The following is a 118,738-nucleotide window of genomic DNA, read 5'->3' on the forward strand; positions in this document are numbered from 1 at the left end:
CAGTGGTACAGAGAAGGCCTTGTGATGAAAGGAAGGCCTGAATAGAGTATTGATGCTTGTGTAGGTGGACAAGGCTGGAAAGAGCATTCCAGGCACAAGGAACATCATGTGCAAGGGCTTGAAATCTGGGATTAAGATATGTAGCCTGCTGAGAGCAGAAAACTGGGAAGTGTAACAATATATAGCTAATGTTTACTAAGGATTTAATACATGTCAGGCCTTGTTTTAGCACTTTATCTGCATTCTGGTTAATCCTTGCAACTGTCCTCTGAGATGATATTACAGATGAGGAACCTGAGGCAGAGTTTTAATTCACTATCTTGGGTTGGGTACCACAGCCAGAGTGGTAAAATGAAGCAGAAGTATATGGGAAATAAAACTGCTCTGATAGGGGTGCTGGGGATATAGTTCAGTTGCCTCTCATGCACAAGGCCCTGGATTCAATCCCCAGCACCACAAACAAAAACAAAAACTGCCCTGATGGATGGGTCCAACTATGTGGGCCTTAAGCTACTGTTTACTCTTGCTCTTTCCCTTCTTTGAGTCATAATATAAAGTCCTTCTAGCTTTCTAACACTTATTTCTCTCTCATTTTATTGGCCTTTCTTCCTCCACACAGGATGTCTGACCTCCCACTAGGAGCTATCTGACCATCCAGTTAAGGAAATACATGTATTGTTTTCTGATAGGAATCCATGGGAGGCTAGCACACCCACACAAAGTATAAGAAGACCCCAGTTCTTTCTGGATTAGAGAAAGAGAAGGGAGGTTTTGTAATGGACTGAATGTTTGTGCACTCCCCCCTTCCTATATTCAAATTTTGAAGACCTCTAAGGAATTAACTCAGGTTAACTGAATTCATAAAGGTGAGGCTTTAATCCTAGGATTAGTGCCCTTTATGAGAAGAGATACCAGAACAGTCAGTGTGTCTATCTGTCTCTCTCTCTCTCCACACACACACACACACACACACACATACACACACACACACACACAAAAGGCCATGTGTGAGGACATATGTGAGAAGCCAGCTGTCTGCAAGCCACAGTCAGAAAGCTGCTATCTAGAGCCCTCATAGAAACTGAATCATGGGCTGGGGATGTGGCTCAAGTGGTAGTGCGCTCGCCTGACATGCGTGCGGCCCGGGTTCGATCCTCAGCACCACATACCAACTGAATCATCTAGAACCTTGACTTTGGACTTCTAGCCCCCAAACTATGAGAAAATAAATACCTGCTAATACCAATTGACCTTGGACTTCTAGCCCCCAAACTATGAGAAAATAAATACCTGGTCTGATATTTTGTTATGATAGCCCAAGATTAAGACAAGCTTCCAGGGCTGGGGATGTGGCTCAACTGGTAGCGCACTCGCCTGGAGTGCGTGCGGCCCGGATTCGACCCTCAGCACCACATATCAACAAAGATGTTGTGTCCGCCGAGAACTAAAAAATAAATATATATATATAAAAAAAAGACAAGCTTCCGGAATTTTTTTTGGGGGGGCAGCTAGGAATTAAACCCAGGCGGGTGCTTCACCAATGGGTCACATCCTCAGCTGTTTTTTCTTGGGGGGGGGTGCTGGGGATTGAACTCAAGTAATGCAACCACTGAGCCACATCTCCAGCACTATTTTGTATTTTATTTAGAGATGGGGGTCTGAGTTGTTTAACACCTTGCTTTTGCTGAGGCTGGTTTTGAATTTGTGATCCTCCTGCTTCAGCCTCCTGAGCTGCTGGGATTATGCTGCATCCAGCCCCAGCCCTTTTCTCTCTCTCTCCCTCTTTTTTTTTTTTTCATAATTTTTTTTTTAGTTGTAGCTGGACACAATACCTTTATTTTATTATTTTATTTTTATGTGGTGCTGAGGATCAAACCCAGCACCTCACACATGCTAGGCAAGTGCTCTACCGCTGAGCCACAACCCCAGCCTCTTACCTTTTTTTTTTTTGTGGTGCTGGGATTGAACCCAGGGCCTTGTGCATAGAAGGCAAGCACTCTACCAACTGAGCTATATCCCCTCCCCCTTACATTTTATTTTGAGACACCGTCTCACTAAGCTGCTTAAGCTAAATTGCTGAAGCTGGTCTTAAACTCTTGATCTTCCTGCCTCAGCCTCCCAAGCTATTGGGATTATAAGTATGTGCCACCATGCCAGCTCTGGCTCTGAAATCTTTAAAGGAGGAAGAGTCTAGTGCTAAGATAGGGTCTTTACTTAATGAAAATAATCATCTCTCCTTGAAAAATTAGCATATCTGATATAAAACTTGACATGTTTATCCCTGACTATGCTTTTATGATCTGTGTTATATTAGAGAAGCTTTTTTCTGAGGCTGGGAGATTGAGGCAGCTGTCTGTGGAAAAGAAAGCTATAGGTAGTCAGGGTCTATTTCTCTGCAGGGGATTTTGTGGCCAATTAGCACACTCAAACCCTCCTTTCCCTGTTATTGTCTCTGTATGGGACTTGGTTGATGTATGTACATGAGAATCTCCAGGAGAGGGGGATCTTTGATTCAATAAGGATTTACTGCATGCCTACTATGTGCCATGTGTTATGCTGTATGTGGGAATAGATTAGTAAAAGCAGGTGTAGACACAATTCCTTCCCCTCATGTTTCTTACATTCATCTTACAAGACAAGCATAAATTGTTTGAATGTTGTTGAGTGTGGTGAAAGAGATTGATAGAGACATTTAAGCTGATACCTGAAGGAGGAGTCAAGTTGTTCAAGCAGAAAATATGGCATGTGCAAAGGCCTGTATAGTTGAAGAGTATGAATAAGATGAAACTGAGAAGCATCAAGAGGTTCAATCTAGCTAGAGGGAGATGGGATCTATTTAAGGATTTTAAATTTTATTCTGAAGATGAAACACAATTATAGAATTTGAAGCAGGGGAATAACACTCTGAAGGGAATAAATAAACACATTTTACTATTTTTATTTTTGGTACCAGGTATTAAACTAAGCCACATCCAAAGACCTTTTAATTTTGAGACAGGGGCTCACTAAGTTGCTTCAGGTCTTTCTAAGTTGCTTTGGCTGGCCTGGAACTTGTGATTCTTTTGCCTCAGCTCCCTGAGCCACTGGTATTACAGTTGTAAGCCACTATGCCCAGTGAACAGGAGTTTTTGGATAGTCTTTATCCCAAAACAGATTGGTTCTCATCTCACTTTCCACCTTAGGAAATGCTCCCACTCCCATATACAATGTGCTATGGGAGCAGATGAGACAATATAGGGAAACTGGAGCAGATTAGGGTAGGATAGAATAGGATGAGAAATGCAATATAATTGAAGCCAATATACCTCACCCTGGCTTTGCTTCTCTCAGAAACGTAAACCCAAATTGTCTCTCAGCTTTTCTTATTGGGACCACATAATCTGAGAACACAGTTGCCTGATTTCTTACCAGAACTTGCGACTCTGCCATTTTCTTTTGCTTTCCAGTGATTGATTGAGCAGAGTCTTGGTTTACCTTGGAACTGATGGCCACAAGCTGAAGCAGACTTACTACCCTGAGATGAGAGCCAGGTCTGGGCTGAATACTGAATATTGCAGCTGCCCCAGGAACAGCTGGTTAAGCCCTCAGCAGCTGCAGCAGTTGGGATTCCATCCAATATTTGAACTGGGATTAAAACCATTTCCTCCACACACAGCCCTTCCTTGTTCTAATCCATAGCTTGTCTACAGTCATCTCATAGAATCTTTGAGAACAGATATAACAGATATCTTTTCTTACTAAAGTGGAGTCACCCACCTTCTTCTGGATGCAGTAAGCCCAAAGCACACAGCCTCATTTCCCTCATTTTTTCTATCCTTCCATAAACTGGTCAGGATGGAGTATTCTTGAATTGTATGATATTCTGTAAAAACTATTAGAATTGTTTAAAGATGGAGGGACTTCTTTGGTGTGGTGAGGTGGTAGATTTCCTTTATCTTTCAAGAACTCTACAACAAGGCTTTCAAACTCTTGGGAGTGTTTTGGGGAGAATCAAGAATCATACTAGTGGCCAGGATTGGTAGCACCCACCAGTAATTCCAGGGGCTCAGAGGCTCCTGGATTGCAAGTTCAAAGCCAGCCTTAGCAATTTAGTGAGGCCCCAAGTAACTCAGTGAGATGCTGTCTCAATATAAAAAATAAAAAGGGCTTGGGATGTGACTCAGTGGTTAAGCACCCCTGGGTTCAATCCCTGGTCAAAAGAAAAAAAGAATCATACAAGTGGTTGTTACTTTCACACTCACTGCTTTTCACTGAACCTACAGTTAAAAACAATAGGACTGTATTTTCTGTTTGATTCTTACTCATCAGTTATGTAACCTTGAGGAAATGTTGTGTGAGATGCCAGAGCCATAATGAAGTGCTCTCCAGAGGATGAGAAAAGAGGAGGTGCTCAAGACTTAAGGCAAATTAGGGCTAACCCTCTAGCTCAGTGGCAGTTTTGCCTGGTACATGTGAGGCACCAGGTTGGATCCTCAGTACCATATAAAAGTAAATAAAATAAGGGCATGCTGTCCATTACAACTACAAAATGAATAAAAAAAATTGGTCATAGGGCTGGGGATGTGGCTCAAGTGGTAGCGCGCTTGCCTGGCATGCGTGTGGCCCGGGTTTGATCCTCAGCACCACATACAAAGATGTTATGTCTGCCGAAAACTAAAAAATAAATATTAAAATTCTCTCTCTTTAAAAAAAATAATAAAAATAAATCCTATCTCTTCCTTTCTACTTTAAAAAAAATTGGTCATAAAAAAAAAAGACTTAAGGCAAATTAATACATGAAGGGACAGGACAGCTCCTCCAGATCCAGAGACTTGACTCCAACAAACAGTTACCAAACCCTGCAAGTACTAATAGGCCTGTACCATGCTAAGGATTTGTGATATTTTTCTTTTATTTTTAATTTTTTTGTTGTTGTTCTTGGGGCTGGGATTGTGGCTCAGCAGTAGAGCGCTCGCCTAGCACAGATGGGACCCGGGTTTGATCCTCAGCACCACATAAAAATAAAGGCATTGTGTTAATTTTTTTGTGAGTGTTGTACATGCACTGAAAGCCTTTATTTTATCTGTTTATTTTTATGTGGTGCTGAGGATCAAACCCAGTGCCTCCCACATTCTAGGCAAGCGCTCTGCCACTGAGCTGCAGCCCCATCCCTCTTTTTTTTTTTTTTTTTTCCTTTTGGTACTAAGGATTAAACCCAGGGGCACTTTACTGCTGGGCTACATCCCCAGCCCTTTTTAATTTTGATTTTGGGGCAGGGTATCACTAAATTGCTGATACTGGCATAACATTTTTATCCTTTTGCCTCAGCCTCCTTAGTAACTAGGATTATAGGCATGTGCCACCATGCCTGGCTCCCATCTGAATTTTAGCACATAGTCCACACTCAGAAAATGCTCCAAATACAGAGTCCACTCTGTATTTCCAGATCAATCTGTTTTCACTCTTCCCTTAGAATTTTTCTTTTTCCCTAGCACCTTTTCAATTACCTTATCAAAACTTCTTTTTTTCTCTCTCTCTTTATCACATACACAAACACTCTCTCTCTTTCTCTCTCTCTGTCTTTTTCTGTCATTAAGGTTTCTTCCTCTATGCGTCTAACTTCCACTGTGATGTGAGAATGTAATTTTGCCTTCTAATCTTTCATTCAACAATTTCCCCTACTATGTCTTTCATGGCACACTCAAATGGGGGAATTGAGGAGACTATAATGAATGGGCTATTCATAAAGTTGTGGACAGGGTGAAGAGGTACCAACAAGAGTGATGAAGCATTCTGAGTGGCATCAGTGGGAGCCATTACTACCCCTAGGACTGAGAAAGGTGGGATATGAAAACCCAGAGAATATTGTAATTAGCCACAGCTGTTGGATGAAGGAGAGAATCTGTGGCCTCTGGAGGAGGAGCATAGCCACGTCAAGAGTGGCTCAGCCAAACAAGGTGATGCATGCCTCTAATCCCAACCACTTAGAAGGCTAAGGCAGGAGGATCAAAAGTGTGAGGCCAGGCCAGGTAACTTATGAGCACTTATCTCAAAACAAAAAAATAAAAAAATAAAAAAGCTGGGGATGTAGCTCAGTGGTAGGTCACCATGGGATAAATCCCTAGCAACACATAGACACAGACACATAGACACACACACACACACACACACACACACACACACTAAGCAAGCATACAGACCAAAATGTAAATCTAAGTCTTTAGATTAGAAAGGAAAGTGAGAGGGAGCATCTGAAAGTAACTTATTAGCTAATTTAGACATAAGAAACAGCATGTTTGCATTTTATCTAATTCAACATCAGTACCTCATTTTTATTTTATTTTTAATATATTTTAAAATTTGTTCTAATTAGTTATATATGACAGTAGAATGCATTTTGATACATCATATATAAATGGAGTACCACTTCTCATTCATCTGGTTGTACATGATGTAGAGTTACACAGGTCATGTAATCACATATGCACATTGGGTAATAATGTCCGATTCATTCTACTATCATTTCTACCCTCATGCCCCACTCCCCTCCCTTCATTCCTCTCTTTCTAGTCTAAAATATCTCTATTCTTCTTCTGCCATTGTGAATTAGCAGCTGCATATCAGAGAAAACATTCAGCCTTTGGTTTGCTTAGCATAATATTCTCCAGTTTCATCCATTTACTGGCAAATGCCATAATTTCATTCTTTTTTAAGGCTGAGTAATATTCCATTGTGTATATATACACCACAATTTCATTATCCTTCATCTGTTGAAGGGCACTTAGCTTGGTTCCATAGTCTAGGTATTGTGAATTGAGCTGCTATAAATATTGATGTGGCTGGATCACTATATAGTATGCTAATTTTAAGTTCTTTGGGTATAAACCTACAAGTGGGATGACTGGGTCAAATGGTGGCTCCATTCCAAGTTTTCTTAGGACTCTCCATACTGCTTTCCAGAGTGGCTGCACCAATTTGCAGTTCTACCAGAAATGTACGAGAGTACTTTTTTTCCCACATCCTTACCAACATTTATTGTTGCTTGTATTCTTGATGATTGCCATTCTGACTGGAATGAGATGGAATCTCAATGTATTTTTTTTAATATTTATTTTTTAGTTTTAACTGGACACAATGTCTTTATTTTATTTATTTGTTTTTATGTGGTGCTGAGGATCAAACCTAGGGCCTCGAATGTGCTAAACAAGAGCTCTACTGCTGAGCTACAACCCCAGCCCCTCAATGTAGTTTTGATTAGCATTTCTCTAATTGATATAGATGTTGAACATATTTTCATATATTTGTTGGTCTACTGTATTTCTTCTTCTTTGCCCATTCATTGTTTTTTTTTTTTTTTTTTTTTTTTGGTGTGTGTGTGTGTGTGTGTGTTTTTGTTTGTTTTTGGTACTGGGAATTGAACTTGGGCACCCAACCACTGAGCCACATCCTTAGCCCTATTTTGTATTTTATTTAGAGACAGGGTCTCACTGAGTTGCTTAGTGCCTCACTTTTACTGAGGCTGGCTTTGAACTCATGATCCTCCTGTCTCAGCTTCCCCAGCCACTGGGATTTGCAGGCGAGCATCTGGTGTTAAGTTTATTGATTTTTTTTATATATCCTGGAAATTAACAGCATATGATTTTTAAAAAGTTGATGCCCAAAATGAGATTATTATCCATTTCCCAGTTTAATAGATTCAGAATAAAAGGTGTTGCTTGACCAACTTCAGCAAGCTTTTAGGAGTCAAGAATCAAAGGTAAGTTATAATTTAATGTATTTGCTTATATATACTTATTTGAATATGTACTGTCCTACAAAGTAATAGATTGGGCTGCAGAGTATAGCTCATGACAGAGGGTGTGATTAGCATGTGTAAGGCTCTGGGCTTGAGCATTATTATTATTTTTTTTTAAAAAATATTTATTTATTTATTTATTTTAGTTTTCGGTGGACACAACATCTTTGTTTGTATGTGGTGTTGAGGATCGAACCTGGGCCGCACGCATGCCAGGTGAGCACGCTACCGCTTGAGCCACATCCCCAGCCCCTGAGCATTAATAATAATAATAATAGATTAATTTTTTTCTGCTTTTCCATTCTTACATTTCAAGAATAGTTTTATTCAAACTTTTTTTCTCTTAAGATGAATAAAAAAACTTTTTTCACAATTGAATATGAAAATATTTATTTTCAGTATATGATGACTTGAGTCTCTCTCTCTCTCTCTCTCTCTCTCTCTCTCTTTTTTTTGAGAGAGAGAGAGAGAGAGAATTTCCTAATATTTATTTTTCAGTTTTCGGCGGACACACATCTTTGTATGTGGTGCTGAGGATCAAACCTGGGCTGCACACATGCCAGGCGAGCGTGCTACCACTTGAGCCACATCCCCAGCCCATGACTTCAGTCTCTTTTGGACTGATTCTACCTTTTGCCTGAAGGTAAAATCATCTTGTGATCATGAGGTGACAAGCATAAAAAAATGTAAAGAGAACTGCAGAAATGCCAGACCTGACATCATGGAGCAACTGGACTATTGTTACTTACCTCCAGCTTTGTTATGTGGCAAAAATAAATGTATGTGTCTAAGCTACAGAAATTTTTTTTTCTATTACAGAAGCCAAATACATTTTAATGTTCAAGTGTCTACAATGACAGAATCAGCAAATTCATGTTAGTGTAGGTTGGGTACTCAATGTCAAGGTTTCTGCAACAGATGTCATACATAGCCTCATTGTCTACTATGAAGGCACAGAGTGCTCCAGGGTGGTATGGAGAATTCCAACTTGGGCCTTAATTTTATTTTATTTTTTTTGTACCCAGGAGTGAATGAATCCTTGGGTGCTTTAAGTTGCTTAGGGCCTCACTAAGTTGCTGAGGCTGGTTTTGAACTTATGATCCTTCTGCCTGAACCTCCTGACCCTCTAAGATTACAGATGTGCATCACTCTGCCTGGTCAGCTTGGAATTCTTGCCATAACCCAACAGAGAGACACTCTGTAGTAGGTTGAAAAATAGCCATAATATTTTGCAATTCTTATAAAAAAATAGATTCTATTTCCACTGTTTTGAATCTGGGCTGAACTTGTGACTTGCTCAGACTAATAACATGTCAGAAGTCACATTGTTGGGTGAGTTCAAGAACCTAGGGCTCACAAGGCCATATGGTTTCTGACTTTTCCTTCTTGCATGCTTCTATCTCCAAGTCAGGAAGCCTCAGACTGGCTCCTAAAGTGTTTTTTTTTTTTTTTTTTTAATTTATTTTTTTTTAGTTGTAGTTGGACATAATACCTTTATTTTTTATTTATAATGCGGTGCTGAGGATCGAACTCAGGGCCTTGCACATGAGAGGTGAGTGTTCTACCACTGAGCCACAATCGCAGCCCCTCCTAAAGTGTTTTGACATGGAAAGAGAGAAGTGGTGATGGGGAAGACTGACACAGGTGATAGCGAGCCCCAAGTGCCTTGACTTGTGAGTGAAATCCTTTTAGGCTGTCCATTTCCAGTAGCACATTCAGCTGACTATTGCTACATGTATGATTTAATGATTCCAGGAGAGGGAATAGAAGAATAACCAATTCAACCAACAGATTTCTGTTATTGTTTAAGCTACTAAGTTTTTTTTAAGCTACAAAGTTTTGATCCTATTTATTACATTGCAATGATAATCAGTAGGGAAGTTTCCCATAACTATAGAAAACCAAGAAACCCTAAAGCCCTGTGCAACAGAATTCACTGGAGAGAAAATGCAACATAATTATATAATTATAATTATAATTATAGAGATATTCTCATATTTATTTATTTATTTATTTGTGGTAGTGGGGATTGAACAGGGACACTTTACCACTGAGCTACAATTTCAATCCCAGTTCTTTTATTTAAAAAAATTTTTTTAGTTGTCAATGGACATTTATTTTATTTATTTATATGTGGTACTGAGACTCAAACCCAGAGCCTCACACATGCTAGGCAAGTGCTCTACCACTGAGCTACAATCCCAGCCCTTAATCCCAGCTCTTTTATTTTTTATTTTTATTTTTTAAATCAGAAGACCTGGCAACACATAAGACCAATTAATTTTTTTAATATATATTTTTTTAAAGAGTGAGAAAGAGAGAGAATTTTAATATTTATTTTTTAGTATTTGGCGGACACAACATCTTTGTATGTGGAGCCGAGGATTGAACCTGGGCAGCGCGAATGCCAGGCGAGAGAGCGCTACCACTTGAGCCACATCCCCATCCCGCAGCTCTTTTATTTTTTAAATTCTGTTTCACTAAGTTGCTTTGGGCCTCACTAAAATGACGAGGCTAGCCTCAAACTTGCAATCCTTCTTTCTGTCTTGATCTTCAGAGTCACCAGGATTACAGGTGTGTATCAATTTACCTGGCAGATGTTTTCACTTTTTACAGAGATACTTAAAACATTTTTCTGGGAATTTTTTAATCTTTATTTTGTCTCAGTTGTTTGAGACATAGCACTGTATGGTGTTATTACTAACAATGTCATTGTAAACCTATTTATCTACATTAGGATAGTTTGCTTCCTTTATTTTTGGTCCTGTATTGGTGATCTTGGTATAACTGTAATCTTTACCTAGTGACCATTTGTACATTATTTAAAAAAATAACTGATAAACTGGGCATGATGGCTCACACCTGTAATCCCAGCTACTCAGTTGGACTGAAAGTAATTTAGCATAGCCTTAAGCAATTTAGTGAGTTTAAAAGAACTGGGAATGTGGCTCAGTGATAATGCACTCCTTGGTTCAGTCCCTAGTATTAAAAAAAGTGATATTTAATGAGCAAATATTTATTTTTCTTACATGCTAAGCATACACTCTACCACTGAACTATACCCCCAGACTCATGAACAAATATTGAACAAATAAAAACCTTGGTCCTAAAGTTATATAGGTTTTGTAGATTGAATCAAGAAACATTTTTTTCTTTATTTATCTTGGTGCTGGGGACTGAAACCATGGCTTATGTGCATGACAGTCAAATACTTTACCATTGAGCTACATCCTAGCCTAAGCATTTCATTCTTCCTTTTTTTCTTTTCTTTTCTCTCCTTCCTTCCTTCCTTCCTTCCTTCCTTCCTTCCTTCCTTTCTTTTTTGATATGAGGAATTAAATCCTGTCACTTTACCACTGAGTTACATCTCCAGTCTTTTTATTTATTTATATTTTGATCATATAAATAAATAAATAAATAAATAAAAAAGACTGGAGATGTAACTCAGCTAAATTGCTGAGGGTCTCACTTTTGCCCAGGTTCACCTTCAACTTATGATGCTTCTGCCTCAGTCTCTCAAGTCACTGGAATTACAGGCATGCACTACCACACTTATTGGCCCTATTTATTTCGAATCATCTCATCTTTTGTCTTCCTTTACTATAGAGGTTAGAAAGGAAAATGGTAAAATTTCTGGACTCCCTTACAGCTACAGATGGTCATATGGTACAGTTTTATTCAAGGAGACAATCTGCTAAAGATATTCCCTCCACATGTAAACAGAAAAGGCCACAAGAGGAGAAAGCCCTTTATCTGATCTCTTTCACTTTGCTGTGTACCACCATACCTGATTCACAGCAAGAGTCTGAAGATGAGTTAATGAAGAGACTATTTACAGAGGTGTGGACAGAGTACAGGAAAGCAATAGTGAGTAGAATAGTAACCCAAGGTGTATAACATAGGCCCATCACAACTGTAGGCATGAGGAGTGAGGACAGGGGTTACAGCAAACCAGGAGAGAGCTGAGTGAGAGGTAGCTTCCTCAAGAGGTGCTTTGACCTTCAGAGGGGTCCCAGCCACCCTCCTCTTTCATTCTAATCTCCTTTGAGTGCTTCCCTTTGTTTAAGCTCCACAGAGAGTCAGAGGGAAAAGTCTCCTGGACACAAATCAAGGTAAAAAATATTGAAGAATTAATCTGGAGGTAAAAACACCACATAGGCATCTATCTTTTTCTTTTTTCTTTTCTTACATCTACAGAACTCAACACACAGTGAGAGTCCTGGCAAAAAGTAGGAGATGAATCCATTTTTATTTGCATTTAATTGAATTTAGTTATCTGTTCTGTCCTACAGTACTCACAACCCAATCTGAAATCACCATCAACCTTATTCATGCATAAAATCCAACATAAAATTGCTAGTCTGCAAATAACTTCTTTTTTACCCAATAGCAAAAGATATTTGGATCCTTTCCTGAGGCCAGATTAGGAGTGGTTTTTTGAAGCAACTTTTGTAGATCTAGATTTAAAAAACATATTAGAAATGCAAAATAAACTGGGTGTTGTGGCATGCGCTTTTTCCTTCTTTTTTCTTTTCTTTCTTTTTCTTTTCTTTTTTTTTTTTTTTTTAGAAGAAGGTCTTGTTAAAATTACCTAGGTTAGTCTTGAACTTGCTATCCTGCCTCAGCCTCCTAAGTAGCTGGAATTACAAGTGTGTACCACCACACCTTTAGGTGTGTGTGTTTACACTATTTTTTTTTTTTTTTTACGATGGGGTCTTGTTACTCATGAGTTAAAGCCATCCTCCACCTCAGCCTCTGAAGTAGCTGGACATGTGTGTTGTCATCCTGCCTGGCTCAACATTTATATATTGATGAATGAATAAATTAAAATAATTATCAATGTTAGTTTTGTAGTAAATATAAAGTGAGATAACAATAAAATGCACTTAGTACATAGTAGAACTCTATAAATTTAAGTGTTTTCCCTCTCCCTTCCCCATGTCCAATAATTCAACAAGTCGGCTTGACCTCAGTTTTCAAACATATCTTTTCTCTTTACTTAATTATTACTACCATTCTAGCCAAACCAACCTTATCTCCCATCTAGACTACAGTAATAGTTTCTTTCTTAGCTGATCTCTCCACCTTCTTTCTTGCTCCAGTTCCCATCAAACTCCAATCTCTCCAGAGTGAGGAAGATCTTTTAGAATTGCTTTTTTTTTTTTTTTTTTGGATGGTGGAGTTGTGCTGGGATGGAACCCAGGGTCTCAGGATGCAGTCTGGCTGGGCACAAAATAACCGAGCTTCCACAAAGCCTTGTAGGTTCAAACAGCAACTCTTTATTTCCGAACTCTCACCAGCACTCTACACACACTTTCCGGGAACATATTCCCACGCCAATTTTCACAGAACCCAGCGAAAACTCAACAGGAACTCCGAAGTAGCCGGAGCCCTAGGCAGCAGGATCCTCCCTAATCCCAGAGCCGCCCTATTCCCCCCAGGATCCGCCCTAATCCCGGAGCAGGGTCACCTTTCAACCATTCCCTCTAGCAAAATACCAGGTGTCATTCCCACTAAACTGTGGCTCTCAACAGTCTCATGCACAAAAGCATGTGCTCTACCATTGAATTACATCCTTAGCACTAGAAACAGTTCTGATGATGTCATTTCTAAACCAGATTAAACATCTTTAGGTATTTAATTAACCTGGACTTCTTTATGTTGTTTGGTCTCTACTTTCCTCTTAAACTTCATATGCTTTAGGCTAATTGGCTTTTCCCCCCACCATCCTGGAATTAACAAAATTTATTTCCATTTTAGCACTTTAGCATTAATGGATTCTTCTTTTGGAATATTCAGCTAGTTAACTCCTTGTTGCCATTCAGATATCAGTTTTAAGGGGGACTCCCTCTGAGAAGGAGTATCACTAATCAGAAGTGGTAATTTCTTATCATACCACCTTTAATAGCACTTAACACTGCACTGTTTTATTTATTTATTTACTTTTTGTCTATATGTTTGTTTCTCCCTCAATAATTCCCCCCCCCCTCGTGCTGGGGATTGAATCCAGGGCTTCCTACATGTCACACTGATCTATAACCCCAGACCCTCTCCTCAATAAATTTTTTTTTTAATTTTAATATTTATTTTTTAGTTTTCGGCAGACACAACATCTTTGTGTGTATGTGGTGCAGAGGATCGAACCCGGGCCGCACGCATGCCAGGCGAGCGCCCTACCACTTGAGCCACATCCCCAGCCCTCCTCAATAAATTTTAAGCTTTGTGAGAATAGAGACCTTGTCTGATATGTTCATCTCTCCATCTCCAAAGTTGGAGCGATGTCTGGAACTTGTAGTATATGCCTAATAAATATTCGCTGAATAAATGAGCGCACTACTTATGACGACGACGACGACAACAACAACTCAAACTAGTCGGTTACACATTCTTGCAAATTTTCCAAGAACAAGAATTGCAGTTCCAAGCCCCTGGGTTCCATCCCAGAACCGGAAAAAGAAAAATCCTGGAAGACTGGGAAACCTAAAAACAAAAGATCTGGGGTTGCAGGCTGAAGAAGCGAAGAAAAAAATTCATGAACTTTGGCTTTTCTTTCCTAGCCAAAGACCCCAGAGACCTTGCAAAAGGGAGGCCTAGAATCTTTTGACTAGACACTCAGACTCAATCACGCTGGGTATTTTCCATCTATGATACTTTGTAGCCACTCCTGTCGGGCTGCAAATGCGCAAATACCTTTAGGACCCCGTGTTCCATTCTGTTTCTTTATGAATGAACCGGCTCAAATCGACGCACGCGCAGCTCCCGGTTCTCCCGCTCCACGTGAGGCCCACCAGTCCCTCTAGCACGGCGGCCCCGCCCTCATCCATTCTAATAGACGAATGATGAGAGGCCTGGGGGGCGGAGCCCGAAGCCACCAGGTTCTGTAGTTCCCCGGGCGCCCGGCTCCCTCGCGTTAGTCTTGCTGTGTTGTGATCACGTGGCCGACTTCGGGCGCGGCGCTTGTTTTGGTTTTTCTTTAGCTTGCCTCTGGAAGCTTTGGGGTGAACAATTTTCCTGCACCGGTTGCCGTGCCTGCCTACATCCAGACCTCTTCTTCGGGCTCTCTTAGCCCGCAGTTCTGCATGCCCCTTGGGGCGGGTTCCTGCCATGCCGTTGGTCCGCTACAGGAAAGTGGTCATCCTCGGATACCGCTCTGTAGGTGAGTCTCCGCCCTGCAAAGAACAGGAACGCACCGCAGCTTTGTGGCCAGGAGAGGCGCGCTGTCGCGGGAACTTGACCCAGTGCCTAGTGTTTAGAGCGAGGGATGGAGGAAAAAAGGTTGGTGTGTTGAAGGCTGCAGGAAGCCGTAGCTTATAAGGGTTAATGTGGACTTGACTGCAGGAACATCTGAGAGGTCCTCAGCGTTATCCTGGGAGTAGAGATGGGGTCCGGACTCGAAGGTGTGGGCAAAGTCACAAGTGTCCTGGGGCAGTGAGGACGCTCCTAGGAATATCGAATCTTCCCGGGAGTGAGGTGGGGTAGGGAAAGGTGGCAGGAAAGGCTTCCTGCCGCGCTGCTGTATGCACCCGGGAGCCAAAGCGAAGAGACAAGGCGAAAAGATGGTGAAGGTAGCGTAAGAGAAAGTCTTTGTTGGGGCGCTCACAGACTAGGGTACTGATTTGGGGTACTATTTGGTCCTGAGCCACAGTCCTAAAGGACTGAGGATGTGAATGTGGAGGGATGTTTTACATACTACTTCTGCACTTTACAGGGAAGACATCTTTGGCACATCAATTTGTGAAAGGCGAGTTTTTGGAAGGCTATGATCCTACAGTGGAGAATAGTGAGTAGTTTGTCCTTTCGTGTGAAGGGGATATAACCTGGAGGGCTTGGGTGCCTCACCCAACTCCATAATTTGGGATTTTCCTGTTGTCAAGGGGCTCCTTTATTTAGTTGTTAAAACTAATCTCCTCTTGCAATCTTGTTCTGTGGGTGAATAGAGTATGGATTTGCAAGGTACTATGTCCAGAATAGTGTAGATATAGACAGTAAGAGTCCTAGCATGTCACTTTAGTTTCCTGGAGAGCTCCCTGGACCTGGTACATCTATGTCACCTCCAGAGTTAAGAATGTATGGGGTACACATTGCTGGCTGTACAAGGCACCTCACAGTCAAGTTTTCTTTTCTTTTCAGCTTACAGCAAGATAGTGACTCTTGGCAAAGATGAGTTTCACCTACACCTGGTGGACACAGCAGGGCAGGTACCAGTTGGGGCAGGGTATTCAAATGTGGTAGTTTAGCCCTAGGAAGTAAAGTTTGGCAGCTTTTGTGGTTCATGTGTAAAATAGTATTGGATGAAAAGCATTTTAGCTGCTAACACTGTTTGTAGGGCTCATTAGAGCTGTTCCATAAACTTATTGGATAGAAGTGACTGGAGTGGGGAGTGCCCCAAGAACAATGGACACTGTCCCATCGACCTTTGCCATCTGAGTGGTGTGGATCTAGGTACTAATGTTTCTATTTATTGTCAGGATGAGTACAGCATTTTGCCCTATTCATTCATCATTGGGGTCCATGGTTATGTCCTTGTGTATTCTGTCACCTCTCTACATAGGTAAGTAAACAAAGTTGTGGGGGACCTGGGAGGACATGAGGACTGTCTCAGAATTAGGATTATAGCTCCATTTCTTGTGCTTAAAGCTTCCAAGTCATTGAGAGTCTGTACCAAAAGCTACATGAAGGGCATGGGAAAACCCGGTAAGTGGGCTGAAGGGGGTTGGAGGAGCAGAGGGGTGAATTGTCTAAATTAGAAAGGAGGCTAGTACATAGATAATGCCTAGTCTGATGGGGATTTGTCAAGCCTTGATTTGAAGGTGGTTGGGGTCCATAGAGAATGAGAGGGGAGCCTATAGTCACTGCCATCTCCTCACAGGCTGCCAGTGGTGCTAGTGGGGAACAAGGCAGATCTCTCTCCAGACAGGTATGTAAGTCTCTGCTGCTCAGGGTTAAGGAAAGTGAGTTAGACTAGGAATCAGTTAAGCTCTAGTCCTATCCCTACTACTGACTCAAATAAACTATTTCACCTCTCTTCATTTCTAACTAGAGGGTTAAGAGAAGATAACCCTTCTATCACAAAAGCCACAGTTAGAGTATTTCAAGTCTCAGTCCTTTTTTTTTAAACTCCCTGTGGTTCTGGGGATTGAACCCAGGCCTTGTGCATGTGAGGCAGGCATTCTACTGAGCTATATCCCCAGCTGCAAGACTCAGCCCTTTGTTTACCTATATCTCTTTCCTCAACCTTTGTTGCAAACTTTGGAGAGATGGGAAGTATCAGAGAAGTCTAGATTCTAAAGATTTTGCAGAGAACTTGGGTACATTGTTATCGTCCATTTTTATGTCCCAAATTTACTTTCAGAGAGGTACAGGCAGTTGAAGGGAAGAAATTAGCAGAGTCCTGGGGTGCGACATTTATGGAGTCATCTGCTCGAGAGACTCAGGTACTGGGAAGGTGGTGGGGATAGCAGTTTCTTCCTTATACATTGCTTGGTGGTGGGGATGGAAGGGGAATGGGGCATTCACCTCAGAGCTGGCACCAAACTGACTTTTGCCCTGAATGCTTATCCCATATAGCTGACTCAAGGCATCTTCACAAAAGTCATCCAGGAGATTGCTCGTGTGGAGAATTCCTATGGGCAAGAGCGACGATGCCGTCTCATGTGAGCCCTTGGGTGTGGGGTAACTCCCTTGTTGCTGCCTCTAGCACTTGCTGGGTTCCACTGGGGGACAGACCCTCTGGACTTCATGGATAGCTGCCAGCTATTCCTAGCCCTCTGGGCACACAGTGTGGTACCTCATATTTGCACAATTTCCACAGGCTCCAGTGGCCTGGGTGTCAATGTTTACAAAGGGCAAGGATGTCTCATGGGCACTGGCCTCTCTAGACCCTTTTTTCCTCTAAATGAATTCTCTTAGAACCTGTGGGTTGGTATATGAGTCCTGGGCATTGTTTATCCAGGACTCATCCTCCTGTATAGGTTTTTGGTGTTGCCTGGGCAAGAAGAGCTGGGGACTCCTGAAGAAGAGTTGGCTCCCTGGTGTGACAATGTATATATGCAAATAAACTGAGAAATCTTTAGTTGTTGACTTTTCTGTATCTGAGAAGCTCAGGACCAGTATTCCTTTTCCAAAGAGTGATGGTCTTTGGTGGGAAATCATTCCTCCTACCTCATTCCTACTCCTTACTCCTCATTTATTAAGGGCCATTACCCTAAGACTTACCACCTGCCTTTCTCACCTTTCTGCTAGGTTCTTCTCTACAGTACTGAGTTTTTGTTGGTTACTCCACCCATCCAAGTTAGGCTCTTAACATTCCCTTATCTACAGAAACACCACCCTCTAGTGGCCACCTGCCATATGCTGATCTAGCTGTTGTCTCTGGGGCCTTAGTACTTGGCTGAGACTCCTGGTAGAATTTGGGGGGGAGAAAAAAGAGGAAGTTCCTCATTCCTTATAATGTGAAAATGAAGGTAAAGACTAAAAGTGTTGTGAAGATTTTGATTTCCCCAAGAAAGTTAAGAAAGTCAGAAATAATGCTTCTGGTGCATATCAGCCTCTTTGCCCCTAGTCCCTTTCATTATAATATGCATTCTTTGCTCTTTTTATGCTTTTTAATTTTTTTGCACTGTTCACATTTTGGGGGGCATGCTACGTGTTTTAGCTGCCAAAGGATATTGTTTTTGTCCTTTTTCAACAACTTACCACCTTAGAATGAGGATGGCTATCTATTTCAGCTAGAAAGGTTTGGGTCTCTTTGCCTCAGTTTATATACATACATACATAAACACTATATACATATTTTAGTTGTCAATGGACCTTTATTTATCTATATGCAGTGCTGAGAATTGAACCCCATGCCTCACACATGCCAGGCAAGTGCTCTACCACTGAGCCCCGACCCCAGCACCTCTGTCTCAATTTTTTAAAATTTATTTTATTTTTGGTACCAGGAATTGAAGCCAAGGGTGCTTAAGCACTGAGACACATCCCCAGCTCCCCTCACTCCCCCGCCCTTTTTTAGACAGGGTCTTGCTAAATTGCTGAGGCTGCCTTTGAACTTGTAATCTTCCTGCCTCAGCCTCCCAAGTAGCTGAGATTGGAGGCATGCACCACCCTATCCAGCTGCCTGTTTTTCCTGACTCTCTTTCTCATAACCCAAGAGTCTAACTGGCCCAGCTTCTCTTCCAACAAAACGGATTATTTGAATGGTATCATAAATGTATAAGGAGGATGAACTACCCCATCAGTGCACTTACTTGGTGGCGGTGAGAAATGGACAAAAATTTTTTTTTTTTTTTTTTTTTTTTTGTGGTACTGGGGACTCTTAGCTACATTCCTAGTCCTTTTTAAAAATATATATATTTTGTGGGCTGGGGATGTGGCTCAAGCGGTAGCGCGCTCGCCTGGCATGCGTGTGGCCCGGGTTCGATCCTCAGCACCACATACCAACAAAGATGTTGTGTCCGCCGAGAACTAAAAAAATAAATATCAAAAATTCTCTCTCTCTCTCTCTCTCCCTCTTTAAAAAATAAATAAATAAATAATATATATATATTTTTAGTTGTAGATGAACCCACACAGTATCTTTATTTTTTATTTTATTTTTTTTTTAAAGAGAGAGTGAGAGAGGAGAGAGAGAGAGAATTTTTAATATTTATTTTTTAGTTCTCGGCGGACACAACATCTTTGTTGGTATGTGGTGCTGAGAATCGAACCCGGGCCGCACGCATGCCAGGCAAGCGCGCTACCGCTTGAGCCACATCCCCAGCCCCAGTATCTTTATTTTTATGTGGTGCTGAGGATTGAGCCCAGTGCCTCACACATGCAAGGCAATCTCTTTACCACTGAGTTACAGTTCCAGCTCTCCCAGTCCTTTTTATTAAAAAAAAATTTATTATTTTTGGTTTTGAGGATTGAACCCAAAGGTGCTTTAGCACTGAGCCACATCTCAGTATGTTGCTTAGTGCCTCTAAATTGCTGAGTCTGGCCTTGAATTTATAATCCTCCTGTCTCAGACTCCCAAGTCTCTGGAATTGCAGGCATGTGCTACCAGGCCTGGCTATTTTTTGAGATGGGGTATCACCAAGTTGTCCAAGCTGGGCCCAAATCTGTGATCCGGGCTGGGTATGTGGCTCAAGCAGTAGCACACTCGCCTGGCATGCGTGGGGCACTGGGTTCGATCCTCAACACCACATAAAAATAAAATAAAGATATTGTGTCCACCTAAAAACACTAAAAAATAAATATTAAAAAAAAAAAATCTGTGATCCTTTGCTCCAGTCTCCTGAGTTGCTTGTATTACAAATGTGTACCACCATGCCCAGCTAGGTGGGATTTTTTTTTTTTTAATAATTTTTTTTTTTAATATTTATTTTTTAGTTCTCGGCAGACACAACATCTTTGTTGATATGTGGTGCTGAGGATCGAACCCAGGCCGCACGCGTGCCAGGTGAGCGCGCTACCGCTTGAGCCACATCCCCAGCCCAAGGTGGGATTTTTTTAAAAAAAATTTTTAAACATTTTTATTCATTGTTGATGAATTTTTAAATTTTATTTATTTATTGGTATTTGGTGCTGAGAATTGAACCCAGTGCCTCACACATGCTAGGCAAGTGCTCTACCACTCAGCCACAATCCCAGCCCGCTAGGTGGGATTTTTAGCCATGACCTTGTCAGTATTTGGCTCCAGTCTTATTGCTGAAAATGATGTTTTGTCATGCTGATTTTTCAAAGTCCTATTTTTGCTTCTCTGATACAGAATCTAACAAGAAATAAGGCCTCTAGAAAAAAATATATACCCCAAAGAGCAATCTCAGTGACTTAGGAGGTTTCTTAAGGCCATCATCATCCTCTCTTTACTTTTTACTTGGAAGCCCCAAGTCACATATGGCATACAATTAGGTCCTTCTGCACATCTGGTAAGGATTCTCATTACAGGAACCTACCACTGCCATTTTCATAAAGCCTGGGATAGACTTTATAGACATCTGAGATTTTTCTAGATGTTTATCAATAAGCAATCCCAGGGCCTGAAAACCTTGAGTTATTAGTGGTTAATAGCTTCTCCATTTAGCATTGTAACCTTGGGCAGTCACTTAAAGTCTCTGAGCCTCAGCATCTTACATAGTGTGGTTAAATCTGCTTCAGACGGTTGAGATGAGAATTAAATGAGGTAATATACATAATACTTTGCATAGGTCATCATACATACAAGCCCTTAAGAAATGGTGGCTATCAGCTGGGTGCAGTGGTGCATACCTGTAATTCCAGCAGCTTGAGAGGCTGAGGCAGGAGGATCCCAATTAAAGTCATCTTCAGCAATTTAGCAAGGCCCTAAGCAACTTAGTGAGACCCTGTCTCAAAAAAATAAAAAAATGCTGGGGATGTCACTCAGTGGTTAAGTGCCCTTGGGTTCAATCCCCAGTACAAGGAAAAAAAAGTTTAAAAAAAAAATGGTAGCTATCAGTCTATAAGTCAGTGTTATTATTGGAGTTTCTAGTGAGGGTTTGCCTTTCCCTATCTCTGGGTACAGACAATAGGGAGACATCTTCCATTTTCCGACTTCTATCTCTCAATTAACTTACTATATAGCTGGGATAGATGTGGGGTCATTGCTAAAGGTTTTTCATTTTCGTTTTTTTCTGAAATGCACTTGGACAGAGCAGAGAACATGATGTCAATGTGTGCATAGTGGAGGACATACCTCGTCCTGATCCCTCCTATAACCATGACCAAGTCTTCATGACTGTCCAATATGGAAGCCCCAAGTCACATATGGCTTTATAAATTTAATTTAGTTAAAATAAAAAGTTCCTCAATAATACTACCTTCACTTCAAAGTGCTCACCTTTTCCATTGGGCCCGTGTCCTAAACTCTTCCCACAACACTAGTCCTGTACCGTTCTGCTTGCCTTTCTTCATTTTTCCTTTAAAAACAAAAAAATACTCGGGAGGCTGAGGCAGGAGGATAGCAAGTTCTAGACCAGCCAGAGCAACTTATGAAGACCCAGTCTCAAAATAAAAAATTCAAAAGGCTGGGGATGTAAACCATTTGTAGTGACCCCCTCCCCCACAATATTCAGTACAGCTAAAAAAACACACACAATGTTTTTAATCAACAAAACATGGCCTTTGGTTTGAAGCATGGCTCAGCTTCTCACTAGATGTGACTTCCTGGGCAATTTTATCTCTTTTAGTCTCAATCTTCATCGGTAATATGGAGATCGTTCCATGCAATTCATAATACAAGTGAGGAATAACTAGGAAGATATAAAGTATCTACACATTGTTAGTTTGTCTCCTACCTGCCCCAAGTGTACAGCTCATACAGAAAGTCACTCCTATTGCTTCCTCTCATCCAGACTTGGGGTGGAGGTGCCCGCCAAGAGTGTGTTCTGGAATCTTTTTCAGAGTAACAGTACTCCCGCCAGGTAGTAGCAAAGCTACCTTAGTTTACTTAAAAAGAAAAAAAAAGGGGACAGAGGGCCTGAAGATTCACTAGAGTTGGGGGTAGGAGCACTCTGAAAAGGAAGAGAAGGAAGCTCTGCATTGATGTTTTGATGGGGAAGCGGTGTGTGTGTGTGTGGCAATTGTGAGGGCACCGACCGTCCTTACTCAAGAAGGGGTCTGGGAGCCAGAAAGGAAAGACTAGGAACTCGTCCAGAGTTCTTTGGGCCCCCGAACGTGGCAAGAACACACCCTATACAGCGCCAGGCGCCGTGCCTCACTTTCTCCATTTGCGGACTCCAGTTCCCAGGATGCAGAGCAGCGTCCAATCTCCTGGCTCTTTTTCCATCCCCCTCCCGGGAAAGATTGCCCCTGGCCAAGACAAGGGGGCAGCTGCAGTTTCAGAAACCAACGACTGCAAGGGAATGGAATTAGAAAGTGACCAGAATTCCAGTTTCACCGTCCAGAAGGTAAGGAAGACAGCTCCAGAACTGGGGCGACGAGCAGGGGGGCTTCATTCCCACGTGTCTGCACAGCGGCCGGTCTGGCGCAGTCGGGGTTAACCTGTGGCGGAGGGATCCCGTAACGTGTGCGTAGAACTGCAGAGTCACAGCCTTTCCTCCGAGAGGGCCGTATCCCTACGCCGCCCCGCTCCAACACAAAATAGGGCCGCATCTTATCCTTTCTCCCCTTCTTGAGTGGGGCTCCCCGGGCAAAAGGTCCCGGAGGATCCCACACCAGAGGCTTCACGAATCTCCGCGACTGCTGCCCAGATCTCGGGCCAGGAAATAGCCCCTTCGCAGGAACCACCCTACCGGCCGAACAGGAGGCGGAGGGGGGGGGGGAGGCGGAGCGGCGCCGCGCTGCACTACTTTCCTCTCCGGTTGCAAATGGCTGCCTCGTTCCCCACTTTCCGCTCAGTTTCCTGACCCCTTGGCGCCGGGAGCCGGGGTTGGGCCATGCACCTCTAGGCCCCCCGCGATCACAGCCAACTGGGGGTCAAGGGGGTGCAGCCGACCTGAGCCGGCCAGGCCGGGGGCGGGGCAGCTCCGGAGGCCAGAGGGGAAGGGAGGCGAGCGCAGGGCCTGGAGCGGCCGGAGGGGAGCGGGCAGAGGGCTCGCACCGCCCGCCCCTTCCTCTTCCTCGCCCACCTACCCTCCTCCCTTCCCCGGGGGGAGCAGAAGGTGGGGGACTCGAAGCCGCCGGAGGCGAGCGCTCGGGGTCGGGGAGCCCGGCGCTGGGTGTGTGTCAGGTTCAACCCCGCGGCCCCGCCGGCTCCGCGTCGCGGTAGCTCGCGCGGCCCCGGGGCGCCGGCCGGGCGGGGAGAGGGGCTCGGCGCTGCTGTGAGGGTCTCACGTTCCATCCGGGCCCGGCGCGGGGCGGCGCGGCATTCCTTCCGGGCTGCTGGGGAGGCGCCTCGACGTTCCATCTGGAGAGCCTCGACGTTCCGCCCGAGCCCGGCGCGGGCGGCCGGGGCGCTGGCCGGGCCCTAGGACTGAGAAGCCGCCCGGCGACGCGGATGCGGAGCCTTCTTGCCCAAGATCAAAGCCACCGGTGCTCTCTTTGTGTCCGCTCGGGATTCGCCGCCCTGGGGCTGTCCATGGAAACCTAAACTGCTGGAACCCGAGGCAGAGAACCCCTCTTTGGCTTCTTGCTTTTTTTTGGGGGGGTGGGGAGGGTGGCCACTCCGACCTGGATTTACCGTTCTTGGCCCCCCTAAGCCCCCCCGTGCGGGGGGCGACTGTGATCGCTCTGGCGGTTGGAGGTCGGGGAGCGGCCCGGGCTCTGGCCATGTTCTCGGATGAGGATTTCTGGATCGCCCTGTGAAGAGGTGAGTGAAGTCCGCCCGGCCAGGGCCCAGAAAGGGTTGGACTGGGGGCACAGCCAGATGGACTATCTTGGCCTGTGCTGGCCTTAGGTTGGAGAAGGGGGTGCCAGAGCTGGGGAGGGTTCTTTTGGCAGGGTCTGTCAGGGGAACCTGAGCCAGTCGTTAGGGCAGAATCGAGGCCTGGTGGCTTGGGGTGTGCCTCTTTAAAGACTGGGGGTTCAGGGAAACAGGGAGTTTGGGAACCTGTCCAGATAGTCTCTCTGCCCGTTTATTTTTGTGTTGGGGGGAGTTCCACCAAATTAAGACCCAGGCCATGGTGCCAGCACCAATCCCAGTCTGCTGCTTCTCCCCGCAGGGTTCCCGTGGGTCTTGGGACAGAACAACTTGGGATGGGGGGAGGGTGCCACTGCCAGGTCGGACTTACTGCCAGATTGGACTTTAAGGTTGTTCCTACTCAGCCAGGCACCAGTGCAGTCTCTGAGAAACTCAAGGAGCCCTAGGTCCTTCACCAGGTCTTTTTTACCTGGAGTAAAGGGGAGGGTGTGTGGATACTGACTAGTGTGATGAAGGGGTGACTGGTGAAGGAGGAGGAGGGGCTGGGGGTAGCTCTGGGCCTACTGTTCAACTTTAAACTACCCCTGCCTGGCAAAGTGACCCTAGCTAGGCCTACTGCTGTCTTAGCCTGCTTTGCCTCCCCTACTCCTGGGATGGACATAATCTCCAGGGGATTATAGAGGAGGCCGTGGAGATTTGTTTCCTGCGAATGTGGGCTGCAAAAAAATGGCTTTTGTCTCCTGCTTTCTCTGGGCCTTGTGTGGAGAGCTGGCTGCCCATGAGTCCCTAGCCAGTCCTGCAGACTCCTCCCAGACTTCTCCAACACTTTTCTGACTAAGGAATGCTAACTGGTCCTCTGATCCTATCCCAGTCCTGCAGAATAGGATGACTTGATTTGAACTTTTCTGCTGGAAGTCAGTGTGTCTAGCCCTAGCAAGTGGTGCTGGGAGAAGGGGTGTATATGCATGTGCAGGAGGTTGCAGCATGAGCCTTGTGCCTCTGACTCTGAACTCCCCAGCTAGGACAGCCTCTCTCACACCTGTCATGCTGCCCAGCAGGGATTTGGCTAGTGCATTTTGCTCCTTCACTCAACCCCCTCCAACATGCATATGTATATACTGGATCTCTTTTGAGTTTGATCTTGGAATGCAGAAAGTAGGGGTTTTGCCCTTGAACAATTTCTGAGGCAAGAGGTGGCACAGGGCTGGTGAAGTGAGGTAAGCTGTCAGCTGTGGTCTCTGCTAGTGCTTTCTGTGGAGGGTTCCTCCTGTCATCTGTATCCAAACAGCTTTCTCAGATGGGAAGTTAGCAGTGGCTTCTCTTAGGTGTGGCAAATTCTAGGATGACCCAGGGACAGTGTGGAGGGTCTTCAGAGCCAGTATTGCCATTTGAGTCTTTCCTGGAGGGCTGACCCAAAATGGGGGTGGACAGAGGTGTGGTTTGATTCTCAGGCTGGGAACCAGGAAGTCCTGAGTCCTGTTGAAGAGTTGTTCACGTAGGGGCCTGTTTCAGCCTTTCACCTCTCCAAGCCTCTATTTCCCCTGTGGCTGGGAAAATGGAGTGAAAGCTGTTAGTCTGGGATGAGTGCAAGGAGGATAGTGGGTTGAGATAAATCCCTGCTTTTCTTGCTGTTTGTTTTGGGCCTTTTAGGCATAGCATTAAGGGGTATCAGCATAGTTTTACTTCGTAGGTCAGAGGAAGCCTGCTAGGCATTATTCCACTTAGATTTAGGAAAAACCCCTTAGTGTATTAGTATGTCTGTGTTTACTGGCTGTGATTGATGGGATGTGGGAACTGTGCCTTTATTTCTTTAGATGTGTTCAGAGGCTTGAAGGTTGTGGAACTTAGCATTGAGGTGTAGATGCTGTATGGCAGGGGTGGGGAAGTAGGGATTGAGAGCTTAGGCTTCTTGGAGGTGCCTTTAGATTCTTTTTGGTACAATTTAAAGAACACTCTGCTCCTTGCTTCTTAATCTCTCATCTTCCATAGCTCCATGAATGGGACTCTTGACTATGGAGGACATTAGTATTCTGTTCCTCAAGACTGGACGAAGGTGGTTTCTGTACCTTCTTGAACATTGCCAGCTGTACCAGCCTGAGAGGGCTGTGCTCGGGGGAGGGTAGAGGAATTTGTCCCTGTGGCCTTGTGTGAGGCGGTTCTCCTCCTACCCACTGTATTATCACTGTTGTTTTTTATTTCTTCCTGTGTGTGACTCCTTTGACTTCAATTTTGAGAGCAGAGCTGGATCTTTGGGGAGGATCTTTGGAGCATGTAGTAGTAAGATACAGTAAGATGCAAACATAGAAAATTTTGAGGCCTTCTTGGACTTCTGGGGATGTCTAGGCCTTGAATGACTGAATAAGAAGAGGGACCTGGCTGGTACCCTGACCTCCAACTCCCACTTCCCACAGGTGGCTTCTAATAGCCCCTTGAAGTTCCTGAGCAACTTTTCTGTGAGACAGCCAGATGACCCACCCTGCTTTTTTTTTTTCAGGTGTGGTTGTGTAGCAGATTTGTGAAAGAAAGATGGTTTGAGAATGGAGATGACAGGCATCAGGTGATGCTTTATGTTACCTACCTAAGAGATTCTGAGTGTTGGGGGAAATGGCTCAGGAGAAGCATTTCCAGCATCTGGAAAAGGAAGTGTGATCTTAGGAAAGGAGGGACTGATATCTTGGTAATTAGGGAATTGATTTCCCAATCTTGAGCACCTTTGAGAGTTCCCCTGTCATTGAATCCTAAGTTGTTGACTGGGGGATTTGCCGTACAGTTTGAGAGGACAGGCTTGTTCTTATTAAGTTTGATGTAGTCACTGTTGTTAAAAAAGAGGAGTGAAAAAGGTGGGAGATGAATTTCTCAGACTCTTATTACTTGCAATTCTTTTTTTAGGACTCTCATACTCCATCTCTTGATCTCTAATTAAGAGAACGGTCTACCCTTCTCACTCACTAACAGCTTATGGTACCTGTCCCTTTCTCCTTTCTTCTATAGGGTCCCTTTCCTATTCCTCATCTTTGTAATTCTTTTTATTCTTTACTCCTGTTTGTTTTTGTACTATGCTTAGTTCCCTCCGAGGTAAAGGAAAATATGCTCAAAGGTGTGTTTCAACTTTTTTTTTTTTTTTTTTGGTGTAACTTTAGTGTGTTTTGTATGACTCTGGTACAGGCTGGTATATCTTAGAAGGGGGATTGAGGACCGTTACTTACACACGCACACACATACACACACCCAGTTTGTGTGGAAACCCTCTTTGACGGAAGAGGAAGGAAACTGCTCTGCTCTGCTATGTCCTGCCCCATTTAGAACTCCTCCAAGTGGCAATGTGCTTCCTGAGACTACAACTCCCAGCATGCTTAGCCTCAGACCTGCCTACACATGCTCAGTAACTCTTCAGGCCCACTTCTGTTAACTACTGGGAACATCTCAGGAGGAAGGGCAGTTGGCGTTGTTAAGGGCAACGACCTGAGGCCTTCAGGCTGGGTGAGACCCAGGGTTTAGTTAGGGCAAGGGCAGAGCATTTGAGTGGATATTGGGGTTTCTTCTGTTGGGATTGAGTTGTCCTGATTGAGACTAGTTTAAGTGGGAGAGATCCATCCACAGCTAGACTTTAGTTCTTGTAGTGGGTCCTATTTCTTGCAAGACCTTGGGACTCTGGCTCTGGGAGAGGGATTTTGGCTGGACTTCAGGGTCAAAAGTACCCCTAAGTTGGCACTGACAGGCCTTAGGATGGTGGTTGACATGAGGAAAAAGGACAGGGGATAGGACTCATAAGAAATCAGATGAGGCAAAGGGTAGTACTAGATGTAAATTGGATGTGCTTCTTGTTAAATACTATTGCCCTGGGTTATAGAGGTGGCTAGAAATGGGAAAATGGAATAGATCCCCTGAGAGTCCAGAGTGGGAGAAGAGGGTATGTGTTTATCTGGGGAGAAAGTGGGATATGGTTAGAAAGAATGATTTTCCTTGTCATTAATTTGGGAGTTTGTAGGTAAGACTTGGTTCTGATATCTGTAGGGTCTGGATACCATTAGCTGACTTCCTCCTAGGATTTTTGGGCAAGGGCTTTAGGGGAGATTTACTGGATACACAGATATCTCTTGACACTAACAGGTCTCCCCGAGAGGGCCCTGCCCCGTCGGAGAGAGGGATGGACAGCCAGAAGTCGCCTGGTGAGGATAAAGATTCAGAACCAGCAAGTGAGTAGGGCAAGTTTTGGGTTTGCTGAAAGCTTTTAGCTCTTTGTGGCAACCTTGTATTTCTGGCCCTGGCACAAGGATGTGAATTAAATCTGAGTAATAGACAGCTAATTGAAGAACTTTGTTCTTCGAGACAAAAATCAAAATACCATCTCTCTGGTCCAGTATGGGTTTTAGATAATCTCATGGTCTGGTGAGTGGACTTAGTATTAAATATGTGTGCCGCTCTTTCTGTTCATTCAGCTGATGGACCTGCAGCCTCTGAGGAGCCTGGTGCCACTGAGCCAGACCTTCCCAATCCACATGTGGGGGAGGTGTCTGTCCCTAGTTCTGGGAGTCCCAGACTTCAGGAGCCACCCCAGGGCTGCAGGTAACTCATTTGGGAGAAACAAGGATGTAAGGGCTCATAAGAATTTGATTTGAGAGTTTGGGGCTTTAAGGAAGATTAAAAAAAAAAAAAGAGTATTTGGGATGCATGGGCATGCCGGTTCATGGAGTGCCAGGAGCCTAGCATGGTGCTGATGCTTGTGTCTCCACAGCGGGGGTCCAGTGCGGCGCTGTGCTCTCTGTAACTGCGGGGAGCCAAGTCTTCATGGGCAGCGGGAACTGCAACGCTTTGAGTTGCCATTTGACTGGCCCCGGTCTCCCGTGGTGTTACCTGGGGGGAACCCAGGACCCAGTGAGGCAGTGCTTCCCAGTGAGGATCTATCACAGATTGGTTTCCCTGAGGGCCTTACACCTGCCCACCTAGGAGAACCTGGAGGTAAGTGAGGGAGAGTAGGGCAGAAAACCAAGTAAAGGGTGGGTAGTCATGAGCCAGGAGTCATCTTGTTAACTCTTTCCTTTTTGTTTATCTCTTCCCACCTGTAAAGGGTCCTTCTGGGCACACCATTGGTGTGCTGCATGGTCAGCAGGCGTTTGGGGGCAAGAGGGCCCAGAACTATGTGGTGTGGACAAGGCCATCTTCTCAGGGATCTCACAGGTAGAGCTAAGGATAGGGGATTGCAGAGGGGAAAGCAGGGCTGGGCTTGGAGAGAGTGGGAATGGCTGGTGGGATTCTGAGAGTTAGGGTAGAACGAGAAGGATGGTAGACATACTGGGGCAGAGTTAGTACTTAAAACTGCTCCTCTATAGAAAACTGGCTGGTCTGAGGATTTGTGTTCTTCCTGGCAGCGTTGCTCCCACTGCACCAGGCTCGGTGCCTCCATCCCTTGCCGTTCTCCTGGATGTCCACGGCTTTACCATTTCCCCTGTGCAACTGCCAGCGGTTCTTTCTTATCCATGAAAACACTGCAACTGCTTTGCCCGGAACACAGTGAGGGGGCTGCACATCTGGGTGAGCAATCTTATCCTTTGGACAGAGAGCAAATGAGGGGCCAAGTATGCCTCACATTTTGGTATTCTATAGAGCACTTCTCAAATCTGTAATTAAACACTATCAGTCTGCCCCACTAAAATATGTGTGAACTTTGTGAGCATAGGGTATTTGCTTGTCTCATTTACCATAGTGTCCACAGTGCCTAGAATAGTGCCTGGCATATTTCGAGCCAGTACTCAGTAAACTATGTTATACATTTATTCTGTGCCCATGGAATACCTGTTATGTACCTGGTAAGGAATCTGCAGCTGACCTGTGTTGTCTCTCTTCCCTCTGCAGAGGAGGCTCACTGTGCAGTATGTGAGGGACCAGGGGAATTATGTGACCTGTTCTTCTGTACCAGCTGTGGGCATCACTATCATGGGGCCTGCTTGGATACTGCTTTGACTCCCCGCAAGCGTGCTGGCTGGCAGTGCCCTGAATGCAAAGTGTGCCAAGCCTGCAGGTAAGACTAGGAAGACAAGAGGGAAGCAGAACACAGGCTAAGGTAGAAAATGAGGGCAGGTAGGACCTCATAATGTGCCCTGCACCCCTGCAGGAAACCTGGGAATGACTCTAAGATGTTGGTCTGTGAGACTTGTGACAAAGGATATCATACCTTCTGCTTAAAACCACCCATGGAGGAACTGCCTGCTCACTCTTGGAAGTGTAAGGTGAGTGTCTCTGATTCTGCCTCTACAGCATCCCCAGAGTATTCCTATGGTGACCAGTTCTGTCAGTTTGACCAATGCCTGTTTTGCCTATTCCCTTCTAGGCATGTCGGGTATGCCGGGCCTGTGGAACAGGTTCAGCAGAGCTGAATCCCAACTCTGAGTGGTTTGAGAACTACTCACTCTGTCACCGCTGTCACAAAGCCCAGGGAGGTCAACCTATCAGTTCTGTTGCTGAGCAGCATTCTCCTGTCTGTAGTAGGTAAGTGGTGTGAACTGGTTGAGATTGGGATTGGGGGGGTGGTCAGAAGAATTGAGATTGGCAGAGGCCATGTTAAAGCATGGACTTTTAGAGGAGAGCCCTAAAGGGGGCAGCGCAATCCACAGTATTCACGCATCACCCCAGTGTGCTCTCTAGGAATTGTTAGCTGGTGAGAGCCACAGTGCCTGCTCCCCTGTACCCTCTGCAGATTTTCACCCCCAGAGCCTGGCGATATCCCCACTGATGAGCCCGATGCTCTGTGCGTTGCATGCCAAGGGCAGCCAAAGGGTGGGCACGTGACCTCTATGCAACCCAAGGAATCGGGGCCCCTGCAATGTGAAGCCAAACCACTAGGTGAGTAGGGTTTGAGGGTCCCTGAAATTAATCCCCCTTTATTCTGTGGTAAGAAACAGATTTTCCTTTGCTTTAAACATTTTACTTTCTGTGCAGTAAATCTGAGCTAGATGGGAGTTTTGTGTGTTGTGTCTGCAGGGAGAGCAGGGGCCCAACTTGAGTCCCGGTTGGAGACCACCCTAAATGAGGAGATGCCACTGCTGCCCCCACCTGAGGAGTCACCCTTGTCCCCACCACCTGAGGAATCACCCACGTCTCCACCTCCTGAAGCCTCACGCCTGTCTCCGCCGCCTGAGGAGTCACCTGCTTCCCCACCGCCTGAGATGTCACGCCTGTCCTCTCCGCCTGAGGAATCACCCCTTTCCCCACCGCCTGAAGAGTCTCCTCTGTCTCCCCCACCTGAATCATCACCTTTTTCTCCACTGGAAGAGTCTCCCTTCTCTCCACCAGAAGCATCACCCCCATCTCCCTCACTTGAGACGCCCTTGTCCCCACCACCTGAAGCATCACCCCTGTCTCCACCATTTGAGGAGTCTCCCTTGTCACCCCCACCTGAAGAATTGCCCAGTTCCCCACCACCTGAGGCATCTCGCCTGTCTCCACCACCTGAGGAGTCACCTATGTCCCCTCCACCTGAAGAGTCACCCATGTCTCCACCACCTGAGGCATCTCGTCTGTTCCCACCATTTGAAGAGTCTCCCTTGTCCCCTCCACCTGAAGAGTCTCCTTTGTCTCCACCTCCTGAGGCTTCACGCCTGTCCCCACCCCCTGAGGACTCACCCATGTCTCCACCACCTGAAGACTCACCTATGTCCCCCCCACCTGAGGTATCATGCCTGTCTCCACTGCCTGAGGTATCACACTTATCCCCCCTACCTGAGGTGTCACGCCTGTCCCCACCACCTGAGGAATCTCCCTTGTCTCCGCCACCTGAGGAGTCACCCACGTCACCTCCACCTGAGGCTTCACGCCTATCTCCACCACCTGAGGACTCGCCCACATCTCCACCACCTGAAGATTTATCTGCTTCTCCACCACCGGAGGACTCACTCATGTCCCTGCCACTGGAGGAGTCACCCCTGTCGCCACTGCCTGAGGAGCTGAGACTCTGCCCCCAGCCTGAGGAGCCACACCTGTCCCCACAGCCTGAGGAGCCCCAACTTTGTTCCCAGTCTGAGAAGCTGCACCTGTCCCTGCAGCCTGAGGAGCCGAGACTCTGTCCCCAGCCTAAGGAGCTGCACATGTCCCCACGGTCTGAGGAGCCGCACCTGTCCCCACGGTCTGAGGAGCCGCACCTGTCCCCACGGTCTGAGGAGCCGCACCTGTCCCCACGGCCTGAGGAGCCGCACCTGTCCCCACGGCCTGAGGAGCCATGTTTGTCCCCTGTGCTTGAGGAGCCATGTCTATCCTCTCAGCCTGAGAAACTACACCTATCTCCTGTGACTGAGGAACCATGCTTATCCCCTCAGCCTGAGGAATTGCTTACCCTCCAGCCTGAGGAGCCCCACCAGTCGCCTATACCTGAGGAGCCAGGCCTGACCCCCCAGCTTGAGGAACCATGCCGATCCCTTCAGCCTGAAGAGTCTCCTGAGGACCCACACCTGTGCCCTGCATCTGAGGAGTTGCCCTTGTTTCCCCCACCTGGGGAGCCTCCCTTATCCCCCTTGCTTGGAGAGCCGGCCCTGTCTGAGCCTGGGGAACCACCTCTATCCCCTCTACCTGAGGAGATGCCCATTTCCCCATCAGGGGAGCCATCCTTGTCACCTCAGCTGATGCCATCAGGTAAGGGGAGGTTAGTGCCTATTTACTCTGGGACAGTCTTAAGTCTTTATGGCACATCTAATCTAGAACTTCTCTTTTTTCTTCCTCCCAGATCCTCTTCCTCCTCCACTGTCACCCATTATTCCAGCTGCAGCCCCACCAGCCCTGTCTCCTTTGGGGGAGTTAGAGTACCCCTTTGGTGCCAAAGGGGACAGTGATTCTGAGTCACCATTGGCTGCCCCCATCCTAGAGACACCCATCAGCCCTCCACCGGAAGCTAACTGCACTGACCCTGAGCCTGTGCCCCCAATGATCCTTCCCCCATCTCCAGGCTCTCCAATGGGACCTGCTTCTCCCATCCTGATGGAACCGCTTGCTCCACAGTGTTCTCCACTTCTTCAGCATCCCCTCCCTCTTCCAGACTCCCCTCCTTCCCGGTGCTCCCCCCCTGCTCTGCCACTGTCCATTCCCTCCCCATTGAGTCCCATGGGAAAGGCAATGGATATCTCAGATGAGGCTGAGTTGCATGAGATGGAGACTGAGAAAGGCCCAGAACCTGAGTGCCCAGCCTTGGAACCCAGTGCCACCAGTCCTCTCCCTTCCCCCATGGGGGACCTTTCCTGCCCTGCCCCTAGCCCTGCCCCAGCTCTAGATGACTTCTCCGGCTTGGGGGAAGACACAGCGCCTTTGGATGGGACTGATGCTCCTGGTTCACAGCCAGAGGCTGGACAGACCCCTGCCAGTTTGGCTAGTGAACCTAAAGGTTCCCCTGTGCTCCTGGACCCCGAGGAGCTGGCCCCTGTGACCCCTATGGAGGTCTATGGCCCAGAATGCAAGCAGGCAGGGCAAGGATCACCCTGTGAAGAACAAGAGGAGCCCCGTGTACCAGTGGCCCCTATACCACCCACTCTCATCAAATCTGACATTGTTAATGAGATCTCTAATCTGAGCCAGGGCGATGCCAGTGCCAGTTTTCCTGGCTCAGAGCCCCTGCTGGGTTCTCCTGACCCTGAGGGGGGTGGCTCCTTGTCCATGGAGCTGGGGGTATCTACGGATGTTAGTCCAGTTCGAGATGAGGGCTCCCTGCGACTCTGTACCGACTCACTGCCAGAGACTGATGACTCACTATTGTGTGATGCTGGGACAGCTATCAGCGGAGGCAAAGCTGAGGGGGACAAGGGGCGGCGGCGCAGCTCCCCAGCCCGTTCCAGAATCAAACAGGTGAGGGGGCTATGCAGCCACTGTTTGTGGTCAAGGTCACAATACTGTGAGAGGTACAGTCATTTGCCACTGATAACCTTCACAATTGGTTTACTGAATCCCAGGCTTGTAGAGATGCTTTAGTCCAACTTCATATTTTACTAAAGAGAATACTGATACATAGAGTGGGCAGATGATTTACCTAGGCTCTTGGTCACTTAGTAGGAGAACTGGAATCAGAAACTTGGGTCTCTCAAGTCTCTATTTTACCTCCTTGGATCATGTTGGTCACTCTTTTTTTTTTTTTTATTTCAATTGTAGATGGACACAGTACCTTTATTTTATTTATATATATATTTTTTGTGGTACTGAGGATTGAATCTGGTGCCTCATACATGCTAGGCAAGCACTCCCTCACTGAACCACAACCCCAATCCCCTGGTCACTCTTTCTTGAAAGAGGGTAATTGGTGTGGGCCAGAGAAACTACTTGTTGATATTTGGGAGCTTGACTTTTCCCTGCTCTAAGTGGGGCTCCTGGGTTTAATTACTAGTCATACTCTGTCATTTGTCTCTTCTCTTTGAGCATGTGGATCCAACACACGAGTCCTTGACTTTTTCTTGTAATCATCCTCTTCTCTCACTCAGGGTCGCAGCAGTAGTTTCCCAGGAAGACGCCGGCCTCGAGGAGGAGCGCATGGAGGACGAGGGAGAGGACGGGCCCGGCTAAAATCAACCACTTCTTCCATCGAGACTCTGGTAGTAAGGAGAGGCCTCCCATTCCTCAAGCATGCTTCACCTGGCCCCTTCAAAATTAAACACCCTTTATATCATGCCAGTCCCCTGTATGCTAGCCTATCAGCCTGTTAGCCTAAGGTTTGTCTGGCTAGTCTGTACTCCTATCTGTGTACTTGGTCCCTAGTCTGCTCTGAAATCTTTGCCATTGAGCTGAGGCCCAGATTGGGAGTTGGGATATTGTTCTTCTTCTTAGATCTGGCATCTGGCTTTCATCTAGCCAAGGGTTCACACCTCCTTCCCCAGTGCCAAAGAGGGAAACACCTTATTTGGGGTAGACTTATTTTCCTCACTTTCACAACTCTCTGCCTATAAGGTGGCTGATATTGATAGCTCTCCCAGCAAGGAGGAGGAGGAAGAAGATGATGACACCATGCAAAATACTGTGGTTCTTTTTTCCAACACAGACAAATTTGTTCTAATGCAGGTATTATACTTGTGGTAGTCCTGTCCCCAGCAGTGTATGTGTGTGTGTGTGTGTGTGTTTTGGTGAGATGGGGGAAATCATGTACCTGTTGCTGGGGATACCCAGCTAATAAGAAAGTAAGTGGACAATAAATTAATTCCATGTAGCAGTAAGAAAGGCAAAAATGATCTTTGCCCTGTCGAAGCTTATTGTTTAGGGGGAGCTTACGTATGTTCTCATCTGAATAATCTTGAAGCATACAGACTTCTATCACATATGTGACTCTCCCCTGACCAATCTTTATTCCATTTTACCTTCCTATAATTTTTTCATACCATTACATATGCTGAACTTTATAAATTCAAGTTACTTATTAGGTGAGTGAGACATTCTAGGGAGGCATAGTTCCTAAGGGTTGAAAAGGAGGAGCTGGGGTCCTGAGGTGGCCCTGTAAGTGTCACAGTACTGTGGAGTGGGCTTCTGATTTCCTGGCTTCTTGGTCTAAGGTTAAGTGTTCTAGTAGTTAGCTGGGACAGGCAAAATAAGGAGATCTGCTTGAACATTGAGACTTCTTTGTTTCTACAGGACATGTGTGTGGTATGTGGCAGCTTTGGTCGGGGGGCAGAGGGCCACCTCCTGGCCTGTTCACAGTGCTCTCAGTGCTATCACCCTTACTGTGTCAATAGCAAGGTGAGTTCAGGACCCAAGAGGTGTGGACTGGGGAACAGGGTCAGTTCTTTCTTACTTAATCTCCTGCCCTGGCGACAGTACCTCTTATAGTGACCATTGCTCTGGAAGTTATTCATCAGTCACCCGGGGCTATTAAGCTTATTTTGGTGAAAAGTCTTTTGGAAATTATGGAAGACTTTATAGTTACTTTGTGGTAGACCAAAACGTGGTGACATAATTCAATCCATTACATTAAACAATGACAACTTTACTAGTATAAATCATGGTGTAGTCTGGAGTTATAATATAAAATCAAACTATAAGATGTCTCCACAAAGAGAAAGCAGTGTTTTGATCTAAGTGTGTACGGTCATTTTTAGTTTGTCAACAATATTAATTTATGATTTAATTCATGGTTAGCACTTGTTTTAGTAACAGGTTCTAAATATTCAAGAAAATTGAGGCAAGTGTGGTTTTCTGACTAGTGAAGGATTGCTTTTCCACACTTGTTGTGAGGTAGTAGCTGGTGAGGCTGTTCTGTGATTGACAGAGATCCCAGGAAGCCTGTTTAGAGTCACCGTTTTCAGGGGTGAGGGTGCTCTGTATAAGCCTACCTGTGCTCAAGTGGGGTTCCTCCAGCCCCATCAATATAAATCCCCCTCCTCCTTCACACCCCAAGAAATCCCCCTCTTTTACATTACACTAGATTACTAAGGTGATGCTGCTAAAGGGCTGGCGTTGTGTGGAGTGTATCGTGTGTGAGGTGTGTGGCCAGGCCTCTGACCCTTCACGTCTGCTGCTCTGTGATGACTGTGACATTAGTTACCACACATACTGCCTGGACCCCCCACTGCTCACCGTGCCCAAGGGTGGCTGGAAGTGCAAGTGGTAAGGAGACCTGGGTCTTCTGAGGGGGCTTGAGAGGATGGGGCATTTGGCCCTTAGATGTTGTTAGAATGGGTGTGATGTTGCATATGTGACAGAGATTGAATTTAGGAGGCATGCTGCTTATTTGGTTCTCTGAGGGGGGTGCCTTTCCTTGACTTGGGTAGGTTAGGTGTTGAGGGTCTATCTTTCTACCCCATCAGGTGTGTGTCTTGTATGCAATGTGGGGCCGCTTCCCCTGGCTTCCACTGTGAATGGCAGAATAGTTATACACACTGTGGGCCCTGTGCCAGCCTGGTAACCTGCCCTATCTGTCATGCACCATATGTTGAAGAGGACCTGTTAATTCAATGCCGCCATTGTGAACGGTGAGAGCATCCCTTTACCCTTGTGTCAGTCCCACTTCTCTGTTGTCAGCCTGGCATTGCCTGTGCTCTCATCACCCCTGTCTTGTCTCTGTTCTCCCAGGTGGATGCATGCTCGCTGCCAGAGCCTACTCACTGAGGATGATGTGGAGCAGGCAGCTGATGAGGGCTTTGACTGTGTCTCCTGCCAGCCCTATGTGGTAAAGCCTGTGGGTGAGTACCAGTTGCTGGGGGGGCAAGGAGGAGACAAAATATGGGTATTTGGTTTTAGGACAGTGCCTAAGCTGCCTGCTTGGTTCTTCCCTCCACAGTGCCTGTTGCCCCTCCAGAGTTGGTGCCTATGAAGGTGAAAGAGCCAGGTGAGTCCCAGAAATTTTGCATGCCAGAGGAAACCTTCAATACCATATACTTTAGCTCCAACCCCCTAACTTCATTTTCTCATTTTATTTTTATTTTTTAAAAATGTTTATTTAGTCGTAGATGTTTTTGTGGTGCTGAGGATTGAACCCAGTGCCTCACACATACAAGGCAAGCACTTTACCACTGAGCTTCAGCCTCAGCCCCATCATTTTCTCATTTTAAGAGGAGAAAGTAGATCCAGGGAGGTTGAGTGTCCTGCCCATAGTCTCCTAGTAAGTTAGTGGCAAAGTTATGACTAGAAGCAAAGTACCTCCAGTTTATTGAACATTGTTCTTTTTACCAGGAAACATGACCTATCTTTACTCCCAGAATTTTATCTCTAGAGAGCACAACTCTTTCTTCCTCCTTGAATGGGTTGGGGACCATGTCTTCCATCATGATGTGGATACTACTTCTGGCATCTGGGGTACTATGTGCTGGCAGTCAGCAAGTAGGGACCCTTTTGGTCCTGGACAGCTAGAGAATCTAATTCGTGAAATTGGGGTTAATCCTGAGTAAAGTCAGGCTTCTGCAATGGCAGTCCCCTCTCTAGATTCCTCTGGGTCACTGACAGAGAACTCAGGCTTCAATCAGGGCCCCTTTTTGGACTTTTTTCCCTAGCCCTCAGATCCCAGGGTGGACTTTTTGTCTGCTTTTTGTCTCAGCAGGAGACATAGGTTGAAACTTGGAGTTCTAGTTTCCCTTGGGCTTCTGTCCACAGCTCACACACTTTTCCTCCTTGTACAGAGCCCCAGTACTTTCGCTTCGAAGGTGTGTGGCTGACAGAAACAGGCATGGCTGTGCTGCGTAACCTGACCATGTCGCCACTGCATAAGCGGCGCCAGAGGCGAGGCCGTCTGGGCCTCCCAGGCGAAGCAGGGCTGGAGGGTTCTGAGCCCTCTGATGCCCTTGGCCCTGATGACAAGAAGGATGGGGACCTGGATACCGACGAGCTGCTCAAGGGTGAAGGTTGGGCCAGAAATCTCAGGGAACACACGGGAGTTGGGCTATTGAGTGGGGTCCATGTTGCTACTCCAAGTCACCTTCCAGCACTGTTGGTCTTATCTAGGTGACTCTGTGGCAAGGTACTAGGTTCTCTGGGGCAGGATAACAAGAGTAAACGGGCCTATGCCTCTGATCTACCTCTGTCGCCTCTGTCATCATATGCAGGTGGTGTGGAACACATGGAGTGTGAAATTAAACTAGAGGGCCCTGCAAGCCCTGATGTGGAACCTGGCAAAGAAGAGACTGAAGAAAGCAAAAAACGCAAGCGCAAACCCTATCGGCCTGGTAAGGCCCTGGGATGGGGAGGTGGGATGGGAAGGACAGTTTAACAGGTCCCTCAGCGGCTACTTATTCTCAGCTCCACCTCCTCATAGGCATTGGTGGTTTCATGGTGCGACAACGGAAATCCCACACACGCGTGAAAAAGGGGCCTGCTGCACAGACGGAGGTGTTGAGTGGGGATGGGCAGCCCGACGAGGGTGAGACGGGTGAGGGCACCAGTGGGGCCTGGGAGAAGGTGGGGATCATAGCACCTACAGAACAATGCCAGGGAGGCCCAGGGTGGGGATTTGCTGCAAGGGCCAAGTGGGTGATAGGCCCAGTTGATTTTAGGGGAGAGAGTAGGTAAAAAGTATTTTTTAGTCCAGTTGGGTACATGATACCCAGTGTTCCCAGAGATCCAGAGCCTTCCCATTCTGTCCACAGTGATGCCTACTGATCTGCCTGCAGAGGGCTCCATGGAACAGAACCTCACTGATGGGGATGAGAAGAAGAAGCAACAGCGGCGAGGGCGCAAGAAAAGCAAACTAGAGGATATGTTCCCTGTTTACCTGCAGGTGGGTCTCAGGCTCTGAGGGGCAAGGGAGGTATCTGTACATGTAAGGCATCCAGACCCTGTTTCTTCTGACTCCTATCATAGGAAGCCTTCTTTGGGAAGGAGCTGCTGGACCTGAGCCGCAAGGCCCTTTTTGCAGTTGGGGTGAGCCGGCCAACCTTTGGGCTAGGAACCCCAAAAGCCCGTGGAGATGGAGGCTCAGATAGGAAGGAGCTTACCACTTCACAGAAAGGTTAGTTCTTTATGAGTGAAATGATCTGAGGGGATCCAGCTTTCCTTTTGCTTAGGAGCTGGTGGGTGTTTGCCAGGGAAGAGGCTAGCCTCCAGCAGTTAAGGGTATGCCAGAGGCCCTGGCTGGTGAAGCTGGAGAATAACGCATCTCTGATCGGAGTGGGGCCTATTGCTTATAGGAGATGATGGTCCAGATATTGCAGATGAAGAATCCCGTGGCCCCGAGGGCATGGCTGATATACCAGGTAAGGGCCGCTGGGTGGACTGTGTCCTTTATTGGCTTTGCTTCTATCAGTTAGCTCTGCCCTTGAGCACTGTCAGGGTTGGAGGCTGGAAATTGTTCCATACCTTTCTGCAGTTCAGGATGGCCAGTGTGGTACCTTCATATCTCCATGGCCTTGGCTGATGGGTTTCTCCTGATAATTGCAGGACCTGAGGATGGAGGTGTAAAGGCATCCCCTGTGCCCAGTGACCCTGAGAAGCCAGGCACCCCAGGTGAAGGGATGCTTAGCTCTGACTTAGACAGGATTCCTACAGAAGGTGAGGCTTATAAGGGTTGTATTTTTTCATGTCCCACTCATGGGATGATCTTCTCTGGTGGGAAGTCCTGGGCACCCTCTCTGGCCATGACCATTTGTTGACCTGTGGTGACCCTTCCCTTCTTCCTCAGCAGCATCCTTTATCATTCCCCCACAGAACTGCCCAAGATGGAGTCCAAGGATCTGCAGCAGCTCTTCAAGGATGTCCTGGGTTCTGAACGAGAGCAGCATCTGGGCTGTGGAACCCCTGGCCTAGAAGGCAGCCGTACACCACTGCAGAGGCCCTTTATCCAAGGTGATATGGAGTGGGGAGTGGCCAAGGGATAAATAAGCTTGCTCCCAGAGTAGTCCAGTCACTCCCTTTCCTCTGATCCTATCCCTCTTGTAGGTGGACTCCCTCTGGTCAATCTCCCCTCCAGCAGCCCAATGGACTCCTATCCGGGCCTCTGTCAGTCCCCATTCTTGGATTCTAGGTTGGTATCTATGCTTAATCTCTGTGGGCAGTTCCTGTTATCCTTTCCCTCCAACTAGGTCCAAACCTTGGCTTGGACTTCTGGGTCACTATAGCAATACTTCCCCTGCTCTTCTCATTCCCTTGTTAATGTCCTTCCTTTATTGGGGCAGGGCGGTGGCCTTGTGGGGGACTTGGCATCCCTGCCCACTGTGACTCTCTGCCCCTGCGCCCCAGGGAGCGCGGGGGCTTCTTTAGCCCAGAACCCGGTGAGCCAGACAGCCCTTGGACAGGCTCGGGGGGCACCACACCCTCCACCCCCACCACTCCCACCACAGAGGGTGAGGGCGACGGGCTCTCCTATAATCAACGGAATCTGCAACGCTGGGAGAAGGACGAGGAGTTGGGCCAGCTCTCTACCATCTCACCTGTGCTCTATGCCAACATTAACTTTCCAAATCTCAAGCAAGATTACCCAGGTACCTGTGGGTCGAGGGCAAGGGAAACAACTTGGCAGCCTGGCAGGTGGAGAGGTCAGCTGCTAAGTCTCGGACTCAATCCCTCTGCCCTCCAGATTGGTCTAACCGTTGCAAACAAATCATGAAGCTCTGGAGAAAGGTTCCAGCTGCTGACAAAGCCCCTTATCTGGTGAGATAGAAAGGAGCATGGGCCAGCCTTGGAATTGAGGTGGAGGGGAGGTATCTATGGAATATTTACCTTAGATCTTTCCATTCCCTATCCCTAAAGAAGCTGGGCCAAGAGGGACCAGCTTATGGGTAGGGAGTGTGAGTTACATCATGAGGGATGAGGATTAAGTTTGAGACTCAGTGCTAGGCCTATGTTGTGTCTTACATTCCTCAGCAAAAGGCCAAAGATAACAGAGCGGCTCACCGCATCAACAAGGTGCAGAAGGTGAGTTGGGGCTGGGCCGGGCCAAGTCATTGAAGTCCCATAGTGGATGGCCCATCTAGGGTCATGGGGCCTGCTTACAGCAGCCTGACTGCTCTGTGCCTGGTCTCTCCCTGTAGCAGGCTGAGAGCCAGATCAACAAGCAGACCAAGGTGGGCGACATAGCCCGTAAGACTGATCGACCGGCCCTTCATCTTCGCATTCCCCCTCAGCCAGGAGCACTGGGCAGTCCGCCCCCTGCCGCGGCCCCCACCATTTTCATTGGCAGTCCCACTACCCCCGCCGGCTTGTCTACCTCTGCGGACGGGTTCCTGAAGCCACCAGTGGGCACGGTGCCCGGCCCCGACTCGCCCGGTGAGCTCTTCCTCAAGCTCCCGCCCCAGGTGCCTGCCCAAGTGCCTTCGCAGGACCCCTTTGGACTGGCCCCTGCCTACACCCTGGAGCCCCGCTTCCCTGTGGCACCACCCACTTATCCCCCCTATCCGAGTACGACTGGGGCCCCTGCGCAGCCCCCGATGTTGGGCGCCTCATCTCGTCCAGGGACTGGTCAGCCAGGAGAATTCCGCACTACCCCACCTGGCACCCCTCGACATCAGCCCTCCACGCCTGACCCCTTCCTCAAACCCCGCTGCCCCTCACTGGACAACCTGGCTGTCCCTGAGAGCCCAGGAGTAGTGGGAGGCAAGGCTTCTGAGCCCTTGCTCTCACCCCCATCTTTTGGGGAGTCCCGGAAGGCCCTAGAGGTGAAGAAAGAAGAACTTGGGGCATCCTCTCCTAGCTATGGACCACAAAACCTGGGCTTTGTTGACTCACCCTCCTCAGGCCCTCACCTGGGTGGCCTGGAGTTGAAGGCACCTGATGTCTTCAAAGCCCCCCTGACCCCTCGGGCATCTCAGGTAGAGCCCCAGAGCCCAGGTCTGGGCTTACGGCCTCAGGAGCCACCCTCTTCCCAGTCTTTGGCCCCTTCTCCTCCCAGCCACCCAGACATCTTTCGCCCTGGTCCCTACCCTGATCCATATGCCCAGCCCCCATTGACTCCTCGGCCCCAGCCACCACCTCCTGAGAGCTGCTGTGCCCTGCCCCCTCGCTCACTGCCCTCTGACCCTTTCTCCCGAGTGCCCGCCAGTCCTCAGTCCCAGTCCAGCTCCCAGTCCCCATTAACTCCTCGTCCCCTGTCTGCTGAGGCTTTCTGCCCATCCCCTGTTACCCCTCGCTTCCAGTCCCCTGACCCTTATTCTCGCCCACCCTCGCGCCCTCAGTCCCGTGACCCATTTGCCCCTTTGCATAAGCCACCCCGACCCCAGCCCCCTGAAGTTGCCTTTAAGGCTGGGCCTCTAGCCCACACTCCTCTGGGGGCGGGGGGCTTCCCAGCAGCCCTGCCCTCGGGGCCAGCAGGTGAGCTCCATGCCAAGGTTCCAAGTGGACAGCCCCCCAATTTCGCCCGCTCCCCTGGAACAGGTGCATTTGTGGGCACCCCCTCTCCCATGCGTTTTACTTTCCCTCAGGCAGTAGGGGAGCCTTCTCTAAAGCCCCCTGTCCCTCAGCCTGGTCTCCCTCCACCCCATGGGATCAACAGCCATTTTGGGCCCGGCCCCACCTTGGGCAAGCCACAAAGCACAAACTACACAGTAGCCACGGGGAACTTCCATCCATCAGGCAGTCCTCTGGGGTCCAGCAGTGGGTCCACAGGGGAGGGTTATGGGCTGTCCCCACTACGCCCTGCATCAGTTCTGCCACCACCTGCACCCGATGGATCCCTCTCCTACCTGTCCCATGGAGCCTCACAGCGGGCAAGCATCACCTCTCCAGTTGAAAAGCAAGACCCAGGGTCTACAATGAGTAGCTCTTTGGCAGCACCTGATCTCCCAGGTACCCAGGACCCAGGCATGTCCAACCTCAGCCAGACAGAACTGGAGAAACAACGGCAGGTGAGTGAATATCCCACAGCTGAGCTCTGCCCCCCAGCTCCTGCCTATCTCTATATCCTCTGTGCCAGGCCAATGATTGGAATAGAATGGGTTCACTCCTTTTCTCCATTTTCTGTACAGCGCCAGCGGCTACGGGAGTTACTGATTAGGCAGCAGATCCAGCGCAATACCCTGCGGCAGGAGAAGGAAACGGCTGCAGCGGCTGCAGGTGCAGCAGGGCTCCCAGGCAGCTGGGGTGCTGAGCCCAGCAGCCCTGCCTTTGAGCAGCTGAGTCGAGGCCAGACCCCTTTTACTGGAACCCAGGTAAATAACATGCATGGGGTGGCAGGGCCAGGGAAATGGAAGTGGCTCCAGTTTCATCTACTTCTCTCTTCTAGGACAAGAGCAGCCTTGTGGGGTTACCTCCGAGCAAGCTAGGTGGCCCCATCCTTGGGCCTGGGGCCTTCCCTACCGATGAACGACTATCTCGGCCACCTCCACCAGCCACACCTTCTTCTTTGGACATGAACAGCCGGTGAGGCTCTAGGGGTTCCCTGGGAATAAACTAAGGGGACAGATTTTATCGCCATTGTATACTCTGATTTTTCTTTTTTACTAGTCCTTCTCCAGTATCCTTTACTTTTTCGTCATTCCATCCCCTTCACTACTTTAATTCTGTCCTTCCTCATGTTGCTAGTAAGTCCTGTTCTCTCTCTCTATCCTGATTGTCTCTCACTGACTGTTACATCTTCTTCTAGGCAACTGGTGGGAGGCTCCCAGGCCTTCTATCAGCGAGGGCCCTATCCTGCGTCCCTGCCCTTACAGCAACAACAGCAGCAACAACTGTGGCAGCAGCAGCAGCAGCAGCAGGCAACAACAGCAACCTCCATGCGACTTGCCATGTCTACTCGCTTTCCATCAACTCCTGGACCTGAACTTGGCCGCCAAGCACTAGGTTCTCCCTTGGCGGGAATTCCCACCCGCCTACCAGGTCCTGCTGAACCAGTGCCTGGTCCAGCTGGTCCTGCTCAGTTCATTGAGTTGCGACACAATGTACAGAAAGGACTAGGACCTGGAGGGGCTCCATTTCCTGGTCAGGGCCCCCCTCAGAGGCCCCGTTTTTTCCCTGTAAATGAAGATCCCCATCGATTAGCTCCTGAAGGACTTCGAGGCCTGGCAATATCGGGTCTTCCCCCACAGAAACCCTCTGTTCCACCAGCCCCTGAATTGAACAATAGCCTTCATCCAACGGTCCACACCAAGAGTCCGGCTTTGCCAGCTGGTTTGGAGCTAGTCAGCCGTCCCCCCTCAAGCACTGAGCTTGGCCGTCCCCCTCCTCTGGCCCTAGAAACTGGGAAATTACCCTGTGAGGATTCTGAGCTAGACGACGATTTTGATGCCCACAAGGCCTTAGAGGATGATGAAGAGCTTGCTCACTTGGGTCTGGGTGTGGATGTAGCTAAGGGTGATGATGAGCTGGGTACCCTGGAAAACCTGGAGACCAATGATCCCCACCTGGATGACCTGCTCAATGGAGATGAGTTTGACCTACTGGCATATACTGACCCTGAGCTGGACACAGGGGACAAGAAGGACATCTTTAATGAGCACCTAAGACTGGTGGAGTCAGCAAATGAGAAGGCTGAGCGGGAGGCCCTGCTGCGGGGGGTTGAGCCAGGACCCTTGGGCCCTGAGGAGCGCCCTCCCCCTGCTGCTGATGCATCTGAACCCCGCATAGCATCTGTACTTCCTGAGGTGAAGCCTAAGGTGGAGGAAGGTGGGCGCCACCCTTCCCCTTGCCAGTTCACCATTACTGCCCCCAAGGGAGAATCAGCACCTGCTACAACTTCCCTTGGCCTAGGACTAAAGCCAGGACAGAGTGTGATGGGTACCCGGGACACCCGAATGGGCACAGGACCATTTTCCAGCGGTGGGCACACAGTTGAGAAGGGCTCCTTTGGGACCACAGGAGGACCATCAGCCCACTTGCTGACTCCTAGCCCCTTGAGTGGCCCAGGAGGATCCTCCCTACTGGAAAAGTTTGAGCTAGAGAGTGGGGCCCTGACCTTGCCTGGTGGACATGCAACATCAGGGGATGAGCTGGACAAAATGGAGAGCTCGCTGGTTGCCAGTGAGTTGCCCCTGCTCATTGAGGACCTGTTGGAACATGAAAAGAAGGAGCTGCAGAAGAAACAGCAGCTTTCAGCACAGCTGCAACCTGCCCAGCAACAGCAGCAACAACAACATCCCCTACTGTCCACACCAGGCCCTGCCCAGGCCTTGCCTTTGCCACATGAGGGCTCTTCTAGTTTGGCTGGGCCCCAACAGCAGCTTGCCCTAGGTCTTGCAGGTGCCCGACAGCCAGGCTTGAGCCAACCACTGATGCCCACCCAGACACCAGCTCATGCCCTCCAGCAGCGCCTGGCCCCATCTATGGCCATGGTGTCCAACCAAGGGCATATGCTAAGTGGGCAGCATGGGGGGCAAGCAGGCTTGGTGCCCCAGCAGAGCCCTCAGCCAGTGCTAGCACAGAAACCCATGGGTACCATGCCACCTTCCATGTGCATGAAGCCCCAGCAGTTGGTGATGCAGCAGCAGCTGGCTAACAACTTCTTCCCAGATACAGGTAACTTTAGTTGCTGGCATGGTTGAGTTAATTGGGGGTGATCATTGTTATCACCAAATGGGCACTGAGGTTAGCAACCTAAGATAAGCCATAGTTAAGGGAGATTAGACACAAAGTGATTTGGCTAAATACTGTACTAGTGCAGGCAGAAGCAGTAGCCTTTAAGGGAGGGAATGGTTCTTGACCTATAGAAAGCATTCAGATATCAGAATGAATGAATGGAATGAATGCATGAATGAAGTCTAATTAGCAAAGGCTTTATGGTGGCTATGGTGAGGCTAAAAGTTTAGGACTTGGAGAGAAGTGATACAAGAAAAAACAATCCAGATAAACAGAAAGATACAGTGAAGCTGTAGTGGCAGGAAAACCCATCCAGGATGTTGGAGAACAGTGAGATAAGTGAGCAGGCACTACCATAATTTTGAAGAGGTAAGAAGAAAAGCCATATTGAGAAAGACATCAACTTATAACAACATTTATTGAGTAATTATTATTTTCCAAGCAGTGTGTTGAGTGCTTTACACTCATTGTCTAATTTCCTCATCACAACAGACTCACTAAATAGGTACTATTATTGTCTGATTACAGAAGAGGAAACAGGCATAGAAGTTAAGTAACTTGTCTATGATTACACAGCAAGTAGCAGAGTTGGATATGAATACCAGTACTCTTCTTGACTGCCTCAGAATTCCAGGACAATGAGTTTGGTTAGTTCTTTAGAAAGTGTGTGTGTGTGGGGGGGGAGGGGTCAGTTGTTTTCTAAGCAACGGAAATATATAAAGAAAAGGGTTTTTTTTTTTTTTTTTGTAAGTATTTATTTTTTAGCTATAGGTGAACGCAATATCTTTATTTTACATTTACGTGGTGCTGAGGATCGAACCCAGTGCCTCACACATGCTAGGTGAGTGCTCCACCTCTGAGCCACATCCCCAGCCCAAGAAAAGGGTTTTAGGAAGATTTGAGGTTGTTTTTTCTTTTGGGGGTGATACTAGGCAAGTAATCTATTACTGAGTTTCCAGCCCTTTTTATTTCATTTTGAGCCAGGATGTTGCTAAGTTGCCCAGGCTGGTCTCGATTTTCCTGTCTCAACCTCCTGAGTAGCTGGGATTACAGGTGTATGCCACTGTGCCCTGCTGGAAAATTTGCATCTTGGGTGGTTTTTAATTATTTATTTATTATTAATTTTTTTTAGAGAGAGAATTTTTTTTTTTTTAATATTTATTTTTTAGTTTTCGGCGGACTCAACATTTTTGTTTTGTATGTGGTGCTGAGGATCGAACCCAGGCCGCACGCATGCCAGGCGAGCGCGCCACCGCTTGAGCCACATCCCCAGCCCGGGTGGTTATTTATTTTACCCTTTTTAGCCCAGCATCCTAGATTGACAGGAAAGTTGGTTTTAGATGATGCCTTTTTGTGTCCCAAATTACTCTTAACATCTAGGGCTTTGCCACAGTGCCCACATCTTGGGTTCTGAGTTGTGCTTGCCCTAAGAATACTATATTTGAAGAGAACTTTCAAGGTCATAAAGTATACCCGCTTGTCACATCTCCATGATATACCTAGAATAGGGATCATGATCTCTATCAAACAGGTAAACTGAGGTTTAGATAGGTGAAGTGACATTAATCTATTGACTAAACAAATATTTACCAAGTTCTTTTTCCTGACACTGTACAAGTAAAGGCTGGACCACATGTTCTCTGAATAACAGAGCTGTGTCACCAAGCCACCTGTCTTCTGTCTCAGTTGTCTTTCTGCCTGACTGTGCCATGTTCTTCATGGCTTGGTGTAAGTCAGGGTGTTAGTCATATAATGTATAAAGCATTAACTCCAAAGTCTAGCTCATTTGGCTATCCCCTCTCTAGACCTGGACAAATTTGCTGCAGAAGACATCATTGATCCCATTGCAAAGGCCAAGATGGTAGCTTTAAAAGGCATCAAGAAAGTGATGGCTCAGGGCAGCATTGGGGTGGCACCTGGTATGAACAGGTAAGACTTGGGGCTGGCCCTTTTCTTTCCCAGTTAACACCCCTTCCCTTCTTGGCCCCACTTTCCTGTTTGTCCTACTTCTTTGCCTTTCAACAACACTTAATCCTCTGTGCTTTGATGGACTCCAGGCAGCAAGTGTCACTGCTAGCCCAGAGGCTCTCTGGGGGACCTGGCAGTGATTTGCAGAACCATGTGGCACCTGGGAGTGGCCAGGTAAGTTGTCAGGAGCTGGGGGTTGGGGTTGGAACATGGGTATTATGCATTGAGTCACCTTTCTTAGGGCCTTGTGTGGAACAGTGACCTTTTATTGGTCTTTCTCATAACAGGAGCGGAATGCCAGTGACCCCTCCCAGCCTCGTCCCAACCCACCCACTTTTGCCCAGGGAGTAATCAGTGAGTATGGGGTAGAAGAGAAGGTACAAGGAAGTGGTTTAAGGACCAGTGGAAAGAGAGGGATTATGGTCCTGACATGCCACTTCCTCTCCTAGATGAGGCTGATCAGCGGCAGTATGAGGAGTGGCTCTTCCATACCCAGCAGCTCCTACAGATGCAACTGAAGTTGCTAGAGGAGCAGATTGGTGTGCACCGTAAGTCCCGGAAGGCTCTGTGTGCCAAACAGCGCACTGCCAAAAAGGCTGGCCGCGAGTTCCCGGAAGCTGATGCTGAAAAGCTCAAACTGGTTACAGAACAGCAGAGCAAGATCCAGAAACAGCTGGATCAGGTGGGGAAAGCAAATTTCAACTTATCATTCAGAAGTCAGGAATAAGGGATAGCATGGGTGGGCAGGTTCCAGGCTGACCTCTTCTATCCTTCATGTTAGGTTCGTAAACAGCAGAAGGAGCATACGAATCTCATGGCAGAATATCGAAACAAGCAGCAACAGCAGCAGCAGCAGCAGCAGCAGCAGCAACAACAACAACAGCAGCAACAGCAGCAACAGCACTCAGCTGTGCTAGCTCTCAGCCCTTCTCAGAGTCCTCGGCTACTCACCAAGCTCCCTGGTCAGCTGCTCCCTGGCCATGGGTTGCAGCCACCACAGGGGCCTCCGGGTGGGCAAGCTGGAGGTCTTCGCCTGCCTCCTGGGGGTATGGCACTACCTGGACAGCCTACTGGCCCATTTCTCAACACAGCCCTGGCCCAACAGCAACAACAGCAACATTCTGGTGGGGCTGGATCCTTGGCTGGTGCCTCAGGGGGCTTCTTTCCTGGCAACCTTGCTCTTCGAAGCCTAGGACCTGACTCAAGGCTTTTACAGGAAAGGCAGCTGCAGCTGCAGCAGCAACGCATGCAGCTGGCTCAGAAACTACAGCAGCAGCAACAGCAGCAGCAACATCTCCTAGGACAGGTGTCAGTTCAGCAGCAACAGCAACAGGGTCCTGGGGTACAAGCAAACCAGACTCTGGGTCCCAAGCCCCAGGGTCTTCTGCCTCCTGGAAGCCACCAGGGCCTCCTGGTGCAGCAGTTGTCCCCACAACCACCCCAGGGGTCCCAGGGTATGTTGGGTCCTTCCCAGGTGGCAGTGTTGCAGCAGCAGCACCCTGCAGCTTTGGGTCCTCAGGGCCCTCACAGACAGGTGCTTATGACCCAGTCCCGGGTGCTGAGTTCCCCCCAGCTGGCACAGCAGGGTCATGGCCTTATGGGACACCGGCTGGTCACAGCCCAACAGCAGCAGCAGCAGCAACAACAGCAGCAGCAACAACAACACCAACAGCAGGGATCCATGGCAGGGCTTTCCCATCTTCAGCAGGGCCTGATATCACATAGTGGTCAGCCCAAACTGAGCACTCAGCCTCTGGGCTCCTTACAGCAGCAGCAGCTTCAACAGCAGCAGCAACAGCATCAACAGCAACAACAGCAGCTTCAACAGCAGCAGCAGCAACTTCAGCAACAGCAGCTTCAACAGCAACAGCAGCAACAACTTCAGCAACAGCAGCAACAACTTCAGCAACAGCAGCAACAACAACTTCAGCAACAGCAGCAGTTACAACAGCAACAACAGCAGCAGCAACAGCAGCAGATGGGCCTTTTGAACCAGGGTCGAACTTTATTATCTCCTCAGCAACAGCAGCAGCAGCAGGTGACACTTGGCCCTGGCATGCCAGCCAAGCCTCCTCAACATTTTTCTAGCTCTGGAGCCCTAGGCCCAACCCTCCTCCTGACGGGCAAGGAACAAAACATTGTAGAGACTGCTCTTCCTTCAGAAGTCACCGAAGGGCCCTCAACACATCAAGGAGGGCCATTAGGAATAGGGACTGCACCTGAGTCATTGGCTACTGAGCCAGGAGAGGTAAAGCCCTCCCTCTCTGGGGACTCACAACTCTTGCTGGTCCAACCCCAGGCCCAGCCTCAGCCCAACTCTCTGCAGCTGCAGCCACCTCTGAGGCTCCCGGGACAACCTCAGCAGCAAGTTAACTTGCTACACACAGCAGGTGCAGGAAGCCATGGGCAACTAGGCAGTGGACCATCCTCTGAGGCTTCATCTATGCCCCACTTGTTGGCCCAGCCCTCTGTTTCCTTAGGGGAACAGCCTATGCCCATGACCCAGAACCTTCTGGGGCCCCAACAGCCCCTTGGGCTAGAGAGACCCATGCAAAATAATACAGGGCCACAGCCTTCCAAAGCAGGATCTGGTGCCCAGTCTGGGCAGGGTCTGCCTGGGGTTGGAGTCATGCCTACAGTGGGTCAACTTCGAGCACAGCTCCAAGGAGTTCTGGCCAAAAACCCACAGCTGCGGCACTTGAGTCCTCAGCAGCAGCAGCAACTACAGGCCCTCCTCATGCAGCGGCAGCTGCAGCAGAGTCAGGCAGTTCGCCAGACTCCACCCTACCAGGAGCCTGGAACCCAATCCTCTCCCCTGCAGGGCCTCTTGGGCTGCCATCCTCAACCTGGGGGTTTCCCTGGATCCCAGACAGGCCCCCTCCAGGAGCTAGGGGCAGGGCCTAGACCTCAGGGCCCACCCCGGCTCCCTACCCCACAAGGAGCCTTATCCACAGGACCAGTCCTTGGCCCTGTCCATCCCACACCTCCACCATCCAGTCCCCAAGAGCCAAAGAGATCTTCACAATTACCTTCCCCCAGTGCCCAGCTCACCCCTACCCATCCAGGGACCCCAAAGCCCCAGGGGCCAATCTCAGAGCTGCCTCCTGAGAGGGTCTCACCTGCTGCTGCCCAGCTTGTGGATACCTTCTTTGGCAAGGGGCTGGGACCTTGGGATCCCCCAGACAACCTAGCAGAAGCCCAGAAGCTAGAGCAGAGCAGCCTGGTACCTGGGCATCTGGAGCAGGTGAATGGACAAGTGGTACCTGAGCCACCCCAACTCAGCATCAAGCAGGAACCTCGGGAAGAGCCATGTGCCCTGGGACCCCAGGCAGTGAAGAGGGAGGCCAATGGGGAGCCAATAGGGACACCAGGTACCAGCAACCACCTCCTGCTGGCAGGCTCCCGCTCAGAGGCAGGGCATCTGCTCTTGCAGAAGCTTCTACGAGCAAAGAATGTGCAACTCGGCGCTGGGCGGGGGCCTGAGGGGCTGCGAGCTGAGATCAACGGGCACATTGACAGCAAACTGGCAGGGCTGGAACAGAAACTACAGGGTACCCCCAGCAACAAGGAGGTAAGTACTCCTGCTAGAGTTGAGCAGATAGAGTGGGGCCTGGAATGGAGGTGGGAGATGCAAGAATGAGCAGGTCTGGGTCAGACGGAACAGATAAGGGCAGCAGCCTTTACAGAGTTTATCTGGATTAGGATGCAGCAGCAAGGAAGCCTTTGACACCAAAGCCCAAGCGGGTACAGAAGGCAAGCGACAGGTTGGTGAGCTCCCGAAAGAAGCTGCGGAAGGAGGATGGTGTCAGGGCCAACGAGGCCCTGCTGAAACAGCTAAAACAGGTGACCTCCCCAGGAACCAGTCCCCTGGTCCCATCCCAGGATGGGGGAACCCTGTCCCCCAGCTTTGTAATGGCAGGTACAAATGCTGCAGGTTTCCAACTTTGTCATCTTGCCCTTGTAGGAGCTGTCCTTGCTGCCCCTTACGGAACCTACCATCACTGCCAATTTTAGTCTCTTTGCTCCCTTTGGCAGTGGCTGCCCAGTCAGTGGGCAGAGCCAGCTGAGAGGGGCCTTTGGAAGTGGGGCACTGTCCAGCAGCCCTGACTACTATTCCCAGCTGCTTACCAAGGTCAGAAAAGTGGCATTGCCTTTTGGGAATAATGAAGTTCTTGGGGAGGTGGGGGTGGGGATACTGGGAATGGAATACTTGAGGAAATTGCTGATGTAGTGTGGGGCCAGGAGATTATAGCAGTCTCCCTATGCCATCTTGCACACAACACCACCCCACCCCCCAGAATAACCTGAGTAACCCGCCGACACCACCCTCGTCGCTGCCCCCCACCCCACCCCCATCGGTGCAGCAGAAGATGGTAAATGGTGTCACTCCTTCTGAAGAGCTGGGGGAGCACCCCAAGGACACAGCCTCTTCCCGGGACACTGAAGGAGCACTGAGGGGTAAGTGAAGAAGCTGACTTTTCTTCCCCAGTGGGATTCTATGGCTGGGGTTTAAGCAGTTATTATTGTGCTCTGTCACACAATTTAAGAAAACAAGTAGATTACATACTGCTCTATGTGCTTAACATGATAGGTGGCCTGGTAGGAAGGGCCTTTTCAGGACTGATTTGTTAGGGACAAGGATGGGCTTCTGGAATCTGAAGCAAAGGCAACAGGGGAGGTTGGTGGCAGGGAAAGTCTGATTGAATTTTTGTATACAAGAAACAGTGTAACTTTCCTGGGTATGGAGCTTTAGCCCAACCTGGATTTGGACTCTGGTGCCTGCATGTATTTAGTAGAATTACTTCAGCCAAATTTCCTTGTGGGAGCCTCAATTTCCTTCCTATAAATGGAGTATTAGAACATTCGTCTAACAAGTCGTTAAGATTAAATAAAGCCAGGTGAGGTGAATTGCAGCTACTCAGGAGGCTTAAGCAAGAGGATCACAAGTTTGATACCAACTTTGGCAGCTTAGAGAGACCTGTCTCAAAATAAGAGTTTTAAAAGGACTAGAGAGGTTCAGGGTACAGTAGTGCATGCCTATAATCCTAGTGACCGGGGAGGCTGAAGCAGGAGGATCACAAGTTCAAGCCAGCCTTAGGAATTTATCAAGGCCCTAAGCAACTTAGTGAGACTATGTCAAATAAAAAGGGCTGGGATGTGGCTGAGTGGCAAAGTGCCTCTGGGTTTAATCCCTAGTAACAACAACAACAAAAAAGGATTGGGGGTATAGCTCAGTGGTAGAATACTTGCTGCCTAACATATGCAAATCCCTGGGTTCGATCCTTGGTATTGGTGGAAAAAGGAAGAAAAAGATGAAATAGAGAGTATACCTGGGCCTGGATTTATGGCTCAGTGGTAGGCTGCTTGCCTCACATATAAATAAGTAAAAATAAAGGTTCTTTGACAACTAAAAAAATACTTTTAAGAAAGGGTACCTAAAGCCCAGGGTCTGCCATATAGGAAAGGCTCAATAAATATAGCTTTTCTGCCTCAAACTGGTAGGTGAGTTTGATGGTTAATCATAACTAAGCTAAGATTTCATGCTAGTTGAATATGAAGTATCAGGGAGAAAATGTCTACTCTGGACACCCTCACCCCTGACTTTTCTTCTCCCTACCCACAGATGCTTCAGAGGTGAAGAGTGTAGACCTGCTGGCCGCCTTGCCCACACCCCCCCACAATCAGACCGAGGATGTTAGGTGAGGGTGGAATTGAGAGTGGAATGGGGTACAGCTTGCTTCAGTTTTCTTTGGCCAATGGCAGATTTTTAGATTTGGGTGGGAGAATCCCCAGGGCTGTACCAATAGGTATCTACATCTGGCCTACAGGATGGAGAGTGATGAGGACAGTGATTCTCCTGACAGCATTGTGCCAGCATCGTCCCCTGAGAGCATCCTGGGGGAGGAGGCCCCTCGTTTCCCTCAGCTAGGCTCAGGCCGGTGGGAGCAGGATGACCGAGCCCTCTCTCCTGTCATCCCAATCATTCCTCGGGCTAGCATCCCAGGTATGTGCTGGAAATGTGTCAGGCCTGGCTTGGCAGGCTTGGCAGAAGCTGGCATGAGTGGGTGGTTGAAGGAGATAACTAACTCTTATACATGTCCCTTTCTCATTCAGTCTTCCCAGATACCAAACCTTATGGGACCCTCAACTTAGAGGTCCCTGGAAAGCTGCCTGCCACAACTTGGGAGAAGAGCAAAGGAAGTGAGGTGTCAGTCATGCTGACAGTTTCAGCTGCTGCAGCCAAGGTGTGTCCTGCGGGTTCTCTGAGGCCAAGAGGACCTTGCTGAGAAGGCAGTCTATTTGTTTGTCTAGATAAATATATCTAATCATTCAAAAAAATCTCTTCTAGGCCTAGGGTTATGGCTCAGTGGTAGAGCTAAGAGCATGTGTGAGGCACTGGGTTTGATTCTCAGCACCACATATAAATAAATGAATAAAATAAAGGTCCATTAACATCTAAATTTTTTTTTTTTTTTTAATATCTACTATGTGTGAAAGCCTGGGCTAGAGGTTGTGAGAAGAGGGTGAATGAAGCATAGTCTCTGTCCACCAGAGCTCCTCATCTAGTAGTAAAAACTGGCAAGCCAACAGAGGGTGTTTTGTGCAACAAATGCTACAAGTGCCAAAAGACATAATTTCCTTACTCACATTTGGTGGAACTTTGCTGTATTTGAATGTTAGCAGGGTTTTTATAGAAAAAAAAATTGGAAAACAGAGTTAAAACAACATTACTCAGTTTCTTTACTACAAGAACTCTCATATGCTTTAATTTGCACACATAGGGTGAATGAATCTCCAACTTGTGAGTATAATGGGCATCACTTCCTAAATTCAGTTAATATTCCCTTCTTGCAGAGTCCCTGTGAGTACCTATAACAGTTTGAGAAATACCTCCTGCTGTAACTGAGGTGTTTGAAAAGAGCTAGAGTGGAACAGGCAGCACTGACTTTGTCCCCACCCACCTGGGACTCGTGCTTCAAGACACTCTCCTAACATGTCTCTCCCATCCTTTCTTCTTCTGTTGCAGAATCTTAATGGTGTGATGGTGGCAGTGGCAGAGCTGCTAAGCATGAAGATCCCCAACTCCTATGAGGTGCTGTTTCCAGAGAGCCCTGCCAGGGCAAGCATTGAGCCTAAAAAGGGAGAAGCCGAGGGCCCTGGTGAGTGGGACAGAAGAGTTCCTTGGGACCAGAGGAAAAAGGTTCTGGTAGAGACTCTGACTCCTTCTTTCCTACAGGTGGGAAAGAAAAGGGTCTGGGCGTCAAGAGTTCAGATACTGGCCCTGATTGGCTAAAGCAGTTTGACGCAGTGTTGCCTGGCTACACCCTTAAGAGCCAGCTAGACATCTTGAGCCTCCTGAAACAGGTGGGTAGAGGGAGGGAAAAAGGGATGGTCATCGGAAAAAGGTGCTACCCAAGGCAAAGAAGACAGAGGGCTTTAGAGAAGAGGGAGAGGGCTAGTTGAGGAGCTGGCACTAATTATCCAGGGCATTCTCCTGTAGGAGAGCCCCGCGCCAGAGCCGGCCACCCAGCACAGCTACACCTACAACGTCTCCAATCTGGATGTGCGACAGCTCTCTGCTCCGCCTCCTGAAGAACCCTCCCCACCTCCATCCCCCTTGGCACCCTCCCCTGCCAGCCCTCCTGCTGAACCCCTGGTTGAACTTGCAACTGAACCCTCAGCTGACCCACCAATGCCCTCACCCTTGCCTTTGGCCTCATCCCCTGAATCAGCCCGGCCTAAGCCCCGAGCCCGGCCCCCTGAAGAAGGTGAAGATTCCCGCTCCCCTCGCCTCAAGAAGTGGAAAGGGGTGCGCTGGAAGAGGCTGCGGCTGCTTCTGACCATCCAGAAGGGCAGTGGGCGGCAGGAGGATGAGCGGGAAGTGGCAGAGTTTATGGAACAACTTGGGACAGCCTTGCGGCCTGACAAGGTGCCCCGCGACATGCGGCGCTGCTGCTTCTGTCATGAGGAGGGAGATGGGGCCACTGATGGTCCTGCCCGCCTGCTAAACCTGGACCTGGACCTGTGGGTACACCTCAACTGTGCTCTGTGGTCCACGGAAGTATATGAGACCCAGGGTGGGGCACTTATGAATGTGGAGGTTGCCCTGCACCGAGGACTGCTAACCAAGTGCTCCCTGTGCCAGCGAACTGGTGCCACCAGCAGCTGTAATCGCATGCGTTGCCCCAATGTCTACCACTTTGCCTGTGCCATCCGCGCCAAGTGCATGTTCTTTAAGGACAAGACCATGCTGTGTCCTATGCATAAGATCAAGGGGCCCTGTGAGCAGGAGCTCAGCTCATTTGCTGTCTTCCGGCGGGTCTACATTGAACGGGATGAGGTGAAGCAGATTGCTAGCATCATCCAGCGGGGAGAGCGGCTTCACATGTTCCGTGTAGGGGGTCTTGTGTTCCATGCCATTGGACAGCTGCTCCCTCACCAGATGGCTGACTTCCACAGTGCCACTGCCCTCTATCCTGTGGGTTATGAGGCCACACGCATCTACTGGAGCCTCCGCACTAATAATCGCCGCTGCTGCTACCGATGCTCCATTGGAGAGAACAATGGGCGGCCTGAGTTTATAATCAAAGTCATGGAGCAGGGCCTGGAAGACCTGGTCTTCACTGATGCCTCTCCACAGGGTAAGCACTAAGCTTTTATAGTGGTAATATTGAATTGGGTGAGTTTCTCATAGGGGTCACTTTACAATGTCAATAAGAGGATCTTCAACTTCCATATGAGTGTTCCTCCCCCACCTCAGGCGCATAGGGGTTTCTTGAAAGTATTTCATCCTCTTTCAATCACTTTAAATTCCTTTGTAATTGAAAATATTTTTCTAATCTCATATATTCTAGCTCCTTTTCCTATTCTCAATGGAACTAAAGGATTCAGTTCTGAGACTCATGATTTGGTTCACCCAACCTGATTCTAAGTTTCTTGTTTTTTTCTCTATATAAAATTATTTTGATTTTAGTTTTTGTGTTAATGATGAAATAATAAGAGCCGGTACTACCCTTTATTGGGTATATACTGTTTGCCACAAACTAAGTGATTTATATAAGTTGTTTTGCTCCTGCATCCTTATGAGGTAAGTAGGTTTGTGGGCTAGTGATGAAGTTCTGGTGGTAGATCATTTGCCTGGCATGTTTGAGGCTCTGTGTTCCGATCCCCAGACCATAGAAAAAAAAGGAAGGAAGGAAGGGATTGTGGGGAGGAGAAGGAAGAGAAAGAAGGATGGAAAGAAAGAATCTTGCAAAGAAACTTACATATTTGTTTAAGGTCTCATGGCCAGTGCACTAGAACCTGAACTGTTTGTTTTTATAGGCTCCTGAGGCTCCCGTCTTTTTGGGGGGAGTCAAATCCAGGGCCTCATGCATTCAAGGCAAGCACTGTACCACTGAACTATATCTCCAGTCCCTTTTGGTTTCTTAAGAGAAAGTGTTACTAGGAAACCAGGAGAGGATCCTAAAGACTCAAACACCTTCCTAACAGGAAGGTGTGAAGGCCACAGAAAATAATTGGCTCAGGAGTCGGGTTAAGGACTGAAGGTCAGTGAGCAGAGCTTTCCTCTGAGGGCTGCTCTTCTTTCTCTACCTTCTAGCTGTGTGGAATCGCATCATTGAGCCAGTGGCTGCCATGAGAAAAGAAGCTGACATGCTGCGACTCTTCCCTGAGTACCTAAAAGGCGAGGAGCTCTTTGGGCTGACGGTGCATGCCGTGCTTCGCATAGCTGAATCAGTAAGCAAGGGGCTGGGAGCTGGGGGACTGTGGCACTGAGAACATTGACCCTGCTGCAAAGAATCTCAGGTTAAGGCAAAGACTACCTATGCCCACAGCTGCCTGGGGTGGAGAGCTGTCAAAACTACTTATTCCGCTATGGGCGCCACCCACTGATGGAGCTGCCACTCATGATCAACCCCACTGGCTGTGCCCGATCGGAGCCTAAAATCCTCACACACTACAAACGGTGAGCTTGTGGGGCTGGGGCCATGGGCTATGGGTGTGGGTGTTGGTAGAGAGTCTCTGGCCACATTATGAGAGTTTGGGATGAAGATCAGGGTTCCCTTGGAGAAACTGGGATTCACTCTTAGATATCCTGATTAAAGGATGCATAGCTATTACTAGGGTATCCCTTTCCTCCCCACCAATCTGTTCAGATATTCTGGGTTGAATTGTCATCTTGGGTACCTTGGGAATGGCTGCTGGGGAGGTTCTGGGTAGTCAGTGGTGAAATGTTATGAAATATATAAGGGACTTGGTCACTTCTTCCTTTTCCTCTTTTGCATCCAGGGGGGCCTGTGATTCTCCAAAATCTCAGGCACCCCATGAATGCTAGGGTCACCTTCCCTTCCCAAGGTTGAGTTGGTGTCAAAAATAATTAGAAATATAATAGAAAAATAATAAAACCTTACATTTGTATAGCACTTTATACTTTTTTTTTCAAAGCGTTTTCACATCCATTATCTCATTTGATCCTCACAACAACCTTATGAGGTAGGTAGGGCAGGTGGTATGACCCCCATTTTACAGCTGAGAAAACTAGGCCCAGAAAGACTACATGACTGGATAAAGGTCATACAAGTGGGACCAGACGTCTTGACTTGTGTCACTATTCTTTCTGTGTATCACAATAGCCTGACCTTGGTCCTTGGGTAGAGGGAGGCAGAATCCATGATAGCAGGGATTTCTTAAAGGCCTTTGGTGACTCCTAGGCTGTCGTAGAGCGTCAGAGTCTACCCCTAGTCAGCCCTGGTCCTTGATGCTCTACAACAGTGGTTTTCAAACTATGAGTGTATGTGTTGCCGAATGCTATGGAACACATAATCTGATGGGCAGAAGAACTTGGCCCTTGCTGTGCATAATTTCACCTTCCCCAAATTGCATTCAACCAGAAGAGTTATATCCTCACCAACTTTTTAGATTGGAGTTAGTCAACATTTTGTTAAAGAAAAAATTCTGCTAATGAAACAAAAACCAAAAACAACCCAAATGTTTGAAAACCACTGCTCTGGGATGGGCAAGAATTTGGCTGGTGTCCTAGGGTGGTGAAAAGGCATCCTGCCAGGTAGCAGTCATTCCCCTGCACTGAGCCATCTGTACAGAGCCAGATGCTATGACAGAGAATGGGACAGTTTGAAGAAAAGCAAGAATATCACCTTTAGGCTGCAAATTTACAGCCAATTTTAATTAAAATCCCACCCACATCCAGCCCATGTGGTAGACATGGCTCCATCATGTGCAGGAGGTAGAACTCAATAGTTTACATTCTAGACCTGGACTGCTTGGGGACTCCTAGAGGAGCCTGGCCTATGCATATGGTTTAGCAAGAGGGTGGTAGCAAGAGAAGAGATGGGAGAGCAGGCTCAGTGTAGGGGAATTGGTGCCCCTCTCCTTCCATCCCCATCCCTTGTCTTGGGCGGTTTGTGCCATCTAGGGTGTCAACTCTTAGCTAGTTGCTGCCTCTCTCCACCTCTCCAGGTGCCTCCACCCCCAGGCAGCACTTGCCAGCACCACACATCCTAACAGTGTGTTGCACATCCCAGGGAGGAGGTGGGTGGTGTGTACTTGGTCTGTAGCTGTCTTGTCATGGACTGTATCACCTCCCAGGCCCCATACCCTGAACAGCACCAGCATGTCTAAGGCATATCAGAGCACCTTCACAGGCGAAACCAACACACCATACAGCAAGCAGTTTGTGCACTCGAAGTCATCTCAATACCGGCGCCTGCGCACCGAGTGGAAGAACAATGTGTATCTGGCTCGCTCCCGTATCCAGGGCCTGGGGCTTTATGCAGCCAAGGATCTAGAAAAGCACACTATGGTCATCGAGTACATTGGCACCATCATTCGCAATGAGGTGGCCAACCGGCGGGAGAAAATATATGAAGAGCAGGTATGGGCTGAGTTGAGGGGTCTTTATGGTAGATGGTCCACACTCAGTCAAGGAAGAGGGGGCAGGTTTAAGTATGAGAGGTTTAGGTATAGGAGGGGTGGTAGAAAGCTTATGGGGGAAAGGAGAAAGGCAGGAGAAATGAGGAGGAACATGGTAGATAAACCCACAGCCTGAGTCTACTATATGATAATTTTGTCCCTTCTGCAACCTTTGTCTTTCTTAGAATCGAGGCATCTACATGTTCCGAATAAACAATGAACATGTCATTGATGCTACATTGACTGGAGGCCCTGCCAGGTGAGAGATGAAGGAGGGATTTAGGGGTCTTTGGAGGTGACCCTCTGAGCATAGGTCAACAATGAACCAAAATTATCTCTACTCAGTTGCCTGGCATCACTGACTCTGTCCCACTGCCCAGGTACATTAACCATTCCTGTGCCCCTAACTGTGTGGCAGAAGTCGTGACATTTGACAAGGAGGACAAAATCATTATCATCTCTAGCCGGCGAATCCCCAAAGGAGAGGAGGTGAGAGGAAGCATCCTAAGTGAGTGACAAAGCAGCTCCTCCCTCTCTTCCCCTTCTCTGCTATTACTTAGGAGCTGGGTTTCAAGGCCGTGACCCACAGATCAGATCTCAGCCAGCATCCCCTTCCTCTGGGGAGTAAATTTTGATTTTGCCTTTTTCTCTTTCCAGCTGACCTATGACTATCAGTTTGATTTTGAGGATGATCAGCACAAGATCCCCTGTCACTGTGGAGCCTGGAATTGTCGAAAATGGATGAACTAAGAAGCTTTGAGGCTACCAGGCAGGGGAGTCTCCCCACCCCCAACCTCTTCCCTGAAAGGGATGAGGGGGAAGAGAGGTAGCAGCCAGAGCCAGGACCCAGGGCAGGGGCTGCCGACTGACCGGAGCCCCTGGAGCAAGAGGCTGGGGCAGAGGGCCCCTTAGGCCACGCCCACCCTGGGCACCAGGGACAACCCTCTTCCCCGCCACTGACCCTCAGGCTGGCATCTCTGCCCCCAGCTCCAGGAGGGGCCAGACAGAAGCAGCCATTGGGCATCTCAGGTTTGAGGGGGATATGGGCCGGGAACTACCCAGAAGCATCTGGGAGGCAGCAGGGAGCGGGGAGGAGGATGTGTGGCCGGGCCTCACAGCCCTGCTGCTCCCACTGACCTCTCCGGCCCAACTCAAGGCTGCAAAGAGACTTGACTAAGCTTGACAATCCCAAAGGCCGGGTCCCACACCTGGCCCTGCCTGCCGGGTCCTGCCCCCACCCTCACCCCCAACTCCTTCCCTCTCTTATCTGTCTCTGTCTCCCTCTTTCCTCTGTGTTTCTGTCTCTCTATGGGTTGTGTTTCCTTGTTTTCCACTCTGACAAATGCAACATGAACGGGAAAGAGGCGCCCAGCTTCCCAGGAGGGTAAGCTAGGCAAGCCGGGCAAGGAGACCCCGCACCCACACCTACCTCATTTAAGTGTTGGATTTTTTGCTGTTTTGAAATGTGAGACCCTCTCCAAGCCCCTACTGCCCCAACCCTCTCCCCCACCTCACTGCCCTCTTCTGAGTGGGTGGAAAGGGGGTAGGAGGAGGAAGAAAAACAACAACAAAAAATCCATCTTTGTTTTTAATTATGGGCATGGGATGGTGGTTGAGGCAAATGGTGATGAAGATTGGGGATGACTGGCCCCTAGTTGCTCTAGGACTTCCTTCTCCATCTGGACATGGGGCAGGAGGGGTGTGCTAAACCTAGGACCAGGATATCTCTCTCCTGTTTTCCTAACCTCATCATGAGCCCATTTGCCCTCCAGCCCCTGGATGGGTGGGTGGGGGGCAGGGTGAGGGCTATCCCTGAGTGGCATGCCCATACCCAGTGAGGCAGGGTGTGGCCCGGAGCTCCCACTTTCCCTCAGTCACCAAACTGCTGCTGGTCTGGTGGGAAGGGGTGGTGATGTGGGGGTGGGGAGCTTAGTGTCAGCACGGGGAGGGTGGGGGGTATTTATCTATTTATACATGGGATTGTACATAGTCTTATGGGGCATGGGGGAGCCGGCTGGAGGTGAGAACCCTCCCCTCTCCCCCCACCCCCGGGGAGAGCAAATGTAAAACTACTAATTTTTGTGCTTTATATATTCTATATAAATATATCTATTTTCTTTTTACAAAACCAGTTTATAAATGGTAGGGGGGTGTGGGGCGGACACATGGAGCTCCCCTTGTGGGGGGGCCCACTCCATTACCCAACCTACCGCCCTTTTCCTCACCTCCCCTTCCCACCCCCTGGCTGTGACTGCTGTAAGGTGAGGGTATAGAGAGAGGCTGGGCCGCCCCCCCTCTCCGTTGTATAGTTGGACTATTATAACGCACAAAAGTGAGCTGGCCCCAGGGGGAGCCAGAGGGTGATGGGTTCCCTGCCCCCTTTCCTTCCCCTTTCTGCCCAAGCTTGTGCTGCAGTTGAACCTCTTCCTGGGGGTAGGGGTAGGTAGGGGGTAGGTGAAGCCCCAGACCCCTCTCTGGTAGGGAGCCATGGAATTGAAGATAAAACTTATATGCAGTTCTCTCCTAGGGGCTGTGGGCAAAGGGCATTTTGTAATTAATATTTTCAAGAATCAGATGTCTGGAGTGTAGGGGTGGGCTTGGTGGTGGCAGATGGGCAGGCCTGCTGGAAGGGGAGCACGGTCGCTGTTGTGATTTTAGGTTTGTTTTTGTTTTGTTTTGAATTTGGGGGGTTGTGGATTGATGGGGGTAGGGAGATTTCTTTCTTTTCTTTTTTCTTTTTTTTTTTTTTAAGCTGCTTCCTCAACTGTTTCAAGCTGCAAATGTTTAAGAGAATAACACCCCCGACTCCCACAGGAATCACTGTAATTAGATCAGGCAGTGGGGAGACTGGGCTGCTGCCCCTAGAGCCACAGCCCTTGGTCGCTCTTTTTCTGAGAGCAAAAAGGTCTAGGCCACAGGGACGGGGAGATTGGCTGCAGTCAAACTCTGGTCGGGGCTTGGGCCTTAAGATTGGGCAAAGGGGATGGGGCAGACTTTGTAAGCATATGCTAGGTATCCGATAGTCCTGTAGAATTTAGTGAAGAATCCTTATACAGTTTTTAATTTTTATATAAACTATAACTCAGACCCAAGCTGCAAGGTTGGAATTTTGGTTGTTGGTTTTTTTAAGTACCCTGCCTGTATAATTGCATCAGAATTCCCTCCCCACCCCACTCCCCCTGTTTGTATTTTGGGTTGGTTTACACTTGCACATACTCAATTTTCAGTTTTTCCCCTGTACCGCCTTCTACCCTCACCTCCAGGACCCTCCCCCTTTTTAAAAAAATAAATCGCTGACAAGTGTGAATCCCGTGAAGACTTTATTTTGTGTTGTGTGTATCCTGTACAGCAAGGTTGGTCCTTCGTAACAACGGATGAAATGGTTCCCCTTTTTTAAAGCGCCCTCTCTCCCTCCACCCCCAGCGCCCCTGTCCTTGGCATGTTTTGTATCAGCGATCATTCTGAACTGTACATAATTTATGTTGCGAGAGGCAAAGGGCAAGTTTTGGATTTTGCTTCTTCCAAGTTTGTTTTTAAACGACAAATAAAAAAAGAACATTTTAAATATAAGCGGCTCCGTTCCGTGACCCTCGCCGTCAGCCGGATACGTGAGGTCCCGAGGACCCGGGGGAGGGTGGTTATCCAGGCAAGGCCACCCGCGCAAGGGTGGACTCCTCCAGTCTGGGCTTACGTTATGCCGTGACGTAGGCGGAAGTGGCGTCGCAGCACCGGACATGGGGCGGGACGTGCCCTGAGCGAGCTTCCTAAAGTGAAAGGATAAGGCCGGTGCCCCTTGCGATGGAGACGGTGAGGAGTGCAGGAGGGCGGCCGGGGGGCGCTGTGGAGCCTGAGACCCCCCAGTTTAGGAGACGGGCAGGGCCTGGCGCTGGTGTCTGGCAAACAAGAAGTAGCCGGTGGCTGTCCTGTTGCGTGACCCAGCCCCTCTGCTCCTTCGTTGGGCGTATTTCCTAAGACGGGGCCCCGCCCTTGCCTGCCTTCCGTCAGTCCGCGGTACCCTTGGCCGGAGCGGGCGGGGACTTTCCTGGCTTCCTTCCTTGGAACCCACGTACCCTATGGCTCTCAGGCCTCTTTTCTCATAGCAACTCAATCCTTTTCAGAAGTGTACATGAGAGAGCAGGGTTATGATCTAGCTTTACTGATGGGTGACCCGTTCTTGCAGATAGTTCTTGGAACCCGATTGACTGATTCCTACAATCTCTAGCAGGAGGGAGATCTGAAAGACTTTTGTACTGCATCCAGCGAGGTTCCATTCCCTTATTGATTGAGAATTGAGGTTTTCTTGAAGGAAGAAATCTTTCAGTGTTATAGTCCGCCTTGTCCCTTGGACAAGCTTAGGTCATGTCCTGCTTTGCGACTCAAGCAGGAGTGTTGACATAGTTCATTCTTGATGAGCAGGCGAAAGACCAATTGTGACAGGTCCCTGTCCCTCTCCCATGGATGTTGCAGGTTACTTGCTCCATGTTTGAACCCACCTTACTCTGGGGATTCTTTCTCCAGCACTCTAGGAACACCCCCGCATTTACTTCCTGCTCCCCAGTTACTCTGTCAGATTAACTCTTCTCAGCTTGGTTTTTAATCATCTGCTACTGTTGTTGTGGAAGAATTTCAGGTTCACTTTTCTTTGGATCATTTAGTTATTTGCCCTGAGTAATTCTTTGCCACACCGTTTCTCTGCTTGCAGAGAGGTGGTGTTCCTTAGATTCTAAAGAAGAAAACAAAGTGGTAAAGTGAAATGTAGGTAAGGGAGTCAGTTTCTAGAGTAAGAGAATTTTGAGCAACAATAGTTTGATTTCACTCAATTCAAAATGATGTATCATTTTTAATTTACTGGTAATGTATTATGGTTTACAAAGCATTTTCTATATATTTTCTAATTTAGCCCTCATGCTTTATGTACCAGATTGGGTTCTAGGTGTAGAGATTGTTTTAAAAAAGAAGAAAAAGAAAATTCTTGCTTTGAAAGTCCTTGACCTAACTGAAGTGAGGGTAAGGGCAAACCTGAAACAGCTATTAAGGTAGATTGTGCCATCATCAAGACATAAACTAAGAACTGTACAAGTGTAGAGGAGGAAAAAATTACACTGGACTTAGCAATGGGCATTAAAATTGAGCAAGGACATAAAAATTGGGTACACAAAGAATAAATAGGAGTGAGATAGTTGGTTTGATGTTGCTGGAGCTTTGAATTTTTTGACACAGTATGAGAAAAGACTAGAAGAGTAGGCTAAAATCAGGTTGAAGGTATTGCTTATTGTTCTAGGTTTGAATTTTGCTTTATAATTAAGGGACCTGTGGAAGATGTCTGAACCAGGGATAAGTGTGCTTTGCAGGGAATGTTCTTAACAGCTTTCTTTCAATGAATGGACCCACTACAGAAAGTAATGAGTTTCTGATTTCTGGAGATGAAAATTCCTCTCAAACGAGAGATGCGTTTGTGAGAGAACTTGGTGAAAGCACAGAAGATGAATCAAAGAGGAGATAGATTGAGGGCGAGGAAACAAATTTAGAGACTGTTACAGAAGGGAGAGGTAAAAGCTTAAGACTATAAAAGTGTAAGAGAGATGGATATAAGGCTTCTTTTTTTTTCCCCCCCTAAAACAGTCTCACTAAATGCTGGGGCTGGTCTTGAACTTGTGAACCTCCGGCCTCGGCCTCCTAAGTAGCTGGGATTACAAGCTTATGCCACTGCATCTGGCATGATATTAGGCATTTCTAACATAGTAGTTTAGCACCTTGAGTTCTGCATGTTACAGAAAGTAGGAAAATCAACTACAGTTCTAGGTACTTGGGAAGATACCAATCACAGTAAGACTAAGAGGATTGAACAGATAAATATTCTGTTTTGTATTGAAGCATTTTTAGTAGTCTTTGTGATGTATTGTTGTCAAGTCAATTGGAAATGTGGATAAGAAGTTTAAAGAATTTGTTGTCTGTGTGTCAGATCTAAACTGTGTCTGTAATATATTGTACTACTTGTGGAATACAGGGGTGTCTTCTCAGTTCCTCACATTATTAAAAATAGAAAGGAGTAAATTCCCCTCTTGTGTGGAGAAACAGGCAGAAAGATAAGGTCATATGTTCAATTACCTTACTCTTTTATATTGTTATCTATATTTCAATTAAGATATATGTCTCTTCTCTATATATATAACTTAGTCTTAGGTCTAATTATTTACTAGAGAATTTTTAAAAATTGTGAATGATATACAGTACACCCTGCTAAGTGATGGGGGATACAAAGTGTAAGCTAGTTGTAGGCTTCCAGGAATTTATAATCTGTTTAAATAGATAATGAAAAAAATAACTGTAACAGTGCGGTGTGTAGGTATCATATGATGGGTGTGGTAATTTATATGAGTAGCTGTTTCTGTACCTTTGTATAGTCCTTTGTGAGGCTGTGTATATCATGTGTGTATCTTTGCTACAGAACAGCTCTCTCCACTTTTAAATGATGAGGCTGTTGTTCCAGTAGCCCTGCCAAAAATGCCCAGACCAAGCCCAAAGAGAAGTGAGGGAGTTTATTCTCTCTCCTCCCCCAACCCTCAGCACATTTCAGGGGGGAAGTTAGGGTTGCTCTGCCAACTTGACCCTGTTTGCCAGCCAGCTTCCAAGGTTCAAGCCAAAGTCTTTAACTTCATGTTACTACAGAAGTTATGGATGTAAAGTATGGCCTTAAGTTTGTTTGGGGATATTACCAAAAACAGATGGAGCCAAAATTATTGATGCCAGTTGATTTTCAGAATCCCTCCTGAGTTCCTACATAACATCCCCACTTGGGGGAGCACAGAGATGGTTCTGAAGGTTTGTTTGTCTAATCTGAGACTGTCTTGGGAAATGAAACTTGGAAATCCAGCATCCCCTTTGACTCACAGGGTCCTGAGAGGACTCAAGTCTCCAGTTTTATACATTAACATTCCTCATCTACTCCTCAGTTATTCAGGCTTTGGCTGTCTTACTGACAACTATGAGGATCTCCCCAGACATGGCCCTCTGTCAGTGGTAAGGGGTATGTCTGTGATTCCAGTGCCCACAACTATGCTTAATATCATTATCTCTCTGGCATCCATGTTTTTGTTTTGTCTTTGTTTGTTTTTATTTGTTTGAGATACTAGGATTGAACCCAGGGCCTCCTACATGCTAGGCAAGCACTGTACCACTTAGCTGTACCCCCAGCCCTTTTTATTTTATCTTGAGACATAGTCTCACTAAGTTACCTAGTTTGGCCTCAAACTTGTGATCATCCTGACTCAGCCTCCTGAGTAGCTGGGATTCCAGGCATGCGTCATTGTGCCCAGCAGCATCTATTTTATTTTATATTTATTTATTTAATATTTTTTTTAGTTGTTGATGGACCTTTATTTTTATTTATTTGTATGTAGTGCTGTGCTGAGAATTGAACCCAGTGCTTCATGCATGCTAGGCAAGCGCTCTACCACTGAGCCACAACCCCAGTCCCCAGCAGCATCTATTTTTTAAAATATTTTTTTTAGTTGTTGATGGACTTTTATTGTATTCATTTATTTACATGTGGTCTGAAAATCGAACTCAGTGCCTCCCGTATGCTAGACAGGCGCTCTACCACTGAGCCACAACCCCAGCCCAGCATCTGTATTTTAATAAAGTCGATCCTGTGAGAATCCTATGAGGCCTATCCTAAGTCCATATTTTGTAGTCTTAATTTTTAAGACCTAGGGCTAGGATTGTAGCTCAGTGGTAGAGTGCTCGTCTCACATGTGGGGGGCACTGGGTTTGATCCTCAGCACCATATAAAAATAAAATAAAGATGTTGTGTCCACCAAAAACTAAAAAATAAATATTTAAAAAATTCTCTCTCTTTAAAAAAATTAAAAAATAAAATAAAATAAAGGTATTGTGTTCATCTACAACTAAGGAAATATTTTTAAAAAAAAAACTTTTTTAAGACCTAATGTCTCATAGGCAAGGTAGCAAATAAGAACATGAACTTTCAAACCAGACAGATAATTTGTTCAAGTCTCTACCCCTTACCAACCAGATGACCTTTGATGGGTTGATTAATGTCTCTTGACTCTCAGTTTCCTAATCTGTGAAAATAGGATAATAATAGTATTCACCTTAGGGTTGTTACGAAAATTAAGTAAAATAATATTTATGAAGAGTCCTAGAATGTTTTAAAGGAAATCATCAGTTTATAAGCCTTTTTCCTAATGTTGCTAGGTTAAAATGGATGGAGCCTAGGTTAAGTTGCATCTGTGTTTCTCTTATCTTTCCAGGTTACTTCAGATAGCTCCCCTGCTCTGGAAAATGAGCATCCTCAAGGTAAGTATACTGTGCGATAAAGTGAACAAAGGAGACTGAACATAAAAACCATAGCTTGACCCTAACTTATCTTCACAATGGTTTTGCATCTTCTAGTGTTTCTCCTGGAAAAATCAAAACTGATCCAGATAATGTGCCAAGCCACTCAAATCAGGAATAGTCATTTGGTAGGATCACCCAGGAATAAATCTTGGATAGGGTGGGGAGGATTAATACCTTCAATTATTAAGCCACTTGGGAATAACTTCTGAGATAATTGAGCATTTTCACATAGTATCTGTCTGAGTACATTCTCAGTAGGCAACTCAGCTGGCTAGCTATGCTTTTGAAATCTCTGGTATTTTTTGAGTAATCCAAAAACAGTGCCGTGAGGATTTTATCACCCAGCAAGTTCACAAAGCCTTTAAGTGTACACAAGAAATTATGGAAAAACTTCAAAAGTCCTTAGAATTTATCTGGAAGTAGAAGTACTATGCCTTTAAAATCCAGAGTAAAGGAGAAGACAATTCCTGTGAATTTCCAAATACCTTTTTAAAATGGAATGTTCCAACTCTAGGCCATCTAGAAAGAGGCACAAATGACAGACATCTCTAGTAAACAATTTTTCCCAGGAACACTCTTAGGTCTCCACAGGATGTGTTTATGCATTGGGAGTACACACTTTTCCAGAGGATTAAATAGGAGCTGAGTACAGATTCCAAGAAGCAATATAGTCGGGCTGGGGATGTGGCTCAAGCGGTAGCACGCTCGCCTGGCATGCGTGCGGCCCAGGTTCGATCCTTAGCACCACATACAAACAAAGATGTTGTGTCTGCCAAAAACTAAAAAATAAATATTAAAAAAAAAAGATGCAATATAGTGTCATATTGTGATCCTAAGGGTTTTTGAATTCTTGACAAGAATTTAAAATTTTTTTAGGCTAGGGAAGTAGTTCAGTGGTAGAGTGCTTACCTAGCATGTGCAAAGACCTGGGTTTGATTCTCAGTACCACCACCAAAAAAAAAAAATTAAAACATTTTTTGTTTTCATTTTATTTTTGGATTATCTGAATAACTCTTCATAATTGAGCATTTTCACCTGGTATCTGTCTGAGTATATTCTCAGTAGCAACAAGGTAGGAGTTAGAAACTGGATTATCTACATGAACCTAGCAGTAAAACAGAAATATGATTGGAACAATCTATAAATCTTTTTTATTTTTAATTGATTTATTCTAATTTATTCTAATCTCATGTTTGAAAAACAATGGGTAGCTTCCAGTTAAATCTTATTTTATTTAAAGACATGGTCATGGTCTCACTTAGTTGCTTAGTGCCTTGCTTTTGCTGAGGCTGGCTTTAAACTCAAGATCCTCCTGCCTTAGCCTCCTGAGCCACTGGAATTGCAGGCATGCGCCACTATGACTATCTACCTATTTTGGCCAGATTTTTTTGTGTGTGTGGTGCTGAGAATTGAACCCAGAGCCTTGTGCAAGCACTCTACCCACTGAGCTATATCTCTGTCCCCCAGATCTTTTTGATATTGGAAAGAAACTCGGAATTAGCATTTTTATGTAAATCTCCAGGTTTTTAAAGTTGAGCAAATACAAATTACTTTTTTAAAACACTAGGAAAGCCAAATTCAATATGTATAGGGGCCTGTGGCTTAAAATGGTAGTGTTTAATTGTTGATGCAGTGTATTTTCAACTAGTATCTAAAGGTATTTCTTAGGTGTTTGTGAATTCTCATGTTTGAAAAACAATGGATAGCTTCCAGTTAAAGATGATAGATTGGATATATATATCCTTCACCAAACCCCCTAAAACCATTATAAAGGAATTTTTTTAAAAAGGTACAAACTATCAGAACAGGAGAGAAGATAATAGCAATGAATTTTTGGAAGCTGGAAAGCAGATGGAAGAATGTTGAGTAACTTGGCTGATCTGAGAAAACTGAAAATGAGCAAATAGATCCCAAGAGTCTACCTATTGAATATGGTTGGACAACTCCCCCTCCCCACTTTGGCCAAAACTGGGCATCAAGAGAGAGACTGAGGCACAGTTGAGGGCAGAGGTACTATACTGAAAACTGGGGCCTAAAGTGAACTGCCCCAGGTACTGACCCTTCAGCCCTCTTTCCCCTGGAGATTCAGCTTCTAGAATACTGAAAGACTTCACCCTCCAAGCTTGAAATTGAATAGTTCTTCTCTCCATATTCCCCTTGAGGGGAATGCCCCAAAAATATAAGTATTAAATGTTCTCTATTTAAATGGCTTACAGAAGACTTACTCACACACTTAGAGCACCCAATCAGTTTTTAATCCTCCCCTCTTAATAATATAATCTGGACCTCCCCCAAATGTGTGTGTGTGTGAGAGAGAGTGATTTTGGCAGGGATGGGGGAACAATAGAATTTGAATACTCTTTTAAACCAAGAGTTACTAGCCAAGCCAGGCCCAGTGGTACATGCCTACAATCCCAGTGTTTCAGTCAGCTTTTTTGCTGCTGTAACCAAAAGACCTGATAAGAACAATTAGAGAAGGAAGAGTTTATTTTGGGACTCATAGTTTCAGAGGTCTCAGTCGGTAGATGGCTGGCTGACTCTGTTCCTCAAGACTAGAGATGAGGCAGAACATCACAGCGGAAGTGTGTAGTATAGGAAAGCAGCTGGGGACACGGCATCAGGGAGCAGAGCGACTAAGCTGAGCTCACAAAATAGATTACTAAAGACACGTGCCCCCCCCATTCCCCCATCCCCCGATGATCCACCTTCTCCAGCCATACCCCACCTGCCTACACTCACTGTTGGAATTAAGGTACTGATTGGGTTAAAGGGTCTCCCAGTCATTTTGCCTCTAAACCTTCCCGTATTGTCTTACATATGAGCCTTTGGGGGCCACCTAATATCTAAACCATAATATCCAGCAACTCAGGAGGATGTAGCAGAAGAATTACAAGTTGGAGATCAACCTAGGCAACTTAAGGAGACCCTATCTCAAGAAAAGGCTGAGTGTATAGCTCAGTGGTAGAGTGCCCCTGAATAAATGAATGGGTGAATGAATTAATAAAATTAAACCAGGAACTACCAAACATCTAAAGGAAGTGAAAAAAGTGATACAAATGATTACTTGCCACCTCACATATGGAAACAAAAAGAAAAAAAAAAAGCAACTGCAGAAAAAGTCAATACACAGAGTAGAAAACTTTAATAATAATATTAGGCTCAATGAACATATTTCTATCAGGAAACAAGTATAAGATATGTTTTTCTTTTTTTAAAAAAGGAATTTTTCAGAAAACAAAATGGAGCCCTTGGAAATCAATCAAAACTTAAAAACAAATACAGGGGTTGGGGATATAGCCAGTTGGTAGAGTGCCTGCTTCGAATGTAGAAGGCCCTGGGTTCAATCTCCAGCACCACAGAAACAAACAAACAAACAAAAACTTTTGGGGGGGCTGGGGATATAGCTCAATTGGTAAAGTGCTTGCCTCACATACACAAAGCCCTGGCGAGGCAGGGGAATCACAAGTTCAAATCCAGCTTTGGCAATTTGTGAGGCCTTGTCTCAAAATAAAAAATAAAGCTGGGCATAGTGGTGCATGCTTGTAATCCCAACGGCTTGGGAGGCTGAAGTAGGAGGATCATGAGTTCAAAGCCAGCATCAGAAATGGCAAGGCACTAAGCAACTCTGTGAGACCCTCTCTTTAAATAAAATACAAAATAGGGCTGGGGATGTGGCTCAGTGGTCTGGTGCCCTGAGTTCAATTCCCAGTACCAAAAAAGAATTAAAAATAGAAAGGGCTTGGGATGTGGCTCAGTGGTTAAGTACCCCTGGATTCACTTGCTGGTAACAAAACAAAACAAAAACAGAAATAAATAGGAGATCTGAAAAATCCAGGAGAAGAATTCTCCCAGAATATAGTTAAACATCAAGGAAGCTGGGCTAGGGATGTAGCTCAGTGGTAGAGCACTTGCTTAACCTGGGCAAAGCCCTAGGTTCAATCCCCAGCACTGCAAAATAAATCAAGGAAGCAGAAAATAGGAGAGAAGATATTTTAAAAACAAGAAGTCGGGGGCTGGGACGTGGTTCACTGTCAGAGTGCTTGCCTAGCATATGTGAGGCACTGGGTTCAATTCTTAACACCACATAGCAAATAAAATAAAGGCATTCTGTCCATCTACAACTACAAAAAGATAAAAAAAAAAAAAACAATAAGTCACAAAAGCAAACAAAAACCCAGACAGACCTGAGAGGATCAGTGTAGATGGCCCAATATCTAAATAATAGGACTGAAAAGGGAAAATGACAACACAGAAAGAAAGAAAACAAAAAAATCAAGAATATTTCTGGGAACTGAAAAATTAGTTTTCAAACTAAATAACTCATTGAACATTTAGCATAGTGGATGAACCCTGCTGAAACACAGTCATCATGAGACTTCAAAACACTGAAAACAGAAGATCCTGTGAGTTTCCAGAGAAGAAAAAGCAAGTAATATACAAAGAATCAGAATTACCTGGGACTCTCAACAATACTAGCAGCTAACAGGAAATGGAGCAATGCCTTCAATATTCTTCAGGAAAATAAACTCCATATCCACCCAAATTATAAACCAAGGAAGGATGAGGGTAGAATAAAGATATCAACAGACTGCAAGGTCTCAAAACATTTACCTCCCATGCACCCTTTCTCAGGAAGCTACTGGAAGATGTGCTCCACCAAAACAAGGGAGTAATCAAAAAAGATGAAAACATGAAATACAGGAAACAGGAGTACCAATAGAGGAGAGATGTAAAAGGGCCCCCTGGATGGTGACGAAAGGAAGATCCCAGGATGGCAGCAGTATACACCAGGCAAACCAGTCCAGATTTGAGCAGGTCAGAAGATCCAGAGAGACTTCTTTAGATAATTTAAATTGATAAGTTATCTCATGCTTCTGAATTTCTTGAAAGGAGATTTTAATAATTTGTGAAAGAGTTTGGGGGTTGAATTATAAGTACTTATATAGAAAATTAAATGAGTATAAAACCATTGTTAACTCCAGGGAAAACAAAGTTGTAAAAGAAAAATCAGAGTTTACTTTTTGGTTTAGTTCTGATAATGCATATTTAGTCAAAATGGCTTAAGTACTAATATAACCAACATTAGAGTTTAACTCCTGGAAGAATTGAGGTGGAAGGCACATGTTTGTGATGGAGTACCGGTAGGGAAAAAAGACAAAAACAAAAAACTAAAAATCCTCATTTTACTTGTTAGAAAGATAGTAGATAAAGATCAAAAATGAAAAATCAGAAAGTAGCAATATAAGTATGTAATTTAAGGACATAGAAATAATTACCAAAATAATCAGCTAAAAGAGATAAATATCTGAGGAGGGGTGGTTCAGGGAGGTGGGTGCCTGGTACAGCAGTTTTTCATAACAAAATTAGCAAAACTATTTAACTCTTCAAACTGTGTGCCTGTGTAACTTTGGTGAAAAATTAAATATTGAAAAGCAAGCTGGTGGGAGGGGCTAGGGATATGGTTCAATGGTAGAGCACATTTTAGCATGAACAGAGACCCTGCATTCAATCCCCAGCTACAAATAAACAAAATTGACTTAGAATTTATGAGCATGAACTTTGGAATTAGGTAGATCTTTCTTGCCACTTTCTAATGGTGTGACTTTGATGGCTTATTTAACTCTTCCATATCTGTTTTCTCATCTGAAACATGAGGATACTTAACAGATTTGTTGAAAGAATTAAGTGATGTAATATGTTTTAGTATAGATAGCCTAGTACATAGCACATTTGGGCTGCTGTTTTGAGGGATTACTTCTCCAGTTTTGGTCAAGCAATTAAAATCACAGGAATGAGCCTGGCACCGTGGCACCTGCCTTAATCCCAGTGACTCAGGAGACTGAGTCAGGAAGATTTCAAGTTCAAGGCCACCCTTAGCAATTTAGTAAGGCCTTAAGCTATTTAGTGAGACTTTGTCTCAAAATTAAAAATAAAAAAGGTCTGGGAAGGTAACTTAATTGTAAAGTGCCCCTGGATTCAATCCCCAGTACCTGTCCCCCACAAAAATCACAAGAATGGAGGTAAGCCTAGCCAGACTCTCCTATTTGTCTAGAGTAGGTGGTATGATCTCTGATTCCAGAATGATCCCATAATGAACTCTCAGGATGATTGAGCACTGGGCTCCAACTTAGTGTTGCTGAGAAACGGCCCAACTTATACCATGACTCTGCCATCTGCAGGTCTTGGAAGAATTTTTTTTTTTTTTTGTAGTTGTAGGTAGACAGAATGTCTTTATTTATTTTTATGTGGGGCTAAGGAAGTGTTGTGCCACTGGAGCTACAGCCTCAGCCTCTTAGAGAAGAATTTTTAAAAGCTTGCTTAGTATTTTATCATTTATTTATTTATTTATTTTAGTTGTAGGTGAACACAATACCTTTATTTATTTATTTTTATGTGGTGCTGAGGATTGAACCCAGTGCCCCACATGTGCTAGGCGAGTGCTCTACCACTGAGCCACAACTTCAGCCCCTTGGTATTTCATCTTTACTGAGAAAAGACAACAAGTGAAAGTGTGCTAAATAAATGAAAGGAAATTTTTGAATTAAAGATGAGAAAAAACTTTTAGACTAGAACAAGTTAATGAAAGATATTATAGACTTTGTTTTAATCATCCTTCTTTTACTTAAAGAGCCAATATAATCTTACCTGGGGTTAGGAGTTGGATAAAACAGTTTTTAAGGGGTTCATCTAGGTTTTCTAGGAACCACAGAACAAAACAGAATAGGGAACCTTATTTAAAAAATTATTTTTAAAAAAATGCTCTATTTGAGAAACTAAAACACTGTTTTGTTTATTGTCTCTTTTAATGGGGGGTTGTTGTATGGAAGAAAGCTATTAACTGTCCCACCCTATGCAGAGACCCCAGAATCGAATAATAGCGTATATACTTCCTTCATGAAGTCTCATCGCTGCTATGACCTGATTCCCACAAGCTCCAAATTGGTTGTATTTGATACTTCCCTGCAGGTGGGTGGAATCTTCTTTTCCTTTCCCCCTTCCTTGGAACCTCTGGTTCAATACCGCTTATCCTGTCTCATCTTAAGGGTAATGGCCTTTTCCTTCTATGGAATTAATCTCTTGTTTTCCCCAGAATACCAACCCTTCTTCTTTCTAACAGTCCTGTATCCTGCTAATTTCCCTTTATGATTATTACTGTCTTGGCTACAGGTGAAGAAAGCTTTCTTTGCTTTGGTAACTAATGGTGTACGTGCTGCCCCATTGTGGGATAGTAAGAAGCAAAGTTTTGTGGGTAAGCAAAAGTCTGGAACACAATATTATTGGCATCTTATGCTGGGAAAGAAGAGAAGCTTTGAGATGCTGAGGGCTCTTGTCTTGGCCTTTAGGTATGCTGACTATCACAGATTTCATCAATATCTTACATCGCTACTATAAGTCAGCCTTGGTAAGGAACCTTAGCCCAAACACTAAAACCACTTTTCTTGCCCAGAGTTTCTCATTCTCATGTATTTTCCTGCATGCAAGCCATGAAATAAAGAGGAAGATGATCAAGTTCTTTTGCTTCTGCTTCCAGGTACAGATCTATGAGCTAGAAGAACACAAAATAGAAACCTGGAGAGGTATATGGAGAATTGGGGGTTGTAAAAGGATGAAGGGATGAGGGTGTTTCCTGTGGGAAATGCTTTTTCCACGGCAGTATTTTGTGAACTGTCCCTTTTCCCTTCAGAGGTGTACCTACAGGACTCCTTTAAGCCACTTGTCTGTATTTCTCCAAATGCTAGGTGAGTTCCTGCTATCCATGTATCCAAATGGGAACAGCCTTGCCATCAGCTTAACTAAAACTCTAAATACCCAAAGATCCAGGGAGGGGCAAAAAAAGATACTCCTCTTAATACTCACACTCTCTTACACACTCACTCACTCCTTCTCTCCCCCCAAGTCTGGTCTAAGCTATCAACCTCTCCTAACCACCAGTTTTTCCTGTTTACAAATACTCTTTAAAAGAATTATATAACTCAGCATTAGAATTATGGACTTATTATTACTCTTTACCTTCTCACAGCTTGTTTGATGCTGTCTCTTCATTAATTCAAAACAAGATCCATAGGCTGCCAGTTATTGACCCAGAATCAGGCAATACCTTGTACATTCTTACTCACAAGCGCATCCTGAAGTTCCTCAAGTTGTTTGTAAGTGATCTCAACCCAGTTCTTATTTCTTATATACTGGGTTGGAGGGTTATCCATGGTTGGTTTAGGGGGCCTTAAAAGTCAAGCTAATGGTTCTTTCCTCAGATCACTGAGTTCCCCAAGCCAGAGTTCATGTCTAAGTCTTTGGAAGAGTTGCAGATTGGCACCTATGCCAATATTGCTATGGTCCGTACTACCACCCCCGTATATGTGGCTCTGGGCATCTTTGTACAGCATCGAGTCTCAGCCCTGCCTGTGGTGGATGAGAAAGGTGAGATTAGGAAAGGAGAGGGAAGACTCTTAGGGGTCAAGTAGCTGAAGAAAATCTGCTTTCCCTTCAGCTCAACATGGGAGGGGGGCAATTCTTTGGGGAAGGGGGAGCCTTGGATGCCAGAACTCCTTTCTGAGCTGCCTCTATCCCCCTAGGGCGTGTGGTGGACATCTACTCCAAGTTTGATGTTATCGTGAGTGATTGGGGAGGGGTTGGGATATTGGGAAGGGGAGGGATATTGAATGTGGAAAGGGAAAAGAAGAAGTCTTTTTTGTCATTTGAGTCTTAGAAGTTTCCAAGCTTTCAAATTCTATTTGAAAATAAATTGAATGATCTGTGTATGGCTTGTGGATGTGGCTGACAATTGCCCTAAACCCCTATGGTGAGATTGGGTGTGTCCAAGATTTAGGGACTGGTTCCCTTGCTTCCCTGCAAGCCCTTCCTTTCTCTCCCCAGAATCTGGCAGCAGAAAAGACCTACAACAACCTGGATGTGTCTGTGACCAAAGCTCTACAACATCGATCACACTATTTTGAGGGTGTTCTCAAGTGCTACCTGCATGAAACTCTAGAGACCATCATCAACAGGCTGGTGGAAGCAGAGGTAGGGAGGCCAGTGACTCTAAAGGAGCTGGGGGAAGTAGTCTTGAGAGTTGGGGTTTAGCATGGAGAATAGGGGTTGAGGGGCTCACCCCAACTGAGGCTGGCACTAAGCATTCCTTCTTCTTGTTCTGTGCCAGGTTCACCGACTTGTAGTAGTGGATGAGAATGATGTGGTCAAGGGAATTGTATCACTATCTGACATCCTGCAGGCCCTGGTGCTCACAGGTGGAGAGAAGAAGCCCTGAGCAGGAGGAAGGAGTTGGGCAGCATCAGGGGATATGCTTCACTTGCTGCCTAATGAAAGCTGTAGGAATCAGATGAAACCTTAGGAGAACTGACTGTTCCCTACTCAGAGTCCCCTGCCCTCTCTCTGAAAGCTAGAGGAGGCATGAGGAGAAGGAGGAAGGATTTTAGCTGCCCTTACCCTCACATGTATACTTGAGAAAATCTTTCAGCCTAGCCAATCCCAGCTCCTGTCTTAGACATAGCCCCTTTTTGGGTATAATATGGGCTCTGTGCTCCTCAGGCAAATACTGATCTCTGAGAGATCCCTAGACCTCACCCTTCCTTTGCCTCTGTCTCTGCTCTGACTCTATCCTAAGATAATAGCACAACCAAACTCTTCATATTTTTATTCTTCCTAGTTCATGCTGTATGTAGGAGGCTGAGTCCATTTAGTGTCATTTCTTCCAGTGATCTGAGTGGGGAGGATTGTGGGGAGGAAGGCTTTTGGTTCTTGTGCTGTAAGCATATGAAGGAAGATGGTTAAGTGGTGGAGGAGGTCAGAGTGGATAGCAAAGGTTATTGCTTTTCATGGCAAAGCTGATTAAATGACAACAATCTCATCATGTTATTGCAGTGTTTGATTTTTACACTTAATAGACACTTTCCCCAACCTTTCAACTTCATATGACTTCTTCAACTCATCACTAATAACAGTAGTAATAACAACACACATACATATATAACTGCATACTAAATATCATTCTCAGTGCTTTACCTATACAAGTATTCCTTATCCTAAATACTTGAGACTATGTGTTTTGAATTTTGGAGCAATTCAGATTTAAAATTTTTTGATTAGGGATAGTCAACTGTATTAACACATTTAGTCTTCAGAACCATACTAGATACTATACTAGTTTTAATAGATTTTTTTTTGTGTGTGTGGGGGGTACTGATACTGGTACTGGGGATTGAACCCAGGGCCTTGTGCATGCAAGGTAAGCACGCTACCAACTGAGCTGAATCCCCAGCCCTTAATAGATTGTCTGGCATAGAGTGACTAACTGGCTCAAGGCCACAAGCTAATAAAAAATAAAATTAGGGGCTGGGGATGTGGCTCAGCGGTAGTGCGCTCACCTGGCATGCCTGCGGCCCGGGTTCGATCCTCAGCACCACATACCAACAAAGATGTTGTGTCCGCCGAGAACTAAAAAAATAAATATTAAAAATTCTCTCTCTCTCTCTCAAAAAAAAAAAAAAAAAGAAAGGAGCTAGTCCTCCTTAGAGAAATGGTTGATTTAAAATAAATAAATAAATAAAATAAAATAAAATTAGGATTAGAATCCAAATGGTCTAGATCCAGGTTTCATGCTTTTTCTTTCTTTCTTTTTTTTTTTTAATCACTCTGCTAGACTTACTACCTCTGTAATTCTCCTTTCACAAGTGTTGTCCACCCTATTCCCTTATTATTCACTTTCTCCTCTGCCTGAACCATAGCTGAGGCCCCAGGAAAATCTCATAATAATGATAGCTCTCCAGAGAACAGACAGGTCTTTGGGCCGAGAGACCTGCCACCATCAGCAGCTTTTCCTAAGGAAGGTTGGATTGTTTGAACTTTGCTGGGCTGGCACTATCCTTGAACTTACAAATTCTTGCCTTTCTTCCAAGGTAAGAATGAGCTAGACAGTGGTAGAACACTTGCCTAGCACGTTTGTCCCTAGTTTAAATCTCCAGTAGCTCGCAGCGCACAAACATGTGCGCACACACACACAAACACTGAGCTAACAGTAGTGGGTAAGGGAATAGCAGGAGTTAGGTCACCCTATCAGACCCACTCCCTATGCTGAAATTACATGGACTGAAACAGTAGTCAGCATCAGACACCTCAATGACTGCCAGACTATGGGACATGAGCCAGATTCCAATGCCATTTCACTACTCCCTTGCAGGTACACAATAATTTCCCATCCAAACCAGGAACTACTGCATCTCTACAAGCCTGGGCTTCCCTCTACTGTTTCTAAGTCTTTCTTTTTTTTTTTTTTTTTTTTGCATTTAAAAAATTTTTTTAGTTGTAGATGGACACAATATCTTTATTTTTACTTGTTTATTTTTATGTGGGGCTGAGGATCGAACCCAGGGCCTCACACTTGCAAGGCAAGCACTCTACCACTGAGCTACAACCCTAGCCCCTGTATCTAACTCTTCTGATGAACCATCAGCCTTACTATACTTTTTCCAAACCAGGATTCCTAATGGAATCTCCTGATTCCAAACCAGGAGAAAAGCATCAAGATACTTGTCAGGGTTCAGCTTTCAGTGCTGCATTGTGGCTATGCCCTTGCTTCTGTGCTCACCTCTTCACAGCTCTGGCAGCACATTCCCAAACTTGGGGGAGGAAGGCTTCCAAGTTATTAGAATTAGAGTATGTTTATATGTGTGTGGGTAGGTGCATGGTGGAAAGGACAGATGTCTCCTTATGTCACATTCCCTCATGAACAAAGATTTGTCTGGAGAGGAGGCAAGAGCTTTAAAAAGCCTCTGGACTCTGGTGGAATCCAGAGTGGAAAGAAGCACCTTCAAGCAGAGCCATCAGTGCGGCTGGTATGTGCATGGAATCAGGAGGGAGGATATAGATGGGACAGGGGCTGTTTGGGTTCTCTCCAAGGGTCCATGTTAAGGAGCAGGGGGTCTAAGTTTTGTGCTATTTCTCAGTAGTAAGTCCCATCTCTACCATGCAACCCTTTTTATTCCCATTACCTTAAAAGGTAGGGTCTGTACCCAAAGAGGTCCATGTCCTTTAGCAGAAAACAAATTGGGATCTCCTGCTTTTCCCATTTTCCTCTAAAATCCAACCAATCATTCTCAGAATCTGAGGATGGAACTGAGGGAAGGACAAGGGAGCTCCACAGGCTCCTAACCTTTTCTTCTTAGAAGAGGCAAATTGTCCCTTGTTCCTTAGGAACCATTACCATACACACTTTCTCCCTCTCTGCACCCCTCCCCTCCACGGAAGCTGCTGCCATGGTTGCCAGGCAATGTTGCTAAGTCTCTGCATGTAAGGGTTGGCGTGGGCTGTGCTGCCACTAACATTACCATGGTGAATCAGGGGACACCTGGTATAGGCTTAGGGGGAGGGATCATGTGGATGTAAGCAACAACCTCCTAGGACAGACTGAGCCCAAGAGGCTAGTTCCACTTTAGAAAGGGGTTGAGTGAACTAGGAATTGTGGTAGTGGAGAGGTATTTCCTACAGTGGGAAATACAGGCCACTTTTATTGCAGTTGCTAGGGAATTTGTTTTGCCAAGGGAGCACACCATTCCTCCTCCATCCCTCTTAGTAAGGGTGCAAGTGCATAAGCACTCTATTCTGTCCTCCATAAGGCTGGGCAGGGCTGTGTAGGCACAGAACAGTGTAACCCCAAAATTCTGGCTTCTGTACTTGGGGAATGTATCTGCTCCTGGGTGGGGTGGCTCCATGGGTGCCCAAGGGCAAATATCTAGAGTGGGAGTGGTAGAACAGCTTAGATAGCCACCATGGAGTGTGTCCTACTATACCAGCAGCCATTCTGCCACACTCAAAAAGTGAGGGTTAAGGATGTAGGGGTCACCCTTTCTGAGCTTGGGGGAACAGCTCTCTCCCCGAGTCATACAAAAGCTTCCTGAAAGCCACCACCTCCTCTCTCCACTGCTTAGGAGCTGGTTACTCATCTCATCTCTGCATCCGAATGCCACTGCCGCTAAAAATAGCGCCCCCAGCCGTGGGCCAGCCCCTCCTGCACCCCAACCCCATGGAAACCAGCACAGAGAGTGGCAGGCAGAGACCTTAAATTCCATTCTCATCATTCCCCGTTGTGGAAATAAGTCCAAGGCAGGAAGAAAGTACCAGGTAGAACCCTAGTGGTCTGGCAACCTGACAAGCAGGAGAGTAAAGGGTTAAAACAGCAGGAAGGTTGAAGAAATGGGGACGACTAGAGAGGGGGGCACTGTCAGCGTGGTAGGAATCAGAAGCCTCTCTTCCACCCACACTGCGGGTCCCATTAGGCTTGGGGGACCAGAGCAGTGGGAAGGGGCGTCCAATCCTGGGCCCCAGGGGGCGGCCGTGTACATGGGGGAGGTAGCAAAGCTGAGCCGTCCGCGCTGTGTCACATGCGCGCGCGCACACACACACAGACAGGCACACACGTGTGCCTGGGTATATATAGTTCCCAGTCCCTGGGCCCGCCGCTCTGCAGTGGGCGCCGGCTCCCTGGGCTGGGAGGGGGCTCCAGGGGCGGGTGGGAGGGTGGGGGGCCGGGGTGGGGTGGGGCAGGATGCTGGATGGCCCGCTGTTCTCCGAGGGGCCCGACAGCCCCCGGGAGCTCCAGGATGAGGAGTCTGGCAGCTGCCTCTGGGTGCAGAAGTCCAAGCTGTTGGTGATCGAAGTGAAGACTATTTCCTGTCATTATAGTCGCCGCGCCCCTTCTCGACAGCCCATGGACTTTCAGGCCAGCCACTGGGCTCGCGGGCCCCAGAACCGCACGTGAGTGAAGGAGGGGTGAGGGGAAGCAAGTGGTGGGGCGGGGATTGGGGTCCAGATCTCCCCACAGGCACCAGTGAACACCGCTGGTCCCCATTCTCTTTCCCGCGCCTCCCTCCCCCACCCCTCGAGGGCTCAGGCCTGACTCATTCAGCGTTGATTGGGGGACATGAGTGGGCGTGAGAAAGGGCAGGAGGTAAGATGGGGCAGACGCTATTAAAGTGTGCATGGAGAGGTGGCGAGGAGTCCCACTTCGACTTCAGCCCTAACATATACGCACGTGCACACTCGCACACACTCACACAAACCCCTTCACGTGGCTGTCCCAAACGGTCACCAGTGCTCCCAGTTCCCTGGACCTCGGCTCCCTTCCCCCACAAACTGCTCACCTGGGTTCCTGCTCATTGTCCCAGGTGTAGGCCAAGCCCGGGATCCCCCGAGCCGCCACCCCGCCGTCCCTGGGCCTCCAGGGTGCTGCAGGAGGCGACCAACTGGCGGGCGGGGCCTCCGGCCGAGGCCCGAGCCCGGGAGCAAGAGAAAAGGAAAGCGGCGTCGCAGGAACGGGAGGCCAAGGAGACCGAGCGAAAAAGGCGCAAAGCTGGTGGGGCCCGACGAAGCCCTGTGGGTCAGCCGCGCCTGGAGCCCCGGAACGTCCCTCGGGTGGCCCAACCTGCAGGGCTCCCAGTTCCCTCTCGGCCCGGGCGCCTGGGGCAGGTGGGGAGAGCTCGTCCATCCGCGCAACCGCAGAGCGACCCTGGGGCGCCATGGGCGGGGCCCTGGGGAGGTCGCAGGCCAGGGCCCCCCAGCTATGAGACTCACCTGCTACTCAGAGGCTCTGCAGGTACGGCCCCACGACGCCGCTGGGACCGGCCACCACCCTACGTGGCTCCACCTTGTTACGAAGGCCCCCACAGGACCTTGGGGACCAAGCGAGGTCCCGAGTTCTCACAGGCACCCATCTCATCAGCCCCAACTCCGACCCCTGCCAGGACAGAGGGAGGGCGCACAAAAAAGAAGTTAGACCCTCGAATCTACCGGGACGTCTTAGGGGCTTGGGGTATCCGACAGGGGCGAGGTCTCTTAGGGGGATCTCCAGGCTGTGGAGAGGCCAGAGCGAGGCCAGAGTCTGACAAGGGGGCCACGGAGAAAAGTCTGGGCCTAGCGGCTGCTGGCCTCAACAATGGTAGTGACCGCCACTCCCAAGCCAAAACTACAGGTAGCCCAGGCACGGAGATAGCTCCTTCGAGGTCTGCAACTGCGTCTCCGAGCCCCCCACGTCCAGCTCCCAGGTCCAGGCACCATTACAAGGGCTCGAGGGAAGGGAAAGAGGGAAGAGAACCTATCTGGCTGCCCAAATGCTGGTTTCCTTCCCCTAAAAAGCAGTCACCCCGGCATAGCCAGACACTCCCCAGACCCTGGGCTCCAGGAGGCACTGGATGGAAAGAGTTCCTGGGTCCTAGAGAGGGGACAGGATCCGAGACCCTGGAGGGTTGGAAGGCGACCCGCCGCGCCCACACCCTGCCTCGCAGTTCCCGGGGTCCCGCTAGTGGAGAAGGTGTCTTTGTCATTGACGCCACGTGTGTGGTGATACGGTCCCAGTATGTTCCCACCTCTCGAACCCAAAAGGTGCAGCCTTTGCCCTCTGGGGAGCCACGCGTGGTGGGAGAAGCTCCCAGGCAACCCAATCCCTGTAAGGAAGAGGGCGAGGGGTCCGAGGTCTTTCCCTCCAGCGACCAGAAACCGCTATTGAGCAGTCTCCTTTTACACCAGCTGGGCAGGGGGCGCGGGGGCGAAACTGAGGACGGGAAGCCGGGGGAATCTTCACTGGAGGAGCGCGCCTCCCGCATCTTGGGGCTCTCGGTAGGCGAAGTAAACCTGCCGGACGCCCCCACGCAGCCAGGTAGCCCAGAGCACCCAACCTTAGGCCCATCAGCTCTGGGAGGCGCCGGCGGAGCAAAGGGCTTGGAAGTGGCAGTGGTCCCGCGGCGCGCGGGCGGGGGCTGGGCGCGGACCCCGGGGCCCTATGCTGGGGCCCTGCGGGAAGCAGTGTCCCGCATCCGCCGCCACACTGCCCCAGACTCGGACTCAGACGAAGCTGAAGAGCTCAGCATCCATAGCGGTTCCTCTGATGGAAGCGACACAGAAACCCCGGGCGCCTCCTGGCGGAATGAGAGGACCCTGTCGGTGGTTGGGAACGCCCGGCCACGGGAAGGCGGGAAGACAGCAGAGCTGAGCGACAGTGTCCAAGAGATTCTAGATGTCATCAGCCAAACTGAGCAGGCCCTCTTTGGGGCGAGGGATGCCAAGGGGACCCCACAAGGGAATAGGGAAAGGCAGTGAGAGACTCCTTCTTGTATTTGTATCCTCTGACCCATCCCTCTTTGGACCTACTGGTCCTCCTTCTTCCCCACAGAGACTTCCTTTGCTCTCTTTTCCTTGTTTCCCTACCCATACTTGAAATAGAAATGAAAGGAAAAGGGAGCATGTGGCATTTTGTGGTTGTTTCAGGAGAGATGGGAATGAGCAGATTTAATGCCTGTTGTATGCAAGACATTCCTTGAGATCTTCAGCAGGGGCTGGTGCCCAAGGTGTGGAGCTGAACAGAGAGGCCTAGTAAGGACCAGGCAAAAGGGCAGGGATGGAGGCAGTCATAGGGAGACAATGTCAGGGCAGGACCTCTGGGCAGGAAGGATCTAGGGACAAAGTGGCCAGGTGATAGAGGGGTTCTTGGCAGAAGAGGGTCTAGAAACAACCAGCAAAGCAGGAAAAGGACTCAAGGTTGTTGTCACAGGTCTTGAGTTTTGGCCCCAACTCTGCCACTGATTTGCCAGTTGACTTACACCTGTCACTTCCCCTCTCCAGGGCTCCTAGTATTTAAAATGAGGGAGATCTATGGTTCTTCCCAGCTCTGGAATTTGGGGATCTTTGAGGAGGCCTCATCTCAACAAGCCAGGAAAGAGCATTGGGAATAGACGAACAGAATCCAAGGGTTCCCCAGTTGCCTCCTTGTCACCTTCACTTATCCTCAATTCAGGAGACTGTCTAGGGTTTACAGAAGGACTGAGTGAGCAAGGTGCTCATACCCTGGTCTCCCTTGTTTAGATGAGGGTTCCCCAAAGCAAGGCAGGATAGTGACCCTGTTACTGTCCCTGGCCTGTGGTGGTCCAAGCTGGGGAGGGAAGGTAGCCAATGAATCAGCTTGGGACCTCTCTAGGCCTTCCCCTTTTGCTTCACCCCCATGTCCCTTAGTGGTGTACTAAAGCATTATTACGATTTCTCAGCCAGGTGTATTGCCCACCTGACAGAACCCTGAGAATTTTTGCATCTTTGCCTCTTCAAGAAACCCTCCAGGCAAGGAAAAAGGCTGGTCTCAAAAAGACCATAGGGTGGGGCGTGATACTCACAGTAGCCACTAAGGGGCGCGCGCAGGTCGCGGATTTCCCCGGTTGCTAGTTCCTGAGTACCCCCTATCCGGGCTTTGCAGGTTATCTGATCCCTAGTTACCGCGCGCCTGTCCCCCGCCTTGCCACCTCCAGCTGTGCTGGGCCGGGAGCAGGCCTCCGGCTTCCCAGATCTCTGGAGCACGCCGAGCCCCTCTTTGTACTCATCCACGCCAAGTGGCTTGGAACGCGGACACTGACCTTTTTCTTCTCTCCGATCCTGGATACATCCTCTGTTTGCCATTTATTAGCCATGTGAGCTTGGCCAAATCACTTCACCTCCCTGAGCCTCAGTTTCCTCATCTGTCAAATGGGGGTTTATAAACACCTACCTCGCAGGGTTGTTGTGAGGATTTAATGCGGTAATGTATGTGAAGCGCCTTGCACAGTGCCTAGCACACATTGGCGCTCAATAAATCTAAGCTTCCCTTTAATCAGTTCTGGCATCTTCCTTTCTCTGACCCTTTCCCCACACCCTCTCCCAGGGCTCCTCTGCTCCTTCCCGCTTGCTGTGAGGGGGGAGGAGGACTCCTTTCTTTGGAGAAAACTCTAGGCCCACCCATCTCCCCTACCAGGGACTCTCTCTTCCTCGCCCCCCACTCCACCCCTGCTAGCTCTTCCCACTGCTTGGGAGCACTCCCCCCGCCCCCCATTCCGGGCAAGGGCTGAGTCAGCCCGGGTAAATTTAGCCGCTGGCTAGGCAGGCGCGGGGGCTTTGCCCAGACTCAGTCTCCGGGTCCTGGCCTGCCCCCCGGCCCCGCCTCTGTCCTCACTTCCATCGAGTCCCGCCAACCCCAGCTCCCGCTCAGCGTTCAGGTCCCCAGCTCGGCTCTCAAACCACTTCTGGTTTTAGTCTCCAATTATCTCGACATCACTCTGGGAAGGACTTGGAGGAGGCAGGGCTGCCAGTTGGATGTGAGGCGACCCAGGGCCCCGAGGTTGGCCTTACTTCAGGAGATGAGGGTCTCTCCTCTTGGTGTTTCCGAACCAGAGGGGAGAACATTGGTTTGAGCTCCGGAAGAAGGTCCACCCCGCTGCCTGCCTTGAACGCACACTTCCAAATTTCAAATAGTTCTGGAAGGAGAGGGTGAAGGAAGTGGGGAGGAGGACCATACCATCTTGGGCAGAGATTAAAGGTTGCTGATATCTGTCTCCCTCCCATCTCAATCCTTAGCTGTTGCCAATTCTAACGACTAAGTGTTTACTGAGCAGTACTAGGAGCAAGACACTCTGTGCTGGCCTCCAGAAAGAGAAGCAAGGCATGCCTGACAATGAGGTACCGAGTGTGAATGTTAAATACTATGAGGAGTCAAACTAAGGAGAGATGATAGTACCGAGTGTGGATGTTAAATACTATGAGGAGTCAAACTAGGGAGATTACAATTTTATGAGATTTGGGACTTCTCCTTGGAGGAAGTGGCATTTGAGATAAAATTTGGTGAAAGAGCATTTCAAGTAGAGGTGGTGCCTGTCTTTAAGAGCATAGTCTGTAGTTCCAGTTACTCTGGAGACTGAGACAGGAGGATTGCTAGAATCCTAGAATTCGTGACCAGTGTAAGCAACATAGCAAGACCCCATCTCAAAAATCAAAATAGAAGTAGAGAGAACAAAGTAGCAAAAAACATATGGAGGGCTGGGGATGTGGCTCAAGCAGTAGCACGCTTGCCTGGCATGCGCGGGGAGCTGGGTTCAATCCTCAGCACCACATAAAAATAAAAAAATAAAGATTTGTGTCCAAAAATAAAAAAAAATATTTAAAAAATTATCTCTCTCTTTCTCTTTAAAAAAAGGATATGGATGCAGGGAAACAGGATATTTTTTAAATTATACAATTAAAAGAAAAGAATGTTATCAAATGAGCCAGTCACAGTGGCAGGACTGTAAACCCATCTAAAGCAGGAGGATTCCAAGTTGGAGACCAGCCTGGGCAATTTAGCAAGGCCTTGTCTCAAAATAAAGAAATAAATCAGGGCTGGGGATGGACCCAGTGGTAAGGTGCATGCCTAGTATGTGTGAGGCCCTGAGTTCAATCCCAGAACCACCAATAAATAAATAAAATTTTAAAAGGGCTTGGGGTGTAACTCAATGGCAAAGAACTCCTGAGTTCAATTCCCAGTACCTCCTTCCCACAGATTACCAAATGGTCTAGTCCTCACAAAGTTGAGAGAATGTTCATAGTGGAAGATCAATCAGTTGGGAGTGAAAGCAGAGGTGGAACAGGTGAACCTGGTACATTGGTAAACCCTACCCTCTTGGGCTTGGGAAGAGGGTAGGATTCAGGCTAAGAGGAAAACTAGGGAAGCCCATGGCGGAAGTGAGAGCAGCTGCCTGTAGTTTGCTACAACCTAGGGATTCCAGGATCCTGAGGCAGGTAGAAGTGGTGAACTAACTGCGTAGTATAGTGGAGGAGCTGACCCTGTGGGAGTTGTCTCCACTATACTGCCTAAGCACATTTGAGGTGAACATTCAATAGTCTATTTTCTAAAAGCTCACCCACATTGCTACCATTATTGGAGAATTAAGGTAGCATGTTTAGAACTTGGACTTTGGGGCCTGGCAGCCTGTATTTAAACCTTGCCTCTACCTCATTCTAGCCATGTGACATTGGGCAAGATACTCAATGTCTCTATGCCTCAGTGTCTTATATAAAAAGGAGAGGAGGGGCTGGGGATATGGCTCAAGTGGTAGCGCACTCGCCTAGCATGCGTGCGGCCCGGGTTCGATCCTCAGCACCACATACAAACGAAGATGTTGTGTCCTCCAAGAACTAAGAAAAAATAAATAAATGTTAAAATTCTCTCTCTCTCTCTCTGTCCCCCCCCTCTCACTCTCTCTTTTTTAAAAAAAAGTACAAACTATTAAAAAAATAAATAAAAAGGAGAGGAGGATATTACCAGGTGTGGAGATGCACACCTGTAATCCCAGCAACTTGGGAGCTGAAGCAGGAGGATCACAAGTTCAAATTCACCTTAGCAATTTAGCAAGACCCTGTCTCAAAGTAAAAAATTATAAAAAGGCTGGGGTTGAACCCCTGGGTTCAATCCCTGGTTTTAAAAAAAAGGCAGGGGGAAAATATTAAAAGCACTTTTTGCATAGGATTGTTGAAAGGATTAAATGATTCACTATGCATGGTACTTAGAACAATGCATGGTACATAGTAAGTGATATATAAGTATTAGCTCTATTCTTTCTCTTTAGCACTATTTCATTAGTGATGGAGTGTCAAACAAAAGGATGAGGGAAAGAAGTAGAAGTAAAAGAGGAGAAAGGGGTAGCAGAGTCCACATCAAGAGGAGCACAGGAAAAAAAAAAAAAAAGAGGAGCACAGGGTTTGGGCATGGTAACATATGCCTGTAATCCCAGAGACTCCAGAGACTGAGGCAAGAGGATCCAAAGTTCAAGGCCAGCCTGGGCAACTTAGCCAGACTGTCTCAAAATAAAAAGGGTTGGGATATGGCTCAGTGGTAAAGTGCTCCTGGGTTCAATTTCCAAAACAACAACCACAAAAAGCACTGGAGTGGATGCAAACAGCACCTGAAATGGGCCAGTGGTGTACTGGGAACACTTGAGTGATTAGGAACAACATGCTCCTTCTCCCAGAACTTCACTCCATCTTTACCTATGGATAGAGTTGGCACCAGTTGCCAAAGTTCTGGGGAGAAAGGGAGAAAGAGAAGTGGAGGAGTGACTGCAGGTCTGGGGCCAGCTCCTGGTAATCCATATCTCAGGCTGGCCCCACAGGGCCCTGTGGGTGGGAGGCTGAAGGTTCCCTGCTGCGAAAATGACTTCTAAATTCGGCTGTGTCTGCCAGTCAGCCAGCCTCGTGATGGAGGCCACAACCACCCCCTACCTTAGTACTGCCTTACTGTTTATGAGTAGGAACAGCAGATACAGGAGGACATGGTCAGTTTGGAGCAGAGATCTTAGGTTAGTGTGGGTCCCTGTGACCCTCCCAATAGCCAGGTTCTTCCCTGGGAAGACTTTTCTGCTCTAGTGATTAAGGCTTTGGAAGAACCAAGCACCTTCTCTCCTTTCAGACTCAGGAAAGTCTCTGGGACTTCCTGAGATCATGCATAGATGGGTAATGGAAACCAAGAACCAGGATATAACTCTGGGACTTCAGAGACTATCAGAGTCAGGAGTGTGAACATGTATGTGTGTGAGGAGGAGAGAACCAGGAGAGAAAACTAAACTCAAGGAAATGGGAAGTATTCGAAGTGTGTCTACGGGGTGTAGTGTCAGTGTTCACTCAGTTATTCATTTGTTCACTTGCCCATTAAATGCATATGCCAGGGATACAGAAGAGACTCAGGCACACTTTCTACCTTCATGGATTCCACATTCTAGGCTCTATGGGTAAAGACCCACAGAGGTATTACAGTGTAGAATGACAGCATAATAAAAAAGCATTCCTGAGGGAACATGGCAGGAAGGAAGAAACAGCTACTAGACTAGGACTTATGAGGAGTAAGAAGATATTCAGGTTTCCAGGAGACAAACTGTTGAAAGTGCATAGTGAAGGAAGGTTCAGCCTAGATATGCTGTCCTTGCCTTTGCATGACATAGGGTGAACTCTCTTCCTTGAATCCCATGACACATGAATTCTTTATATTTATATAAACATGAATTCTTCATATATATATATATATATAGCAGTTGGACACAATACTTTTATTTTATTTATTTTTATGTGGTGCTGAGGATTGAACCCAGGGCCTCACATGTGCTAGGCAAGCACTCCACTGCTGAGCCACAACCCCAGCCCCATGGCACATGAATTCTTTTGTGGATGGATATTCCACCTATGCACCCATCCACTCATCCATCCATCGTGTCTATCTATGTACCCCATCCATTCATTTACCCATCTACCAACTCATCTATCATCCATATAGTCATCCCTCTATATCCATCTATCTATGCATCTGTGTATTCATCCATGTACCCATCCATGCATCCATCCATCTATTCATTTGTCCATCCATTCATCATTTAATGAAGGCAATTTTGTATAGCTTAATGCTGCAAAAGATGCCATTATGAAGAAAACACAGAGCATGTTCTCAGGGAACTGGAAGCCTGGTGGGGGAGTAACATACACAAATAACCACTGATGGGATGGCCAGTGTGTGCTGTTAGTGAAAGCTCCACCAGCAAGGTACTTCAGGAGCTTGAACAGGCAAGGGAAATCAGAGTCTTCGTGGAGGAAGGAAAATTTGAGACAAGTTTCAATAGGGAGATGGGAAAAGGGTGCATTCTGGGTATGTGAAAACACATAGCTTTCACAGGGAACAGAAGCACGGAGGAATACAGAGCTGAGAAGAAGTGGGATCCTGGAGAGATATGTGGGAATCAAGTCATGAAATGATTTTTAAAAGCAAAGATAAAACATCTGACATTTAATTAGGCCCTTTAGATCTGGCTGGAGGATCACTTGAGCCTGGGAGTTGGAGGCCAGCTTGGCCAACATAGTGAGACCTGTCTCAAAACAGACAAAACAAAAACATTTGAGCTTTAGTAAGAGGAATTGAGGGAGAAGTGAGTGGCAGAGGTTTGGAGCTGAGAATTTCCAGTGCTCCTCAATACCAATAAAAATTTACCTAATGCTTGATTATGACCCTCTTGGTCTTAATACCTTGTGGAATCCCCTGCAGGGTTATGAATTACTCAAGAGTCCTGCCTTTGACTTAATTCTATATCCCCTACAAGCTTGTCAAAGAGCAGGTGCTCAGAAAATACGGACATAAGGACGGAACAGATGACAAAACTGTGCCACAGGAACACTGGCATGATGATGTAGCATCATATATATAGGAAAAGTGATCGTTTCTGCCTACTGTGTCCCCCACACCACTTCAGCTCCTAAGAGAGGATCCTGCCTTCTTTGCGGGGGGTCTCTCCATAAGGCACCACAAGGTGGCGCTGTTCCAACTATAGCTTTTGGTTCTGCTAGAGTCCTTAGTGTTTCAACTGGTGAAGCCCGGTCTAAGAATTATCCAGGAATGGTCTAGACATCTCCTTCCAGCTAGTCCTAAGAAAGTGAAGAACTTGAGTGCAGCCACAGAATAAAAGAGCTGACAAGTTGGGCATGGTGGTGCACACCTGTAATCCCAGCATCTTGGGAGGATGAGGCAGGAGAATTCCAAGTTCAAAGCCAGCTTCAGCAACTTAGTGAAGCCCTAAGAAAACTTAAATCCTGTCTCAAAATAAAATCTAAAAAGGGATGGGGGATGTGGATCAGTGGTTAAGAGCCCCTGGGTTCAATGTAGAGAGAGAGAGAGAGAGAGAGAGAGAGAGAGAGAGAGAAAGAGAGAAAGAGAGAGAGAGAAAGAAGAAGAAGAAGAAGAAGAAGAAGAGGAGGAGGAGGAGGAGGAGGAGGAGGAGGAGGAGAAGGAGGAGGAGGAGGAGGAGAGCTGACAGACCCCAACCTCAATCATGTATCAGTTATCATCTATCCAACCATTCCTTTGACTGTGCCACTATGTACCAGGTACATTGTATGTTGGGGTCTTGCAAAAGCAAGAGGGACCAAAACACAAGTTCTTGCCTCAAGAACCTCATAGTCCAGTCTTATGCAGATCTTCCCTTCTTCTCTCTTTTACATATGTGTGACACACATGCACACTCACACATGCACCTGTTCGTTAGGGCCAGTCCCCTTGACCTGGGAAGCCATCTCCACATGAGATCTACTCTTTGGTGCTATTCACACATTCAAATCCAAATTTCTCCCCGAGGTTGCTGAATGGCCACAGAATATTGACACACCACTGACCCTTAAGCACTCCTTCCCTCAAAGGCTTCTTTCTCTTGCCCTTCTCCTCAGTTCCCAGTCATATCCTTTCCTGTTCTCTCTCCCACCCTATCCCATCATGTATACATAGTCACTCTGCCAGCCCTGGTAGGTTTAAAATCTTCACAGCATAGGTCTGGAATATGCTAGAGTCTCCCAGCACCTAAAGCTCTGGAGGCTACAAGGACATGAGACCAGATCCATACCTATCCAGAAATGAGGAGTTGGAGACTTTAGAAAACCAGACTTCAGAAAAATGGTCCTCTGTGGCACAAGGCTTCTACCAACCAAACCTGTCTCCTGACAGAGATCTACTTTGGGAGGATCAGGCCCCTCCTTAGACACAACTTCGTCATAGTGGTGGCTGAAGATGGAGCATTGTGGGACATTGTCCACTTTCCCAACATGCTCCAGGGCCCTTCTGAGCCCTTGGCGGGTTTGGGAGAGGATGGGAGGGAGGGTTGGTGCTGAGAGTGGGAGCCAGGCCCATCGAGGTCCCAGGGAGTGAATGCGGCATTGTTGGTCAGGCCAGAGTCACAGATAATTACCTCAATTAGTGACAATGGGAGAGTAATAAATACAGGCTTAGTGTCTCCTACCCCACCAGGGCTCCGAAGATTAATCCAGGCTGACGGGCGGGCCCTGAAAAGCGTGATGGACAATTCATTAAACTCCCCAAATGCCGCACAACCTGGGCGTGAAGGCTGAGTTAGCCCCCTGGGGGCTGCGTCTTTGTCCTGATTGTGTGTCTCCGACACAGCAGAGCCGAGCAGCCCCCAGAGAGTGGGGAGGTGAGTGGGGCTCCCCTAGCCGGGCCAGGCGGCAGGGGGATTAGGCCTCGGTCCGGCCCTGGTTGCCCTGGCATACTGGCCCGGCCTGGCTGGAATGTCCGTGTGGGAGGGAGCAGGACGAGCGGAGGGGCGGGGCGACAAGGTGGGGTAAGGGGGGCACACAAAACCAGGGGCAGGAGGAGTTAATTAGACGCCAGCCGAGGAGGGCGAGGGGCCACAATAGGGCTGAGGGGCTGCCAGGGACGGCCCCTTCACTTCCGAGGATTAATGGGGGGGGGGAGCTCAGCCCTGGGGGAGGAGAGCTGGAAGCTTCACAGGGTGGCACTGCCCCCTCTTGCCCTGCTGGGTATCTATGTGACAAGAGGCTGGAGGCAGGAGACTGGCCACCTGGGCAGGTGCCCTCAGCATCCCACAGAATGACTCTTCCTTACATGGCACCTACATAGGGAAAATGATGGGGCAGAGAGGGGAGGAAGCACCTCCTCATTTGTCAGGGAAGTAGAGGAGACAGGCATGTAATTTAGGAGCCCTGTTCTCAGCCCCTCTTCCCCAGTCCCCACAAAACCTACTCTGAAGCAGATTCCAGAGCCTGAAGCTTTACCTTCCCCAAGGAGGCTGCCAGGTTAAAGCCAGAACCTTCTGGCCTGTATGGCTGGAATTGATGTGAACACATAGAACTAGGGGTAGCTGCAAGTGTGCACAGGAGATTTTGCCTTCAGGTATGCCTCTGCACCAGGCTTGGTGTTTGGCATGTCCTCAGTAAATGCCTGTTGAATGAATGAATGACCTTTTGATGAGAGTAACTGATGTGAAAAAAGGGAAGTGGTACTTGACTGCACCCTGACATATAGTGGGTGACTTTGGGCCCTTCCATACCGAACTTTCAGCCATGGCCAGGGAACTCCATTTCTGAGGAGATGAGCAAGTGTCTAGGGAAAATGGAGTAGCAGTGGTTCCTTCACCTGGAAAAGACAAAAAAAAAAAAAAAAAAAGCAGTAGGCTGTTGGAAGCCCCATTTCCTCCTGGGCCTCAGGGAACAGGGCAGCCCTGGCTCCTCCTTAGAGCCACCCCACCCTACCCCCTCCCAGGGGATGACAAGGGAGAGTTGGCGGCAGTTCCCTGGGCATATTTATAACCTGCTGCTCCTCACCAGCGTCTGCTTTTAGCCCAGACGGGGGAGGGGGCAGGAGGGTGGTCTGTCTCATGCTGGGCGCCCCAGCTGGGTGTGGAAAGAGTGAGTAAGGGTGAGTGGTGGGCAGCTCTGCATGGATATTCCTGCTCACACCACAGCCAAACATCTTATTTTCTCCTCATTTTGTTATTTTTCTCTCTCTGTCCTGGAGAGGAAGACTGAGCCAGCCTGGGACAGGGGGTGGGGGGAGTGGACTGGACCCTAGGGTATTTGCAGCCCCACTGACAGGGTTTTTCCAGGGTGCGTGTGGCAGGGTGTGTGCGGGTGCCAGTTTGCTGACCCCCCAGGGACTACGAAAGACTGCTGTCTCAGTCCTCTCAGCTTTTCCACTCCCCTGAGGATATTTCAGGACTAGTACCTCCCTCATTTTCTGAGGCCAACCTTGTATCCAGGGTCCCTGCCAGCCTCAGATCCCCTTGGGTATGTGGCACCTGAAGATCAGAGGTGGGTGGGAGCCAGAGCATCAGGCACATTCCTGATGACATTATCCTGTGGCCACCACCCTGAACCACTCAGCCCTGAGACCTTTATGAGACTCTTTCTAGGCACAGCTGTTCTTTCCCCCAGGATCTACCCACTCTAGCCCCAAGTGAGAACAGCACAGATGATCATAATAATTAGTTCCTGTGCCATGCTTTGCGGATCCTGCACTCCTTTTACTTGTCTCCTACCCCATGCTGGGGATAGAACCCAGGACCTCCAGCATATTTGCCACTCTACCACTGAACTATACCCCCAGCCCTTTTAAGAGCTTTTTTCCCCCCTTTTATTAGCGCATACCCTATTAGGGCCCAGCCCTGTTTTGTACTTCCCAGAATATTCTGCACTTCCAGCCTCAGGAAGAGAAGAATCTCCAAGCTGAGGGCTTATGTATGGGAGTCTGTCTTTAAGCTTAGTACCTTAGTAAAGTCTTCAGGTACATGCAGAAGACTTTACACTTCATTGAGCCTTCATTGCACTCCCTCCCACCCTTTAAACTGCCAGTATCTGTTTATGTGTTTGATTCTCTGGCTGGACTGTAAACTTCTCCTTGCAGGAAATGTGGCTTGTACAACACTATATTGCCAGCATTTGGTGTATACCCAGTATAGAAGAAGTGTCAGTAAGCTTCAAATGACTGTAGCCTTCATGTACATGATCTCATCTGAACCTCATATCCTCCCTGAAGAATAAGTAACAATAACCTTTCCTGTTTAATGGTCAAGGCAAAAGAGGTTGAGAAAGCAAAAGACATTTACTGGAAACCCAAGGTCTTTCAGGTGTCTCCTACTCAGAATCAATAAGGGTTTTATTCTTCCCACTAGGCTGCCCATCAGAACTGAAATGGTGCTGCCTTAACCAAAGAAGAGAAAGGGAAAGGGATGTCCTTGCAGGGTTGAGCAGATCCTGGATCCACTTCCCTACCCCCACACACATCCCAAAGGCCAACAAGGGTCAGAGTTCATATACCCAGGGAAAGGTGGGAGGCAGTGACAACAGCAAAGGAGTCCTGGGGAGAGGGGGAAATTCTCTTGTTGGCTGGGACCAGTTGTTGCCCTTGGGGGGGTGGGGTGTTTCTTAGCTCCTGCTGCCCTTCTGGTCCTTCCCTGGAGAGGAGGGGTTAAGATTAGAGACAGACATTAGAGTTTAGGAAGGGGCTAGTGTTTGTCTGAAGTTAGGGTTCAGGCTAGGCTTCAGGCCTAGACCTGGGGATAGGGAGAGGATTAGAGTTAACATAGGTTTAGAACTATGGGCAGGATTAGCATTCCTGCTGACTCCAGTGAATGTGCACACAGAGGTAGCCTCTAGGAATTGTTAGTAACAGAATCCTCATTCTGACTCTTTGTGGGAATGGCCAGTTTAATGATTTGGTTATGGATCATACTTTGTCTCCTTTTGGTTTAGGGTGGTTTAAGCCTAGTCCACATTTGAATTCTAAACTTCCTGCTCCTTTCTTCTCTCCCATCATCATTCTGAGCTTTTTCTCAGCATGGAGATCCTTCTCTGAGGAAAAGAGTCAATAACCTGTTACCTGGATGCTCCTGCGTCCAAGGTATAACTGGGATTCTAAGAAGATATTTCCCTGTCTTGCAGAAGAAAGGGATGCTTCACCACTGCCCTAAACCTGGGTCCTAGTAGGAGTCAGGATTCAGGGAACAAGAGATCTACATCAAGGGCAATAGCATCTTTTCTACTTGGATGTCTCTTTCTACTCTTCAGAACATGGCCACAGTTATCACTCAGTTGTCTTCCAGGAGGAAAAGCAGGCTCAGAGTATGTTTAATCCCCATTCATCAAATGAATGCACTTGCCTATATCACATAGAAAGTTGCTGTTAGAATAGGAAGATGAGGGGGCTGGGGTTGTGGCTCAGCAGTAGAGTGCGTGGGACCCTGGGTTCAATCCTCAGCACCACGTAAAAAATAATTGGGGCTGGGGAGGTGGCACGCTCACCTGGCATGTGTGCGGCCCGGGGTTCAATCCTCAGCACCACATACAAACAAAGATGCTGTGTCTGCTGAAAAACTAAAAAATCAATATTAAAAAATTTTCTCTCTCTTTAAAAAAATAATAATTGAGTGAAATAAAGGTATTGTGTCCAACTATAAAATAAATATTTTTAAAAAAAGAATAAGAAGATGAACCCTGCAGGATGTTTAAACTTCTGACCAGTTTCTTCTGGAGACCTGGGTCCCAACTGGTCTCATTAGGTCATCCAAGGGTCAGAATTTCAGGATCTTCTTGCAGGTCCAGGAAACCAGTTCCCCAACAATATACCCTATTTGTTTAAGAGAAGTAAGTACCCAAATCTGGGAGTAGTAAGAGGAAGGTAAGGGGACACCGCAAACCATGTTGTGTTCTGGATTCAAGGAAACACTACCAAGTCATTGATAAAAATAGAGATTTTATTCTGCAGAGGAAGATATTACATTGGTGGGGGCGAGGAGCCACTAATAGCTACAGTGGAAGGAAATACTGATTCCGGTAGGCAAAGGCATCTTTGAGAAACAGGAGAGGAGAGAAAGTTGGAGGGCAAAAGGAGAGAAGAATGGAGAGGGACTGGGTTAGAGTGAAGGTGGTCTCTGCAAACCAGGCTGGAACCCAGCACAATAAATAATTTTATTTACAACAACCAAACTCGTGGTTTTATGTCCACGTTTCAGTGCAAATTATTTACACATTGATGAGGAGGCAGGACAGGAAAGGGTAGGAGGTGGTTGAGGGAGGCATGGCTCACAGCTGTTCAATGGCTCCAAAAGAGAGGCTGGGAGAAAGGGGGATTTTTTTTTTGCTGCGTCCCCCACCTCATCTTCCACATCACCACAGCTGCCCTTTCACTCTGGAACCTCCTGGCTTCGGCTTCGCTTGAAGCAGGGAGGAGAATGGCTCTGATGCCCAGGTGTGTGTTCAGGGTCTGTTCCCATCGCTGGAGAGTTGTAAGGCGCCTGTAGGGATCAGGAGAATAGGGAGGACAAAGGGGAAATGAAAGAGGCAGAGAGGACGCTGGTGTAGTGTGGCACAGTCAGGGCAACAGCGTCAGGAGCTGACCCCGGGTAGGGTAGAGTACGAATCCTTCTCTCACCTCCAGGCCAAGCAAGGGGGCAGTGCAACAAGGGGTCTCCCGCGGAGAGGGAGGTAGGTAGGTTGGGGCAGGTCCATCAGGATGGCAAGAGGGTTCATGCCGCCCCACGCAAGTGGTTTGAGGAGTCCCCAGAGAGGAGGAGATGGGAGAGATGGGACACGTATGAACCGCGGGGAATGTGGCTGAAGATTTTGGAGCGGGCGAATATCAATCAGGGTCTTGAATGTCAGCGAATCTGTCGGGGGAAGTCTTGGAGGACAGCGTTCCCGGGCAAGTCTGCACATCGCCTCACAGACACTCGTGCAGTACGCGAGTGTGAGTGCAGTTGCGGCAGCTGACGTGGCAGCACCAGTGGAAGGTGCAGTTGCAGCGCTCGGTGACGCGCTGCGTGCGTGTGCGGTGGCCCCGGCCACAGCAAAGCAGCTCGCAACCGTCCAGCGCCGGTGATGAACTGTTGCAGGAGCGCCCTGCAGTGCCTGCTGTACCAAGGCGTCCACTGTATGTGCAGAAGTTGGGTGATTTCTCGAAGTAGACGAGGTCGTGAGGCGAAGGAGGCTTGTGCGCAGGGTCTTCCGGCTCTAGGCGCAGCAGCTCCGCCCGTGAAGCGCGGTTGCTACCGCGGTTGCCATAGAGTACACGCGATGCGCCATCGAAGCGGTCGCGCAGCACGTCGCCCACCGCACGCAGCGTGGGAAGCCGCATCCAGCAGGTGCGCACCGTGCATGAACCAGACATCCCATGGCACTTGCACTCCTGACGCATCTCAGAGAACACTGTCTGGGGTGGGGGGCGGGAGGGGGGGAGGAAAAAAAGATGTCCCAAGGCATTGTCAGTCAGAGCCCTTATTCCAGATACCGCCCCCTCCCGGACGCGGACGGGACCTCAGCAAAGTCCTAGCGGAACCCAGGAGAAGGCGCGAAATGTCCCTCTGAGATTTGGACACTTGGCCAAACTCAGCTGCACACTAGCGAGTCACTCTCGGCCTCTCTACCCTGTTTTTTTTTTTTAATCTCTGCAAAGGAGGGGCCATAGGCACTCCATTCTATGTGTTGTATAACTTGTATCTTCTTCCGTTCTATCTGCTCTCAACCCAGAAATTCCTTTGCTTCAGCCACTCTCTCTTTTTTGGCTTTTTTCCAAATCTCCTGCTTCCCTCAGGACGCCCACCCCTGGAGTCCTCATCTTACTACCGACTCTTACTTTCTGAGCCCGAGGTTAGCCTGGTCACTCAGCTTCGGGTGCTGAGCCTCTCAGGTCTACTCACCGTGCGGCCTGCCTCGTTGTTATGAAGGTTCATGAGGAAGCGCAGGTCCCGCCCCTTCTCCCCAGAGTCCACGAACTCCCGACCGAAGAGGCGGCCGAAATCAATGTTGTCACTGCAGCCCCCCCAGTGCCAATCGGGGCCTCCAGGACCGCGCCGCCGATAGTCGCATGTGCAAGACTCGATGGAGCCTTCTGAGCAGGAGCGCGCCACCGAATGGGTGACCCCAGCAGAGGTGATGGCGAAGATAAACGCTGTTTCCCTACAGCCTAGGGGTGAAGAGAGTAAGAATCAAGAGAAGGCGCTTGTGGTCCGGCCAGCGCCCTCCTTGAAGGGCTTGGAACCTTGGAGTCCCACGCCCGAATTTCACCCTTGGAGTCCTGAGGGCTAGACTAGCGGTAGTGTTGGAAACCTTATTTCTAGGTCTCACAGAGAAAACAGGTGCGTGGGCATGAACCCACCAACACTCTGGTAGTCACGCTTTACGGAGACTCTTCAGAACACTTTTTGGCTTTAGAGAGGAAGTGGGGCAGCACCAAAGAGAAAAACAAGAGAGGAGCGGAAGAACTTTGCATTGTCAAGACTTCTACGCAGCCCAAACAATCTACGCAGTTTTTGGCGTAGCAAACTTTGCTAAGTATGAAGCAAGACAACGCGAGCAGACAGCAGCTTCCCAGGAACTTCGATAGATTGAGGAAAGCGACCGTCATCCAGCGTGCACAACCTGGAATTCATTTTCTTTTGGTCAGTGGCCCAGAAAAGTTAAGCTTGGTGCCCAAAATATACAGCTGGAAAGCGCCTGGTAGAGTCTGGCCTGGAACTGGCGCTCCGCAAGAAGCAGTTAGGTGGGTTGATTGTGTGACCCTGCAGTGCCTGGGACATCTTCCCTGCGTTCACCGGCCTATGCCCTGGGGGTGACCCTGTATTTCCCCCGGTCCCGGAAGCGTCGACTTCCTGGGTACTCACCTCGGTTGACGATCTTGCCGAAGAGGTGGGGCCCCGGAGCAGTGGGGCAGTTCCAGCGGCGGTTCCGGAACTGCCACTTGCACTCCCGGACTGCGCTCTGCAGCCCACCGCTCACGCTGTGCAGGATCCCCGGGTTCTGGCGGATCAACCGCCGCTGCTTGCGGCTCAGCAGTTGCAGACTGGGCTCGAGCACCAGCTGCAGACTCTTGGAGTCGGTTAGCAAGTTCGTAGAGGAGGCTATGTTCACGATACCCCTGGTGGGACACACAATGGGAGCTCAGACTGGGGAAGGGGACCTGCACTCTAATCATAAAGAAGAGTTCCTAACCTCACTCCTCAGAACTAGGATTTTCTGAACATATCAATATACAGGAGCATGCACCTGACCTTTGGGAATATGTACCAGGAGAGTTCGGGGGAGATCAATTATAAGGTAATGTCTTTGTGCTCCCAGACTTACGAGTATGAAAGAACTGGGTATCCAGACTTTTGGGTGTCTAGTAATCCTAGGGGATTCTCAGAGTCCTGGGTCCAGGGACTGCACAGAAGAGTCATGGGGAACATGGAGACTGCAAGAGTACCTGGGCTTTCCCAGCCTCCTTCTGATCAGTACCAGGGAAGAAATCCTGACCTGCAGTTCTTGCCTAGGGGTGAAATGCCCAGGAGTCCTACCCTTTTCTGGCCTCCTTTCTAAGTGGACACCTGGTTCTTCACTTCTGATCTTTGGAAATCTGTGGTGCAGAGTATGAGGTTAAGACTGGGGCTCAAAAGGGAATGACAATCCTAGATGGGAGTGGGCTCCCCGACTGGGTTATGGTGGGCCTCTACCGGCAGATCATTGATCCCACTTCATCAGAAATGGAATCTCTGGGGCTGATGATACAGGTCAATGGTAGACCCATTGCTGAAGCATGCCCGAGGCCCTGATCCCTAAAACCAAAAAAAAAAAAAAAAAGGAAAGGAAATGAAATGGAATTTCTGGTGCAGCTCTGGGCTAGAGCAACCTTTGGTGTGGCAGAAGGAAGACAGAGATGGGGCAATGTCTGTGGACTGACGGGTCCCAGAGCATAGGAGCTGGAGGGTTGGCCCCTGGCTCTGTCCCCCAGAACAAGAGGCCACCACCCGACACCAGCTCACTTACCACCATCGGCCACTGCTGTTGGCGGCTAGGGCAGCGGGCAGAGCGGCCAGCACCAGTAGCAGAGTAGCAGAAACCCAGCTGGGCAGCAGCGCCCAGCGCCCCATGGCCTGCCTGGCCTGGCCGCTTCTGTGCTGCAGTTGCGGCGGCTTTGGCTGCTGCCCGCGACGGTGGGACCGGACGCGGCGGTGGCGGCGGTGGCGAAAGTTTGCAGTCTGGCTTTAACAACCCCGGAGGCGGTCGGCGGGCAGCATGGCTTGTGGTCCCGGCTGGTGGGCTGAGGCGGCCACGGAGGGCGGCACCGCCTCTTATACTTGCGGCGCTGGCTGGAGTGACGAGAGAAGGCTGCCCAGCCAGGCTGCACTGTGGCACCAGGGCGCACCAGTCAGGGGCGCAGACAATGGGCAGCGAGCGGGGCCGTGGCTCCCTCCCGTCTGAGCAAAGAACTGACGGGCTGACCGTCGGGGCTTACCCCCCCGCCCCCTGCCCGGTGGCCCCCGCCTCCAGGCCTGCACTGGCCGCCGACCCCTCCCCTTGGGACGCCCTCCCACGCGCGCGCCTGCCTCACTACTCTTCGCGTCCGGAGCCCGTCGGGGACCAGCATCCGCCAGGGGGCGCGGGGACAATGCGCTTGGGGAGAATCCCCAGGAGCCCAGACCGCCTCGCCAAGCGCGATGGGGCTGTCCCCTCGACGTCACCCTGACCCCACTGGTGTCCCTTCTCTACCCCATCCTGAGTGGTGGAAGGAAGGAAACCTGTGGTTCTGGCCAGAGACTAGGGAGATGCTTTCCCACCCAGGAACCCCCAACGGCTGGACAGAGAAGGAAAAGGGGGAGACAGGGACGTGGGTGGAGCTGTGGTCAGGGAAATCCCGAGGTTAGGATAGGAGTGGACTGACCAAACAGAGCCTGGCGGTGGAGAGAAACCTGAAGCAGCAGCAGGTTGCACATGTGAGCCAGAGGAAAGCACAAGTGGCTGTGTGTGCAAAAGTAAAAATGTACACTGTGTTCTGAAGGTGCATGCTCCTGTGTATTGGTATGTTGAGAAACTCCTAGTTCTGAGGAGTGAGGTTAGGAACTCTTTTCAAAGAATTTTGGACTCAAGTCAGAAGAGATCATCAGGGTTTTTTTTTTTTTTTTTTTTTGGTTACAGTTGCTGCCTGGGGCAGTGTGTCAGTAAGGAGGTGGCAGCTATGATAGGAGAAACCCAGAAGCTTGACTAAGGGATGCAGAGTGTCTGGTACTGTTGGAAGGTGGGTGGATGAGTGTGTGCATGAGAAGATTACATATGTGTGGATGTGTCACAGTCACCCTGTGTATCTTGTGTCATCCTACAGTGTGTCACCTTGTGGTATGTGTCAACCTGTGCATATCACTGGGGGAGAGAGCTGAACCTACAATGAAGTGGGTATGAAGATGAACCAGGCCTGAATGACTGAGTCTTTGGTGACTAGGATCAGAAAGCGTGGGCAGTGGAGCCAGCCATGGAGGCTGCACATGCCAGTAATCCCAGCTTCTGGTGAGGCTGAGGCAAGTTACTGTCTTCTCCTAAAATTCTGGTTCTTTCTGCTCTCACCACACATTGGTGCTTTGAGTGCCCAAGATAATCTTAACAATAATACACTTTTCTCTCCCAGGGACTTCAATTCAACTTCATGGCCATCATGGTTTTCTGTTGAAGAAGTGGTGCTGTTCCCTGTCTAGGGCATAGGGGGCACTGCCAGCTTGGTTATCATGCCTCAATGTCACTCAGAGATGACTCCTGGAGGGAAAGAAAAATCTCTTCTTTTACCTCTCTCCTCTCTCCCATTTTACAGAGGACCAATAAGTGAGGCAGTTGTACAGATCACAACTAATAAGTGATCAGCAATACAGCCATATTAAAGCCCAAACCATTTTGACTCAAAGCTTATGTTCTTTCTTGTTCCTCCATTTCCCAGGAGGATGGAGGAAAGAGGGGAAAGGCCCTAGGTCTGAGTCACATGGTATATGGTCTGCTTAAATTACTATTTTGATCAAATCATATTTTATCAATTGTTCCCTCTTTCTTTTTTAATTTTTTTAAGTTGTAGATGGACACAATACCTTTATTTTATTTTTTTTTAATGTGGTGCTGAGGATCAAACCCAGTGCCTCACACATGCTAGGCGAGCACTCTACCACTGAGCCACAACCTCAGCCCCCATCTTTCTTTCTTACATCATCAATTTATCTCTCTTTTGGAACACATCTATCAACATGCAAACATGCTGTAATATCTTCCATCTGAAAAATTCAAATGCTTTGTTTGATCTACATTATTGTCCAAGATTGCCCCATTCCTCTTCTTTTACTACAAAACTTGAAATTTTTATTTTAATTCTAGCATCAATTTATTTTCTTTCTACTCAAATTACATCTTTGCAGTGCTAGGGATGAAACTCAGGGCCTCATGCATACTAGGCAAGTGCTCTAACCACTGAACCACACTGATAGCCCCTTAGAAGGTCTCTTTTTAAAAATTTATCTTCTTCTTTTTAGGTATTAGTGATTGAACCCAGGGCTATTAACCACTGAGATACATCCCCAGCCCTTTTTTGTTTATTTTTGTTTGTTTGTTTATTGAAACAGGATCTCACTAAATTGCCTGAGCTGGCCTTGAACTTGTGATCATCCTACCTCAGCCTCCAGAGGAGCTGGAATTACAGGTATGTGCTACTGCCCCCAGCTCCAATCATATCTTTTAACTCACTATACTTCTTTATAAAAACTATTAATGAAAATCTGTATTGCTCTATCCAATAGCCGATTCTTAGTTCTTATCCTAGATAGCCATCCTGGAACAGCAGACACTGCTCAACAACAACAACCACAACTACTACTACTACTAGTTCTTCTTCTTCTTCTTCTTTTTTTTTTTTTTTGTACCTGGGATTAAACCCACAGATGCTTTACCACTCAATTACATCCCTGGCCCTGGGTCTCATTGAGTTGCTCAGGGTCTTGGTGAGTTGCTGAGGCTTGCTTTGAACTCATGACCCTCTTGCCTCAGTTTCCTGAGCGGCTGAGATTACAGGTGTGTGCCACTGAACCCAGCCACTTCCTTCTTCCTTCCTGTCATTTGGTTTTGAAATACTGTTCCTATCTCAATGGCATCTTCCCTTTCAGTCTCCCTACCTGGATGCTCCTTGTTTACTGAATTTCTAAACACTGGAGCATACCCAGGTTTAATTGACCTTCTTTTCTGTCTTCATGAATTCCCTTGGTAAACTTTCCAGTCTTATGCTTCCTAATTTATATCTCTATTCCTGAAATATGAACTTACACATCTAACACTTAAATAGCATCTCAAAATATACCTGTGCAAACTGAACTCTTGATTCCTCCATTGCCCTAACTTGCTCTTTCTTCAGTCATTTCCATCTCAGTAAATGGCAACTCCTTTGTTTCAGTTGCTCAACACAAAAATCTTGGAGTCATCCTTGACTCAATCTGCTTTATACTCTGAGTTAAGCCATCAGCAAATTCTGTCCCTCAATCTTCAATAGGTAGACTCTTATCCAATCTCACTACTCTACTGCTACATGCTAATAGGAGCCACCATCAACTCTTGCTTGCATTCCTGTAATAGCCTCCTATTTGATTCCTTGCTTCTACGCTTTTCCCCACAGTCTGTTCTCCATATAACACAAGGGGCCATCCTTTCTAAAAAGGAAGTCAAATAAGTTCATTACCCAGCTAGAAGTTTTCCAGTCATTCCTCATCTCACTTGAATCAAGCCAAAATCTTTACAGTGGTCTACAAGGCCTCAGGTGATTTAACCCTGTTCCTTCCTAGTACTCCAACTTTGTTGCCTACCATTGTCTCCCTTATGTATTCCTCCCCCTTAGCCATACTGACCTCTTTGCTGATTATTTGAAAACACCAAGAATGCTACCTTTTCAGGGTCTGTACACCTGTTTTTCTGTCTTCTGGAATGCCCTTCCTTAGATATCTCTATGCCTATGTTCTTTCACTTTCTCGTCTGTCCCCTTATATAAAATAGAATCCCATCATCAATCTCCTTTACCCTGCCTTATTTTTCCCTCTGTATCATCTTTGACCACAGATAACATTGTGTGTGTGTGTGTGTGTGTGTGTGTGTGTGTGTGCGCGCGCATGCATGCACTGGAGATTAAATCCAGAGCCTCAAGCATTCTAGACAAACATTATGTCACTAAGCCATATTCCCCACCCACCCACAGATATAAAAGCTTGAAATGAACCAGGCATGGAGATGCACGCCTGTAATCCCTGTGGCTCAGGAGGTGGAGGCAGGAGGATCACGAGTTAAAAGCCAGTCTCAGCAATTTAGTGAGGCGCTAAGCAACTCAGTGAGACCCTGTCTCTAATAAAATGCAAAAATAGGGCTAGGGATGTGGCTCAGTGGTCTAGGGCCCCTAAGTTCAATCCCCAGTACACCCTCCTCCCCCCCCCAAAAAAAGCTTGAAATGGAAAATCAGGAGAAAACCACCCTCCTGGAATAAGGATGGGGAGAGATGTTGGAGGGAGAGGAGCCTTGTTTTGACCTTGGGATCTGGGGAGGAAGAAGGGAATCAGGGAGTTTTGTGGACAGAGGAGTCTACTTCCTTTGAAGCAACTGCCTCTTAGGCTGGAAAGGCACAGCCCATCCATCAGCCCCGTGTAGAAAAGGGAGCAAAATTCCCTCTAGGGTAATCCTGAAGATTTGTTGGGGCCAACTGCCAAATGTTGGGGGGCTTCCCCAGAGACCACCAGAATCTGGCTGTGGATACTTTGGTGCCTCCAGGTGGTAGCCTGTGGTGCTGCAGCAGAATGTGTGTGTGAGGTGGAGGGTAGGCAGCACAGCTGAGCTCACCACCACTGAGCGAGCGCATCCATCCCTCCCGGGCCTATAATTTGGGTTCCCCCGGCCTGGCCGCCCCTATCAGCGGCTTAGCAACAGATGAGTCACCCAAGACCCTGGGCCAAGGCAAACATGAGGGGAGGAGGAGGAGGAGGTTCCCGAGGCTGTGACTGGGTTTAGCCACCGCCTCAGTTACTTGATTCCCCCAATCTCCAGGGGCCCCCACTTTTTTCTTTGACCCCCGCCCTCCAGGGCCCCAGTGTTCTTCCCACATTGTTCTGTTACACCCTCCATCCTCATGAATGGAAGAGCAGCCCTTTATTCTTCTCATTGAGAGGAATGGGGACCAGCTTGCTCCCACTCCCTTGCTGCAGTGATGACAGCCCCCCATTTGCCCCCTCCTGCCATAGCCCCAACCCTAGTCAAGGTCTCTCTGGTTCCTGCCCCTCCCCTTTCCTGGAGCTGGCCGCGTGCTTCGGGTATTAGGCAATGGGTGTGCACCCGCAGCCCTCTCCAGGCCCCGCCTGTCCCACCGCCCTCTAGCTGCCTGCGGGTCAGTGCTCAGGCCAGCCGGTCGGGCTGAGGGCACTGTGGGCCAGCTCAGGCCACCCAGTCAGCCTGCTTGTGGCCTCCTATCCCAGAGCTAGGCTTCAGTGAGGAGAGGGAGCAGGCATATGCATCCTTGGATTTGAAACATCCAGCTTGGACAGCCACCCAATCACTGAGATGTTGAAACTTATGGCAATAGTTCTGTCTCCGGCCCCATCTTGTCACCTGCCTGGAGTCTGAGGATAGAATCAAAGGCAAAAACAAAAACAAACTAAAACTGGACAAAATCCAAAACTTGAGGGAGACCAGAGACTCAAGAAGAAATACAAATGTGTATGAGGTCCCCAAGGAGAAAAGGGGCATAGGAAACTTCATTACCTCCTCTTCCAGGGACTTGGGTGGAATCCCAGGCTGACATGAGGAAAAAGGATGAGGACACTGGTAGGAATCACTGAATCCAGGTGTAAGGATGAAAGCTACAAGACAGGGCTTTCAGATTCTGGTGACCTCAACAGTTACACTGTTTGAATCGCATCCTATAAATAGGAAGGCTGTTCAGGAGTTCTTGGCCTTCTTCTCCCCACCTCAGAGATGGGGAATAAAAGAAAAGCAACCATTTGTGGTCCATGCTGTCCAATGTCAGGAACTATGGCACTTACCTCCCCAGACTGTTCAGTACGTGCCCAGTAAACATCCCAGTAGATTTAAGTTCCTGATTTCTCTCAGACTGCTATGCCCCTTAGCCAGGAGTGCCCCCTTCAGCACAAGGCAGGACCTGCCACAGCACAGACTCCAGGCTGGCTGCCCAGCAGAGCTGTTGCCACCACCAAGGAAGAGGTGATTGTGGCTGTGGGTATCATCTCTGTCCTTCTGCTTACTTGGTGGGGGGGCTGGTCTCTGAGTCAATGCGCTTGAGTGCACAGGGCCAGCAGTGCCTTAGGCTGTGGTCTGGCAGGGGCTGGGGGCGGTTGGGAAGCCTGGGGCCCCTCTCTGGCAAAAATAGTCCGTAGTGGTTAGAGCTACTAGGGTGAGTCAGGCGGGAGTGTGGCGGCGCCTAACCCCTTCGCTGCCGCTGGAGCTACCTAAGGCATTTTGTCTGGCTTGTGCACCCCAAGACCAGATTACTTCCCGGCTCTCCCTGAGCTAGGCTCAATTTGGGATTCTGAAGCACTCCTCAGCCCATGTGAAGCAAGTCTAGGAGCCTGGAGCAGGAATACAGTCCTCCCAAGTGCAAAGCCAGGAATCCATGAATGATAGGAGACCTCTTTGGGGCAGGTATGCCTACGGAGGAAGACAAGCATAGGCGCAAGATACAGATCTTTGGGGCTACCTGAACCTTTTGACTAGGGTCAAATTCTCCCAGGGGGTTGGGGTAGGGTTGGGAGGTGGGCAGGAGCCAAGCCACTTGGTCTCATTGGCTTTTTCTGCTGGTACTGAGTGCCCTGCTGTGTGCTCACATTGTGGGTTCTATAAGTGACTGTCAAACGCCTGAAGGAGAAGATAATCCAACTCCCTCCTCCCCTTGTCAAAGAGCTGTCCACCCATCCCACTGTCGGTGGGAGAAACTGAGGCAAAGATAAATGAAAGATTTGGTCACTTGGGCTGGGTCCTGGCTCCCTAATCTGAGCCAGGCACCCTCCCTATACGTCCTTAGTGACCCCAGAGCAGGTGAAAGAAACTCCGGCCACCTCCTCTTTCAGGAGGACCAAGCGTGAACCCAGGCGTCGGGGGAGAGGGTGTGTGTGCGCGCTGGGAAGAGGGGGAGCGGCTGCGTTCCCCTAGTCAAAGGGGGGTGGGGTGGGGATGCCCCGGGCTCGGGGAGGGGCCATAGCTTCGTCAGCCCAAGCAGAGCCACCCGACAGTTCGGCTCGAGCAGAGCCAGAGCCCCCAGTGCTTTGCTCGCCCGCTCGTTCGCTAGCCCTTTCGATCACTCCCTCTTTCCCTCCCTCCCTTCCTCCCGGCGGCCGCGGCGGCGCTGGGGAAGCGGCGAAGAGGAGTGGCCCGGCTCTGGAAGAATGCAGCTCTGCCGAAGGGGCAGAACCCGTCGCAGTCACCCCAAGGTTTAAGCAGTCCGAGCGGAGCCCAGGCGACCCAACCGTGTGGGTCACGGACTCTGCACCCGAACCGCTGGAGGTAATCGGACATGGGAAAGCAGAAAGGGCAACCAGGCGCGCACCCGGGACCAGACAGGCACGCGGGTAGTCAGACAGACACGCATCCACCCATAAGAGCACAGACACGCAGAGAGCCAAAGATGTTGCCAGAGATAAAGACAGAGAATAAAGGAGTGCTTCCAGATTTAGAGGGCAATGAACGCCAAGGCAAAGGGGTGGGGACCCAGGCTGGGACCTGTGGGGACCAGACAGGTCGCAGGCTGAGGAGGGGAGCATTTACTTAGGAAAGGGTGGACAGAGACGAGGACTCAGCTTGCCACATCATGCCTTGCTGGGGAGCACCAAGTTTCCCTCCTCTTTGGCTGCACCTGGAGCCTCTCCTGTTTCTCTGTTGTGCAGGGAGGGGGTAGAGCTGGGTGGAGAGCCCAGTCTTCGACCTTTCTGAAGGAGCTTGCCTGCCATTGATGGCACCTGGAGGAGACACCCCCCCTCCCGCCCCCAGGTGGTGGGGAACCCCCTCCTGATCCCACCCCCTTAGCCCTATAAGGGTGGGGAAGCCAGTCTTGGGGCCCTTGAGGAGGGAGCAGAGGGAGCAGTGGGTGAGGTCCTGGAGCGAGTGTTTGCAAGTCTGTATTTGCATGTGAGTGTGTCTGTGTGCCGGGCATTGTGTCTAACTGGACTGGGCTCCAGGGGCCTTCGGGTGAGTCCTTAGTTGGGTGACCTGGACTCTTTCTCTTCAAGCACTCCAAAGACTCAGGGACTCTGGAAATCAAGGGGGTAATTCTAATTGCTTGGTTTGGAGAGGGGTGAAAAGGGTCAGTGAGGTTGGCACCAGTGGCTTAGGAGTAGGGCATCCTTCGGTTCCCTGGAGAGCAACCATATTTCAGAGCTAGCATTGAATCTCCCTGTCCCGCAGGCGCTGATCATCTGCGCACCGGAGCCTCCGGGCTTCGACATGCTGGAGGAGCCCCGGCAGCGGCCTCCGCCCTCGGGCTTCGCGGGTCTTCTATTCCTGGCCTTGTGCAGTAGGTGAGCAGATTCCCCTGTCTTCCAGACTACGAGAGAAGCACTGACCTGGCGTGGGGAGATTGGGAGGGAGGTGTGCGGCCTGATCCACAGATTCCAGACGCCTTTTCTGTTCCCAGGGCTCTAAGCAATGAGATTCTGGGCCTGAAACTGCCGGGGGAACCGTCGCTGACGGCCAACACCGTGTGCTTGACGCTGTCGGGTCTGAGCAAGCGGCAGCTAGGCCTGTGCCTGCGCAGCCCCGACGTGACGGCGTCCGCCCTTCAAGGTCTGCATATCGCTGTCCACGAGTGTCAGCACCAGCTGCGCGACCAGCGCTGGAACTGCTCCGCGCTCGAGGGCGGCGGCCGCCTGCCGCACCACAGCGCCATCCTGAAGCGTGGTGAGCCTGGCGGGCGGGACCGTGCAGCAGCCGAAGCTAGGGGGTGGGGGGCAGGCTGAGGCGAGTGGAGGCGGGAAGAGACCGGTTCATGTCTTCGGGAGGGGCCACTTCGGGAATTCCCCCCGCCCCAGCGCTGAGCCGGGTCTGGCCACCCGTCCGTCCGTGGCTTTGCAGTCCCGATTTCCACCTGTGCGCTGCTGGCAAGGCAGCTGGGTCTGTGCTTCCCTACCCCAGGGCCCCCTCTTTCCTGCCTCTGCCCAGCTCAATCTGGGTTGCACCTGTGAACAAGAGATGCCCCCAGCCCTGGAAGCCTCAAATTTCCCCTATTCCCTCCCCTATTTTTCTCTTCCCCTCCCTCTCTACCGGGACAAGCCCAGGCCAGTGTCCCCAGCGGGGGTGGGGTGACGCCCCCAACCGTTTAAGGGTTAAACCTGCTCCCCTAATTGCTGGGGTTCCCAGGAGCCAAAGCTGGGAACAAAGACCCTGATGGCTTTGAAGCTGGGGAGCAGCCCCCTCCTCTGTGCTGTGGGGAGTCCAGGTGTCACTCACCTGAGCAGGTGAGGAACGCTAGAGGGACAGAGAACAGGTCACTGCTGGTCAGGTCTGGAAGGGATGATCTGGGAGATTTTATTGTCAGTACCTATGCCTTGCTTAAGTTTACTCCCTGAGGAGTAAAGATCCATGGGGGCTCAGCCTGGGGTGGGTGCAGTGCTTTGGGGACTATGGGGTTAATAAGCAGCTGCCATCTGCAGGGGAATTCCCAAGACTTGTGCAAACAGCTTCACCCTTAGAGGGTTAGGATTGGGGGGATCAGGAGACTGGCCTGGGAGCCCTGAATCCCAGTGTAAGAGAGACCTGGCCTCTAAGAGGGTGCTGTCTTTCATCTTCTCAGGGCTCCAGGGAGCCCCTGCCTAAAATGAAGTAAGGGACCCTTTCTTCACCTCAGGGCCTGGCTTAGGGGAAGGCTTTGACACCCAAATGGTGAGCACATCTATCTAAGCCTGGGAAAGGCTTGTCATCCTGAGCCTCCGTGACCCCAAAAACATAACAAAGAGGCCAGCCTCTTAAGAGGGCCTTAGGGAAAATCACCCCCGCCTCTCTCCTCCTCCCAGTGTTTTATAGAGTAATAGCAGGTTATGATAAACATAAAGGGCAGTCTTGAAGGGCAAATATACAACTAGAATTTGGGAGAGGGAAGGGTAACTCCATAGCTCCAGTGCTTTGGGGTTTCCTGTGGGGTAATGGAGGGTAGATTGATTAAAAGACTGATTTAAATAATTCTTTAGGGGAATACAAAAGAACCCTAAAATTCTCTGCTCCCACCCCACTCTTTCAGGGCTGGGGAATTCCTAAGGCTTTCAGATGTAGAACTCTATGAATACATCTTCTCATCTTCTCAGGGACTCCCTCTTAGTCATCTCCCAACCCCAAGGGTCTCTCCCTCTGGATTGGCTCTTTTATCTACACCTGAAAATCAGAGTGAGAATGGACCTCAGAGAGCATCTTGATCAATGAGTCTGCTTTTATAGATGAGGAAACAAGCTTTGTGCTGTTTCCTTTCTTGTCCTGTTAAACTTTCTCCCAATCACTCAGCTAGAATATAGCAGGGTCAGGATTCAATTAGAAAATTTTGGAATTGGAAGATGGCTGTTTATTTCCTCCTGCTTCCCCATTCTCAGCTGCCTGTCAACCTTACCTCCACCATTATAATCCTTATCATCCCCAGGTTTCCGTGAGAGTGCTTTCTCCTTCTCCATGTTGGCTGCTGGAGTCATGCATGCTGTTGCCACTGCCTGCAGCCTGGGCAAGCTGGTGAGCTGTGGCTGTGGCTGGAAGGGCAGTGGTGAGCAGGATCGGCTGAGGGCCAAACTGCTGCAGTTGCAGGCACTGTCCCGGGGCAAGAGTTTTCCCCACTCCCTGCCCAGCCCTGTCCCAGGCTCAAGCCCCAGTCCTGGCCCCCAGGACACATGGGAATGGGGTGGCTGTAACCATGACATGGACTTTGGAGAGAAGTTCTCTCGGGATTTTTTGGATTCCAGGGAAGGTCCTCGGGACATCCAGGCACGGATGAGAATTCACAACAACAGGGTGGGACGCCAGGTATGTTTGTGGGCCTTATCCTGGTTTCCTTTGCTATGAAGGTCAGGCTAGAGTGTGAGAAGCCCAGAAGCCCAGCAGAGTAAGAGGATGAGGTGTGGTGGGTGATCTCAATTTACCATCAGCAAGTCACCCAGCCTTGGATTTGTATCTGTACAAAGAATCTTATGATAACCATATCACAACATCTTTAAAGCTGAGCTAGCAAATAGGGTACCCCACACAGTGCCTAGTCCTTGGCTTGTTACATGGTGGCTGTTATTACAGCTGCCTTCCCTAAAGACCTGAGGGGCACTCTGGGCTGCACTTTCCATTTTACCAATCTTACTCTGGAAAGAACACTGGACTGAGAGTCCAGAAAACTGGAGTTGAGTTCTGGTTCTGTTACCAGTTAATGATCAAAGATGGGCAAATCCAACCAGGTGTGGTGGCACCTCCCTGTAATCCCAGCTACTCTTAGGCAGGTGAATCACAAGTTAGAGGCCAGCCTGAGTAACTTAACAAGACACTGTCTCAAAGTAAAATAAAAAGGGCTTTTGTAGGCTAGTGGTAGAGCACACCTGGATTCAATAACCATTACCATATTCTGCCCCCCCCCACTCCGCTATACCCACACAAAACAAATCACTTAGTGATTTAGTTCAGTTATACGATGGCTTCAGTTCAATTATATGATGAGGGAATTGAGCTATTAGCTAACTTTAAAATGCCCTTTCTCTTCTGATATTCCATTTGTTCCTCCTTGTGTTCTCTCTTTCCTTCCCTTTCCTATGTCTACATGCTCTTTCCATTTGCTGCCCTCCCCTTCACCTGTGCCCCTCTGATGCTCTAGGTGGTAACTGAAAACCTAAAGCGGAAATGTAAGTGCCATGGCACTTCAGGCAGCTGCCAGTTCAAGACATGCTGGAGAGCGGCCCCAGAGTTCCGGGCTGTGGGGGCAGCATTGAGGGAGCGATTGGGTCGAGCCATCTTCATTGATACCCACAACCGCAATTCTGGAGCCTTCCAACCCCGCCTGCGTCCTCGACGCCTCTCAGGAGAGCTGGTCTACTTTGAAAAATCTCCTGACTTCTGTGAGCGAGACCCCACAGTGGGCTCCCCAGGCACAAGGGGCCGAGCCTGCAACAAGACCAGCCGTCTGTTGGATGGCTGTGGCAGTCTATGCTGTGGCCGTGGGCACAATGTGCTCCGGCAGACAAGAGTTGAGCGCTGCCATTGCCGTTTCCACTGGTGCTGCTATGTGCTGTGTGAGGAGTGCAAAGTCACAGAGTGGGTCAATGTATGTAAGTGAGGGTCAGCCTGACCCTGGCACTAGGTAAAGGTACTGTGTGAAAGGGCAGCTTTTCAGCCCTTTGCTCTGATTTCTGTTTAGGGTCAATCTTGACACCCTGGAAGTTCAAAGTATCTACCTGGAAATGGCTTTGGGAGTGGTGAGGTTTAGGTGAGGTCTGTGATGTGTGGCCTTCTCCCCATAGTTGCAGGGTGGTTGGGGGAAACTGTTACCCCTATTTTGCTCCTTAAACATCTGAATGGACTAAGATGAAATGCACTGTCATGCTCCCCTCTTCTCAAATCCAGGGCCCCTTCTCAACTCCAGGCTTCTGTTGTTCATACTCCTTTTGGCGGGGGAATCCTTAAGGTTTGGCTGTCCTCTCCCTTAAGGGATAGCCCAAGCATTGTGTGGAGCCATTAAGACCAGTTTCTAGAAAGGAACTATACCACTCCTGTTATCCTTCCCATAATTCTCTACCACAGCCTAGACTTTCCCTTGTGGGGTCAAGTGAGACAGTAGGAGTAGAGAAGTTTTTCTTGGGGAAGGAACAGAGTACTGGAGAGTACTCTCCCCAAAACCCCCCAAAAGCTATCCATGTAGACCCTTAGGGAAGTTGTTTCCTTCCATTCAGATGTTAAAGGAGACCTGCCAAAGGAAGGGTTTACCTAAGATTCTTGGAGCCTGTTTTTTCTTCTTTAGCAGGAGGGATGGGAATGGATAATTTATTGTACTGAGACTTGTTCTTGGTTCCAGTTTGAAACTAAAATAAATTAAGTTACTGAACTGGTGGATGTACATGGTGATATATTTAGCCAAAGTTGGGGGATCCTATTCCATAGTTTCTTTTCTAGGTGATTTCTCCTACCCTCCTATACTCAATGACTTTATTTACACACATCCTATTGAGTTCTACAAAGGATTTGAAATCATCCTCAGTAACTTAGTTGGCATCCTTTGCTTTGTGAAATCAGGGCTAGGGTTTATTTCTAGGTGGCATTAGAGATCCAAATGTAGACCCTGTTTAGTATTTGTGTACCTCAACTTCAGATGTTATCTTGATCACTGCCTAAAACAAGTTTGGCATTTTTTTCCCTATAAAAGGCAAGATAGTAAACATATTGGGCTATCTACATTGTAATCTTTGTCTCAATTATTCAATTCTGCTCTTATGGAGCAAAAAGTAGCCATAGATCAAATATAAATGAATGGGCATGACTAAGTTCAATAAAACTTAATTCACAAAATTGGGCTGCAGGACTGATTTGGTCCTCTGGCTGTACTTTGATGACCTCTACTTGTATTATGAGTTTTTCTTTGGCGTTTTAAATTCTTAAAGGTATTTCAGCATTGAATGTGAACCCAAAAGAGCAGGTCTTTCCCTCTTAGTCTCCAAACCAGAGAATTTGGGAGATAGATGTAAGACTGACAGGAAGCATAGAAAAGGGATTCCTATGTCAAAATGAGTTGTTCGTCCGAATCCAAGCCAGCAAAACCAGTATGCTCTCCCATTGAGTTTACTGCCTATGTATTTTTGTCCTTTTTTTTTTTTTTTTGGTGTGTGTGGGTTGGGGTGGGGTAGAGGTTGAACCAGGGGTACTTTCTCACTGAGCTACATCTCCCCTCCCTTTTAATTTTTTATTGTGTAGCAAAATCTCACAAACTATTGAGGCAGGCCTAGAACTTGTAATCCTTTTGCTTCAGTTTCTTGAGTTGCTGGGGCTACAGGTTTTAAATTACCCTATCAGGCTTGTCCTTTTTTTCAGAATTCTTTTGCATTTAATCTTTGTAAAATAATTCTATTATTATTATTTGGTTCCAACCTCTCTTTTTCCAGCCTAATACCTTTGAGAGGCCAAATCCTAACTACTATATGACCAGGGAATGTGTAGTCCAATATATTTGAAAATAAACTTATATTCCCATGATTCAGTGCTAAAAAGGGATATGCATTACATATTTAGAATTTTACAAATGACTAACAAGTCATGTCCTTTGCAAGGGAATGTAGAAATAGTTCTTTCCACTTCTCTAAGCAATAGATATTTCTGCAACCCAAATGACCCTCAAATCAGGTGAAATGAGAGTAGTACTGGGGTAGCTAGGAAATTTTGAGAAGTGTTGAGATAGGGCAGTAATTTATGACAACTTTTTTTTCCTTTTCTTTCTTTCTTAAAATATATATATTTTATAATTTTATTTATTTATTTTTATGTGGTGCTGAGGTTCAGACCCAGTGCCTCACACATGCTAGGCAATTGCTCTACCACTGAGTCACAACCCCAGCCCCTCCTTTTCTTTCTTAAAAAAATTTTTTGTTTGGGGGAGATACTGGGGATTTAATCCAGAGGCACTTTACCACCAAGCTTCATTCCCAGCCCTTTTTATTTATTAATTAAAAAAATATTTTTTGGGGGGAGCTGGGGTTGTAGTTCAGTGGTACAGCACTTGCCTTGCACGTGTGAGGCCCTGGGTTGGATCCTTAGCACCACATAAAAATAAACAAATAAAAATAAAGTTATAATTTTTTTTTTTTTTTTTGGTACCAGGGATTGAACTCAAGGGCACTTAATGACTGAGCCACATCCCAGCCCTTTTATTTATTTTGAGGCAGGATCTTGCTAAATTGCTTAGGGCCTTGCTAAGTAACTGAGGCTGGCTTTGAACTTGTGATTCTCCTGCCTCAGCCTTCTGAGCAGCTGGGACTATAGGCTTGCACCACCACATCTGGCTTATTTTTTTAATTTTAAGACAGAGTCTTAGTAAATTGCTAAGGCTGGCCTCAAACTTGCGATCCTCTTGCTTTAGCCTTCCAATCCACTGAGATTACAGGCCTGTGCCATGGTACCTGCCCAGCTTATCTTTTCTTTTCTCTATCTTTTTTTGTGGTTCTCAGGATTGAACCCAGAGCCTCATGCACGCAAGGCAAGCATTCTATCACTGAGATCGTCAACCCTATGGCAATTTTTATGTCCTGAATTTTAATTTGAGCATGAAAATTCTGGATTTGGTAGTTCCAAGGTTCCAGGAATTATACCTACTCTAGGCATTTTTTGTAAGTACTGGGGGTGGTGGCAGGGAAGGAAGGTGGCTAGAGTGGGCCTAGGATATAGAGAGAATAATGATAAAGAATATCCAGAATGGGAATTTCTCACATATAGCAAGAAGAAGGAGAATTTCCAATGGAGTTGTAGCAAGAATACGTCAGCTTTTTCCTTTTTGTGTAGTCCCTTTGGCTCCTTTTCTAACTTTCCCTCTTCTTTCATCAGATACACTCTATGACAAACATAAGCCCCAAATCACAACCTTGACAAATTTCAAATGGATTTTGTCAGCAAGGCCTACACTTCCCTGCTCCATTTCTAGCACATTTGCTGGGCTCAGCCCAGGCCTGGAGTCAGAGATGGAGTGGGAATATGTAACCCATACAGCTGGTGCCTACAATTTCAGCTTTTACTAGGCTCCAGAGAGAGGAGGAAAAAGACTGATGAACTTGTAAGTCTTCTGGGTTTCCTTCAGCTTTGGATGAGCTCTTCCTTTTTTCTTTTTTTTTTTTAAAGAGAGAGAGAGAATTTTTAATATTTATTTATTTTTTTTTAGTTTTCAGCAGACACACCTTTGTTTGTATGTGGTGCTGAGGATCGAAGAACCTGCGCCACACAAACGCCAGGCGAACGCGCTACCGCTTGAGCCACATCCCCAGCCCATGGATGAGCTCTTTCTTTACCCTTTATCAGGTGGCTGAAAAACTGGGTGCAGCAGTGGTCAGCTAACTGCCAACTAGGCAGCACTCATATCTTTGTTCCTGTTTGTTTCTTGGGTGGCCCCCTCTTATGCTACAACAGACATTTTCTTCTTCTTACTCCAGAGGGGTGATGGATAGATGAGCTATGAGAGTCTCTAGTCCTATTCATTAGTCCTGAGTCAAATATCATGACACTTGCTGATAACTATATTAGGTTGTCACCATTTTCACCCTGTCATACCTGGGATGTGATTTTGAGATTATTTGAAGTCTTGGGCAGACATCCATTAACGGTTTCCATTTCCTTATCAGACTCTTACAAGGTATGTTGGTCTGGTTAGAGCACCAGGGAAGAGGTTGTAGTAGAGCATTATTTTGGTAGTTTTAGTATGGGGGTATGACCTGGTGAGAGGTGTTGCTAGAAATTTTTGTTACAGTAACTATGTCCAGGGCTGGGGATGTGGCTCAAGCGGTACCGCGTTTGCCTGGCATGCATGCGGCTCAGGTTCGATCCTCAGCACCACATACCAACAAAGATGTTGTGTCCGCTGAAAACTGAAAAATAAATATTAAAAATTCTTTCTCTCTCTCTCTTAAAAAAAACAACAAAAAAGTAACTATGTCCATTTCTAGAAAGGGTGATATATAAAGATATTATAAGACCTACTCTAGTAGTGTGTAATAACATTGGAGAAGTCTTTTGCCTTTATAAACACAGAACCTAGTAGGGAAAAGACTCTTAATAGGAATGGGCCAGGACAGATATTATCCTTGTTATCTATCTCATCTCTCACCATTTTAAATTAGGGTCTTCTTGGCTTCACATTCCAGGGTCATGTTATTCTTTGGGAAAACAAGACTCTGGGAAAAGAAGGGTCTAGTGAGTGCATAAACCAGGGCCTGATGGGGTCAAGGGGATAGACATAATTAGGCTATCTACTAGTCTAGGCCTTCTTAGATGAAGACAAGAAACAAGGCATAAAGTTCAGAACAAAAATTTTGGCTCATGCTTGAAGGATGAGGCATGTGTTCCCTTACACTGCTGTAAATGAGAGGGAAACTAAAGAACTTTCTGTTCTTAGCATTATTAGTGCCCTTCTAGCACAGCTTCTGTCACAGCTGTGACTGTTCCAAGGCACCTCTGCATGTGTGGAACAGGTGCAAAAATAAGTGTGAGAGAAGTGGGAATGGGTAGGAAGTGAGAAACATGGGTGTAAAGACCTTCACTTTTCCTCATGATGCTAAAACCCACATTCATCTAGATATATTTCTCCAGACAACAACTCTGAATATTAGGCTTCAATCTTTTGTCTTTCAAGTTCCAGCTTCCTAAATGACCTAGAATCCAGTTTTTTTCCTTTAGTCTCTTGAATTAATTCCTCTCTCCTCCTCTTCCTTGTGGGAAAGGATCTCTTGATTCAGGTCTTGCTGTATATAGTCTTAGGAATAGTGAGTAGCAAAAATGGTGCAGCTGTCAGGGGTATGCAGGTAGCCCAGGATAAGAAATAAAGCAGTCTGACACAGTAAAGCAGGCCGCAGCAAAGACTGTTCACCCATATTCCGTTTATA

The 118,738-nt window shown here is 47.8% G+C and overlaps 6 protein-coding genes and 2 long non-coding RNA genes across 27 annotated transcripts; 5 read left to right on the forward strand and 3 right to left on the reverse strand.

Moving 5' to 3' along the window:
- Window positions 1-14,598: 14,598 nt before the first annotated feature.
- On the forward strand, window positions 14,599-17,846 carry Rhebl1 (RHEB like 1). Of its 3 annotated transcripts, XM_021726250.3 has the most exons (9): window positions 14,611-14,930; window positions 15,483-15,554; window positions 15,905-15,972; window positions 16,243-16,325; window positions 16,412-16,468; window positions 16,644-16,691; window positions 17,127-17,208; window positions 17,342-17,427; window positions 17,746-17,846. In XM_021726250.3, exons 1-9 carry the CDS (start codon window positions 14,879-14,881, stop codon window positions 17,834-17,836), a joined length of 639 nt encoding a protein of 212 aa, XP_021581925.1. In that variant the 5' UTR covers window positions 14,611-14,878; the 3' UTR covers window positions 17,837-17,846. The 3 variants fall into 3 exon arrangements, with proteins under 3 accessions (XP_021581926.1, XP_021581925.1, XP_005324961.1); XM_021726251.3 differs by lacking the exon at window positions 16,644-16,691 and having other exon boundaries at window positions 14,599-14,930; XM_005324904.5 differs by having other exon boundaries at window positions 14,614-14,930; window positions 17,342-17,846.
- A 4,013-nt stretch (window positions 17,847-21,859) lies between these two features.
- On the reverse strand, window positions 21,860-24,749 carry LOC144364845 (uncharacterized). The gene is made up of 2 exons (XR_013422934.1): window positions 23,916-24,749; window positions 21,860-23,829 (listed from the first exon to the last, which is right to left on the reverse strand). It is a non-coding gene; the product is annotated as an uncharacterized LOC144364845 (long non-coding RNA).
- On the forward strand, window positions 23,815-63,183 carry Kmt2d (lysine methyltransferase 2D). Of its 10 annotated transcripts, XM_078014756.1 has the most exons (57): window positions 23,815-24,044; window positions 28,206-28,291; window positions 28,535-28,661; window positions 28,831-29,054; window positions 29,164-29,273; window positions 29,465-29,627; window positions 29,949-30,114; window positions 30,208-30,322; window positions 30,424-30,581; window positions 30,790-30,935; window positions 31,074-32,717; window positions 32,809-33,917; window positions 34,544-34,657; window positions 35,007-35,117; window positions 35,682-35,786; window positions 36,472-36,653; window positions 36,854-37,018; window positions 37,119-37,228; window positions 37,327-37,374; window positions 38,162-38,383; window positions 38,585-38,704; window positions 38,794-38,907; window positions 39,125-39,255; window positions 39,339-39,486; window positions 39,665-39,730; window positions 39,915-40,025; window positions 40,182-40,319; window positions 40,413-40,497; window positions 40,713-40,954; window positions 41,050-41,123; window positions 41,337-41,387; window positions 41,504-43,312; window positions 43,433-43,615; window positions 43,690-43,826; window positions 44,050-45,917; window positions 47,783-47,906; window positions 48,035-48,119; window positions 48,233-48,299; window positions 48,395-48,627; window positions 48,727-50,193; window positions 51,379-51,516; window positions 51,648-51,788; window positions 51,910-52,077; window positions 52,244-52,403; window positions 53,569-53,644; window positions 53,774-53,949; window positions 54,060-54,190; window positions 54,973-55,105; window positions 55,183-55,310; window positions 55,447-56,587; window positions 57,547-57,683; window positions 57,782-57,912; window positions 58,392-58,439; window positions 59,553-59,838; window positions 60,062-60,135; window positions 60,257-60,365; window positions 60,534-63,183. In XM_078014756.1, exons 2-57 carry the CDS (start codon window positions 28,243-28,245, stop codon window positions 60,624-60,626), a joined length of 15,591 nt encoding a protein of 5,196 aa, XP_077870882.1. In that variant the 5' UTR covers window positions 23,815-24,044; window positions 28,206-28,242; the 3' UTR covers window positions 60,627-63,183. The 10 variants fall into 10 exon arrangements, with proteins under 10 accessions (XP_077870882.1, XP_077870874.1, XP_077870879.1 ...); XM_078014748.1 differs by having other exon boundaries at window positions 48,727-51,516; XM_078014753.1 differs by having other exon boundaries at window positions 48,727-51,516; window positions 52,313-52,403.
- LOC120888315 (uncharacterized) lies at window positions 63,184-82,525 on the reverse strand. Its single transcript, XR_005731849.2, has 2 exons — window positions 82,391-82,525; window positions 63,184-64,599 (listed from the first exon to the last, which is right to left on the reverse strand). It is a non-coding gene; the product is annotated as an uncharacterized LOC120888315 (long non-coding RNA).
- On the forward strand, window positions 63,540-78,102 carry Prkag1 (protein kinase AMP-activated non-catalytic subunit gamma 1). Of its 5 annotated transcripts, none has more exons than XM_005324901.5 (12): window positions 63,540-63,683; window positions 68,150-68,195; window positions 75,094-75,203; window positions 75,405-75,486; window positions 75,581-75,639; window positions 75,769-75,814; window positions 75,922-75,976; window positions 76,258-76,384; window positions 76,490-76,655; window positions 76,811-76,848; window positions 77,112-77,258; window positions 77,395-78,102. In XM_005324901.5, the coding sequence occupies exons 1-12, from the start codon at window positions 63,675-63,677 to the stop codon at window positions 77,500-77,502; spliced, it is 993 nt and encodes a 330-aa protein (XP_005324958.1). In that variant the 5' UTR covers window positions 63,540-63,674; the 3' UTR covers window positions 77,503-78,102. The 5 variants fall into 5 exon arrangements, with proteins under 5 accessions (XP_005324958.1, XP_040136653.1, XP_040136654.1 ...); XM_040280720.2 differs by adding an exon at window positions 72,870-73,052 and having other exon boundaries at window positions 63,594-63,683; window positions 75,581-75,814; XM_040280718.2 differs by lacking the exon at window positions 63,540-63,683 and adding an exon at window positions 66,070-66,896.
- Window positions 79,962-85,875, forward strand: Ddn (dendrin). 5 transcript variants are annotated; one of them, XM_078014760.1, is made up of 4 exons: window positions 80,003-80,086; window positions 81,179-81,371; window positions 81,933-82,004; window positions 82,415-85,875. In XM_078014760.1, the coding sequence occupies exons 3-4, from the start codon at window positions 81,958-81,960 to the stop codon at window positions 84,339-84,341; spliced, it is 1,974 nt and encodes a 657-aa protein (XP_077870886.1). In that variant the 5' UTR covers window positions 80,003-80,086; window positions 81,179-81,371; window positions 81,933-81,957; the 3' UTR covers window positions 84,342-85,875. The 5 variants fall into 5 exon arrangements, with proteins under 5 accessions (XP_077870884.1, XP_077870885.1, XP_077870886.1 ...); XM_078014758.1 differs by lacking the exon at window positions 81,179-81,371 and having other exon boundaries at window positions 79,962-80,086; window positions 81,834-82,004; XM_078014759.1 differs by lacking the exon at window positions 81,179-81,371 and having other exon boundaries at window positions 79,962-80,086.
- Window positions 85,876-97,081: 11,206 nt separating this feature from the next.
- Wnt1 (Wnt family member 1) lies at window positions 97,082-101,251 on the reverse strand. The gene is made up of 4 exons (XM_005324899.4): window positions 101,148-101,251; window positions 100,007-100,260; window positions 99,044-99,309; window positions 97,082-98,556 (listed from the first exon to the last, which is right to left on the reverse strand). Exons 1-4 carry the CDS (start codon window positions 101,249-101,251, stop codon window positions 98,068-98,070), a joined length of 1,113 nt encoding a protein of 370 aa, XP_005324956.1. The 3' UTR covers window positions 97,082-98,067.
- Window positions 101,252-108,356: 7,105 nt separating this feature from the next.
- Wnt10b (Wnt family member 10B) lies at window positions 108,357-114,715 on the forward strand. Its single transcript, XM_005324898.4, has 5 exons — window positions 108,357-108,668; window positions 109,566-109,678; window positions 109,795-110,057; window positions 111,784-112,157; window positions 112,987-114,715. The coding sequence occupies exons 2-5, from the start codon at window positions 109,605-109,607 to the stop codon at window positions 113,443-113,445; spliced, it is 1,170 nt and encodes a 389-aa protein (XP_005324955.2). The 5' UTR covers window positions 108,357-108,668; window positions 109,566-109,604; the 3' UTR covers window positions 113,446-114,715.
- Window positions 114,716-118,738: the final 4,023 nt, after the last annotated feature.

Source organism: Ictidomys tridecemlineatus, chromosome 6, assembly GCF_052094955.1.
Source record: "Ictidomys tridecemlineatus isolate mIctTri1 chromosome 6, mIctTri1.hap1, whole genome shotgun sequence".
NCBI lineage: Eukaryota > Metazoa > Chordata > Mammalia > Rodentia > Sciuridae > Ictidomys > Ictidomys tridecemlineatus.

Excerpts from the sequence above, each read along its gene's own strand:
- Rhebl1 (XM_021726250.3), top strand. The coding sequence starts at position 14,879 with ATGCCGTTGGTCCGCTACAGGAAAGTGGTCATCCTCGGATACCGCTCT. Across the intron at positions 15,555-15,904 it reads TGATCCTACAGTGGAGAATA|CTTACAGCAAGATAGTGACT; the intron begins GTGAGTAGTTTG and ends TTTTCTTTTCAG. Across the intron at positions 17,428-17,745 it reads GAGCGACGATGCCGTCTCAT|GTTTTTGGTGTTGCCTGGGC; the intron begins GTGAGCCCTTGG and ends CCTCCTGTATAG.
- Kmt2d (XM_078014748.1), top strand. The coding sequence starts at position 28,243 with ATGGACAGCCAGAAGTCGCCTGGTGAGGATAAAGATTCAGAACCAGCA. Across the intron at positions 48,120-48,232 it reads TGGCACCTGGGAGTGGCCAG|GAGCGGAATGCCAGTGACCC; the intron begins GTAAGTTGTCAG and ends TTCTCATAACAG. Across the intron at positions 54,191-54,972 it reads TTTCAGCTGCTGCAGCCAAG|AATCTTAATGGTGTGATGGT; the intron begins GTGTGTCCTGCG and ends CTTCTGTTGCAG.
- Prkag1 (XM_040280717.2), top strand. The coding sequence starts at position 66,687 with ATGGTTCTGAAGGTTTGTTTGTCTAATCTGAGACTGTCTTGGGAAATG. Across the intron at positions 68,196-75,093 it reads GGAAAATGAGCATCCTCAAG|AGACCCCAGAATCGAATAAT; the intron begins GTAAGTATACTG and ends CACCCTATGCAG. Across the intron at positions 75,487-75,580 it reads TAAGAAGCAAAGTTTTGTGG|GTATGCTGACTATCACAGAT; the intron begins GTAAGCAAAAGT and ends CTTGGCCTTTAG.
- Ddn (XM_078014758.1), top strand. The coding sequence starts at position 79,962 with ATGTCACATTCCCTCATGAACAAAGATTTGTCTGGAGAGGAGGCAAGA. Across the intron at positions 80,087-81,833 it reads CAGAGCCATCAGTGCGGCTG|CCCCCGGGAGCTCCAGGATG; the intron begins GTATGTGCATGG and ends GGGGCCCGACAG. Across the intron at positions 82,005-82,414 it reads CGCGGGCCCCAGAACCGCAC|GTGTAGGCCAAGCCCGGGAT; the intron begins GTGAGTGAAGGA and ends TCATTGTCCCAG.
- Wnt1 (XM_005324899.4), bottom strand. The coding sequence starts at position 101,251 with ATGGGGCGCTGGGCGCTGCTGCCCAGCTGGGTTTCTGCTACTCTGCTA. Across the intron at positions 100,261-101,147 it reads AACAGCAGTGGCCGATGGTG|GGGTATCGTGAACATAGCCT; the intron begins GTAAGTGAGCTG and ends GTGTCCCACCAG. Across the intron at positions 99,310-100,006 it reads CGGCAAGATCGTCAACCGAG|GCTGTAGGGAAACAGCGTTT; the intron begins GTGAGTACCCAG and ends CTTCACCCCTAG.
- Wnt10b (XM_005324898.4), top strand. The coding sequence starts at position 109,605 with ATGCTGGAGGAGCCCCGGCAGCGGCCTCCGCCCTCGGGCTTCGCGGGT. Across the intron at positions 109,679-109,794 it reads TTCCTGGCCTTGTGCAGTAG|GGCTCTAAGCAATGAGATTC; the intron begins GTGAGCAGATTC and ends TTCTGTTCCCAG. Across the intron at positions 112,158-112,986 it reads ACAACAGGGTGGGACGCCAG|GTGGTAACTGAAAACCTAAA; the intron begins GTATGTTTGTGG and ends CTGATGCTCTAG.